The sequence below is a fragment of the Coturnix japonica genome, chromosome 1 (genome assembly GCF_001577835.2).
Source record: "Coturnix japonica isolate 7356 chromosome 1, Coturnix japonica 2.1, whole genome shotgun sequence".
In the NCBI taxonomy this organism is placed as follows: domain Eukaryota; kingdom Metazoa; phylum Chordata; class Aves; order Galliformes; family Phasianidae; genus Coturnix; species Coturnix japonica.
Window position 1 is genome coordinate 28,799,774 of NC_029516.1, and position 144,179 is coordinate 28,943,952.

The 144,179-nt window shown below is 37.1% G+C and overlaps 1 protein-coding gene and 1 non-coding gene across 2 annotated transcripts; both read right to left on the minus strand.

Moving 5' to 3' along the window:
• Positions 1–43,325: 43,325 nt before the first annotated feature.
• Positions 43,326–85,707, minus strand: LRIG3 (leucine rich repeats and immunoglobulin like domains 3). Its single transcript, XM_015855211.2, has 19 exons — positions 85,291–85,707; positions 78,342–78,413; positions 78,029–78,103; positions 64,753–64,887; positions 63,925–64,068; positions 61,160–61,303; positions 60,704–60,847; positions 60,156–60,299; positions 58,813–58,893; positions 58,118–58,189; positions 57,638–57,709; positions 55,629–55,792; positions 51,939–52,259; positions 50,355–50,636; positions 49,209–49,661; positions 48,822–48,980; positions 47,633–47,776; positions 47,278–47,553; positions 43,326–44,280 (listed from the first exon to the last, which is right to left on the minus strand). Exons 1-19 carry the CDS (start codon positions 85,458–85,460, stop codon positions 44,036–44,038), a joined length of 3,297 nt encoding a protein of 1,098 aa, XP_015710697.1. The 5' UTR covers positions 85,461–85,707; the 3' UTR covers positions 43,326–44,035.
• Positions 85,708–143,687: 57,980 nt separating this feature from the next.
• On the minus strand, positions 143,688–143,808 carry LOC116652830. The gene has a single exon (XR_004306049.1). It is a non-coding gene; the product is annotated as a U6atac minor spliceosomal RNA (small nuclear RNA).
• Between the last annotated feature and the right edge of the window lie 371 nt (positions 143,809–144,179).

Genomic DNA, 144,179 nt, shown 5'->3' on the forward strand with positions numbered 1-144,179 from the left:
CATTTGACGTATGTGGTAGCAGACCTTTAATCTTCAAATCAAACCCAGTCAGCTGATGATTTGCACAGCCACTGCCTTGTCTCATTCTCACAATGCTTTGGAGTCGACTAACTCTCACATCTGGCAGGGAACTGAAAGAGCTGAATGCAAGCGAAGAATAGCTGCTAAGTGAAACCTGTCCCTGCCAGTAGTATGGACAGTACTGTCTCAGGGAACCTCGTTTTGGACTCAGGAGGCCTGAGATTGGCTGTCAAGGGCAACATGGATTTCCTACCCACTCTCACAAAGGGCATAAGGGCATATAAGCAGAAAGCCTCCATCAGTTATTGTACTTTGTCCTAAAGCTTTGACTGTCAACATAGGCATGCATGTAGCATTGAGATGTATGTATATTTTTCCTATTTGTAAAACTAAATTGGAAATTTTTCTTTCCAGTTGTACCTCCAGTCATGTACAAAGCTCCTCCAGATGTCTCTGGAGAATACTTTGGAGAGGAACCAAAAAGAGAATTAGAAAGAGCCAAGTGAAGAAGCCAGAATCAATACTCCTGAGAGGCACAAACCTCACAACACAGAAAGGCAGATTTATATTTCCATAATCAAGGCTTCCCTGTGCTTGCATGTGATCTCTCTAACCTGCAGCAAAGGCTTTGCCATTTTAACTCCACTTCCGGATGCTGAATCATGCTACCACCCTAGAACTATGTGTGAGACACAATGTAGCACTTAACTAATTGCACAGAGCCCAAAAGGTCAAAAGAGTTGATATTAGCTTAATTTCAATTTTTATGCTTTTGCTTAGGGACAAAGGTAATATGATTTTGGCAGAAAGCCATTATCTTAAATCTGCTAGGAAGCTGGAGGGGAAAAAATCTTCAATAAATACTGCATTTTAAAATGTGATATAATATGAATGATAGCACATTAAATTTCTGTGTGCCTTGTTTACAGGAATAGGTAGGAGTGAATAAATAAAATGATACTGTAATAAGCTGCACTTCAGTACAACACATACCATGTATGTTTCTACCTTCCCACATACCTCTTATCAGCTGGATTTTTTTTATTCAGGGAAGGAAGTGGGATGAAGAGGACTACAGGTCGGAAGTGGAAATGGAAATTGTCTGACGGGAAGTTGTTTCTTCATGAAATGTACAGGCCCAAACACCTGCATGATAAGTAGATCTTCACCTACACTACAGGAAGATTTGCAAGACTTCTGAATATTGCTTCTCTCCCAGCCCTTCAGATGCAGTTCTGTCTGAAAGTAGATCTAAAATCTAATTAAACTTTGCATTTAAGAACAGTTTACATTATAAACACTGAAAAACTGCAAGAGCAATTTTATGTATTATCCTTGCAGCAAACTCAGTAACTGCATGCCCTAGTACAGAACATATGTTCTATTTCCTTTGTGTTATACTTTTTTCAGCCACGTGCCACATAAGGAAGACACACGTAGGTCCCTAAACCTTGCTGTGTTCTTGAAATGGGAGAAAAACAGATTTTCCAGGTTTTTAACTTCAAACATTTCTTATGCCACCTTATTCTTATATAACACTTGCCATGATTTGTTTTACTTAGTTTTATATATCTGAACGTGTACTGTCTAGCTTAGGTTTGTTGTTGGGATTCTCTTTAGAGTCAGTGAAAAAAGGCACCTCTAAATGGCAATCCATACTGCTCATGTCAGACATCTCCTTAGGAGAACAAAAATCCCTTCATGGAGATGCCAGTCTTCCTCTATTCTCTTCACTGGACAACCTACTTAAATTAAGTGCCTCAGGCTTTGAGCTGATTAGTCTTAGTTGAACTGAATCCCCAGGTATAAGCTATATACATTCTTATTCATTTATGTATGGTTCGATCTGAGGAGATCTGAGGAGATGCTCTATAATGAATAAGTCTGGATATTTCTTTCCAAGGTCAGAAATTTTTTTCTAGGTAACCTTCCTTGAAAGAACAACCTGCATCAAAAGAAGTGTTACCAGCATCAAAAAAAGAAGGTTGAGGGAGGTGATTCTTTTGCACTCCGTTGCACTCTTGTGAGCTCCTGCTTGGAGTATTGCATTAAGCTCTGGGGCCCCCAGCATGAGAAAGACTTGGGCCTATTGAAGCAAGTCCAGAGGAAGGCCACGAAGATTATCGGTGGACTGAAATCTCTCTCCCACGAAGACAGACTCAGAGAGTTGAGGTAGTTCAGCCTGGAGAAGATAAAGTTCTGGGCAGACCGCATTGTGGCTTTCCAGTATCTAAGGAAAGCTGGAGAGGGACCTGTTACAGGAGCATGTATAGATAAAACCAGTGCTATTAGCTTTAAAATGAAAGAGGGTAGATTTAAATTAAATATATGGAAGAAGTTCTTCACTATGAGGGTAATTAGATACTGGAACAGAACTTCCCAGAGAAGCTGTGGATATACTTGGAAATACTCAAGAACAGGTTGGATAGGGCTCTGAACAACCAGTCTGTGGAAGGTGTCCCTGCCACTGGCAGGGGGAGTGGAAGTAGTTGACTTTTAAAGTCCCTTCAAACTCAAACCCTGATATCTCAGTAGGAGGGGGCAGTTGAGTTTGAAGTTTGAGAGTTGAAGGTCTGCATGAAAGATTAGCATATTTGAGTAACAAACTTGAATAACATTATAAGATGTTGAAGGCATGACAGTGAAGTGGAGCTTATTTTAGTATAATGAAAATGCACAGAGCACAGCATAATAGGCAAGTCCCAGCAGTTCTCTTGGGCCTTCTAGACACTGTTATTCAATATAACTTTGATAATTATGATCTGACTTTGAATCATTAAAAGGCTGTGGACATTATTATCTGCATAAAACAAACCTATTTTGTTCTTTTCTTCTTAGACAGAAAAATAAGAAGATACTGGGAGGAAAGTTAACCTTGTGTTGTCCATCAGCATTATTTTCATTTAGATCAGTGACTGAAGGAGAACATTTTCAGGCCTTGATTCTACCTACATATGAGAGCTCGTAGACTGGTTGCATACTTAAAAGTAAGGAAGTTACTTCAAAAGGACATGCTAATGTTATATGTCCTTATACTCTTCCAAAGATAGTCTTAGATAGTAATTTGAAATAATAATCCTCTAAATAACTGGAATACATTTTTCTATGTAAAACTGTACCCAGACCAGTTTATAAAGCGTCTGTTGAAACAGAAATATTAGCACAGAATTTTTCCATCTGCTGACAGTTTTTCTTTACTTCTTGGAATTAGCAGTGCATTTTCTGTAATTTAGATTAATAATAATAATAATTTCCAAGAAAGACAAAGGAATTTCATTACACTGATTGTATGAAGTGATCACTGGACTGAGATTCACATTAGGACAGATAAATTCATTTCACACATGTATAAGCACCTATAACATAGGTGCATGTTTTAAGCTGGTTGTTTAAATTTCCCCCACTACTCCATTGAAGTTGTCTGACTCAACCATTCTCAGTTTCTGTCCCTGTCCACTGACTGTGGGAATAACTAATTTTTAACTAGATTTGTAACTTATACACAGCTAAAGTACATGTAATGTATTTCTGAGTCTGCGTATTTATATGACTGAAGACAAACTCAGAGCCTTGGAGATGTCATCAATAAATAATGCTAAGGAAAAACACATTAGAGAATAATTATCATGATCCTTTTCATGATTTTGCAGCTTTCTCTTTCCCCTGTGTTGTTATCTTTACTGATAACAGAGAGGTAAATGTTGTATTATTTTAAATAATATGACATCATTATAAAGAAGTGTCCATAAGTTAAGAACCTTGTTTTTTTCTACACCTTTTAAATATCCTGTTACATTATATTTTAATTTAGAACAGAATCAAGAAATTTCACAAAATGTAGATATGTCAGAAATTCTGTTTTAGTTGGTTTTAAAAGCAGGTATTTATTTTTTTCAAACTCTCTGGTGAAAAATGAATAGATTGTTGTGCACTTGAAAAAATTTCAGTGACAAGCTTTGTTGAGAGTCATACATCCTCCCAGAATATTTATGCTTTACTAAAACAACTGTCCTTCATCAAGAAGATTTTTTTGTTGTTGTTCCAGCCAGATTTACATGTAAACAAATGAGCTGGCAATATTCTTTGACTGGATTGAATTTGACAAATAAAAGAAGGGGTTGTGGTTGAAAGCAATAACTAAAAATTTGGATGATTTTCATTAAATTACCAAAACTAACACAGGCTTGTGCATCTTAAGATGAATCCCTAATTCAGATCCATAACAGCACTCAGCTGGTCTCCCGTGCAATAATAACTAAATTTAAAATTTTGCTTTAAGAGATCTCTGGTGATTTAGATGCTTTTGGATATTAATGCAACAAGTAGGTGGGGTAATATCATTTAATAACATCCTTTTGTGAGTTTAGGCAGACTGTTACTGATTGCAATAACAAGAGCTACAACAAGAGCACATGCTTCAGCCCATATCCACTCTGGCCTTGGAGACTGTGTATTCTGCTTACAATGGTGTTTAAAAGCTGTTTTGTCCCAGCTTAGCACCTTTTAGTCTGACTGATTAAAGGAAGCTTTCACCAAGTCGAAACGTATATTTGCAAAAAAAAAAAACAAAAACATATGCAGCATTCTCAGCCTTGGGGAAGTACTTCCTACCTTTGCAGCTGCTGCACAGGGTATGGATTTGGGAGGAGTGACAGCACCTCTCTGCTCTCCCTTTTCTTCTCCAAAGCACACCACTTTCCACTCAGCTGCATGAATGTCCTCTCTGCTGTCCTGATTTTGGCTGACTTAGAGTTAGTTTTCTTCGTAGCAACTGATATGGTGCTGTTTGGGACTTATGATGAAAATAGAGGTGATAACACATTGATGCTTAGTGGCTGCTGAGCGGTACTTGCATAGAGAGGACAAGTCAGCTTTTCCTGCTGCCCTGCCAACAGGGAAGCTGAGCGTGCTCAGTGAGCTGGGAGAAGATACAGTCAGGACATCTGACCCAAAACAAGGTGAAATCTCATACCATATGACATTATGTTCAGCAGTAAAAGCTCCAAAAACAACTGCTGTGGTTTAATCCTGGTGGGCAACTAAGTACCCCACAGCCACTCTCTCACTCCTCTCAGCTTCTGATTCTTAAGGGAGAATTTTGTTTTGAATTTATGGACAAAAATAGTGTTGAAAAGGTAGAAGTGTGGGAGATAAAGACAGTTTCTAGTCTGATATAAAGACAGTTTACTAGGTAAAGCAAAAGCTGCTTGTGCAGGCAAAGCAAAATAAGAAATTTGTTTGCTACTTCCCACTGGCAGGCAGATGTTCAGCCATTTCCAGGAAAGCAGAGCTTATCATGCATAACAGTTACTTGGGAAGACAAATGCCATCACTACAAACATCTCCCATTCCTCTTTTCTCCCAGGTCTATTGCATCACTATTTTCATCATAAATCCAAAACACAGCTGCCTAACATCTTCTATGAAGAAAATTAACTCTATCCCAGACAAAACAAGAATATCTATCCAGGAGGAGCAAATGCTTTTCAAGATCTTGCCCCTCATTGCCCAGCCAAGGGCCTACCACCATCCTGGCTGGTGACTCCTTCTCATAAGAGTCATGCAGTGGCTCTGGTGTGTCCAGTTCTTCCAGCAGCTTCGTGGCTGATCCAGAAGGCCCCAGGAGGTGCCCATGCAGCAAGTTCAACACGGCCGTGTTGGCAGTCTGGGGATGCTGGCCATGGAGTAGGGAACACTCATGTAAACCAGGAAATGGGTGCACTAGCCTGAATGACACGTTGTAAAACAGCTCTTATGATTTGAGGCAAATATCTCTGCATATTAGCTCACCCTTTCCAAATATGAAGAAAATCTGCCTTTTACCTGAGGCCTACCACAGGGTACAAATATTCACCTGAGCAGCTACAGGGGCCATTTGACGCTAGAACTTAATGCACAGGGTTACCTGTTTATTCACCCTGTATTTATTGAAATACAAAGATGAAAATTTTTCTTCTGTTTCATACGTTTAATATTTATGCTGGTTAGCTACAAGGTATAATGAAAATTCATTTTCACAGTCAGTTTGAACCTGCTTGTTTCAGCTTTTCTGAAAGGCAGCAAGACAGAGAGGTGAGAAGTATCTTACATGGGAAGGTAGAAAAAAGACAACAACGGTAAGAGAAAAAATAATGGAAGTGTTCTGCAGATAAAAACAATATGAGAGAAAAGATTGATTTTTTTCTCTGAAATAAGACGTCCCCAAAGCACTCTCATTTATTTGTCTAATGGCGGGGTACTTGCCATTGCAAGTACTGCTCCTTTATATGTCACCTGTGGACAACCGCAGGGACTTGTCAGCTTGATTAAAACCCATCAATTAGTTTCAACAGGCTTTGAATCAACCCCTGTTCTGCTTGTGGGCTCTCTTTCAGATCTGTGTGAAAAAGCCTCTTGCCAGTAGGGGGTGGGTCTGTCCTGGAAACAAGCACAGACCAAGAACGCATCTTAATGCACCAGACACCACCCTGTTTTAATCATTATATTTATTTTTAACAGTATAATAGAGAAAGTGCCAAGACATTATCTAATACATGGATGGTGCCACAACAGCTTTTCATCTTAGTCTGGGAGCCATTAGGATATTTTGCTGCATAAATAACACAGTGAATTAAGTCTTCTCCTTCTATCAGCACCACATGTTAACAACAAACATATTTATAATGTTTATTTGAATATCTTCAAAAGGGGATATTACAACAGATTAGTTGAATTGTAAACACTATTAAAACACTTCTTAAACTTTATCTCAAAATCCTCTTAGTGGGCAGAGAAATATGCTAGTAAGAAATTTAAAAAGCAGTGGAGAAAACAACCTTTCTTCATGTGAACTTTGCATTTCTTATTGCTTTCATTAGCTATTGATCTCAGTAACCTGCGTGCTTAACAATTCTCTCTTAGACAAATAACAGTAAATGCTGGGCTGTGTTGTTATGAAATCAGTAAAAACTTCTTATATTACAGGTAACTATACCACCAACATTTCTATGCTTTTGGGTGATATATTAGTGTTAACATAAATACAGCTGATAGTAGCAGTTTCTGTGTCCACAAATTAGACAAGTAAATCAAAAGTAAGTAAGCACTTACATGGCTATATTGGAGAGAAAGTAGCAAGTTAGCAAGTCATTCTATGCAAGTTCACATTTCACAAAAAAACTTAGTGAGTTCAAGTCAAGTGATAATCTGGGCCTTCTAGTTTCCTCATTTGTAAAAAGTAAAGCAGTTACAGCTGTTCAGATCAGCATATTTATTTATTTATTCTCTTTTTCAAGTAAATTCACAATTCATTTCAAAGCCAACATCAAAGAGCAAGTCAGCTGTATTCAGTGTATGTGTGTGCTGTTTTCTTTAAGTATATTCTTCAGTTAAACTTAGTAGCTATTAAGATAGTGATGAGACTACACATTGGGAAAGAATATTTAGCCTTCTGCAGCACAGCAAAATGATGTTTCTTTGTATCTGTGTACTCAGCAGGGTTAGTCAGCAGAAAATGCGGCTGCACAAAGAGAATGTTTTCAAAGGTTCCCTCAGTGGAAGAGAAACACATTCCAGGTGTTTGTACATTCTGAGTTAGTCCTCTGAAAGAAAAAGTAAAGAGAAAGCAAAACAAAACAAAACAAAAAAACAACAATGATGCCAAATTTTTTTATTTAATGCAAGGAAAGAAGGAAAATATTATATTGGCTGGGATTCACTTGCCTGAACATAGACATCTAGTGTCATTTAGATTGTGCTAAGATATTCAAAACAGCTGTGTGTGGCTGGTACTTATGATATAGAATCTATACAGGACTCTCCTACAAAATCAGTTAGAAGTCTGATGGGATGTCACAGAGCATCCAAAATGACATAAAGCTCTTCTGATCAGCAAATGAGTCTCCACTTGCCAGTAAAGCCAGTTGAATGTCCAGGTAGGTTCAACAGTTCCTTTCTGCTTTTGTTCCAGAGACATGCCTACTGCCTTGGCTATTTCCTGCAGTTTCAGCCAGTCTGAGAAACTGGGTTCTCTCTGTGTTGTGAAAAATGTCCTTGCACATGTGACTGGTATGACTATCTGTTCCATATTAGTTTTTGGAATGAAGACTGTTTCTAGCTACAGAACTGCTAGTCTCAGCGTTGTAAAGGAGTAGAGGGATGAGTTAATGGACTGAGCACTTGCTTACTTGTAGAAATGAACTCAGTAATTCTATTGTTTCATTGTCCTTCACATATGTCATATATCAGCTAAGCTCTTTTTAACAGCTGAGCCCTTCTGCATCTCCACATCTGCCACAATGCAGCTTATGATCCAAAATGGAGCTAGCACTGAAATATTTCAGCTGGATTTGGCAATTTTGAACATAGTCACACAAGTACAGTATTTTCCACCCAAAATCCTGGGATGTAGATGCTCACTGATGGTTTCAGTGTGTGTGTAGATAGATGTTGGGTGCTGTGTTACATGGGCTTGACTCTTAGCACCAACAATAGGCCTTCAAAAGCAAACTTTTGAAGTCAATACAAAGTCAGATTAACAGAAATGACATTTTAACATTTAAACCTTACAAACCAGCAGTCTGAAAGGTGTTAAAAGAGTATAATATTGTGAAGCCAAAGATTCCAGAAGTTAAAAAGTACCAGAACTGTTCTGGTTTTGGCCACATGAAACCTAATTTCTTTTTCTTTGAGTATGTGTGTTATAGCACTATCTATGATTGCATTCTAACTTGTTCCAGACCACAAGCAGTGTCAGTGCATGAGACAGCACAAGTCATGCACGGGACAGTTACTCGGGCAGTAGTTACCGCCTCTCGGAAGCTAGAAAAGAAAGAGCAGTGTAAGGCTTTGTTTCAGTTTATTGGCTTGCTACATTCCCAGGGCATCTTTTTTTTTTTTTTTTTTTTTTAATATGTTATATGAGCTATGAAGGTGGAGTTGAAATGAAGTCAATCACCAGCTGCACACTGGGTAAGGGGTCACTGATCAGTGCTTGCACTTTGTCTCCTAACAACACCATTATCGTGCTGTATATGTATTCCCTTTAAATGCACATAAAAAGTGCAGCTGTGTGCTCTTTGTCAAAGATAGGTTGCATTTTGTCAAGTACTCATTTTGATCCCATAGTTTCAGTGCATAGCAAGAAAATCTAATACAAAATATTATGGTTAATGCAGCATTCCATGTGGGCTTTGATCCATATTTCTTTTGTTGCAAAGAATTAATGTTTTCTAAATAGTTCACATCTGTGTCTAAACCAGTTTCTGGATTCTGTCACTACTCTCCGCTCTGCCTTAGAGCAGCAGGATTACATCTGCAAATGACATCCTTGCTTTAGTGTCATGGAGGAGTTAAGGGTTTCAATCAAACCACAGTAAGAACAAACATCCATATGGGTTAGAGATCCAGGAGTTTGTGGACTGATTCATGAACTTCTGAACTGTGTTCGTTGCTTGTGACACTTCGCTGTGAATTCCTGCTGGACCAACTCTTGGAACATAGGAGGGACCAGGGCAAGCTGGGTGCGTGGGAGGTCCTAGTTCCTGAATCTGGCTCTTTCCATGTGCTGTTGGACAAGAAGGACATATGCTGTGACTACACTGCAATTATTCACTTTGCATTGTAGGATCAAATTGTTGTTTTGAAATAACTTTTCCTGTATTAGACGTCTTCACATACTGGAAGGAAGAAATTGCTCATAGAAGTACTCAGATCATCCTCCAAGATGCAGGAATGGCACCAGTCTTGAGTTTTATTACTGTCTTCAGTCTTACAGACCTTCACACACTTTTGTCTGATTACCAAGACAGCTTTGGTGACGTCTACAGGGTACATAGCCAGTCTCTACAATGGCAAAGTTTATGCTAAACACAGCTTTTAAATATATTATTGTAATATTTTTTTCATTATATTGTTTGAAGTGGAGCCACTCAGTCTGTCTTGTGCAGACTGCCAATTTTTAAGCATGAACTGAAATTTGAAATGCTTATTTTATTAGGGCAAAAATGCCAACATTGAAAATGTGATTATTAATTTTTTTAAAAATGTTTAACTTACTTTACCTCAAAAATGCAGTCAAATCTTCATTTCATAGACTTAGAAATGTATGTAGCTTATTTGTTTGATTGTTTGTCTAAGCATGAAGTGAGTTTCTGCAATAAAAGCTTTAAATGATTAGAGACAGAATATCCCGCAAATATGTTATATTCATAAATAAGATGAGTATATGTGCTATTTGACCCATATTTACCCACTATGTAAAAACATTTATTGGCTATCTGATCTTCATTTCTTTTCTTTTGACAATTCAGTGTAAATTATCTCCTTCTTCTAAATTCTTTGCTATGAAGACATTTTCCATTATGTATTTTTTCTACCAATGAACATTAAGACTATACTTTTTAACAGTACTTACTGATATTTAATGATGGACAAGCTACCAAAAGTTCAAGGCTCAGAATGACCTCATTGCTTAATTTTGACTTCATTCTGTTTCCATATTGGAGGTTGAAATAAAAGGCAAGAGAGTAAAGAACTCGTGGATCACCATGACTTTAAAAGCTGTATTTTTCCCCTCCATGTCCCTCATCCATATCTTTCATACAAGTAAACTGCTTTATTCATCTTACTTGTTTGCTTAGTAAGATAGCTGCCTCTGTCCATCTTTTTACCACACTTTTTGCCACATATAGGTGTACAGTTGTGACACTATGTATTACACTTTTTCATTAAAACCCTAATGATCCTGGCAATTATACATTAGGCTATAATACAAGGCATATTCATTTAAACAACTTAAATATTTTAAAGAATCCCATAGAATTTTTGTTGCTGCCTGAAAGCCATCACTTTTCTAATGATATAGAGCATATGTTTGCATTATAAGTGCTATAAGTTTTGGCAAATCTTTACTAAGGGTTAAGTGCAACCTGTTGCCTCAGCTCATTGCTACTCTTAACTCAGTATATGTCTCATCACAGAAGTGATATACCCTTAGGCTTTCTTATGAAATTCCTTCTCAGATCTTCCAGATTTTGGCCAAGAAAACCCAAAGAAAACCCAAACGCCAAAAAGAAAAGCTAATAACTCAAATTGTACTTTGCAATTGATGCTGATGTGAAGATGGATGTACAAGAAGCAAAAGCTTCTCTGTGAGAGTTGTACAGAAAAGTGGGATGTTTTCAGATGAATCCAACAGTGTTTACCACACCCACATATCTGAGATAGTTCCTGGAGGACCAGCCTTCACATCACACAGAAGACACATAGCAGGTAGCCTCCTGTCCAGGTTGTGCAAGTGGAGAGAGAGGGGCACTCCAGAATGGGACTGACAGTACCAAAAGGCAAAGAAAGCCCCACCAGGAGGAAAGCAATAGAGAAAGCTGTGCCCTTGGATCGGAAGGGACCTCAAGGTCCCATCATCAAGTTCCAGCCTCCCTTCCACAGGGAGTGATTCCAGGCACTAGATCAAGTACTAGATCAGATTGTGCAAGGCCTCATCCAACATGGCCTTAAACACCTCCAGGAATGGGGCATCCACAACCTCTCTGAGCAGTCCGTTCCAGCTCCTCACCACTCTCTCACTGAAAAACTTTCCCAGCATCTAATCTTTGTCTGTCTACCTCTAGTTTAAAACCATTCCCACTTGTTCTGTCACTGTTTACCCATGTAAAAAGTTGATTTCCCTCATGTTTATCAGCTCCTTTTAAATATTAGAAGGCTGCAGTGAAATCTCCCCACAGCCTTCTCTTTTCCTGGCTGAAGAAGCCCAGTTCCTTCACCCTACCTTCATAGGAGAGGTGCCCCAGCCTTTGGATCATCTTTGTGGATCCTCTTCAAAAACTTCACTACATTCCTGTGTTGGGAGCCCCAGTCTTTGACACAGTACACCAGCTGGGGCCTCACAAAGGGCAATTGCGTCTATTGTCCTGCTGGCCACCTCTCTTCAAATGGAACCCAGGATACCTTTTGGGCTGCAAATGCACACTGCTCTTTCCTATTAATTTTTTCATCTACCAAGATCCTTAAGTCCTTTTCAGCAAATCTACTCTCAAGGAGTTCTCCCAGTTTGCAGACATATCTGCAGACATATCATACCTTGCACTTTGCTTTGTTGAACTTTATTCTGTTCACAAGGTTAATGAATATTAAAATGGGATATTGTCACCATGATTACATAAACCTTCTCATCAGTCTAGGGAGAGTGATTTGCAATTCCCGTCCTACCAGAGGATGTCCATCCTGTTCTGGTAAGTCATTTACCAGCTAAAGGCCTGGTGCTCTGAACCGAAGAACTTGACAGTTGCTCAGTTAGAAAGAAGGAATGAGCAGCAGCCTGACCAAGCTTTCCAAAAGAAAGACTGTTGTTTCTTCCATAGGACAGTATAAAGACAAAAACAACATTTATTGTATATCTGAGAAGCCATATTTTTCACCTACCATCTTGATATTCTTGAGCAGCAAATGAGAAGTGGTCATATTCCACATTTTTTCTTTTCCATCAGGACCATAAATATTGGCTCCACCACAGCCATACTTCACTGATAGCACAAAATTGCTTCCTTGTTTGGGCTACCATACAGCTTGGTGATAGGGGCATTTTCTGAAAATAAAGGGAAGGAAATTTCTCTGACAGGGAAACTGAATACAGATGTCCAATAAGAAGTATAAAAAGTCTTCAGTGTTAAAGGTTGCGGATCTTTGTCTTTTAGGACAGACCGCCCATTTCTGTTTCATAAAAGCTGTTTTAAATAACATAAACACATCAGCTGGTTGTTGCTGCCTCCTTGTTTTGAATCCTGAGCAGACAGCAGAAGAACATATATCTGTGTTCAGTATCTCTTTTTGGCTAAGGCAAGGCAAGCTGTCAATCTTAGTGAAGGCATTCAAGTTCTTTAAGACCCTGACTTCCTCCATCAGCTAAGAAAAGTAATAGGATACTTAGTCTAACTGATTTAGCTGCCTTGACAAGAGCCTACATTTTAGACTTTGCAACCCTTTTAGATAAAGAGCAAAACCCCAGAGTAAGATGCTGACCTTGGTAAAAATTTTAAAGGAACTAATATTCTTTGGAAATCTAATCAGCTAAACATGTCTGCTATAGAACTGCACATTATGTAGGACATTAGAGGCAAGATCGTCTTCAAAGTACACTTAGTTTGTACAGCATACAATAAATATAATCCACAATTATGATTACGTTTTTATCAAACAGAGCAGAATAACTTGTCAAAAACAAATTTTTAAAGGCCTTTGCATGATCCTCTCATGGCTAATATAGTCTTGACAACTGAGGGATACGAGGTATTTAAGTAGACATGGAAATTCAAGTAGAAATGAAGAAAGTAATTTAGAAGTCCAACTGCAACTCCCTTTTGGGAGGAAAATTAAATGTAAATCTGCTGAACTCAGAGTGTTTGATTGATTAAAAACGAAGAAAAGAGGGAGAGGGAGAATACCCTTACTTCCATGACTGATCTATTTGTTAGTTATTGAGCATATTTTGATTTGTTATGATTTGATTTGTTTTTCATGTTGAAGGTGAGTCTTTCTCATTTCCAGTTCCAGTGTTCCTAAGATATTCCAAAAGCAGTTCAGCCTCAAGTAGTAAAATGAGCTGTCAGTATCCATTTTTATACCTATTTCTGCTGCTTCCTAACCTGAGATTCCATTTTTTTTCTGAAGGAATAGCTCTTGATCACTCAGTTTGATCAGATTCAAATGTGGAGTAACATCCTCCAGGAGTATTTCAGAGACCTATACTGTCCCCATTTCTTGCCAGGAACAGGCTGATATTTGAAGGCCAGCACATTCCTGCCTTCATCTTCTTTTTGTTTGTTTGCCATATTAAAATAAATTGAAACCTTTTTCTTTACTTGTGTTTATGGTATTGCCTGTGTATAAAGAATTTTGTCAAAATAATTAAGAATGAGTAAGTGTTGAACTCTGTGCTGAGGCATCCTCACACTTGAAAAGAACAATACTTAAGCAGCTTGTTCTGGTCCTACTATAAATGAATATTTCATATTCCCAGACCCTGGAGTTAAGAAAGAGAGTCTGGAGAAAGGAAGACTTCCCATTGGTTGAGGAGGATCTGGTCAGAGAGCATCTAGCCAAAATCACCACACACAGGTTTGGTCATTTCCACAGCTCAGCATTGGTTCTTCATGCAAAGACTGAGAGATATCAGCCCTACAACAGAGGGAGATTGTCACCAGGTTGCAGAAGTCCTTAGGTGCATGAATATCAATTTAATGACAGAACAGAAAAATTTCTTGAAGAATGAACTGCAAGACAAGGAGTAAAGAAATAAATGTGGAGTCCATTCCAGATGGGAAAGGCAACTGTGCAAATAATTAAATTTAAATCTGTATGGGGTCCTAGACCATGGGTGGAGTGGAGGAAGGCCTAAGAGGAGAGGTCCCTTGAGGCCCTGACAACAACAAGGACCATTGTAACAATATAAAACTGGAGAAGATTAATGTCATGGCTAGTAAATGAGCTCACCAGTGATGTCTCAGAAACACCCATGCTTCTACAGTGCTAAGAAAAATAGATCAAGATCCATAAAAGCACATTCGGTGCACAACGAAGGCTCTTGCAGTAGCATTACTGTCCCTAGACTCCCAAATAACATTTGTAGTGCTACAGCCACTCTATCAGCAAACTGGGCTCTGGAGAGTAGGTGCTTTTTGTTGGTGGGGAGCACTGCAAAATCAGCATGTTGTGCTTGTCACAGCACTGCTGTAACAGAGAGCTCTTCCTCTGGTATTGCCTCTGCAGACACAGTAAATCATTTTTTCCTGGCTACTGCTCATGAGAATGTAGCCAAGGGAAAACTTTAAGTTGTTATGGGGGTGACAATTTCTGGCAAAGATAAGTTACAGTATAGTAAAAGGAGCCCTGGAGCTGGTTTATACTCTGTTCTGAACAATGATGGATATTCTGCACTAAGTTGCATTTAAGGAATGTTTTAGGAGCTGAAGGAAAATAAAGCATTTGCCATTTTCTCCTCTTAATCTTTCTTCATTTGAAGGACTCTCCAAATTAAAATTAATGGATAACATGCATGAGTTTGCACAGCACATACGTTATATGGCACAGAAAATCTTACTTTGTATGCAAATTTCTTCCATTAGAATTAGATACATATTTCTCGTTTTTCACAGTACCTTTTTTTGATTTTCAGTCTGTTTTGAAGCTCTGAAAATGCTAAAGCAATTAACAAAAGAGTGTTTCTATTTCTTGTTATCTATCTCACTACATTTGTATTTGTGGGGGGGCTCTGAGGGCACAAAACCAGAACATATTTAACTTTACCAGGCAGTTAAAATAGAGGTCCTTTTTTGGTAGATCTGGCTTTTATGATTCACTTTTTAATGCCCATGACCTATTTTACAGCCTTGTACTCACTTAGACCTAGAAGTCTCCCTCCCAGTTATTACTGTAAAACTGGTTGTCAGTGGTTTGACAGTACATCTGGTCAAGTGTCACCTTAATTAAAGCCACTTCCTGAAGATTCTCGAGGCTCACACACCGCCGCTACCACCCACGGCATCTTCCATGACTGCTGTAACTGCTTTCCCAACCCCTTTCTTCAGCCCTCTCCTTCCTCCCCATGTCTCTCGCAGTAAAGCCAGATAATAAGAAGGGCACCCAAACAGGCTTAGATGGGATACAGCAAATAAGAGGAAATGTAATAAATTACTGATTTACATCATTCAGTTGGCAACTAAGAAGTTAAAGTGCAGCAAAACAGTGGCTTTATTTTCAAGCATATTTTCTACCAAGCACCTCCTCTCTTGAGCACTGTCCAAATCAAACATTCCAACAAACAGACTTTCTTCCTCCAGAGCAGGACCCCTTCTCCTATTTTCATTTACTTTAGAATTTAAAAATGTAGTTGAATCTTGGTTACTTGAAATTCAGTAATGTAAAATCATTCCTTGTTCGACACAGATTGCTGCTGCCTGAATACAGCAATGAACTACGAAATACTGGGTTTACCTAAATTATGAAAGCACCCAAAGTCATCGACAGTTCTAAGCCCAACACAAAGAAAACAAAAATAGTAAAATGCAGTTTATTAATAGCAAAAATACCTATTTTTTTTCCTAATCCTCTGAAACAAAGTCACACAATGATATCTAACTTCATCTTTCGTCACCCACACATTCTCTGTTATTGCAGGTGAAAAACTAGTAGATCATATTTGAGAACCTCTTTCTGACTCGTTACGTTTTGGTACCACCCACCTTACTTCACACTCAGCATCAAGAAGAGGGGTGAGGGGACTTTCAAACATATCCAGCAGAGAATGAAAAATGTGATGAAAAGTCTTCTAGAGACTTCAAGTTCTGAAGGCAATTTATCTGTCCTTGAACACACTGACTGCAAACCCTCACTTGGAGATTACATTACACAGATAAATTACCTAACATCACATGAACTCAGGGTTTTTGTCTGGTAGAGGTTTGTCTATTGGTTTTTCTGTTTTAATAAAATCAATCACTTCTATCTGATTTCAGAAAATGGTAGCAACCCACCTGTGCTGGGAAACATCTGTAGAGTCACAGAGAGGAAGAAAAATGATCAGACAATGTTTTAAGCTACATGCTAGCTTATTTAATTACTATTGATATAAAGAGAAGTGTGTTAGCTTTGTCACAAAAGTCACAACTGGCTCAAGAAATGTGATCTGTGCTCTTTCATGGGACTTAAAAATGTAGATGTGAAAATAAGGTCACAATAACAATTCTTCCAGCAAGCAGTTGTCAAAATGCAAGATAAAAACATGGACCTGTGTTTTGCAGCATGAAATGATATTCGGTTTTAAAGATTATTACTGGAATTGTTTTTAATTTTCCTTCTCTTCTTCTGTAAAGTAGAGAATTGGTTGCTCGTTTTCTTTACTATGTTCCTTTAATTTTAAAGTTCATTAAGCTAATTTTTACTTTTTCACTTTATTTTCTTTGAAACCTTCCTAAACACTCATCTGTGTAGCCACTGAAAGGAAATTAAGGAAAAAGTCAGTTTTTTAAATTATTTTTATTATTCATGTTATTATTGTCATTATTATTTCCCTTTCTTGATATTCTAATGCAACTGCTCTATCACAGGTACTTGCCTCACAAATACCAGAAAAATAATATTCCTTTTTCTTTCCCCTCAAGAGATGAAGAAATTGAATCAGCAAGCCCCCAGTACTTAATAACTTTCTGATATCTCTTTCAATCATTTAAAACAAAAATAAAAAAATTAAAAAAACAAAAACAAAAAAAAAAAAACAGCAACAACAACAAAAAACCCCACATCATGCTCAGTTGCCATTGACAGTTTTGCCACTGCTGTCAAAAAGAGCGGTCTTGACTAACAATTATTTTTGTGCACAAGGAAGTCCAAAGATAAATTACTTTATTTCTTCCTTATTCCATGCTGAACACACTTTCCCCATTTCAGTGAAGAATCCCTACAGATTTAATTTACTTCTCTAGTCGCTAGGGAAAGATCTTTGTTTTTATATTTGTACCTTCAGTGAGACTGTTATTTTGTGAATATGGAATAATTAGGATAACAAGAATATACAGAGTATAGCAGTTATCTTGACAAGGTGTCTAAAACTTGCTTCCTCAACAGGGAGCCATTATAACAGTAAAAATGATATTACTCTCAAGAAATGTTTTAATATTTTAATACATTTTTCAGTAATTTAGACTGACCAGACAGATAAACTGGTCAGTAGAGAGAAACAGAATATGATTCATTCATTTTTTTCAAATTTATTTTGGTTTGATGCTTTGGGTTATTTAGAAGACCGAAAGGTAGATGTTCACAGGAGTCTAAATAATCAGACTCCTCATTCTCAGAGGTATAAGCATTGGAAACATATCTTACTTTTTGGTTAACTCTGAATTTTTTTCTCGAGCATCTGTAATCTTCCTAGAACCAATCATACAGAAAGAAAGATGGATGGGGACTTTTAAGATACTTCTTTTATTTCTCTGTAGCAAAAAGTCTTTTCAGCTATTTTTAACAGTTGAATTCTCAGTCACAGCAGTGACCTAGGACAGAGGTTATATAATCAGTCCTTTTTGTTGAATTCTGTTGGAAAAAATTTTGTGATGTTGGTTCTAAATGTCTACAAACTGTATGACCTTAATATGATGCCATAGACAGACATCCCAAGATGATTATTATTTTTTCATCTATCAGATTACTAAATTATAAATAGGAATATGTTACAGACCAGTCATTAGGATACATGCTCAATGTAATTATGGTATATACAATAAAAAAAAAAAAAAAAAAAAAAAAAACCAAATAAATACGACTTCTGGTTTTGTTGATTTTATTAAATGTGGGTTTACATAGATACAGTGCATTTTACCTACTGGAGAAAAAAGGAAAGGACAAGGAAAAAATTTAAAAAGAAAGAAAGAAAACAGAAGAGGGAGATGACAATAGTGTGACATATTTCAGTCTCCATACGTGAAAGAACGGAGACCAGAACCAAACCTTACAGAAAGCAGAAAAGTGAATCTGTACAGGGCATTAGAGGTCAGTGTCAGCAAACTGAGCTCAGAGTGAGAGAAAACCTAGGGGAAAAAAAAAGGAAAGTAGAAGGAAAACAAATAGAGATGCCAAAAAGGTGTTGATCTTAAGATAAAACCATTCTTTGGATGGAGAGTTCTTTAGAAATGTGTTGTAGGCTGTTAGTAAGGTATGGAGTCAGTGAACAAGCAGCAGTGGTTTTGTGTAGAAAGTAGAAAGCACTGAGCTTAGCCATTTTATGTGCGGTGAGTCTGAAGAGTTTAGCAACTGTCAGTATGTGGAAATGTCCAACTCGATTATGGGCTTGAATAAACCTGGTAAGTTTGTTGGAGATTGCAGGATTGCACTCATAATCACAGGTTTCACCAGCAGGATTACAGTCTAGGAGTTGCTTCTCCAAATTAGTCTTGCATTTATGTGGTCATGTTTGTTTTGGCACTGCAATATGCATACAGTATACTATGTATTGTCGCCTTTACAACATTTTAGCAAATACATTATTTGTGGCTTTTTGGAAATGTTATTCTAATTGAGCCCAATTCTTTCTCTAACTGAACACTTCTTTATTATAAGCATATCTAGCTCTGTGATTTATCCATTCTGTAACTGTGTTGATGAACAACAACTTGATTGTGTGCAAGGGACAAAGAATGTCTTATTTCAAAGTAATTTATGTATTTTATTCTTCTAGGCATTTCATTCAGCCATTATGATATTCGCTGCCTCTTTTTGTAGTTCTGCATTTCATGATGATGCTGAAATGTGCAAAGTTGTTACACACTAAGATTCTTACTAAATTAAATTGTATTCAATGTTTTTTAATTGTAACTAACAGTAAGAAAAATATAGCCTGTTCTATTTATAGTTAATGACCAATAAAAGAAAACAAGTTAAAATATGTCTTTATTACACAACCTAAGGATTATCTATGGCCTAACTCTAATATGTAATTAGAAAGTGATGATACAGATGATATTAAAATAGTAATGTGTGTATCCAAAACCTGCTAGCATCTTCTCATTTTGGTTTTGCTCTTTCCCCCATCCCCTACACACACTATCCTATCATAAAACATGCTGCCTTGGATATATATTTTTAATGACCAAAGCTCATATAGCCACTCATTTCCAAGTGGAGTCATTGTCATTTGTTCTGCTTTGCCATTTTTTTTTTGTCTTCCTGAGCCCTTTTCTCAGCTCTTGCCTTTGCTCACCTCCCTAGACTCATGTTTTGGCTCATGTTACACTATTTCATTTTGCTGCTGAATTGGCTTCCAGTGCAACAAGGTGAGAAGCAAAAATAGCTGATGAAAGCAACAGTGTAAATCCAACAAGAGAGCAAGAATAACTGATAACAACAAAAGAGGAATCTGAACATTTTAGTCAAGGTTTGGACCCCTTAGCTGCACTTGTAGCGTGAAAACATGTCTGGGATGCTCTCATCATCTTCTTCCTGGCTTCATAGAGATCATTGCTCAGGATCTTCTGAACCAATAAATGGTTGATATCTAAGGCAATATATAATAAAAAAATTAGAAAACTGGGTTACTTACCAACAAAGTAATTATCTTGGCTAGGAAAGATTTTGGAAGAAGATATCATGTTTAAGTTAATGTTAACTAATATATTCGCAATTATTTATGCAAGATTTTCCACTGAGAGATTCATAAAGAATGTTAATTATATAGAAACCAGAAACATAGGAGGTTTATATACAAGTTACTTCTTTTGCATGATCTAAGGTAAGTGCTGTAAACGCAGACATCTTTTTTCAAAGATGTCAGAAGATGGCATGCTTGTCCTATTAAGGAATGAGAATGGAGTAAAATATTGCAATGATTTACAGAAATAGGGAAAAAAAAAAAACACTCTTGGTTTTCTGTATTATTAACATATACACAACTTGTCATTTTTGCCATTCCAGACATGTTGCTTTTAAGAGAATTCATACAGCCATTTACTATGAGTTGAATGCTATAAATATAAATCTCACAAGATGACTGAAAGGGTTTCTAATTTGCTACTGCTATTTTCAATAACTCTAGGAAGACCAGAATATTTCCAGAAATTGTAATAAAATTAATGTTGCAATAGCATTTAAGAGGAATAAATAAGATGATCTGTCTAAAGATATTCTGTCAACTTGATCTTGACCCTAAACAAAGTAGTAGAACAGATTATGAAAGAATGGAGTGATAAATAATGGAATCTTTTTTGTGCCACTCAGTATTGACTTGCGAAAAATAGATTGTCAAGCTAGAACTCCTTCTGTCTTTCTTTTTCTCTTTTCCTATTTTCTCTTTCTCTCTTTCTTTCTTTATCTCTCACTATTTTATTTTATTTTATTTTATTTTATTTATTTTATTTTATTTTATTTATTTTTATTTTATTTTATTTTTCTGGAGGGAGTATGAGTTAAGATGGTAAAGGCAGAAGTCAGTAATATTAGTGCATACAGCTAAACATCAGTCAAATCTTTGACTTTAAATATTAGGATATTTTGATTAAGAGTGCATAATTCTAAATGTTAAAAAATAGAAGTTTATTATCCATTAACTAAGAGACAGATGTCAGGGAAATCATCAAGCAGGTGTGCTTTTAGTGTGATCCCATAGGTAATGCATTGGTAATATATTTTAATGAGTTTTTATCAATGATCTGGAAGATAACCAAAAACATCATTAACAAAGTTTGCAGTTATCAGGAGGAGTTAGAGTCTGGCAAATAATAAAGAAGAAATGTTACTTGCAAAGGGCAAACTTGACTGCTTAATAAACTAGAAGCTTATAAAGAGCATATGTTTACATACAAACAAGCAAAAGGAGAATGAGAGAGAAAGGAAGAAATAGAAAGGATATAAACCATCCCAACAGGAGAAGAGATGCCAACATGGAAACTTCTGGAAAGATCCAGAGTCATGGTCCTGCCCTGAACTGATCTGAGTTTCATGTGAAAGCTTAGAAGGGCTAAGAAGATTTTTCAATTAAGTAGCAAGAGGATACTGAGAAATTGTAAAGAGTCATCATTGTTTCTGTCTTTGTTCCAAAGTAAGCAGTTCTGGAATACTCAGTCAAATTCCTAAGTTTGTAGTTCAAGATGGATTGATATTTGGAAGGAGTTCAGAGAAGATTTGTAAGAATAATTAGATTATAAGAAAATAAGACACAGAGAAGAAAGAATGTTGGCAGCCCAATCACTTTATCAAAAATAAAATGGAAGAATGGTGTGATCTCAGTTCACACATACCTATGTGGGGGAAAAAAAAAAAGGGGGGAGGGGGGGGATTATTCTAGCAGTCACAGTCTAGCTTCAGTAGGGTTTGATTCAGATAGCCTAGTGACCTGTGGCACAGATCAGGGTAGTTAAGCACACTGGCCCTTTCTGAGCATGTAATCTGTGACTCGTATACAACTGCTTATTTAAAACTAAGCAGAATTACAAGATGGATTTGAATAATTTTTAAATTAGGTTATGTTGCTGAGACAGGCTTCTGTAAGAGATTGTATCTTAAATAATTTGTCTTGAGTGAGATATAATTTACCAAGAAGGAATGAAAACTGAAACCTTGTTAGATTATGGAAACAATTAGTCTTAGTAAAGGATGTCATACATAAAATACATAGTGCAAAAATTAATAATTTTTAGGAAACAGAAATATATTCATGAACGAGATGCAGTGTTCTGTTGTGTTTTTTGTTTGTTTTTTCTTTTTTTTTTAATTAAAATCACTTTTTTTCCTTCTTTTTTAAAGCTAATTCTTCTAAATTTCAGTTAAGATATGAAATGAACCACACTCTGTCCCAGATACTAACTAAACACAAATGACCATGTGAAGAATGTGGTCAGTGCAAACACTTTCTTTGGTTTAAAGAAAAGTTATTCATATTCTCAATTTGATCTGAAAAAGTCAAATACAAATAACAAATACAGTCACAGCTGCTTCCTAGACTGACATACAGCTGCTAGTAGATATACTACAGAAGCAACTTCAGAGAGAAACACAACATCACTTCTGTGACAACATAAAATTCTCTAGTCATGTTACTCAAAAAGCTGTGATTCCTGTGTCAAGGAGGGCACATACTGATGTTGAAACTGTTGCAGCGCACAAAAGGGAACAAAGGGAACAAGGGAAACAGCAGCAACAGCTCTTGCTCAGCTATCACACATTGCTTAACATATTGTCTTACTTAAAATATTTTGCTCTATGGTTAGAAAAGCTAAAACATGGTTGACTAAACTCATTTTTCAGCTGCCTGACCTGTATGAGCAGATAACCAGTCAGAGATGTCTGTAGAAAATACTGTCACTTCCATGGAGAGATGAAGCAGAGGCTGTCACAGAGGTGAGGAGAGATCTATGCAAGAAGCAGATGATAAGTATTCAAACTTGTGAATGCCTTATCCAAACTTCTCTGGTCTGGAAGCAGTGCTGGAAATGACTCAAACAGAATTTCTTGAAAGATTTCCAGAAGCACTTGGTTTTGGCTGGGTCAGTAGTACAGCAAGAATAGCCTTCCTGGGATATTTTGGTATTGCTGTTTCCTGTCTCAGACACAAACAAAACATTTTGTCTTTTTCTTTCTGCTCTCTTCTTTTCCCAATTTCCTGCCTTGTTCTCTGTCTCACTTTCTCTTTCACGGACCAGTTTCAGCATTTTCACACAGTTCAGGCTGTGGTTCATGTATAAGTTACGACAAAAACTGGGAGCCATCCCTCTGCCATGGCAAGAGCAGTCACCAAGTGCCCTAGAAGACTGATACACACCAAAGCCTATGACTCTACAGAGAAACAGAAACAAGAACATTTGGTACAGAATGGAAATGGGAAACTAATGAATATTATCATTTGGGAAAAATATTTCTTCTTTCCCTTATTATCACTGTATCTACAGAGATGCATACGTATGGAGATGCTTACAAGTGGTCAGAGTCTCTCCCCAGCTATGTGTGCACCGTTCCCATTGAAACACAGAAGCCACACACATGCATCTGAAGGAAAAATGTGGGCCCAACAGCTGTTGTTTTTTCTTAATATAGACACATTAATTACAGAGTTCACTGACCACTGTGTACAACTGAAACTCTGACCACCCCGAACAGAAGACCGGCTTAGCAGTACCACTTCAGGAGAAGACAGCGGTGTCTGAGAGAAGAGAAGCACTCTGGTTTTGAAAACTCTCATCTGCTAGTTCTTCCATTGAACATCAGCAACCCATCTCTCCTTCATCAGGATTCCTTTTTAGGTATGTGGCCACACACAAAGACCGCCTGATAGCCAAAGAGCACATAAACCAAGTACTGTACCAATCCTGCTGGCAGTACACAGTGGTTACAAGGGGGATAGTGGTGCTGTGGACTTGGCCAGGTCTTCCTCAGGTTTAGCTGCCACAAAGTCTTCCCAGCTGCCTTCTTTCAGTGGCTTGATTCAGGAACTTAAGTCATTTGCACACATAGAGAATGGCTTTACTTTACATGCACACACACACATCTGCATTTACAGAGCTGAAAGAGCTCTGTAATCTATCCATACGTATACTCATTGATGGATAAGTAAATGAAAATCAGTTTCTAGTACATGATAATATAAAGTAAAATACCTTCTAATTGTAAATATAATGTGTTTTATAATACAACTAAGGATTAGACAATAGGTGGAAAGTCTGTAATAAAAGTCTGTGACATTTAATGCCTAAGTGGTCTGCTTTTCTGGGTGTTGTATGAAGTCTTAGGCAATGGTCACCTGAAAAAAGGCAGTGTGTTTTATTGGCATAGAAAAGCCTCTGACATCATATACATTGGGTTCCAGCCCTACCTTCGGTGTCTTTGACAAAAACCATGCATCTTGGCCAGAAATTCTAGTAGAATTGCAGCAAGGCAAAGTTTTGCTCTATGTTATTTGTTAACTCCTTGTTTACCTCTTCTCTCTCTCTCTTTTTTTTTTTTTTTTTTTAAGTGTCAAACAAAAATGTCATTCTTCAGGTGAATTCCTTCCTAAAAAATAAAGGAAATACAAATTACTCCTCCCCTAAGAGCCTGCCCCACAGCACAGCAGCTGAGGTTATTTTCTAACAGTGCATTGTTAATTTTACTTTTATTATCCAGTACTATTTTACACATTTGGAAGGGGGAAAACAAAGTGATTGTGCCTTTAAAATACAAAGGTAATTAGCTTGGATGATTTCTTTACAATCAAAAATCAGAAGAGCTGACTACGTTAACTACATTTGCCAGATGGAAATCATGCCCTACAAGGCCAGAAGGGAGTAATGCCACTAGAATCAATAGGAGTGAGACAGCAAGGTAATACCACAGAAGTATGCCACATCAGGGGGCATCTGCGGCTAATAATAGCTTTTGGGGATAGCTAATTCAACTGTGCACTAGCTGTTTCTGATTTTTCTCCCTTATTATTCCTTCTGCATGGGAGATTTGCAACCTGTTTTGATTTATTGACCTTAAGAAATATCCATTCAGTGAATGTACAGAATATGCTGTAGGAGATTCTGTGGCCCTAGATCAACATATTTTCTCTACTTTGTAAATTGGAGATAAAGTGTAGTCTCATAATGTACCATGAAATTAAAAACAAAAACGAAACCACACAAAAACAGTGGTAGTCCATTAATGAAAAAGCTGTAGTTTCTCAGCAAGGAGCAATACCCAGCATAATTAAAGAAACAAAGTAAATGATAAAGTAATGAAGAAGGCAATGAAATACTTGCAGCAAGAGATATTTCCATCTACTTGATATAGTCCTTGTATTCCAGATGCTCATTTTCCCTCACTCTCAGTCTCAGCTTTTTCATATCTGAGATTTCCTCATACACTTCTGTTCTTTATACTGTTAATGGAACATGTCATCCCTTGAGCCCATCTTTGTGTAATGATGCTTCTCTACGTTCTCTACTCATCCTGTTCATATAGCGCTCAGATGGTGATGAGTACACCTGGATTCTTCATGTTGTGCCTTTTCACTGTTCTTTCGACAAGGTATTTGTATTTGTCAATTCAAAATAAATAAGAAAAGAAAAGAAAAAGAATACAGGAAGAGATTCTTCTGAGTAAATCAGTTTCATGAAATATCTTCCTTTTGCTTATTTTCATTAAATATAATTTAGATTTGTTTAATTCATGTTACTTTTTCAAGGTATATCCCCTAAATATTTTCTATGGTACATCTCAGAAAATATTCATTAAAGACAAATTCTCCAAAATGCTATTGAGAACCTTTGTTCTGAGGCTGTGATCTTTAGAAACTTGATAATGATGTAATGTTTTGTCACTGATATAGCTCTGAAAATTGCAAACATCAAACAAACAAATTGGTTCCTGGTATTTTAAGATAACTTGCTAAAATATTTCAATGTTGACTCTTCTTTTCAAGAGAACAGCATTTTCAAGTAACACATATTTCAAGTAAATACACTGAATGTACATGGAAATATCAAGAAAATTCACTCTGAAAAGAATGTTGGCAAGACTTTAACATGGTTAGAGAAGGCCAGGTTAAAATAACAGACTATTTAAAAATACATCTCTCTTGCCTTTTACATTTTCTCCCCCATGGAATAAATTTCTGTCACACTGTTTTCACATGTATATCAATATCCCTTACTTCAGTTTGAATAAATCTTCTGAGGTCCTCAATTCAGCAAAACAAAGTCATGTAGAAATAGCCATGCTAACTTTAAATGAGCTAACAAGCTTAGAGAGTCAAGGCAAGACAGTTTCTTTAGTGGGATCAAATGCTAAGGGGAAAAGCCTACATAACTGTCTTCTAATACACAAATGAATTTATTCACAATGGGTTCCTGAAGTTTCCTGCCTACTCTAAGTTTACTGAGTTATATGCTTCAATGGACAACCTTTGAAGGATAACTTCCTACAGCTTGGCCCAAGTCTGCCCTGTTTAATTGAGATTCAGAATGCATGAAGTTTTGTCTGTTTCAAATACCTTGATGCAGAAGACAGCACATGTCACTTTTAATAGGACAAAAGGGAGGATGCTGTCTGCTTTGCAACCTGGTCAAGAAGCTGGAGGAGCATATGGCAAAGAGATTTATTGCACTGACTACCTGCTCTAATTTCACTTCCCAATAGTGATGAGTTCTTTTTACATTGCTTTATGTTTTCAGTACCTCAGTCACAACTTTTATCTAGAAATGCTTCAGCTAGACAGACATTAAGGATTTGCATTTAAGTATTCTTTAATATTATTATTTAAATTAAATGAATTTTAATTCAGCTGTTGAGATGGTCAGAATCAATGCAACTGCCAATGATGTTCTCACTACCTGCTGAGTCACGGCTCTAAGTCTATGTCTAAGATAGACCCACAAAGTGCACATACATAGGTACGGTAACTATAGATTTGATCTCCATAATAAAAATTGCATTCTTGTTTGATTTATTTATTTTTGCTGTATATCTTGTTACCTTTATTCATGATCTTTGATAATTCACTACCATAAATATTTGATATTCAATATACTCAAGCATATGGTTAAATTTCATGTCTGTACTGAAGCGTAATAGTTAATATTTTTTTATTCTCATTCAGTTTTTGATTTGCTAAGGATCCAGAATACAAAAGATGTACACCAATTTCATCATGAAGCATGTCATGTCTTGGAATAAAACTCTATCGTGATATCAGAAATAGTGTAACTGTTCATTATCAATAACATTATCAGTGGGATTCTGTGAACTTTTAAGTATTGAAGCAGCAGCCAGCAACATATTGGATATTGAGCCAGATGCTTTTTACTGTTGTTAGGGAGGAAAAGACATTACTATATCACATTTTATCTGACTAATATTAAATCTGTTCATCAGAAAAAGATGATGTGTTTTCTATGAGTTGCTGTTTCTTACATTATTCTGCAAAAAAAGAGACAGCGACATGCTGTTAGGTAGTACAGATATCTATACTGAAGACATTTTGAAAGCTGCCATTGCTATTTCTGATTGTAAAAGCCTCTTCTGAAAAACAGCCCTACAGAGAGAGACATAGCAGACTCTTATGTACATCAGGTTGTTAAGTTGAATTACCAATTTTCCCTGCGATTTCCCTCATTTCACCAGACTCACCTCTTGGCCATACTTTTCCTTCAGAAATAAAGCAGATCACATCCCCTTTCCTCTTCCTCATGAAAAACAAAACAAAACAGAACACAAAAACAAAACAAAACAACAACAACAACAACAAAAACACACGACTATATCTCTATATGAAAAAAATATGAGAAAGAAAATAAATATAGTGAATTTTCTGTAGCAGACCTGTTCTAGCAGTTTATTTAGGATAAATAGCTAGATAGATAGACAAATGAATTTGATGCATCTTCCCAGGTGTAATCTATTGTTGCTATAACAATGAATTCTGATAAGAGGGTATGCTGCCCAAATAAGATTGGACCTGAATGAAGAAAAGAAATGAATTAGATTTATATTCTCAAGGCCAATTGCCAGTACCCAATAGTATGTGAAATGGATCATGTTAATTGAACAGAAACCTAGTCCAAAGGCCTTTGCTTGTCTCTTTTCCAAGCTACATAAGTAAACTATTCATATCAAAATAAAAAGGAGAATAGATCATAAAGGAATTACAATCCCAAAGGTAGTTTACTGAGGCTCAGATGTTCTTGGCATCACTACAAATGATGTGCATATGATCAGAAAAAGCATGGAAAAGATGCAAAGTATAATGACATATTTTACTATTGTGTTTGTTTTTCTTCTATTTTGTTCATTATGTACAAAATTAGAGCTGGGAGCCACAGCCAGGAAGCAGTATCTCAATACAAAGTAAACCATACAGGGCTATTGAAATAAATCAGGAAAACAGGAAGAATGGATGAGCAACAAAGCAAGAACAGCGCAGAATAAAATAAAATAAAATAAAATAAAATAAAATAAAATAAAATAAAATAAAATAAAATAAAATAATGAAGAGAGGGAAGGAAAGAAGGAAAAGGAAGGAAAGGAGGAAGGGAGGGAGGGAGGCAGGAAGGAAGACAGAAAGAAAGGGAGGAAGGGAGGGAGGGAGAGAGGAAGGGAGGAAAGAAGGAAGGAAGGAAGTCTCATACTTCCACAACTGTCATGACAACAAAAATCAAGAAAATATGTTTTAAAAAGAAGAACGTTTATACTTTAGTGATTAATCCCATACCAGCTTGAAGACAAATTCCTAACTGAATTCTGGAAGAATACTTTAGCTTTCTTTCAATTTGCTGGTTCCCTCCTTTACCTGACTGCTCAGTTTTCCTTCCTGCAACAAGCCCTGGTAAGAACAGTGCTAAACTCTGACAAGGAACTGCATGGGATAAGAATTTCACCTCCTGCATGGTGTCTCCTGGATGATGGCTCCTGGTAAAGTTACAAGGATTATGAATGCTATTTGTATAATTTGGCTCTGGAGATTATAGGTAGAATTAGGTAGAACTAGTAAGATATTGTCCATCGTATATAGTGAATCCAAAGTCTAATAAATAGGCTACAATAGCATCATATAAATTACCTTAAGCCAGAAGGATCAAAGGTGCATTTTAGATCAATACAAGTACACTGAGACTTATGGAAAGGATTTTACCTCAACTATCTCATTACAGTTTCCACTTTGATTAATAGCAGCTGTCTTCCACCATCTGTCCAACAGAAAACTGATGAAATCATATACACAGTCATTTACTCTGGGCAGAAAATTCTCTGATCCACCTGGAGAAGAGGTGTACCTTTATTGTCAGTGCTCATGAACAGCAGATTTCGGTGCTTGGAGAGGTTAGAAATGTTGCTTGCTCACAGAGCACTGCTGCTGAGCTCCTGAAAAATAATCACCTCATGAGCTACCATTTGGATGAGTCAGGGTGAGCTCCTCATGTACTTTTCACTCTCTGCCCTTCTATTCTGTCTTTGGAGTTTCCCTTGAAACAGCATTAGGGCTATTCCAGATGTGACCACTGTCACATCCCTACTATGCATGTAAGGAGGGAGTTTTCTCCAGAACTGTAAAAGTCACAAGCTGTAAGTTCACAAACATTAACAGATAAAATAGTCTTTTTTTTTTCTTTTTTTTTTCACTCCTTCCTTGATATAGATTGCATTTGTTGCTTTCTTTTATCAGCTCAGCACTTTCCACACACATACAGAATTAAGGTGATTGTTAAAGACCCACAGGTTAAAACCATAAATAAAAAAAGAGTCAGTCAGTAACAGTAATGTATCCCATATTTTTCTTTTATCAGCCAAGTGTGAAACACAGGCACAGCCATTGAACATGAGTTTAATTGAATCACGGTTGCTTAAGCAGTCTCTAGAGATGATAAGTGAAAAAGTGCTATGCTTGAAAGAAATAGGTTTCTGCAAGCTGAAAAAGCAATATGGCATGAGCCTAGTAATAAATTGTTGGCTATCCACTAACATCAAATTGCTACCAATAACAATTATCTGTGAGCATTTTAACTAGGAGGAAAGAGTAAACAGAAGATTTTACACCAGACATGATTTAGTTTTGTTTCCTCTTTGTCAAATTAGTGCCAGATTAACTGGAGATCTGGTCAAATTATTTATTGAAGACAATCCAGTGAACACAGTTTATCTAGAATAAGTGCTCCCTGACAGATAGCAGATTAGATGATTTTGTGTCTGCTTTCTAGATTTTCTGAAAATTTATTTTTCTTTGGAAAAATAAAATAAAATAAAAATAAAAAATAATTTTTTTAAAATGTCAGTTTTTAAAGGTATCAGCTTTCTAAATTCAAGCTAGTATATTTGCATTCCTAAATCACATGGTACTAGGTATGTGAAGTTACTGTTTGCAGGTTTACAGGTTTACCCGCAAAACTCTTTTCTATGTTTTTTGGTATTTTATTCTTTCTCTTAGTTTCTGGGATATATGATTACATCTCTAAAGGTAGCTGATTTCAGCAAGAAAGGACATTTTATTATGGTTCTTACAAATTAGAAATGCTATGGAATAATACAGGAAAGATGCTTTGAAAATGATCAAGAAATTGTAATATCAAGTCAACTTGACGGTATTCCCCATGGCCCCGTACTGCCATTTACTCCCTAAATGTCGAGACATTAAGATTCCAGAGTATTTGGCCAAGAGTCAGAGCAAAGCATCAGAAGAAAATCAGTACTAATGGAATTGAATGGGAAGACATCCCAAGAGCATCCCTGTGCTATCCTAGGATGTTGCAGAAGTACTATAGAGGGTAGAACAGGACCCCGGTGAAAGAACTCCAAGCTCCGAGTTTGAGATTGATGAATCCCTTATATTCCAGTTTAGAATATTTCAGCAGCAATCTTGTCTGTTAACTCAAAAAATAAACAAGCCAACCTCTTTTTGTCTTTACTGACGATGTTTTTGGAGATGTATTTTCTCTCAATTTCTTTTTCAAGAGATTTTTCACAATTGCCCTCCTTTTTCTCATGTGAATATAAAGCTCTGGAAGCAAAGATCATGGCTAAAGCTTCATTAAAAAATAAAGTGCAAGTGCAATCATATAATTTCTCCAAAGAGTTGTTGAATAAATAAGTGGAGTCCGCAGCTGATACAATGTTCTGAGATGATACAAGGACTGTCTTGCATCCCATGATGCCAAAGGTTATACAACATGAAAACAAGAGCATGTGCTACAAGCCTGGGACCTTGATTTTGATGCATCAGAAGAGGCTCTGTGGCAGTGACCATGATAGACTTGCCTTGCACTATCTATGGCTGTCAAGTAAGATTGGCCTTGAATGGAGCTGTCTGCAGAGACACATCTTAGCTTAATCCAAGAAGGAACTGGGTGATTCACTCCAAAAAGAGATCAGGCATGAACAGGGAAATTGAGATGTTAAAATGAAGATACACACCTACAGGCTCCCAACCTCGAAATGTCATTTTGCTATGTGAGTTTACTAATGCTAGGAACAAATCATTCTGATATATGTGTTGAAACATCAGATACTTCTGTTCCATCAGACAAACAGAGGATGGTCTTTGAACCATTCTGAAAACTTAAAGTCACAGATTGGAAGAATCTTAAAATTTCACTAAAGGAAATTCAAACAAAAAAAATCATACTTAAGAATAAAGCAAAGAAAGTGAAACAAAATTATATTTATGTCACTGTTTCAAAATGTTAAAAAAAAAATCAGGATTATATTGATAAAGAGCAGAATTTTCTGTAGGAAAAAAAAAATACATTTATTAATCTTTCATTCTGCATCTCGAGAAACACCTTATCTTTTGTATATTTTTTGGAGTGATAGTATAAAGTTACAAGTGTTTCCGGAAGTCAAACATTATTTTCCCATTCAAACTTGCAAAAGAAATACTTGCACAGTGGAACATTTTATAACAAAATAGTAAATATAAATATAATACCATTCCATATTCTTTGGCCCAACATCTTGTGATTCATAATCAGAAGGAATATACTTAGTATTTTCGGAATGTGATAAAAAAAATGTTCCTGCTTTCACATTTATATGTTTAAACAAAAAGTTTGAAGTTCCACCCAGTTTAATGATGAAATTTTAGCTGTTAAAACCTCACGCATAAGTTCAGCTGTTCTCAGTGTGTGTATATGACATACGGAAAATACAAGGCAAAGCAAAAGCACAGCTGTGATTTGTGCTATGGATCTTTCTTTCGGTCCCATCCCTCTGCCCCAAGCGTACTTTGTTGTATTTAGAGAAACACAGACTCTTCCAAAGGGCAATGTTTTCCTGATGAGATTTGTTAGTCTCTACAAGATATGGGTGCCAATGCTTCCTTCTGGTCAGATATTTCAGAAATGTTAGGAAAACTTTAAAATTAAAATATAATAATAATAGTAATAAATGTTCTCAAGCAGTGTGATTTCTTGTATCTGTAAGTGGTTTTGTGCTCATCTGACAGAGGAATTGAGTGAACTTTTCAATTGAGAGAGTATTCAATTGAGAGAGATGCACTCTGCTAATTCCCCTTAGATAATGATGGCTGCACAACATGTAAGGGCAATATTCATCGCCATGTACAGCAGGAAACCAAACCCAAAAGATAGAATTAAACACCTATTAAGAGCTAATTTACTTATTTATTAAGATTAAGCTAACATATGCAGAACAAAATCAGCTACCTCGTGTATGAAATGATGAGTGTGATGTAAACTGAAATGAGAGGCATCTAATGCAGAGAGGTGGACCTGAGGTTTGAAATAACCTTGACTTGGGAAACTCCCAGCAGGCAGGCTTGGAGTTATTACTGCTTTCCAAAGGAATAACCCTTTCAAAGAGTGATGTGCTTTTGACTGCTCGAATTAGAACCTAAATATCTCATCGTGGCAAAATGGTAATATTTTCAAATTAGAGTTTATAATTCAGAGGATTATAACCTTGGAGAAAAGATCATGATTATCTCATACATATCTCAGCTGAAAGCAGCAGGGAGATAAATACAGAAAATAAGACCACTGGGTTTTAAAGGGATTTTAAATCTGTAAAAATACATTGGGAAAAATAATCTTTGCTACTTAACACAGCTAGGTCTCAGACTAATCTATCTCTTGGACCATATAAAGAACACGCTAGTTTCAAGTTACTTCCAACCATCTACAACATATTTTGGAATTCATTTCACCCATCTTCAATCAATTGGACACCTGTTCTTTGTGGTCATGGAGATTCCCTGTCAGAGAGACTGATAAGACAAATCTCCTCTGGGAAGTCTTGCTTCTAGGAATGATCCAGGGGCATAACAGGGATTTCTTCTCACCTAAGGAAAGCCTGAATTGTTGCATAGATGCCTTACTTCTAGGAGAGTGAAGTATACACACAGGATTGATAGGAACATTGGGCATGTACACAATATGTGCTCAGTTAATTACTTTCTAGGGAAAGTTAAGTCTTGTCTTTTTTTTCCTCCCCCTTTCACTAACTTCTCCTACATATGCTGTTTCAGGTTTAAGGCTAAAATATGAAAACGGTTAAGTGTAATTAAAATTTCTCGTGTGCTTTAAACAACTAACATATTCGTTAAGAACGGAATGGAGATCAGACAAGCTAAAGTGTCAGAGTATGTTCTTGTTTTTCATTAAAATTCAGGTTTCTGAGAAATGACACATTCTGAACACTGATTCAGCTGATTTATTTCCATCATGTATTGCTGCCAATTACTTGCTGGCTGTATTAATGAGAAATTAGATCATTTTAATAGAAAGATCTAAACCCAGTGTTCCATTCCACTGGCACAAACCCTTCCAAGAAGTCTTGTACTTAACTGCTAGAACACTAAAAAAACCATAATGGGAATATTATGAATATTGTCACTGACTTCAAACAAGGCCAGCTGGTACCCAGTTGTAATACAACTGGTCTCAGAACAAGCCAGAATCTTACATGATTCTTCTCAACAGAAATTCATTTATTCTTTCCTCCGACTCCCCAGTTCTTGTGGGTCTTCAGAATTTATTAGGGCTGTGGTGTAAGTTTTACAGACCCCATCTGGGTGCTTTGATCAAACAAGAAGGATAAACCTGAGGAATAACTTCTTGTTGTTGTTGATGTTCTGCTGAAGGGATTTCAATGTTTACCTCTTTATTTCTTTTTAAAAGGGCAATTTTTCACACTTGCCATTAATGCTCCATAGTGATCATTGGTTGGATGAATACATTCAGAAAAGACATCAGAAATGGGTGCCACATTGATTGAAGAAAAGACACTCATATTCAAAGATAAACACAGTGATTCAGGAATATTCTTGGGATTATTTTTGTGGCTGATTATCTCTGTTCCTCCCAGTTCATGCACATTTATGCTTCCCACTTCCTACTATCCTCCCCCATATACTCCTCCTTAGATGTTCTCTTTCTCTTTTCATTTTATTGCACCTCTCTATATTTATTGTCTTCTCACCTCAACTTCACGACAAAATCAAACTGCCATACATGCTCACTCCTTTTTTCAGCCCATGACAACTTTGTGCAAGCTAGAAGACTGTTCAAGAAACAGCTTTACAAAATGGAACAAGCCTGGTGTGACTTCTCGACATGACAAGGAACACAAGAATAACAAGAAGATACTGCATAGGAGTAATTGTGCTTGTGTCACCTTTTGGACCCACTGTTCTTCAGTTACATGGGACATAGATTTGGGTATGTCATTTTACAACATGCAAGATAATTAGAGTTATTAAAAGTGAGATGATTTTGAAGTATGCTGGGAATAAAATTATGAGTGCTCCCTAAAATCAGATATTTTGCTCACTGAGAGGATCTAGGTTTAACTATGTTCTGCTTTGGAAATTCAGGTATCAATATGGATGACCATATAAGAGTAGATAGCAGAAAAATATAGAAAATTTACTGCTCAGTCTTCCAGTTAAGTTAGTTGAAGCATTCTGAAAATGTTGAAGCCTAATAATCCTTGTCAGTGACAATTCTGTTCCATGTCAGTAGGTAGATGGTAACTGAAATAAATTTAAAGTAGTGAGAATACAATATTCACATACCATCATATATAAGAAATAATTTATTTCAAGACTGATAAAAAGAGAAAGTGTGTGAAGATATTGAAAAAGTTCTTGTTCTTAACTTGTGCAATAGTTGATCAGCAGCAGCTAACAGGCTATTAGCAATAGCTAAGCAATAGCTGACAACTGTGAAAATAATAATTCTTTTATCATAGAATCACAGAATGGTTTGGGTTGGAAGGGACCTTTAAGGTCATTCAGTTCCAACCCCCCTGCTATAGCACCAATTTTGTGAGAAGTTCTCTGTTAGTAACTATATTTGTGGATTATATATATTAGTTTGCACCATAACTTGTTGCTCTGTTCTAAATCAGGTCTCTCTAGTCATGACTGAAATAAAGAAAAAGCTTATTATTTGGTTGTGGTAATAATTTCCAGCAGTGATTCTAAGAGAGGTAATATTAATAAAATCAATGTTTCTAGAGCTTAGCACAACCAGCTCACCAAATTCTAGGATATTTCCAAATGTTTCACCCTCAGCTATTGCGTGACAACTCCAAAGTAGTCCTGCATTCATGAATTCAAAGGCCACAGCCAGAAACTATGAATTTTGGAGGAAAGTATGGGCTGACACCTTGGCAAGCTGAGCAGGTGTTCATCTGAAACACCTGAGCTCATCTGAACACCTGAGCAGGTGTTCATCTGAAACTGCAGGGAAGGCAGCGTGAAGCCAGGAAGGCTGGACAGGGACATCTCCATGAAGTCAGTTGAACCTTACTCCTAAATATGACCACAGCTTAAAGTAGCCTAAAGAATATGAGGTATTGGGCAGAAAGCAAATAGTCAAATGTTTTGCCTCCTGGACTGGTTTCTGCAAGGAAAGAAAGCAAAAGTTATTTGGACAGTTCACATCCCAGCCCTCCTGAGGCATGGCAGACAATCAGGATGGAGATCCAGCTCACTGTAGAAGCACTAGGAAGATAATGAGGGGCAGCTCAGCTTAGCCCTTGGAGTAGCAGCTGCTCCCAGTGGGCTCCTGGAATGGCTCCTTCACTGGTACTTGAATCGCTGCCATGAAGCCTGGCATGGCTCACCAAGGTTTGTTCCTACCACAGCTGCTTGCTTCAAATTGCACATACATTCCATCACTGAACCTTAGTTAGCAAGACTATTCTGATTTTAACAAAGGGATTTTTTTTCTAATTTGTTTTAAGTAGCTGAACTAAATCACAGACATGCAGAACCACCCAAGGGAACTCTTGAGGGAGAATGAGCACATAAGAACCTGCACTTCTTATGCCTCCCGCCCCCAACACACACGCACACATGCACTCACACATTTGCACACATACACATTTATTTATAGCTTTCTTTCCACCTGTGCTGATGTGGCTGGGAATTTACAACAGTGCTGACAATGTTACAGGCAGTACCTCACAAATTCCACATTTTACTGAGTCGCATTATTATGGAAGATCTGTCACATGGCCAAATGGACTGTCGGCCCCATAAATGATTTACAGCAACATCTGTAAGAACATTTGAGGAAGAGGAGGCAACCAATGTGCTCTACAGAATTCACCCTCTCAAAGAAATAATAGGTGACAGGAGATTCACTAAGAATACACTAGAAATAAATAACAGTTTTAAAGGAGTATATGCTAAATGTTGAAAAAGTGTAAGTTCATTAGTTTGCATACAGAAGAACAACTACAGCCTTTCCAGGCATGTTTTAACTTAGCCATATAAAACACCTGGCCCTAAAAAAGCAGACTTTATGTATTTATTTATTTATTTATTTTCCTAAGGAAAATTTGAAGCTGAAACAGGAAGCCCACACATGGGCTCAAATCTCCTTTGTGAAAGACCCCATTTAGATAATGAAAACTGCCTACTATACAAACAAATCACTGTTTTTTTCCATTTAATGGAAGCAATGGAACAGTCTGGGGACCAGAAGCGCTTTTCCCAATACGCTTTCCCCTCCCTCTGCCTAGAACAACTTGTTTTTCTGTTTGCTTATCAAATATATTCTCTACAAGATAGTAAGACAAGGACTGTTAGGAAGGCTGGATGATTTCCATTATCCTTAAATACAGTGATTTTGAAGTTTAAAAAAAAAGAAAATTAAACTTCATAGATTTGGGGAATTCATTCAGTATCCTTATTGAGATACTTGTGTGCTGCGGCCTTCTTATGCCTCACTTTGATGGGAGTCTGATGCAGGCAGTGCTCGCATCTACCCTAAATCTGGGTGCTGCTACAGCAAAGCATGCCCACAGCAGGGGCAGTGACCCTAAAGAGTGGCTGTATGGTTCCTCCAGAGAGGTCACTCCATGCTCCTTGAGAAACAGAACCACATCGGGTTAATGCAGAAGGTACGGGTATCAGATTTCTGCAATTCTCCAGGAGTACAGAAACTGGAAAAATTCTAATCATATAGGAAAATACTGAGCCTGACTCTCTACGACTGCAGAAACTTGTTGAGTCAGAACTGCTGGGAGGAAATCAGAGGAGAAACACACTCCGGCAGCAAAGAGAATCAATCCGCAGGGACCCGTCGAAGTCAGATCAAACAGGTTCTGTGGTAGGAAGGAAACAAGCGGTGGTTCTGCCAACAGGAGCCCCATGCCTGCGCTGTGCCTCCCTGATAACCTGCAGGGCTCTACATTCTGCATTCCAGCCCCATATGGAAAAGCTTCTTGAAAATTAAAAAATAAACTGAAATTGATTTTGTAACAAAAGTAAACTTAAGGTGAAAAGTTAAATCTTCTTTCCATTTCTCAGTTTTCTCCTGTTCTGATTTTAAAAACTTTTAGTAAAAAGAGTTCAGTAGCTCTGCATCACAGAACTTCTCTTCATGATTTCATCTAAAAAGAGGGGGAAAAAAACCTTCTTTGAGTGAAAATGTTATTCCAGATGAAATTGCTTGAGTATGCTGGTAGGTGGAAAGGAGCGCAGTTGCTGCAAGCCACGGAGCAATAAACAAACACTTTCTTAAAATGAGGTATGCCAGAACCTCAGTTTATGTTACCTTAATGAATAAAATTGTGCTTAAATACCATTTTCTGATTAGTCATATTTTCCATCATTGCCATCATTTTACTGCTGTACACACTGTGTGGTCGCAGTTGTGTGGAATTTAATTCGGCCTAAGTGCTGTTTTACACATAGGTTATTTCCTCGTGCCAAACTCTGCCGGCAGATTAACTTTTCCCTGCTTACAGCGAATACCTGCAAAGCCGCTGTGAGTGCCCCTGACACTTTCCATTCTTCAGCTCACACGAAAGGCTGTGTGAGCTAATTACCATGAGGGCCACGTTTCCCCTTTCCTGAGGGAAGGTTAATAACTGAAATAAGTTTACACTAATAAAAAATACGATCAGTGTGTGGCAAAAGCCAGGCCCTGGGCAGTTGGCTGCTGTAGCACTGATGCTTTGGTAATACTGCAGGCGTACAGACCCACAGCAGGTAGCAGCACAAGTACAGTGAGCTAAGCCAGCAGAATAACTAGCTTCCCTTCTAAGAGCTGCCTTACTTATATGTCTTCTATCACTTACTTAAGCAGCAGCTTCATCATAACTGCACTAGCGACCTCCAGCTATATAAAGCTAAAGACTCATTTGGAGATGTGTTGCAGTGGTCCACAGTATCTTTCTGCTTGTAGTGAGGTAGGTCACAAGCAGAGGGGAAATTCCTGATGCCAAATGGAGGATCAAGTCTTCCTAGTTATTTCTAGCAGTGAAAACAAACTAACAAACAAATGAACAGAGACTGAAAAGCAGTTTCAAAAACTTCTCATCTGTCTGGGAAAAGTACGTGCACATCTTTCAGATGCAGTTCTCCTCACCACCTGAAGGGCTCTGTCAGCAGCAATTCTGTCATGTAAACTGAGCACCACAGAAATTTCTCACCAAGTATCTCCAGCTCAAACACATCCTGTGTCCTATAGAAGACACTAGAGTTAACCCGTTCAAAAAACTTACTGAAATTTGTTTTAAGGGAGCAAATGCTAAAAACTGCAAAAATTATTCCCTTGGGATTAATGGATTATTCAAAACCACTTTATGATATGACAGGGATTTCAGCCATCCTCCCTTACGTTCACTTTACAGTGTCTCTAGCTCTGCTTTAGAGCAGCGTGGCACACCAGATGGCAGAATTAGATACCACAGTCACAAGTGAGCACTTCTGAGGAAATCAGAATGAAATCTCACCATTGTTGATGAACGGGGGTGGAACCCCAAGTTCTCCTGCTATAGCAACACAAAACAGAAGGCAGAGGCACATATAAAATATCAACCTCAATACCCATTCCACCATTAGTCATTTTCAGTTGATCTCTAAAATAAGCAGACTAACAGACTAATGACAGAAGTAGCTTTTTTAACCAGATATGAACTACATTTTTGCACAGCACCTAGATAGGAACTTACATTTTTGCATCATTTTGCTTCAAATGGGAGCTGATGCCTCACTGCTCAAGAATGAGTTCAGTTAGACTCAATAATCTTCGTGGGTCCCTTCCAAATGACATTATTTTTTTGCTATTCTGTATTTCAAATCAACACCTGAGCTTTGATTATCCAGCAGTAGACCCAGATCATAAATCACATCTTCTCCATGCACATCTACAGAAGCAGCACTGACAGTAATTAAGACAGATTATACACTGCTATAGCAAACAAGGGGCTATTTAGACCATGCCACATACAAGTCTTTCAAAGTAAAGGCATCACAGCCTACATAACCTCAAAGCCTGTTTTATATTTGGGGAATCTCATTACCTTGGTCAAGCAAGTAAAGTGTGATCACATTTGACATTTTCAGGGCTTAAAGATATTCACCATCCATGTTAGAATAAAGTTTATACAGGTGTCGAGACTGGAAACTCCCACATTGCATTTATTGGTGAATAGCTCGCAGTCAACAGTCAAGTGGAATGGATATAATATAAAAGTGCTTTGAAATGACTGTATTGACGTCTAAGGAGAACTGATCATGCTGAAGTACTATCAGCAGTCCATAAACTAGAGTAATTTATGTTTCAGTTCTTTGCTGTGTGGGAAATAAAATCCTGGATGCAAGTCACAAAGCCTAAATTTGTTTTACAAGCAGTCAACTTAAACTACTACCAACTTTGCTTTCAGGTCCTGTTCTTCCATGACATTCCTTAGTCACACTGATAATCAGTCAGTGGACCCCACAGACCATGTGACTCTGGGAAACTATGTATTGCACAGCAATATTTTATCCTGGACACATGAATGCACAGAATAACAAACGGATCTTGTTTCTTTTCAACCAGAAAAGGAGATTTTAGAGGCAGTAAGACATAACACTCCAGATGACATACTCTGGAGTACATAGCTGCTTTTTGGCATCTTATAGCATGAGTGTGGAACTAAATACAAAGAAAGTATTGTAAACAGTAAGGAAATGCATGCATTCTATTATAAATACTTCAGACTATCTCTTCAATTATATATTTACTCCATATTCAGAAAAAATCTTCCTAAAACTGTGGTTAGCCTGTCTTCCCATGCTTCCCCTCCTTTCCCTAGCGCTGCTGACTTCTTCCCTTGAACTACACTGTGCTCTGCAAACTGAATATATTTGTCCTAGCTTGCAACCACTGCAACATGAAAATGGAAACAGAACGTGTGAACTACCACAGTGGGTCCCTAAGGGACACAGGAGAGGTATTGAACTGCAGTGGAAAAGGCAGCCTGGGGAACAGGAGAGGCAACCCAATAAGATAGGATATGGCTGTACAGTTTCAGTGGAACAAATGAATCCTATTCCCTAAGCACAAAAACCACAATAAGTACTTTTAGCCATGCTTACATTATCTAAAACACTATAGCTTTCATTCAGTTGTAACACTTCTAAATATAACACAGGAAGATATATAGAAAGCTCCTCATCTGAGTAAAACCAAATGTACAAGAAATGTACATATAAAAAATAATAACAATAAAAAAAGGAAATGAAAAAGCTTGAGCATTGAGTTCTGAAATGAATTCCGGAAAAATTATCCAGGTAGAATTCTTCTTAAGGTTTAATATGTTCTAAGTCGCAACATCTAACCTTCATTTCAGTGGCTTCACAGGCATCCCTTGCATTGCTTCAGACACACTCTTTAGCTTATTCATTTAAGGAAAGCTTGCTCTAAAAAGATTTCGGTAAAGAGATCATTCAGTTTATCTGTTTAAAATGATTATTCAATTTGTAGAAATCTCTACCTCATCAACTGTTTGTAAGTTTATTGAGTAGAACATTTGTGCAATGCATTAAGAGCATACTGTCTCTAAAGCACATTTCACATGTTTTTTATGAGCCCATGATGAAATTCCAGTTGCTTGTCATAGGACTGCACAATGTCTGTTCTGTCATTCAGCAATTCTCATTCTAAGACTCTCCTGAGCTTCAGTATAAGCTTTATTCAGTGTTGGCCACAATTTATTTTCTCATCACATCAACTCGGGATTCAGCATTCAGCTGTGTAAATATCAAACTACCAGCTACCTAATCCCTGGAGCTTCAGAGGAAAGAGAACGAAGGTAACACTTGGAAGGTTTTAAAACAGATGTTTGGTTATATCAAGAATCTATAAGAGAACTATTCAAACATTGCAAGTATCTTGCAGCTTACGATTGCCACTGTATTTCAGAACAATAAACTCCCAACACATGAAAGCTCAAACAAGGAAAAAGAGATGCTCATTGTCAGCATTCATTTCCATCTCTGTATATTTAAGGCATCAAATAAAGTCACAGCCATTTATATTTTTAGGCTGCTCAAAGAAATTTTATGGGAATGGTCTAAAATTCCAGCGTTGACCCTGAAAGATTTATTTAGGTAGAGAGCTCAATGTGCTTCAAAGATTAGGATATTTACTCTCCAACAGCAAGTTGAAAAGGAAAGTATTTAAAGAAGATGAAAGAGATGTAAATAAGTGACACTGTCCCAGTTATCAACATTAATTCTGAAATGAAGGATGTACTTACTGTTTTTATTTTATTATTTTTTTAATGTTTCAAAAAAGCAATCATACCCTCCATTCCCCTTTAAAAAAGCTGGGATCAGAGTGGGTTTAAAAAAAAAAAAAAAAGACAAATTATCTTGAATTATTAATTTAATCAAATTTAAGATTTCTTACCTCATTGATTTATAGCTTTGTGCTTAAATCGGGAAAAATTCATCTCTTTCAATATGCACTTAGTTATAATCAAGTACTCATATCAATGTCTGTCACCACACCAGCACATCTGGCAGCAATAGAGACAAATTAACAATAAGAGTCAGAAAATCTGGCAACATGATGAACTAAAACACACAAAATCCTTTCTCTATGCGTAGACCACCAGTGACTAAGGATGGATTAACTTCCTGTCTCTAATACTGGCGCCAAAATTAAAGGAAAATTACATTGCAATCTGGGTACCAGGTTTCAGGCTACAAACAAGAAAAAGCCCCTGCCTCAGTTGCACCAGGCAGTAAAATCTTTGCTCCAGCTTTAGCTATGTCTGTGATGGCCCCCTCTAACAGCTGCTTTTAATTTAGTTTAAAAGAAATGATTTGGCAAGCATGTATGTTTGCACCTTCAAAGGAGAAAGATTGAAAAAGCCAGCATCCTGGAATATTGACCATTTTGAGTCCCACTGTTTCAATACAGTGATGACGACAGGATTCACAGCTTTTAAAAGAGTAGGTATCAGGTATCAGTATATAGAAAAATAAAATGGTGTTTTAATTTTGCTTTCATTATAATCTTATAGTAAGCAACCATCTTTCTCTGACTCTGTACAGTTACAGGCATTGTGTTCCTTACTTCAAATCTAATTCAGCAAGAATTTACAACTGCTCAACTTGACTGAGCAACTAAGGCACAGATTTCATTTATAACCAGAAAAGGGCAGCTGAATAAGGAACAGAAGCATGAGTTAAACCAAAGAAAACATTATCATGTACTTAAATTACCTTCTCATGTTGGGTGTGGCAGTGGTTGCAGAAACAAGAAAGAGGGAGAAAGGGTATGGGAAAGCAAAGATTCAGACATGCACTGCATACTTGGCAAACATTTAACAGTAAACCACTTAGAAAAGAGCAGTGGTGCCAGGCAGATTTTCAGTGCCTCTTGTTATTTTTTTTTTAATTATTATTTTCTTTTAGTAAGTAGCTGAATATGGATTTGTGGATCTACTACTACACGTATATCCTCCATCACATGGAGGCACACCAATTGCAGAAACAGGCAAACAGTGCTGCAGCCTTGTGTGCATGAAAATAGAATGTTTGCAAACACATCTGATAGTTGAAATGCAGAAGATAGAAGATTTTCTTTTTTATTTTGGCATAAAGGGCTTCAGCCCACCTTACCAGACACCAAATATCCACCTACCCTTGGAAGCAGAACACATTTAACACAGTGAAGTCCAGAGACACAAATGTCAGGCAAATGAAGGTTCAAATACTTACCAGAAGGAACCTACAGATTTAACACTCCTTTTCTCTATTTACAAACAGAATTCACACTTCTCATTCTTCATACATTAATGTGGGTCAGAGACCACATGGCAGCATAGTTTATTCAAAGTAATGTGCAAATAAGATGCAAGATACCTGCAAACAGCATGGAGTTTCCATTTGTAAAAAAAGATACAAGTAACAGTACAAAATTAGAATGCTTACTAATCATTTCAATAAAATGAAGTCTGACATAGAAATACATATGCTGTATTATTTACACCATTAATTTACAAAAGATATTATTTGCATAAAAGAAAGCTATAAAATAATTAGAAATATAGTATTTTTATAAGGAACGTTTTCCCCATATAAAAAACTTAGAGCATTTTGGCAATTATGTTTTATTTGAATAAAAATGCATTTTTTTGTTCTGAATTCATAGCATCATGTGGTTTCTTTCTTCCCTTCTTCCTTTCCTCATTCCCCTTTTTAAATAAAATTCCACACTGAGGTAGTATTATGTCAAAGTATCTCTTTGGTCCCAGAAATCAACGGCAGGTCCAAAAGGAGCTATGTATCCAAATCACAGGATTGAAAAGTAAAAGTTCTAAAGTTTTCAAAGGACTGTTTGTAATTGTAAATGCTATTTTCTCCTCTAGAAACTGTCCTTTCCCTTCCATCTTCATCTGCTTCTGGATCGAAGTCCAATGAGGAGTGAGGATTATTATGGGAGGTTTTCGGTTGACAACTTGCTGGCTGCCTACGACTTGAAAGGGCGTCCAGCTGAGGCCTCCATACAGGCTTTCCAAACGTTCCTGGAAGACAGTAAATGAGTTAGTATGGAAATACTGATGCAAACAGTTTTGTATCACACTGAGGGCTTCATGTTAAAATGGAAGCCAAGTACTGACACAAGCAAAAGTTTAGGAACATGAGATTTTTACTCAACTATTATTCTTCCCCTTCAAAGCAAACGTGATCACAACTATAAGGCAATATTCTACCTGAGACATCAAAAATATTTCCAAGGTAAATAACTTGAAAGCCACACATGACATAACTTCATTACCTTTGCTTTCACAATTATACCCATGCCCATTTTTCTTTAGGGAAGAGCACAGAGATCAAACTACGAACAAATCACAAGGCCTGTTTTAATGCAACAATCACTGAAAAACAGGACACAAAGATTGTTCTGAACAAATGGCACATGAAATATGATGTGTAATTCAACAGAAGTGAAAAGAAACATATACAGTTACAAAACACCCATGCAACCGGAATGCTAAAACATTCTTTCTTCTGGTTAATATTTCCCATTAATTAATAACAAAGGTTCTGTCAAAATTTTCAGCCAGATTCTGCCTTCATTCACACCTGTCCATCTTTCTACTTACAGCTGGCTTGAATAGATACAAGTCCAAAGAGAAATCAGCATTTAAGTTGAATCTTTATTAATCTTTATTATTTGGATTCACTACCAAGAAAATAATTACTGTGCCCTTCACACTTCACTACTGTAAAAGTGCTAGCACAAACACCTCTGCAAGAAGGGTCTTCTCTAATGCCCTGATACAGCTGATGAAAAGTATATAATCTGTGATACTTAGAAGAACTATTTCCTAAGCAGAACGTGCCATAGACTGATTTTGAAGCACTCAATTTTATTACTAACTTTACACTACAATTATTAACAAATTTTGCATTCAACTGCCAAACTTTGCTAACAGCAAAGGTTTCAAGTAAAACTGTGATTAGAGATGTTGGTATGAATTCATCTGGACAAGGTCCATATTTGCATCAATGATGTGTAGAGCAATTTTGCTTCTAACACAACATGAAAAGATGTGCCTCAGTAGCAAAGCTACAAATTAAACCCATCTTAAAAAAAGAAAATTCAAGCTGTAAACTTTCTGCCTCAGTTATCAGCAGCGATGTTAAAGCCAACTGCCTCTCCACATTGTGGTTGTAGGAGAAAAAGGGGACCAAATTTGAAGACGGCAATGCGAAAGATTAGAAATATATATGAAGAGCCCTTTCACAGCCATCTCCAAAATCTAACCGCATGCTCCTCTGAGTGTAGAGTGCTAAAGACAAAGACTGTCCAAGACAGTGATTGATGCAACTTGAGTGTGGTAGTAGCTGAGAAAACTGACCAGTAACCAGCTCTGCGTAGGCAATTAGGGCAGAAGGGGCAATAAAAGCCTCCAAGGTTGCATTAATTCCTGGGTACATCTTCACATGGTAGAACTACTTTCTGCAGGAGACATGTGGTAAAGCCCCATCTGCAGAGTCCTACCACAGTAATAGTGGCAGGCAGCCAGTAAGCTGTGTGCAATCCCAGGGCCTCTGCCAGATATGGCATCTGCAACGTTTTAAGTTCTAAACATCTGTTTTTTGAAGGGGGAAAACTTCAAAACTTTTACCCTTTCTCCTCCCTCCCCCAGAGAACAAAGAGCTCAATGATGCACATTCCCACAGGTTCCCCTTGCATGAGTGGGCAGATCCTGGCCCTGGACAAGTCTGCTGACACATGAGCCAGGAAGGAGTTCACGGTATCAGAGCTGCACTTGGCATTCAGATACAACAGGGATGAAAGTAGTATATGTATTTACATGCATTTTAAACAAACCAAACCAATCAGTGTAAAAAATTAATGAGCTTCAAAGTTAAAGCAACCACCTTTTTCTTCTTCCACCTCCCACTGCAACCTGGGTTAAAACTGTAAACTGAGTTAAACTTCAGGAACTATTCCGTCATTCATACCACCAGACAGGAGGGGTAGACAGGGCATCTTTCCACAGTGCTTTACTTTGAAGAGCAAGTAGTTGTGGCTGACAACATTACAATATACCCACATACATCAGCATCGGTCTCACCACCTGCTCTAAGCCCACCTGCACACCTTTTTGCCTGGCAGGCAAAACTTCTAATATGTCTAAAGTTTATGAAAATGTATTTTTAAGTAAGAGTTCTAGCGTTTATGGATATCTGCCAGCCACACTAAGATAAAAAGCATACTGCTGAAGAGATGTGTAAATAAGCTATTAAGACCCCCTAGTAATCTGAAATCTGACCATTATGCAATTCTATTGTGATCACTTTCCTGCTCCTGACCATCGAACATTTAAAATGTTCTATCAAATATTCCTGAGAAGTCAGATTTTCTGACAAGCAGAGGGCAGCTCACAGTTACACCCAAGGATGAACCAACTCTTTGGACTATCACCTTTAACATGACAACTACTTTGGCATAGGCTAGCGTAGCTTTTGAACAAGCCCAAACCCGTCCACTTTGTAACACAAGAGAGGGCCCATTACTGCCTAATTTCTGGTCCCATCCAGAAGGCAACACAGTTCAGGAGCATCCAACTGTCCTCATACACTGCCAGAGAGAGGCAGTCCACATATACAGTTCTAGGCACCTCTCTGCATACTGTGCATCTTAAAAATAAACACTGTCATACAGTAAGTTACTTGAGGAGGTGGAACAATAACACATGCAAAGCCTAAGAACAACTCTCCAACTGCCTTTCCTCAGATACTTTCTGTCTTTCCTCCTTTTAATAAATACTTACATCTCACATGCCGTATTACCTTGCTAAATTTTCTCACATCTGCTGAAAGAAACCCCCACAAACTGAACAAGAATATTTTTTTTCACAGTGTTAGTTACATGAGCAACAAAGCACTACTACAGACTTACTGTAGGAGGGATAAAATAGTTGAAAAGGATTTGCTTAGTGTTACAAGTAGGAAGTGAGAGACAATACGGATATCAACAGCTTGAATAAAAAAGAGCAAGAACTTACCCATGAAAGTGCTGTTACTGATAACAGACGAGGGTTCTAAACTTCTGTTTAAATCAAGCTTGTCTGAGTTCAGACTTCTGCTTTTTAGTCCAGTTCCTTCATTTTGAGTATAAATGCAGTTAATTAACTTGCTGCTTGTAGCCTGCATCCCAATAATGCCAATGCACTGGTCAAAGGGATCTTCCAGTGGAGGTGAGTACTGACAGCATTCCTTTTTCTTTAAGTATCCAGACTCATAATGATCCAGGTTTGCTGTTCTTTGGTCAGGACTGCAACCTAAAGAAAATGAAATTCCTTTTATATGCATTTATCACAGCACAGAAATTATTTAAGACTATTTTCTTTTTCAACTTACTTGGGCTGCATGCTTCAAAGGTCTCAGAGCTGCATGTGTTTCCTTTTAAATACATAGTCCCTGAAGTCCCCAGGTAGTGGCATAGAAATGGATCTGCAACACCATCTAAATCTGTTTCGCTGCCATTATCTAGGTGGCAAATACCTTAAAAATATAATTGACACATTAGCATATGGTCCTAAGATTCAGCTTATGTTTTCATAAGTTTTGTTCTCTTAAGAACCTCATCTTTTAAACATTTCATTGGAAGGCCAACTGTGGAAAGAGTTTAATTTATCAATTAACAGACAAAATGTCACATTTTATTTCATTATGTGGTCAACAGATAACAGAACAAACCCAAGCACAGGGATAAGAACCAAGGAAGCCAGGCTTATACTCTGTTATACATATATATATGTATATCTGCCACATTCTAGAGCACTTAATAGTGGTAATGAGAAAGACCTGAGTGGAAAAGCCAGAGAGAGAAGCTGACTGTTCAAATAGCTCTTCTGACTTTTAGGTCACTGGCTCATGAAAGCTGCAGACATGCTTCATGGCTCTTACTCTGCAAAGAGGCAGACTTTCTGAAAACTTCACAACTGCAAGACATTCAAACCACTGCTCCATTTGCTTCTGTCCCAGCTGTTGACTGTGTCTGCACCCCTAGCATTTTCCCATTAAGATGCATTTTTTCTTGCTAACACAGGTAATGTTTTGGACCATTAGGCAACAGGTATGCTAAAAATGCTGCAGTTTTCATCATGCAGTTGTCTTAAATTGTTTATTGACTCTGACCCTAACAAGTTCTCTGACAGGAAATTGCACCAGTTGTGTTAAACTAAACTTATGCTGGTATTAACATCCACCTCTAGATTCCAGCACAGCCATTCCTTCCAAACTACAACTGAGTAAAACACATTGTTACAACTCCTTCTGGTCACTCTTATTTTGGAAATGTGATCATCAGTTCAAATGTATCCTTGAGACTAAAGAAAAATATTTAAGCAAAGCCATAGTGTCATTTGGATGAGTAGAACCATGTTTCTGTTATTAGCTTACCGATGCATTCACATGCAATAAATCTTACACTCTCAAACTTCACTGAAGATGTTTCACTAGTGTTATTTCCTTAAGTTAGAAAGACAACAGGCAAACTGTAGCTACTCAAGCAAGATGAAAAATCTGCTTAACATTTTGCACCTACCATTACTGTCCCTCTGCTGTAAAAAATACCCTCCCAGAGAAGAGGCGAGGAATTGATGATGACTACCATTTTCAGATGAGCCATATCCATCCTGCCTTTCAGCCAGTGTGCCCTGGGATGACAGGTAACTTGGAATGTCAGCAGGTAAATTTGTTTCATCTGTGGTGGAACAAAACATGCACAAAAGCCATCAGCATACTTCAGGATCAGTAGAAGAATTTTTATATTTGTAAGAAGAGTGCTGAAAGTAACAACCAATTCACTCTTCAGACTGAGAAAAAGCACACAAATATTCCTACAAGAAAGTCACTGGAAAGTAATCACAAATATATACATACATATATATATTTTTTTTTTTTTCCCAAAGCAAGCCCTCAGTTTACACACCTGTATTTGTGATGCTGCAATCTTCATTTCTTCTTCTAGTGTGGTAGATGATGACCACCCACACCAAGGAAGTGCCCACCACACAGCAAACCACAGCTATGATGACAATGCCAACTGTGGCCCATCCATCATCATCAAGTGCTGGAGTAATGTTTTGAGGAGAATCGCAAGTGGGAGTAGGAATTACATTAAGACGAATGTTGCCTCGTTCTGTTCCAAGTGTATTAGACATTTCACAAGTGTACTTCCCAGCATCTTCTACATCTGTATCCACAATAATTAATAACTGATTGCTTGCAGCAAAAAAATGTCTTTCTGTTACCACGAGAGGGCTGTCATCCTTAGTCCAGTTCAGTCGGGGCGGAGGGCTACCACCAGCGATGCACTGTAAGACTGCAGTTTCACCTTTTGTTACAGTTCGATCCAGCAAAGGCCGCAAAAATGATGGTGTTTCTGAAAAGAAAGCATAAGCTTTATATTCTATATAACCTTGCAAAAATGGGAACATGCTCCTTTCTTTCACAGCTCAAGAGGAAAAGCTAAATAAAATGCACCAGTAAGGCCTAATGAAGCTTACAGTCATTTTCAGAGAAAACACCTTCAAGGAATTTGAACTAAGAGTCTACAGCTTGCTTGTCAGTTGATCAGATTTAGATGCTTGCTTTCCTTACAAGGACAAAAAGTCCAAATCATATATGCTTGAGAGTGTATAGAATTAGATTAAAATGGCTAACAAATCATCAGGAAATTAAAAGATAGGATTTTTTTTTCTCTTTGTATATATTATAAATTATTTCAACTATGCACAAGAAATGGATCATAGAATGGTTTGGGTTGGAAAAGACTTCTATGATCTGGTTCCAACCCCCTTCTATATACAGGGGCCTCCCACTAGACCAGGCTGCTCAAAGCCCCAGGTGTAACTATCTTTTATTATTTTGCATCCTAACAGTGACTGTGTGCTGGCATACACATTTCTAATCCATAACTGTGTCAATGCATAATATTTCTGAATACTGTAATTATTATACACCACTTTGAAAACAATGCAATTAAAAAAAAAAAAAAACAGTGATTTTAAAACTATTCAACAATAGTTCAGACCTTCAGAAGATTTATGCACTTAATAGACTGCCAGTTTCTTACCTAGAACTGTTAATGTTGCATTAGCCGAAATGCTTCCAGCAGTATTTTGAGCTGTACAGCTATAAACGCCTGTGTCCTCAATTTTTACATCAACAATAAAGAATACATCATCTTCAGGCATGACATGCATACGCCTCTTGCGTGCTGCTGGAAAATCTGTGCCTCCATCTTTCTGCCAAGCAATCTGTGGGACAGGATGCCCAACTGCAGCACATTCCAAACGTGCCATTGCTCCAGCACGAATGGTTAAGTCCATGGGAATCTTCGTAAATGAAGGCAGCACTAAAGAAAAGTTAGCAATATTAAAACAATAATTAATGATACATGAAACATGTTTTTATGTAGGTTGCTCCAAAAGTAATGACTCCTGTTTATTTCCATGGAAACTACAGCAGATACAAAAAGCACAATAACGCTATTGAAGAGTAAATTGTCAGATGTAGCACACTATTTTTCAACATCTCCACCATTAGCTGTGCATTTTTGTCAGTGATGAACAAGATCCTGCATGTCTTGCTCAAAAAAAACTTCACTGGCAGAGGTGGCCCACCGTTTCATAGTTGCTATGCTACCATCACAGCTAGAAAAATGTTGCCCATGCCATCCATCTTTATTGGTCCACACAGACAGAAGTCAGAATGCACCAAATCTGGATTGTACAGTGGGTGGATTGGACATTCCAGCAGTGATTGGCAATATGCTCCATAGTCTTCAAACTGACATGAGGCCCAGCATTATCATATTGCATGAGAAAGGTTGCTTTCTTCTCTGTCTTGATTCAAGCCTTTACAACATAGAGGCCTGATTTGACGGTCTGCAATTCCAGAAATCCTTTTTTGAATCTACATGGATTCAACGCCACATCTTTGCTTCATATGCACTTCCAGGACAGACACCATTTTGTCAGACTGCCCCTCTGCTGTGATATGTTGCATGGCAACAAAATGTAATGGAATACTGGCAGGAAGATTCAACATCTATTGCCTTACCACCAACATTCTGACATTGTGGGCCAACATAATAAAATGGGAGTCATTACTTTCGGAACAGCCCTTGTACTTTTTGGCAAAACATACTCATTATTTTAACTCTTCTTGGATGTAAAAATGCATAAAATCCCATAACCTGAATTTAGCAGCAGGCAGCAAAAAGAAAGTCAGAGTTGTGTAGTTTGTGAGACTATCAAGATCAAAATCTCATTTCTGCTAACATCTTCCTTCAGGATTTTGCCATTTACACTTTGAAATGGAGTATATGGAGTAGAAAAGACTGATGTTTTACCATTTTGTTACACAGAGTATATCACATTTTCTTACATTCAGCTTGGTTTTTTTGTTTTCTATTTTCCCCTATGCTGTGGTTCAGCACAATGGGGTAAGAGGTAAAATGGAATGGTAATTTTGGAACCAGAAACATTTTAAACAACAAGAACGAAATCAGCTTATTAAGGGAGATTTTCTTCTTCAAAAGCTTTTTTTTCATTCTCTTCTAAACGATACAGACAATGAGAATGCAAATAAATGTACATATCTTGATTAAAATGATTCTACTTCATTATCTACAAGCAATGGATAACATACTTACTGTTTACTGTAAGTTTGGCTTTAATAGAGTAGGATGAACCAAAGTGATTTGAAATTACACACTGGTATTTCCCTTCACTGCTGAATTCAACATTGCGCAGTCGAAGGATGGTGGTATACTCCATCACTTCACCGCCTTGCGCCCGGAGGTGTGCATAATTCTCCATTTCAGCATCATGCAGTAATTCATTGTCTTTCTTCCATGCAAAGGTCATCGGGGAATCACTGCTGCTGGCTGCCGAACATACAAAACTCAAATTGGAGCCTTTAATTGCTGACTGGGTTTCTGGCTGGACAGTGATCTGTGGCTTAGGAAAATCATCTGCACAGAGGGGAGAAGGAAAAAAAGAAAAAGCAGCACTGAGGAAGAGTAAAATATATCTGAGCCCTGAGGACTATATTTAGAAAAGATTGTACAACTTGTTTTACAGGTTTAAGAGAAGAGTCAAGTAAGTATTTATAAAATGGATACCCAAAGTTTTTGTTTTAAATTTTGTCAGCCTTAGGGCACTTAAAGATGCCATATTTATGAATTTATTATGCCAAGTCAACTCTTATTGAAGACAAAGAACACTTAAAAGCAGACTGTGTGTGTAGTTTCTTCAAGAGAGAAGAGCCCCTTGACATCTGGAAGAATTATTCTGAGTGTAAGTCACAAAGTATACTCTTCATCTTAACAACATCTCAGTCTGCTATGAGTTTTTCTTTACTGAAAGCCTAGTTTTCTGCTATCAGAAGCAATGTTTAAGTCCTATTTTTTCCCAAACCTGCAACAAGAAAAAAAAAGTAAGAAAGTTGCTGTTCCAATGATTTGCTGCACTGACCTATTTTGCAAATGCAGCAGTGTTTAAAATCCTATCAGAAGGCAGTGCACAAGAAATTCAAGTGGTTATCTGTGGAATTCTTCTTGCTATTGCTAAGTTACCTCCAGAATGCTATTTTGTGAGTTTGCAGAATTAGCTGCCTTCTGAACCAGTTATTCTGTAAACTGCACATAGATCACACGTACAAAAGGAGAAGTCTCTCAAAACCAAAAGGCCCCAGCGCTCCTACCTACTGACAAAGACTCAAGCACAAATTTCACATGCAATGAAAGAAAACCCCCAACCCCAAACTACTCCTCACCACAGAACCTCCCTGCATTGTTATACTTTACCTTGCCCATTTGTTCTTTACTCTCATCATTTTGGAAACAACATACAATGGTCAAAGCATAATTTCCTTTAATGAATCTCAACATGGCCTGTTACAGATGGATACACAGACAGTCTGAACCTGAGCTACAAGTCACCTGAAAGTCTGATGGTAAGCTCCAGGTACAGAGCAACATGGATCCCCACCCAGAACCTGTACTTTTGACCTGGATCTTAAGAATTAACCAGGCCACTTAGTTTTTCACCTTCATATCCATGTATTGAGTCCTCCAAGTCAGATTATGCTACTTGCAGAATAAATTAATACCGTCAAGACTTTGCTTAAAGATAACTAACATTTTAAGTACTTTAATTAGCCACGTGACAGGGCAGGAGGCGAGATGACCTCATTGCAGCCTTTCAATACCTGAAGGGAACCTACACCCATGGGGGTGTAAACTCTTCAAAAGGGCTGACAATAGCAGGACTAGGGGAAATGGTTTTAAGTTGAAAGAGGGAAGATTTAGGTTGGATGTTAGGGGGAAGTTCTTTACTAGGAGAGTGGTTAGGTCCTGGAACAGGCTGCCCAGGGAGGTTGTGGATGCCCCGTCCTTGGAGGTGTTCAAGACCAGGTTGGACGGGGCCCTGGGCAACCTGATCTAGTAAATGTGTATGTTTGGTGGCCCTGATAGGCAGGGGGGTTGGAACTACATGATCCTTGAGATCCCTTCCAACCCAGGTCATTCTGTGATTCTGTGAAATGTTTAAAATAGTAATAGGGCATGAGAAAATCAATCAAACAAGCAGATACTACAGAATATGAAAGATAAAACCAGTAACATGTTTTCTTCAGGACAGAATAACATAGGAGTATTTATTTTAGTATGTGCCACATATGTGTGTACACACAGATGCATCACACACATACACATGTGACCTTTCGCTTTTGAGGAAAGCATTTCTCGTTTTATAGAAGCCACTTGACTATTCTACAATGAAAATCAAGCTATACATCACGGAGGCGGTACTCCTTAGCACTCAGCAAAACTTTAGTAATTAATTCAGGTCACAAAGACATCTACTCTATTTTTATTCCACAGATATCTTTAGTACAGAAATGCTTCACAATTTATTTCAGCTTGAAATGTGTGGCTTTAGAAAGCATAAATTATATTTTTTTCTATTTTTAACTTCACAAATATGAAACTCTTGTCTAACATGTGCTGTCCTTGGAAAAAATAAAGGAGATTCCTTAAATGTGTTAAAATTAATTCATTAAAAATGTCACTCAAGAGCTTAAAGAAAGATCACTGTCCCCTGTGGTTTAGCACATAAGAGATATATAATTAAAACCTCAAAGTGAATATATTGCCAGAATTAACTTCTCATAAATAATTATCTAATATATACATATATGTATAATTCATATATACTTCATTACCTATCAAATAATCAGTAATTTAGTGCACTACATCAACCCTCCCTTTTCAGCACTAGCTAAATTATGCACCATTTACTCATTACTTAATATTAATATATAAAAACATTTGACTGCTAACAGGAAGAGAGAAAAAAATTCAAGTAACATTTTATGTTTAGTGCCTGCTGTGTCACTGAAAAAAAGGATGCGAGTGGAAACAGTATAAATTAAGCAATCATACTTGCAATGAAAGGAAAGTTACTGAGAAGACACATACAACATTTGAGTTTCCTTTAGCAACAGAAAAATAATATATACATAACAAAAACATATGAAATCCAGGTAGCTCTCTATTTTCTTAGATTTTCCAAAGTTTCCAGTCAATTCATTAGGAGCACTAAAACACACTTGCATTGTTGTTCTGAATTCCTAGTATATGTATACTATTCTCCCTCATGCACAGTCATAATGAATGCTACTCCATGCAGGTCAAGAAATCTTATCTAAAGGCAATGCTTTCACCTGAAATTCTCAAGCCCTAAGGTAAGAATATTTTATTAGTCTTCACTGTCTGGCATACTGAAATACAAAATAGTAGTAACACTACTGAAGGAAATCATAAGTTTTAAAACACGGTTCAAATATAGGCAATAACTTGGTGTTCCCATTTTTGAAGCAGACTTCAAGCACACACAAAGAAGTCAGGTTATAGCTATTTTATCTTCTACTTTTCTCAGCTTTGGAATAAAATCAAATTTGATGAAGCATGAATATAATTTGCAAGTAACCAAAAACAAAAATGGCATCTTAAGTTAGCCAAAATACAGCTCACTTAAGAAGAATCCTTAGAAGCATATGCATTTACCACCACAAGCTGCTGAGCTTTCTCTTGCACACTACATGATGTCCTATGTAGGCTATACACGAAAAAAAAGTCAGGAAAATGTCACTACCCATTTTGTAGAAAGCCACAAATGTAGTTCGTCTACATCAGATTTTGGGAACAGAAAAGAAAATGTTAACAAATATTAAATCCTTTCAATTTTACTAATAAATTCAAACATCTAAGAAGACACAACGAAAATCAACATTCAGCAAACTTTTTTTCTACATAATGAGGAATGGAGACTATACTCACCACAGACAAATGCATCCAAGCTGACAGCAAAGATACTTCTCCCTTTTAGAAGCTGAGGATGGGCACAACTGGCGTTTACAAAGTTCTGAAAGTTGTTCTCTGACACCCACTGCGGTAGCCACTTTAACTGGCAGTCACACAAGAGACTTGATGTGTTTAAGTGCCTAAGTAAAAGCAATTACATTCAAAGCCTGTTTGCTTGGATTCTCATAAGGCAAGTCAATAAACATGAAGCTAATTTTTAATCTAAATACTTCCATTACAAGAAAAAGCTACCAACACTATTTAGCTCAAATGTGATGACATTCTTGCCAATATTGTGAAATTTCACAAAGTGCACATATTCTCCTTAGCTCCAGTTTCTGCAACGCATAAGCTTTCAGGCAGCTGGACACGTTTCTAGTGTTTTGGGTCAACAGTCAAAAGTAGAAGACACAGAAAGAGCACTTGAAATAGCAGTCCAGAGAAGAGGTGTTTCGAAAGCTAACACCAGAACAATTCTGAGACAATTTCTTTCCTCATTCTCATTTTTGTCAGAATTTATCTTGTGGCATATATTTTAAAAGGAGAACACGGAGATGAAGAATAGCTGGTATTGCAATAACAAGTGCAAAAATGGTTATCAGTGTACCTAACTTCTGTGAACAAATCGCTACATTCACAGAGGAATGAAATAATAAAAGAATAAACCAGAGTGATACTCTGTGAAGCACATGCAATCAATAGCTGAAGTAGGAAGCATTCAGTTCAGTTAGAATGAAATGACTAGATGGGAATTTATACTAAACAATTTTACTTCTGGGAAAGTACTTTCTATCATTTGCTTGTGTCTTGTCTCTCTCATACATAAGAGGCCTACTAGGAGACTCAGGAGAAATAGAGAAAAAAAGGAAACCAACAACTTTTGAGTAGTTACTTCACTGAAGTGTTCAGGAGACTGCTATCTTGTGGTATGTCACATCTCCCAAAGCAGCATTAGCCTGTCATTTCATCACATTTGATCAGTCTTCAAATAATCTGGATCAATCCCTAGATGTCAGTCCCAGGCTCCCACTGCTTCTTTTGCACCACACCTAACAATTGTCCAGCAGCTGGCTGGCTGAGTTCAGCAAACTAATCAATACAACTAAATCCAAACTAAGGAAGAAGAGAATGCCTGGCTATGGATAGAAACATGGTTGCTGCTTGCTACAGCACCTGCAGCTGTGTCAGGATATGGTTAACACAAAACTGAAGAGTCAATTGACCATCATACAAGGTTCCTCACTACTTTTTCTATTGCACCCAATACCACGTAACAAGAGCTTTATGTTCTTGTTATTCTTTTGTTTGTTGCCACATTATGCAGTAGAGCAACTCAGAGCAACAGATCTAACAACAGAAGGATGATACGAATAAGGGGAAAAAAGAACGCATATTTAAGAGGAAGCATTAACTGTGGTCAAAAAGGAGTAATAGCTGCATTTTTCTCTACAGAAAAATGTAGCTTTAAAATCTAATGCTTTTATCAAAAAAAATAAGAGAAGACAAAAAAAAAAAAAGTCAAGAAGTTTGCATTCTTCCCAATGACCGCTTCACGACTTCTCTGAAGACCTGCCCCTATGCTGCAGCAGGACTAAAGGACCCAATTACAAGCACTGACAACTTGGTCTTTATAAAAGAATTACTTTACTGCATTTCACTGGTCCAGTAAGCTTTAGCTCTGCAATAGCACTGCTGATGCTACAGCACATTACATCAAAGTCTCCTGTATCTAGTATCTATTAGAGATCAGCCAATTTAAAATCAGGACTCTAGATACCAAATGTAGCAGAAAATGAACACTCCTTACCCTATGCCATCTGACTTAAACACACTTGTCACATAAAAACTAAGTAAAAAAACACCGACACCTTCAGAGATGTCAAAATATGAGTTTATCACTCTGTCAGGCAGCAACTTACAAAGCTCTTACATGTTTATATAGTTAAGAATTCAATAGAGGTGACTATTTTTTGACAGAAACTTACAATTTGTTGAGTTTCTTCATTTGTGAAAAAGCATTTCCTTGAACTGACATAATTGCATTATTACTTAGATCCCTACAAAACAAACAAGAAGAAAAACGTTAAAGAGTAATTGATTGAACTAATGTATTCAACATGAAGTCTCTAGGAACAGTTTGTTACATCAGTTACATACAAAGGTTTTACTAGCTCAAAAACCAAAGAGACAATATTGAAGAGTTTTATATAGCATGCTTAATAAATATGACACCTTCTGTATTAATATCAAAATTCACATTCAGCAGAACTCCATTAAAAAACCATAAAAAACTCCATTAAGAATACTCCCATTATTCAGAGTGTGTTTCATTCAACATCATAAGTAAAGCTCAACAGTCCTATTTTTGTTTCTGTATCAAAATTTGGGGGTTTTTTTGTTTGTTTTTTTTGTTTTTTGTTTTTTTTTTTCAAATGATGGCTTAAATAAGAGTGTTTACTACTTACAGGTGTTCGAGTGCATCCAAGCCAGAAAATGCTTTCTTTGTAATGGATCTAATTCTGTTTCCTTGCAGTATCCTGAAAAGAAATAACGTACATAATGCAAAAAAGATGGAAGTTTTCTTGAGCCAAACAATTGTATTTTTTAGCATTTATTTCCAAACTGTGACTAATATTTACCATTCAGCCTTTCTCAATGCAGCAAAATGCCTCATCTTTAAAATAAACTGATTTACTGCACTTGACTAAACATCTTGATTTTATAACGATTTTAGAGCATGTTTAATGTATACAGTTCAGGAATATATATTATTTATACACATAAGCATATTTTTATTGCATGGATGTACAATTTCAAATTGTCTTTCCATACCAGTTAAGCCCTTTCCATTGGATGCTGCACTGCTTTATCAAAGACTATTCCAGACACTATACATCTGTAATGTTTGATAATACACTTTTTTCTAAAAAGTTTCTAAAAATAGTACATTTGAAATGTGCATGCGTATTTCAGATTAGCTTCACTCAAAAAATCAGAAATTGCTTTCATAGAAATTAACACTTCATAGCAAACAAAACGTTAAGGGAGAAGAACCACCTAACTATGGAAAACATAATATCACGTTGGACTGGTCCATCAAAAGAGGCATAATGTAAGCTACTTATTTATTTTAAAAAGAATTAGACATGGTGATACTCACAGCTTCTTAAGCTTATCCAAACCAGAGAAGGCACCATTCATATCTTCAATAGCCCATGATATTTCATTGTTTTTCAGATCCCTATTTAAAAGGAAAGGGGGCGGGTGGGGAAATCAAACCATGAGAGATATTAGGAAAAACAAGGTATGTACTTCTTAAAGAACACGTATTATTTAAAATAATTCCTGAAATCATTGTCTCGCAGCACTTTTTTTTCTCCTCCTTTTGAGTTACTTCATTATCATTCTTACTGGAACACTTTGACAACTATAAATTAGCACTTTTTCCACTGATAATTACAAAGATAGCAAAACCAACATTGATAATAATTATAGAACTAAACCACATTCCCCTACATGGGTTTTCAGATACAAGACAGAAGGAGGAGCATCAGAAGAAGGAAAAAAGATCAACTGTTGCCTCCTTCTAACTGAAATTCATTTATGTCTTTGTATACTGTGAACATTAATACACTGAGATTAATTAATAAGCAAACCATTTCTACACTCTACACTATTCACAGAGTTAGCCATGTTATCTGTGACACACAATGATATTAGAGAGATTTGTGAAAAGAACAGTGTATCAACAGAGAATCAGTAAGGTAAGGCTAAAGGAGAAGAAGTCTGGGAGAAAAGGTTTAATGAATCTTCCTGTGTAAATTTAGAAACCTGACAAAGTCTTTTTGACTTATTTTTATGACCTATATATGTATTTAAAAAACACAGAATGCATCTCTGTAAATTACATCTTTGCTGGATGCCTCTAAATGCCATCACTCTTTAAAGTCTAGAGGGAAAAGTAGAAGTAACTTCTTCATTCATCTGGCTAACAGATGAACCAATGGTAAAAAAATAAAAAAAATAAAAAAACAAATTCTAATGAAGCAAAGTATTTTTAGATTAATTTACTTCTTCTTCTTCCTTTAAGAAATGCTATTTCAAAATATGATATCAAATGCTTAAAATGATTGCTCAATCAGGAAAAGCACCTACACATACACAGTGTTGCCTGTTCAATTCTACCACGATGGAAGGTATGGACTTAGTTAAAACAGAACTATCAGGTCTCTATGGCTGTGAATAGGCTGCTCACTGCCTCTGAATGAAGAACTGCTACCAGAAAGTTTGTATTAAAATTACCAGTATCCACTACACAGTCTTTAAGAAATAAGCCCTCCCTCTTCAGACTATTGTAGGAAAAAAAAATCTTACTGGCCAAAAGAAAAAACAGTATGCTAGGAAAGTTACAAAAGGCAAAGCAAAGCATAACAACAACAACCTAACAACATACAGACGGTTTCTTAATGTTTTTAACCTTAAAACTCAAGCTAGTCAACTTACAAAGTCTGCAGACTAGAAAGTCCCCGGAAGGCACAATCAGCAATGTAGTTTACTTTGTTGCTTCCAATATACAGTCCAACTAGCAGGCTTAAGCCAACAAAGCTTGAATCATCTAGCCTTGTTAATTGATTGAACGTCAAATCTCTGCAAGGAAAAATGGATTTTAATGTTTTTGTTCCATTATTTGTTACTCAGTTCAACCCAGATGAATTTTCAAGTGGGAGAAGTGGTTCCTTTACAATGAACACAAAACCTATCACACTATTTTTGACCATACAGCTTATCATTTCTAATTATTCACAAATTACTGCAGAACAAATTTCTTTCATTTGAAAATGATTGCGTTATAGCTCTAGAACAACTACAGTGAAATGAAGCAGTCATGGTTGGCTTCAACTTCTTCCAACAAAATTTAACTGTCTTACATGTAGAAAAGTTGCTGTCACCTTGGAAACTTTGTTATGAAAAATTCACAGATCAGTGGTAAGAAGCTCATGCTTTGGCACGTACCCTAATTTCAAATCTGGAATAGAATAAAAGCTACTCACAGCTCACTGAGTTTTTGGCAAAATTCCCAGGCGTCAGGACTGATCCTGCTGATGGCATTTTGGCTGAGATGGAGCTGCTGCAGCATCAGCAAGCCATAAAGCCAGCCTTTGGTTACCTCTGTTAAGTTGTTATGGTCCAGCTGCCTATACATACACAAACAAAAAAAAAACTAAGATTCAGAAACTCAGTGATGCATGTGCTTTGCCACAGGTCCACATTTCACTTAATGATACTGGCCAGATAGCTGCAGTGTATGTTTAGATCTGTTTACACCATGTTTTATGCATGCATTCAGAATGCACTGCTTTACATGCGTAGTAATTAACACTAGTTGTTTTTCAAACCATGCCAGAATAGGTTAGTTCATAAACACTTCTATAGTTTAGCAAGCAATTCTATTATTTACAATTGTACTTAGTGTATTCATAGCACAGTCTATGAAAGATGGTACTCACAAAATTTCCATGTTGGTTAATCCCCAGAATGCACCATCCATGAGCCTAGTAATCCCGTTTCTCTGTAGTTTTAATGACTTCAAAGCTGGAAGTCCTTGGAAAGTAAGCCCATCTATTTTTTTAATTTTGTTGCGATTCAGTTCCCTGCATCAATAAATTTTACAGTTTCAGCAGAAGTTTACTTGCATACGAGCAACTTCTCCTACCTCCCTGGAAACAAATTTTATTTAAATACCTGCCTTGCAAATTAAAAAACAGAAGAAAGATGCAATAAAATTCAAACCTTTTACTGTAATACATTATGTTCGCCCATGCTATTACTGTTCTGCCTTTCTGATACTGAGGATATGTACTTGAAAGTTTACTTAATGGTTAGATTTAAAGAATCCTTCAGACCTAGCATGTCATGATTGATCCTGTTCTCAAAAGTGACACCAAGTTCCTGGAGTCCATCCAGAAATACAGTTGTTAATTTTCACTTTTAATTTGCATTATGATTGATTACTGATTGCAAAGTTCAACTTTCTAGTTGTAATACTTAGCCAGAACAAATATCCTGGATAGTTTCTCCCTCTCTTAGTCTGGAATCGGGAATTCCTTATATACCCTTTCATTGTCTTCTCTAACTACTTACATAGTTTCTTTCCTCTTTCTCAAGTTGTCTTAGGAACTACATACACATACGCTCCTTTTGTAGGCCTGACGTTCAGACTCAAATGTAATAGGAATTATAAGGTATATCTAGCGCTGGAAGGTAAGCTGCAGTGAGAGCAGCATTCCATATTTTTGGTTTTCCTGCTCTTTCAACATTTGCTTGGCTTTGGTCCTTTTCAACTACGAAATCCGTACCAACTCCAGGCAGCTTTCTGAGTAACATGAAAAGGGAAGTCTACTCTCATGCAAGTACAGAAAACAACGTTAACTGTTTTTTTAACAGTGGATTTTAAACTAGCTACTGTTTGCTAAATTAATAGCTATATTTTCATTTGTTTATTTATTAGAAACAACTGATGTAAAAAGTGACAATACTGGACAGTACTACAAAAGGTCCTCATGGCAATGAGTGATAATTTGTCCCTCTAAAAAGATCTTTGATTTATCAGCCTGCATCCCATCATCCCATGCAACCAAGAAGAATCTTCTCCTTCCAAAGTCACTTTGCTCAGAGAAGCAAAAACCTAAATAAAATAATTATTTATCCATACTCATTACTATATAGCTATGGTATTATGCAATTATTATTCAGTCTCAGCCTTCTAAGACTTCAGCTGCCCTCTCAGCTGCCCTGATACAAACTCTATTCTGATAACAAATACCTAATATAAACCCCGCCTCTTCCTTCCATATGTTTAAAAATCCCTAAGTTGTAAAGACCATTCAGTGAGAACAGTCTTTATTTCTTCCCCACTCCTTCTCTGAATACATTATTCAAGTGATAACATGTGAAGGCTGCTCCAAGTGCAATGCCTCCTATTTCATAATGCTGGTACACAACATTTGAGGTGGACATGTGGCATGGCAGTAGAGGCTTAACCTTCCCACTACTATTCAGTTCAACTTTGTTGCTGTGCAACAGATGGCTGCAGAGGAACAGCCTCACAGAATGGCATCTGACATTAAAGTGCCTGCAAAGCAAAAGTGAATAGCAAGCACCCTTGCTATTCATGCACACTTGCTGAATGTTTATGGAGCTCAAACAGTGGATAGGAGCACAGGGAGATGGTGGGTGGTGCATCTCCACAGTGATGATGGCGCTGGTGGGTCACCCTTGCTTATGAAGATTTTTATGAGCACAGCATGCAGGTTGCTCGTAGCTGAAGAAAATGCATAGCTAAGGATGGTGACTGTTGAAAAATAGTGTTTTGTAGCTGAGAATTTTCTTCATCAGATAGTGTTATTGTGCTCACACTCGTCTGTTGAGGTTTAGCTCATACATTTCCTCTATTTGTGCACAGGAAAGACATAGTCACAGTTCCCATTTGTATCAAGCATCCTAACATTTCACTGTTTTTAGGGCTTTTTCCTTTCAAAAATAATCTAACAGTTTGTCTTGCCTGTTTAGTGTGGAAAATAATTACTTGGCATTTAACAAAGTGAAGTCCTAGACCATCCTCTTGTCAACTTATCATACTTTTCAAGATTTCCAAAAGAGTCCCATCTTTTGGGAATATATTTCCCCATATTCATTCATATTCAGTAGCTATATTTATTATTTATTAAGTAAAATAGTTATAGACCATATAATATCAGTGAAACTCATGAAATTCTACTTACTCAAGCATAATGTTTATTGTCATACCTTTCAAAAGCAAATTAATTCCCTTTATGTCACCATAACGTTTGAATATGATGATCGTAAAGGTCTTTACCAACCTAAGTGATTCAGTGATTCTAAATGATTCTGTACTTCTACAAACATACAAAGAGACTGATGTAGTGAGTGATAAGTCTACTTCATTTCTTAATTTTTCCAATGCTTATTTTACATAAATAATGCTATTTGCTATTAACCTTTTTTTTTTTTTTCTTTTTTTTCTTTTTTCCCCCCTATTAATAGGCAGACAAATTTAAACACAAAGACTATTCATATCTCACCAATATATAAGACCGGTTTTGTTCAGTATAAAGCTGCAATTGGTAAGGGTTGCAGTAATGTTTTCTGTGCCTGTCTCACTCTGCGTCTGCTTTAATTAAAGGCTAAAGTTCAAGCACTACCAGTGCTTAGAAAACCTGAAAACAATTAGTCAATTGTAGGTTGCACTTACAGGTGCTGCAGATGGGAAAGTTTAAACATCTTTTGAGGGATTGCTGAAATTCTGTTCCTGTTCAGTTTCAATACTTGAAGTGTGGTAGACAAATTGTCAAAGGTACCAGGCTCCAAGGAGGTTATTCGGTTACTGTTAATGTACCTGTTGAAACAATGTCTAGAAGGTTAAATTTACAGTTATTTAATAAAATTTTAATACCAAGTAGTGAAACATAGAGCTCTCAGTCTGCATATACTGTGATAAATTAAATTTCATTATTCGCATTAATCAAAGCTCTTGACAACTCAGTCTACAGTCAAATAGTATTTTGCCACCAATATTTTTTCTGTTCTGCAAGACCATATTATTGGCAAAAGACAGCATGTTGCCAAAATATAGTATGTTGCAGCTCCATTACTTTCTTCACAGTATAGCTCTGTCTTTGCAGTACTACTATAAAAAACATTAGGGTAAGTTCAACAAGGTCTACAGAACTTCATGCAACTCAAGACTAGACTGGCACCCACAACTTAAATTCATTTTACTACATATTTTTTCTCTCAAGGGAGACACATCTATTCATTTAATCTCAAGATAATGTCCTTCACTACAAATTAAAACAGTTCAATGCAGCAACCGCTATATTCAAGTCTGCAACTTAGGTTAAGAACAATGGTTAAAAGTAGGAACATTTATTGACCGTCTGATTAAAATATATTTTGTGCTTCAACATACAGTTGCCAGTCTAAGTTTGCCATAAAGATTTTTTGAAAGTAACCTTAAAAATAAAAATAATAATAATAAAAAAAAAATAGAAAAGAAAATGCAATGCTAGGTTTTACTTACAGATACTTGAGCTGTAAAGAAGGAAATGATGACATTTTTAGCTCGGATATGTTGTTGTTGCTCAAATCCAAAGTTTCTAAACTCTGAAATGGTTTCAGATGTTCAGATAAGATGTTGGCAATCTTATTAGTGGTCCTGAAATGTAATGATAGAAATTTAAAAAAAAAAAAAAAAAAAAAAAAAAAGTCATTTCCAGAGCAAACACTTGTTAACTAGGCGTCACTGCCAAAATTAGTACTTAATTTCCCTGCTTGTTCTATAGGCAGAGCATTAATTTCTAGTTTTCTTGAAATACAAACTAGAATGTTCTGAGCAAATGCAGTCATCAGCATTTCTTGATTTCTTGAAACATTTTCCCAGCAAATGGGAGTGTGGAGGGGGAAGAGGAAGAAGTATTATAATCCAAAAGCATTTCATTGCTTTTAAAATGTTAAAATGGAACACAAAACCCTACATTCATTAATCTCTGAAATGTAGACATATGTTATTTGCATTGAATATAGTATGTCACAATATTGCAATGAAATCAGGTCATAGTTGCTTTTTATTTTAGTCAAACTAACTCAACAGAACTCAGACATTCTGCTTTGTTTTTCTGAGAACTCCTACAGCATGAAATTCAAGCTAAATTTCCATAAAGACTGAGATTGCGAGATTGATGACAGTGCACTCCCCCCAGAAAAAAATGTTCTTTAATACTACAATTAGATCTAGTATTTTTATCCTGCAAATTTTTCAACGGTGTTAGCAAAGAATAAAATTTGTGCTTCTCATAACTCCTGACAGAGGGTCTGGTCTTCTTTTTTGGTCAGATTTCAGCTAAGCATCACATTCAATTCTACAATAAAAAATTTACAACTATTTGAAGACTATCCTAGTCTGCTCTAAGAAACATCTCTACTTTCACTTCCAATTAAACGTACTTTTTCTAGCAATAGTATTTCATGTTCACGCTCAGAAACTACCATAGTTTTTGTCCCGGTTCTATAATCACACACGTACATCAGCAAAGTGAATAGATTTATTTGTTGGGGCTAATGGTACACAAGGGGAAAAAGTACATGATTAATTAAGTGAATGCAACCCAAAATGATCCTTGTCACGTTCTAAAGTTCAAGTCAGTTCTGGCTGTGGTACATTTTGTTCCTAGGAAGATGAATGATGAAAATTTAGGTGCTCTCTTCAGCTTCCAGAGATTGAAGGCAAAGGCAATTTCAGGTTAAACTATCAACAAAAGTGTTTTTTCTGGAAAGTGTTTGCCTTTATTAGAAATAGTTGCTCTGCAAACAGTAAGCCATACACTTAGGATGGCATGGGCAACACTCACATAAGCAAGGGAAGGATTACTACTAAAGACAAAAAAATTCTGACTCAAGAATTGAACCGTAAGTTAGATTAATGGGCCTTCTGACCAAATACGGGAACGGATAAGTGATCTTACAACTCCTCCAATGCTGCTCTTGTATCATGTTTCATTTCTCAGGCTGTCTGGTAGAGTTACACTACATTATTTAGAAACAACAACAACAACAAACAACCTCTTAACAGTAAGTTTTTATAATAAATCAAAACAAATTACTTTAATTAAAAAAAAAAAACAACAACAAATACCATGATGTGTCAGTTCCACTGTCCAAACGAGACTGTGCATTAGATAACAAGTCACAGAGTTGCCTTTATGCATTAGTTTGTTTATAAGGTAATTACTAACAAGGTATTAAAACTGCCAATTACTTGAGTGACGAATAAAATTTTCCTTGCAGTAAAAGTGTGCTCCAGCAGAAGCCAGCAATTTCCTGAACTGCACGCCTCCTAAATTGCAGTGTGAAAGTGTTCACTTACAGACACAGCTTACACAGTGCTCTCTTTGTGTCAATATTGCTTCATAAAACAGAAATTCCTCACAACTGGCAGGATAATAGCCTCTGTATGACAAAGTTGAGTTGGACCTAATGGAACTGAATAAAAGTCTTTTGCAGCCTTCATATTAGCCCTTAAACTAACTGGCAAATTATTAGATGTAGGGCAGATTACAATAAAAAAATACAAACAAAGAATCAGCTTATTTGTTTCAGTGATTGTTCTTTTTCAGATATGATAAGGTCATGTCATAGGGAGAAAGTAACTTCTTTCATTCACCAAAACAGAGGTCCACACCAAAGTCCTACTTCATCTCACAATGAAAATCAAATGAGCCCCCACCATGCCTTCTTGCCTATTTGTATTTGTGGAAGCTACTCAAATGCAAAATGCCTAAATGCTTCACTCCTTACTGCTCCAGCCTCCTAATCCAGTTTTCACTTAAAAAAAATTCAAACACCATAATTACCCAGCACTGGACAAATCTTCAAGTTTTAAGGTTCAGCTCTAGTTAAAGTGAAAGTCTACTTCCAATTTGACTTTTTCTTCACAACATCCTTTAAGAAATTCAAATAAATATCGTTTCCACTTCCTTATAAGTTCCTAATAAGTATCAAAACTACTTAAAAAGATGTGACTGAAAATGCAACCTTGTCTGTTACAACAGATCAAAAGAATATCCCCTAACTTGGCACAACAATATGAGTTTGTTCACTCTGAAAAAAATGTTCAGTTGCTGTAACCACTGTGTTCAGACAAAAGAAGTTCCACATGCTGCACCAGTTTCATTTTGCAGATCCTGAAGGGAAAATTAAAGCAAGCAGGGATTTCCTTTACAAGTCAACCAGTGCATCAGGTTCTCGCAGAAATATGCCAATGGCAAACAGATCACAATTTCTCCATGTGCAAGAACATGCAACTTCTTTATATCTTTTCCTGGTGCACATGAAGAAGAAAGACCACTGAGGAACACAGTCAAACCCACCAAAATATTCACTTTAATTTTAGTACATATCTTGCTATTCAACTGTCTACGCCCTGACTTTCAGGTCATAAAGAGAAAAAAAACAACCAACCCCTCCAAAATACTGTGCACATAAATTGATTTAATTATTTTCACATAAGCCTGAGTGAATAGCATCTTAAGTCAAAATATTAGTTTTTCATTAGGGTATGAGAAACACTGGCTTTTCCTTTCTGAATTCATGACTTTAGATACACCAGTAGGTCAAAACATTTATAACAATCCCATCAATCATGATCTCAAGATTCATTCAATATAAACAACAGCTACAACATATCTGACATATTGGCTTGTACTTTCCTTGCCTCTAGGGAAATACAAAGCAGGATAGAAATTGCCACATCCATTTTGTTAAGGACCTAGTTAACACTACTTAAGACACAGTTCTTATGTACTGGGAGATCTGTTTTTAAGATGTGAGGTAATAAGATTATATATCTCAATAAAGATTGCCAATACACAGCATTTTATATCTCAAAGAAGTATCTACATAAGCTTAAAAATGAAACTTCATTGCTCTGATCTTATAATACAGAAATTGCATCTCTAGATCTGAAGCGCTTGCTTCTAAGAAAAGCCCGCTACAAAAAAAAAAAATATATATATATATATATATTCTTGCACTTCCCCTCTCAAGGATAACTTCCCTCCAAGTAGATCTGGATCTGCTGTGTTACGAGAGCCTCTTTGTCTTCTAATCCTGTATCATAATCCTAACAAGGAGCATGTGTCTCAGTCTGCAGATGGAACAAAGTGAGAAAAAGCAATTGTCCAAAAAGACAACTTTGGAGAGTTATCTGTTTTCCAAAATTGTATACAATTCTGCTTTAACACCTTTGTGATTCTGGACTACCTCTTGTTCCTCACCTAGTCCATTAAAGGCAGAATATATTAAATTTGCATTAGGAACAAGCAAATCAATCATGGTGAAGTCTCTTGGTCACTTGCTAAATATTAAGAAGATATATAAGGAGAAAAAAGCATTTTGCTAGGGCTAGATACATCTTTCTGAGCAATGCTAAAGCCATGACACTGAGATTCTGGGGTTCACAAATGCTTAGCTGACCATCTTCTAGTACACACCTTTAAGATTAGAACTGGCTTGGAGGCAGCCATGTCAGCACAGACCAAGTAGATGTGACCGTTCATGTCCATCCAAGTACACACATGGTCATCTCCATTATATTACACTATGGCACAGTCTACAATCTTTGTGGTTGCTTCAACCTGTTCTTCCTTCCACTCACCCCTTGGTATCATATGACTCCAGTTACATTTGCTACTTGCACATTTTTCTCAAACTCCTCCAGACTTTTGGAGCTATCTTGTGAAACAATCATGTGGAGACACTGAGGGGTAGAAAAATTTAGCAGAAAGAAAGAAAATAATTGATAGTAAGACTGAGACTGTAATAGTTAGCAAGTGATGGAAGACTCCTGTGTTGTGGCTTTTTAGAATGAGAACTTAACTAGTATATACTACAAGAAATAGTCTCAGTAATTTCTATAATAAGAAAGAGAGAAAAAAAAGAACATTTTTTTCTCTGATTACTACACAGTTGACAAGTAAAATTAGTGACACTTTAATGAACAGTAACATCACTTAAAATTCTGTAATTGTGATGTCAATCTTAACACTCCTTTTTTAAGAACTCCCTAATACTAATTGGACTACACACTCAAAACCAAATACAACCAATGAATTAAGTTCTTCCAGTTTCTGGAATCTTTGAAAGAATTAGAGATGAAGGAAGAAAGGTTTCACTTGAAATATTTCTGAGATGATGATCAGATATAGAGCCAGGTTTACTTGGCAGTCCTACTGGTAAGTCTACAAAAGTCTGCTGTCCGGTTCACACAGAGGCTACAGGCATTCCTTGAAACAAGTAGCTGTTCTTTCTTTTGAAGGTCTCTTTCATACCACAATTCTTGTCCATCACTGTTTTTTCAGGTCAGATGTTTTTTTCTGCTTTTTGTGGTATATAGTCTTAAAGTATAAAACCAAGACTTGTGAAGTCTACAGCCTACTGATTCTTTCTCTAAAACTTGGACAAAGGTTTACCATTTCCTAAAATAAACTGTACAAAGGAGGAGAAAAACATGTAGAATGAAGTTACTCTAAGATTCAGAGATCATTTAATGATTAGAAAGTAGACAGCAGCAAATCCAAACCTCCAAGCACTTAATACTTTCAAAGCAATTATTTCTTGATTCCAGCCATAATACCAATATAAATAACTAAATTTTTCCTTTCAAACTGTTTTCTTTACACTCCGGAGTCTGTTTCCCATTCCACTTTTTGACCTTTCCAAAATAATCATACATTACTTTGTATGTGATGGTCAACTGAACACATAAGTTCACTACTTTAATGAAGGTAAACATAAACAATGAGAATACAGCTATTTCAGCAGAAGCTGATCACAGAAATAATAACCCACTGCAGGCCCAGTGCACTCCATGACTGTCATTTAATGCTAAAATCTTAAAGAACTGTAGTCACGGCCTAGATTAAACACAGCATAAAACCCTCCAATTTTATAAATCGTATTTTTAATCTGATTTATGAACTTATAAATTAAAAATATGTTTGGTTGTTTTTGTTTTGTTTTTTTTTTTTAGATTTGTTTAAAATAGAGCCAACTCTTGGAGGGTGCAGACTGAAGCCTAGGCGCTTCAAACTTCAAACTCTTCTAGACCTACTCTTAACCTCAACTGTCAGCAACAAGTTGAGGGATCTTCTCCCTGTCCACTTGTACTTCATTCAAGATGCTGAGTCACCAAGTAATACTCCTCCCCTGCAATAACCATCTACCACAGCTCTACGCTCAAAATCTAGTCCTTATGATGTCTGGCATTTTAACATCATTCCAACTTATCTTGTTCCCTGTGCTGTCTGTCTCACAAAACATCACATCTCTCTCATGATGAATTAAGCCTACCATTCTTCTACTTTGTCACATGGGAATAGTATTCTCTGCTTTTCTGAACCATAATCATTCTTTTCAATTAATCTTTAATACTGTTGATCAGAAAATCATGCCGTTTTTTTTTTTTTCCCCACTGCAAATAGTTCATAAAATTTGCACTAATTTCCATTCTCTTTGCAAAAGTATTTATCTAGACTCTATATTTCTGCTACAGCAATCTCTGGGTTTCCAGATATTTCTACCCGTTCCCTGCACTCAATCTAAATTGCTGTCATAAAAATCTAGTTTCCACGTCTGCAAGTCTGACTAAGACAGGTTCCTTTTCAAATTCTTTCATTTACTTCTTCTTAGTCTCCACACCAAATGTCAGACTGCAGAAACTAATTCCAGTAAGTTTTCTGCTCTAGTTTTTTGCTCACAACTTCAGCCCAAGTCACACATGGTTTACCACCACTCTCATTTTTGGGACTTTCTCCAAGTTGCCTTATGCCTGAAGGTCAGTCTGGCATTCCTCTGCCCTTTCTTTCAATCCTTCTTCAAAACAAACTCTTCCAGGCAGCATCCAAATCTTAATCCTTCCCATAATAAAGCGGTAACTGAAGAGATGACAAGGATGTAAAATATTTGACCAAAATTTTCTTAATATTGGGAACCAGACTACAGTTTAGTATGCTGGCTTTATAAACACACAATACCACTTTTCTCTGGCAAGCACAGAAGGGAAAGGCATCCACTCCTACTGAATATAAGCTTTAATTCTCAAGAGTGGTGTCTGAACTTCCTTCTTATGACTATATCTTACTAAATACAAACCAAGACAGCTTTCTTCTGGATTTTAAACACAGCTGTCATTCCCAATCTACTGCAAGAAGACAGATTTATCATTCCTACATCCATTCCAAATAATCTTGCAAATAACAATTATGAAAAAAACATGTATTTACCAAAAGCACTTTGCAGAAGTGGTTCTAGTTGAGGTACAACCAAACTATGCAAATCATTGCTCTACTTCTACATTGGCAGTTGAGCAGATGTATAAGATATTTTGCATGTTCACTTCAACTAATCAAATTTTACTTCTCAAGATAACTACTTGAAGCATGATCTACAACGCCCCTTATATCAAGCCAAATTTTTATATACATTTCCTTATTTTGAACAGAAATGTGCACACAATATTAAAATAAGATCACTTCTAAATAATACACTACTTTTCCTCAGTAGCTACATTTGTGCACAAAGTTATATAAGTATTTATGCTATATGTTGATTAATCAGTCAGGATGAGATTGCATGCATTAATTAATAACAATGAAAATCTACAAGCGTATGTTCAATTGCTGCCCCTCAAAAGTGCATTCTCTGAAGGGCTGGTTCTACTTGTTACTGATCTGACCCACTGGAGAAGATATGCAAATTTAATGTCTACCATGCTGTATAAACCAGCTCTGAAATTTTAAATTATTTTTCATGGCTTAGATAACCTTGTTGATTTATTTTCTCTTTGAAGAGGATGATTTTGCACTTTCTCAATTTTTCAAGTAGCACTTTCGGCTTTGTTTCTCAAAAGTGTTCTTTGAACACCAAAGGCCTAAAATTAAAAACTGACTAGTCAGAATCGTTTTCAAATAGCTGATCAGAAAGCTACATTTAAAGTTGGAACAATTTTACTTATTAGATAATTCCCACACTCAACTAAGACTGGCAACTTCCCAGTACTTCTGGCCCATGGCATATCCTGAGCAGTATTTCTGTTAGTAATTTTTTGTTCATTAATATTTTAAGCATGCAGGACGCAGGACTGCACGTGCCTTCAAAGCCAATGCAGTTTGACTTGGAATATACCAATATAAAGACACTGCAAACTGAATGTTGTTGAAAGCCTTCAGAAGACTGATCTGTGGTTTCAGCCCAGCACTTAACAGACCAGCATACACATTACAGAAAATCTCCACACTGGCCAATGTTGTTCATTACTGCAGAACCCAAAACCAAACCTTCTTGCTTCAACTGCCCTAAAGGGTTAACAGTTCTCTCATGAAAAGAGCCCACATTCTTTATTTAAAAAGATTATACAAGCAATATATGAATGTAACATTTGAAAAATGAATATTGTATTTTCTACTCTGGCTTCACTAAAACTGAATATTTGTCTTCTTGATTAACATGAGTAGTTTTTAGAATGTAAGCTACTGGAATACTTCTATCTAAATCACCTGTTCCACACGTATCTACAGTTTTAAAACGGATAATTTTTATTTAACAAGAAATAAAATCCCTAACTATTTAATGCACTCCATCATTCAAAGCTAGCCTAATGTTAGAATTTCACTATACACAGTAGAAACTTTGGCATGCATGGGCAATGAGAAACATGTTTTTCTGTTTTTGTTTTTAATATTAATTCTAGTACTTTTATATTTATAAAAACAATAAAATTTAGTTATGGAGGCTGGATACTCAAGAGTTGTACCATCCCTCTAAAGTCACTGACTGCAGCCTTCCATTTTCCAAAGCACTGAAGGACACAGAAATACAGCACACTGGCAATTTCGGATGGTGTCGTGTGTGCATGTGTGTGTTTGGATGGTGTCCAGTGTGTGCGTGTGTGTGTGTGTTAAATCCACAAATAAAGGACCATGAGTTCATTACCTATACCACATATGCTAAAGCTAAATCTTAAGCAACGCTGCAGAATTTGTAAATCACTAAGTGTCTTTATTCCATACAAAGCATTAATTACACAAACTAGTTATTATTTTCTGAGGACTTGTAAAGTAGAATGTGTAGGCAAATGTCCATAAGGGACTTTTATAAAAGAGTGATGCACTTATATTACTCAGTTTCGATCCATTTCTTCATCTTCAGTAGCACAGCTTTCCCCCAAATATCTTTAAATGTCCTTCATCACTGACTGTACTGAGAGGTTTCCAATTTTTTGTAATTAAAGCAGGTTACAATCAGAGTAATTTTTATTAACCCAAATAACTTCTTGAGCATTCAGTGCACCCTAAAAACACACGCTACATCCACACTTTCCTATCACGTCACATTTGCACACACACACAAAAAATGACAATGCTGGATGAAGTTTCAGCCTTGCGTGAAATCGCAACTTAAGTCTGATCTGTACTATCAGCATTAATGATTAAAATATAAAAGTCATATTTGCAGAAAACAGTTATTTAAGTCATGTCAGTTATGTACATCTTCCCAAAAGCTCTAGAGTAGTGGGAGAAGGCATCAAGTCTACTGCAATAAACTCAGATCTTGTATTTTATTTTGTTTGGTTTGTTGATTGCTTTTATATGTTTGTTTGTTCTTTTTCCAGGTGATGCGCTGTGAGAAGTTCTGGCAAGGTTTTTGAATGTTAATAGCTTGCAACCACCAAAGCATCATGTAGATATGTACTTGATGTATAGTTATATATTACCTTTACACAAGCACATACAATGGACACCTTAACTCAAAACTCCCTTCCACAATTTAGAGTATGAGTTTAAGGAGCCCAAATTCAAACCAGATGCAAAATTTTACAGCTATGATAAACCTAAGAGACAAGGATTTTATTCTCATGTATCAGTATCACAGATTCTAGTTGGTTTTCAGAATCAATGGAACAGGATTGGTACATCTCAGATATTCTTTAATATCACTAGAATTTGAAGCAATTCAGAATTTTCTGCTTCTCTGGAAGAAATGTTCATTAGTGTCCATTTCTCTACTTGACACAAAGTGATCCATCAATCCAGAAATAATAATAAAAAAACAAAACAAAACAAACAAAAAAAAAAAACAAACACTTTTTTGTGCCATAAATGCAGAATTTTCTAATACAAAACTAGTACAACCATTTAAAGGAATTTCTACATCAAATTGACTGCTTTTTGAAAGTATTTCAGAAATGCAACTTAGGAGATTTGGAATGTCTCAGGTCCAGAAATAGACAAGAAGAACTATGTTACTGTGGATCCACACACTATGCAGTTTTAAGTTACCAGTTATGAAATACAGTATTCCTCAAAAAATCTTGTTTTCTCCAGCACATGGGTGGCCTGGCCAGCTGACTACAGCTATTAGTCCAATTGGAGAGCTGGAAATCTCTGGCAAATGGCTGAACTTTTTTCTTTATGCCTTCATAAACTACTTTCTGCTCTCTCTCCCAGAAGCCGGTGAAAATGGCTGGGTGTCTAGGGAGAATGGAGAGCTGAATTGTCAATTAAATGATCAAACATGCTGAAAGATATTATCAGACCTTTCCAAGAAACATCGCTGTAAAACAGGCATGTGCAAGTACATTTGCTAGACATGAGACAAAATACATATTCATCACATGAATGAAGTGTTAGTTGCATCTCCAGTCATGTAATGAGTATACCTGCATTTGAGTCTGCATTCCTTCCCATGAATGTATATCTTTCCAGGGTGCTGGTGGGGAAGGGGGAGGAGGGGGATCTGCTTGATACCCTTCCTTCTCCTTGTGTTCAACTCTCTGCTCGTATCCAGGAAAAACAAGTTGTTGGCACCACTGATTAACATTACTGACAGACTTCAACCACAAGACCAGGAACATCTATTGCTCCAGGTATGTTTTACCATATGTAATTCAGCAGTATGAAAATATCTAAGCTAAATATCCATTAGATAGTTATAAATGAGGTAGATCCAGAAATAGAAACTACACTAGCATGACAATCCACCCATGCTTGTTTATACTGCTCAAAAGATTTAGACATACGGTGCTGTATGGAGATACCTACAGTATTATTTATCCACTGTAGACATATAATCTGTATAATTTCCTCTGCAAAGAAAGAAAATTCTCACAAAAGAAGTAAAATTCTAAGTCTCCACTGATCAGCTGATGATTATTTGGAAGAATTTTTCCACTTTATTGGTTAAAAACTTTTTTTCCCCCATGAAGATTTTGCCCCAAAGGGAGGCCATTCCACAGCATTACTTGAAGACTCCTTGGAAAAAAACAACTGGCTTTTCAACTGACAGCAATTAACAGATGTGTAAGGAATGTAATCAAATCAAGTTCCCCAAGACTAGCAGCCTTCTTTCTGCTTTTATTTCAAATTCAGAACAAAGACTCAACAAGGAACCAGTAGTTTGTTTTGGAAGGGTTCCACAGCCTCTTTTCATTATGAAAGTTGAAGAATGCATAAAGATATCAGAAGTATATACAAAGAACAATTATTCTTTTAAAAGTGGTTTGAAAAATTATAATTGTTCCATATGTGTTTTCTTTGCATGACTTAGATATATATTAGCAGTTTGATTCAACCTCTCCAATTAGTGAACATATCTTTTCACTTCTAAAATAACCCATCAGATCAAGATATGTGCATATCTATTATATTAGTTTATTACATATATTTCTATATCAGACAATTGCTGCATGCTTATTCTGCTTTATTTGTATCTCCTGTTGTAAAATTTAGACTGAACATCTTTCTATGTAAATAATTTCTACTCTGTAAGAGAAACCTTTGCAAAAGGAGCATGATGGTTTATTTTTGGAACAGTGCAATACCACTCTAATTATCTGTTCTGCCTACATACATTCTGATAAGAAAAAATTTTACTTATTAACGATTACACACAATCATAAATTACTTGAGGAATTAGTTCTAGCACATTAATCTGAATGAATTTTTACAGTGGACATACAATCAATATTAAACCTCAACTGGAGCATACCTACATTCAATAATCACACAACATCAAACAGAAGTAATTGAAATTAAAAAGAGAACAAGCTAACACTAAATCAGACCAACTTAAGCTGCACTGCTAATATAACATCCAGAAAACTTTTTTTTTTTTTTTGGTATTTTGTAAGTATCAGTATAAAATAAAGTACAGAGAACAGATCATGCGGATGAATGAACCAAGCTAGTGACTTCAGGATACAGAACAACCAATCCAGTATTGAACAATTTTGATTCTTTCAAAGGAGAACAAAAATCTTTGCAAAGTTAAAGAATGATGACTATACATCCATCTAAACTAGTTGCACTTCCAGGAGAAGGACTACAGAACTAAGGACAAACTCTTAATTTTGAATTCATCATGGGTAAGACAGGAGAATATCATATACTTTTATTATGTTAATACTTACAACTTTGTGGCAAAGGGAACCTTAACTTTTTTTATATTATTATTATTAAAGAAATACATTCTTTAAATCAATGAGATGCTTAAACTACAGAATCCTATGCTAGTGTAAAAGTCACGTCAACTCTACCACAAAATAGTAATAGATGACATGCTTAAATTAAACAGTTATTAGTCAGACACCATCTGCTTTTTCTTTCATTCTTTTCTGATCCTGATTTGTAAGAAACCACATCAGTATCAAATGTCACTTAGTTCTTATTCAAACAGAACAGTCCAGACACAGCGGCTGCACCAGCTGACTTAGCTGACCTGGGTCTAGAGTAAAAACAAACCCCTATAAATCACCAGATGTAAGCAATTGAATAGTGATCAATTTAATTAACTGAACAGCTTTCTGAAGTTTACGGTATTGTTTTAACCCTTCAGGCTTCTTCATGAAAGGTAACTTGCAATTTGTATCCAAGAGTAGGATTTGGCCAGAGGGCTACATATTACTAGGTTTAAACACTTTAGATTCCCACTGATAAAACCCAAGTCCCACATATCAAAACATGTCCTTTTTCACTTCCCCTTTAGAGTAAGATAGCAAGATTTTTTTTTTCAGCATCTTAGAAAGACCATACTATGTGGTGGAGAGGGAGAAGAACAAATTAAACAGATTTCAGATTTCCTCTAAAATCAAGTGTTTTCTTTTGGGGCCCTATATGCCTTTTACAATTTTACACCCATATTACAGATGCCACATGAAGTAAGCATATTTTAGACAAAATAATGAATATGGACTTAACTGTGTGTCACAACTACAACCACAGTTTTATGCTACATACAGAAGTGGCCTCGAAAATACACTCTAAAGAGACTGGTACAACATCTTTTAACATAGATAATTGTCCTGAAGCTGCACGTCAAGGGGATTTCCCTACATTGCCCACTGAAATTAATGGAATTCTGTCATGATTTAATGCAATTGGGATTTCAGCCAAAATGTATAACAGTAGAGTATAACTCTTGTTATACAAACTTGTACAATGCAGACTTCAGAGCATTTACTAATGTTTGTTCAGTGCCCAGGACAAGAGAGCTGAGGCTTCTCAGCACTACCACAACATAAATTAATTCTAATACAGTCTTTGTATCTGAGGGAAGTATAAAAACTATAAGGATTGAGCTTAATTATACACATTTTAAACAACCTGCTAAATAACATGACATAATCAACTTCCTAACCACAAACCGCTCTATTTCCAATTATTTTACTTTAATCTCTGTAATGCACCTATTTCTACTAATTCTGCAGTTAGTTCCACTAACTAGGGACAAGAATAGGATCTACTTACAAAGAGAGAAGAGTTATATTTGCAGAGACTGGTCCCAGATTTGGAATGATCTCCAGTTCATTGTTGTTCAACTTCCTATTAATATAAAAATAAAATTAATGTTGAAGTAAGTCAGAAGTACATCATAGGATTTCCTAAATTCCTGAACAGTGTCAAAATTTGAAATTAATTCCAGTTTAATACAAGATTTCAGAATAACTAACATCTTTGCCAACCAGTTTTCCCTGGGTACTGATACCTCTGCAGTACAATTAGCCTATACAAACCACCTCTTTTTTATTTTTTATTTTTTAATTAAGACAAATGAACTTACACTTCCCGAAGACTATGAAGGTGATCCAAGAAATTGGCCTTGATTGAAGATAATTTGTTGTGACTGAGATCCCTGTGAGGTTACAAAAATAAACAACCCGTCAGTTTTGCCGTAGACTGTTGAATAAATCGAGACAATCACAATTAGGAATATGTTACCATTTGTTTCCAAGTACACAAAATTATTTGTTTAATGTTAGTAAAATTAGAATACAAACTCACTTAAATGTGCAAGGTACAAATAAATGCAAATACTTTGATCACATTCTTTGACAGTGTCAAATAATTTCCTGAACAATTGAAAATAATTGTTCATTTGGGGTTTTGTGCGTGCGTATGTCTTCAAGTGTTTAAGATGGATGACAAACATTTCAGCGTGGTAACTTATGTACATCATCCTCCCTCCCTTCCCATGGAAAGATCTGGCTAAAGCATGTGGTTGACTACTAGGAAAATTCATAAACCAAGGCTCATTGCCACCTCAATCTTTAATTGATTACCGTATCTGTACCATTCCACTTTTCCTGCTTGCTTCTTTAAAGCAGCTCAGAAACCTCAGCTACACAATGAGGACTGTACATCAATCTCAATTCTATTTTTACACAATACAGGGCCTGCAAAAGCAAATCTAGCATAGTCCTTAAGTAGTATCAGAAGAAAATATACACAAGAAGGCATAAATCTACTTTGAATTTTAAGAAGTTTGTGTATTATTCACATTAATATTGCATTTAAATGCACCTGAAGTAGCTCTAGCACTCAGCTTCTACCGCTCTACACTGAAGAACCCAAAATATAATTTGATGCAGTTTACAACAAACCTTGTTAGTGCTTTTGCAGACAAGGGTGCTTGCTAGGATACTAAGAATGCAACACACTTCCTTGACCATTGCCAAGAAATTCATTTCCCTACAGATACTGTGCATCTTCACTGTACATCCTCCTGACCACTGGAAATCATCAAGAAATACAGTCCTAAGAAACATTTTTCTGTGGTCTCACAAATACTGAAAACATAACGGAAATAAGAGAACAACTGCACAATAGAAGGCAGAGAAGCTGATTACAGAAACTCAAACTTGTAGAGATTAGCCCAAGCATTTCCAGCTGGCCTCATTACCAGAGATAGCTGTGTTGAAGGCCTCCCCCTTTTTAGTCATCCACCCACCACAACCTGCAAGTTCCTACTCTTTGTCACTATCTTATCTGTAGTGATACAGCTGTCTGCAAAGTGCTTGCTGTACACTATAACAGTTAGTTTATAACACAAGCTCCACTGTTTTTAAGGAACTCCTAATCTTATGTAACTGAGAGTTTGCAATGCAGGCCCACAAAGAATTGCATCAGTGCACTTCAGCAGCAAGCAACTTCAGCATCTGGCTAAAGGGCATAAACATTTCTCACACTTAACACTTTTTTCCCATGCTAATTGAGTACTGGATCTTAAACACTCAACAACATGCCTGATCATGATACGTGGGCTGTTCTAAAAGTAATGCCTCCTATTTTTCGCCCACAGCATCAAAAGCAGATGCAGACAGTACAGTAGCAGAGGTTGAACCTTCCCACCAATATTAAGTTACATTTTGTTACTGTGATGCCAGCAGATGGGCAGTCTGACAAAATGGCATCTGATACGTAAACACATACAAAGCAAAGGTGTCAATGAATTTCTCCATGCTGACAAACCTGTACCCACTGACACACACTGATGCCTACTTAACAAATGGAAACCTAATGGTGGGTGGCACAAAAGAGGCAGTAGTTCTCCTCTGCTGGTGCAAACTGTTACAAGCATGGCATGCAGGCTCTTGCTCTTCACTGACAAAAAAAATAAATAAATAAATAAAGCACAACTGACGGACTCACGTAACTCACTTCCCAAGTTAGAAAGACGATCCTCACCTTTTGTTTTGATGTTTCTGAACCAGACTGACTTAAAAAATAAAGATTAAAAAAAAAAAAAAAAAGAAAGAAAGAAATTGCTAAAAATAATCCCAGTCATACATGTGCATTACAAACAGCAATGATCAGGCCCAGAGCTCTGGGGTGCTGCTGCTGGGTTTCTTAAATTGGTGCACCATAGCAACCTGCATGAAAGAACTGCAGGTGTGGCATACATTTTTGCAGCACAAAAAAAAAGGTGGGGGCAAGTGCTGGGGGAGGCCCCAGAGAAGAGACACACCCTCCACCACATGCAAGTGGCCACAGAGGGATGATTTCTGGGATCCAGCTCAGGTTTTGCACACCTGACATTGTACACCTGTGTCTTCTTCCAGGTGCCTAAACTCCTAAAGATTTTCCTCTTAAAAGATGGAAAACCAGTATAGTGCTAACATTTGCAAGAAGCCACAAATGTTAGTTTCATCACTATGATTTTGAGTTCTCCTGTAAATGAGGTTAACCACACTTGAGTTAGAGGATTGCATCTTTCACTGCTTGAAAGTCTAGTGCAAACATTTGTCTGGCCATAGACTTCTAAAAAATCCATTTGTTAGCATTTGAAGACACCAGCTGTACAGATTAAGGATTCTCATACAGACTTCTTAGATGAAAAAATACACTGTAACAAAGACATAGGTTATATTAGTGATGGGAATCTAACTCGTTCGCTTAAAGCAGACAGAGCACAGACGATTTTTACTCTTAAAATTAACCCAGTATTTGGCTTTAGTCTGTAGGGATTATATGAACTATGCAAATAAACAGCCAAAGTTTAGTGAAGTTATGGCAGTTAGTGCCTAATTTGTTACTGCTGTTCACGCTTTAGAAAAGACTTAGGAATCAGTGATTATTTTAACAAAGAGGTTTCAGCGTTACTCCTAAAAACCTGCATTTCTTCATTTCACCTAAAAACCCTGCAAAAGCTTTATTTAAAACATCCTTGCCTAAAGGACCTACCAGACAGTAACAGACATGAGTAGATTTGTTCTGCTGGAGTTATAACATGTTAAAAAAAAAAAAAAAAAAAAAGAAAAAATCTGGCAGAGTTCTTAAACTATAAAAATCCTGCAATTACAACAACTGCTGTGCATGATCACCACACTGGAGCCAGACACTTTCACTCATAGCTCAAGCTCACATCCATCTGGAGTCTATCAAGGCAACCGTGAGCGTAACAACTTGCACTAGGTTTCAAACCATTATTTCATGTTTGTCTTTAAACATTAAAGATACTCTCAGATTTTCCACATAGTGCGTACCTTAAAAAACACATGCAGATAAATTCCTCATTCCTGGTTTACTCACAACAGGTTGTCAAACTCAAAGCAAAACAATAAGAAAAACAGAAACTCCAGACTATACTGAATTGCCAGTTTCACACAGCTGTATACATTGTTGGGCAAACTATGAATTGGACACGTTTTAATTGTAACATTTTAGCATCCTTGCTCCAAAGCTACAAATACACATCAATTCAATGCATTTCTGGACATGTCCTAAAACAGATACAAAGAAAAGACCTGAAAACGAATCATTCCCTTTCCTTCATTTGGAAAGGAGCACTGGCACTGTGAAAATACAAAGATTATTACTAGGCATTTTTCCATTTCTGAATTCTCCCTCTCTGTTGAAACCATATTAGCAGGGGGGAGCAAATCTCCACTGTGATTACTTCTACTGCTAGAATTTCAAAAGCCATTACAGATGCAATAGTGAAAACTCTCTGAAACTCCATTTTTATTAAGAAATCTTTATAACAATAAAATGTATAAACCTGTTCATCTCAGGTTCTAATGAAAGTGATTAAGCTTTTATCAGATTGCACCCTCTTTCAAAAGCTTGCGTAGTTTTTGAGGCCCTTTGAAAACCTGTTTTATTAAATGCTTCATACTCCTTTTTGTATGAACACCTCTCATAACTCAACCTCTGCCTTCAAAAATGAAAATGTAACTCTGAACATCAACGTTGATAAGATGAAAAAAAAAATGAGAGGCCTAATGAATAAAGGGAGAGAGTGAGCATTTCTTCACACATTTATAACTTTTAGACTACTTAATTTACAACACTTAGTTACAATTATCATCTTCTTCCTTAGAGAACTCAGAAACCTGAGCCCCAAGTCAAATTTTAAAATGCAAATCCAGCAACAGCTCCTTAATCAGTCCCACTGGGGCCTATAGAGCTGCTAATTCAGCAGAAATCAAGAGAGCTGAAAAACAAAAAGCCAGGCTGTAGCTGTTTTAAGACACTGATCCAAAGTGACTCATAAATCAGTTCGCTATGTTCAAGTTTTAGTCTGGAAAATATTGAAAAACAGCTGTGAAAACCATACGGCCCTTTTTTCTGGCAATTCTGGTAAAGAACTAGAGGATTTATAAAATGTAAATACTAAAGATGTAATACAAACACAAGTCAAAGCCATCTTTCAGATTTTCCCTTCTGTCCTGCTGACAGCTTTAGCATTCCTAGGTGAACCTGGCAAGGAGAACTCAACAAAGCCTCTGAGAATTCACAAACACTGAGGACGCTGGCCGCCATTCAAACTCTCTTCCTCCCTCCACTTCTGGCTATGAAACATCGGCTCTAATGCAGCAACATTCTCTCCATCTCGAGACACACACACACAAGAAGTAAATTGAAGTCTAACTTTAAAACCATTTGTACACAATCATTACAAATATTTATCAGTTTCCAGTGAATTGTTATCTTCTGCGAAGGCAGCACTACAGTGGATGATATTTTTTGGCTAAAATCACAGCAAAGCTGGCAAGTAGACCCTGTTTACACCCTATTTCATGAAGCCATTTCCACACAAAGCAGTAACCTCACATTTGCTATAAAAAAAAAGACAAAAACTCAGTATAGAGGTCCATCTTCTGTTTTTCCCCATTGCACAATCAATGGTCAGACAGCACTTCACAAGCTCCTGTTTTATCTCGGTGGTGATACAAAACGAAGGAAAGGTTGAACAAACTCCGAAGCTGACTTCACCGGATGTGCTGTCTGCCTGGGAGTGTAGATGGAGAGAGGAAGGTGTGAGGTACAGAGTGGGCCCAGACGTTCTCATGAAGAAAAGCTTTCACTGCTCTGCTTGGGAAAGCTTGTCTGCCTATGCTGAGAACATGGTGTCACGGTTGTTTTCCAAGGAGCATTGGAAACCCTGCAATTAAACAACTAGCCTTTGGCTATATATGCTATGGACTTCCAAGGGAAAACACAGTAAACATATAGCAATAAAGTTCATAAACAGACTTTAACAGTTTGTAAATGCACAGTTTGTTGCAACAATAACTCAGCTTACTCAAACCTTTTTTGTGTATGTAAAACTGAAGAGTATTATAATCCTACATGTGAAGTCAAAACTCCAAGTACTTAAGTAACTGGAGGTGAAAGACAATGTTCCACTCTTCCTCGGCCCCTTTCAGAAGAGGGTAAGGAAGAAACAGTTGGGTACTTCCAAGTCATTTGACACAAACAAAAGAAATATTTACACAAAAGCAGCCAGACCACATGGTTTGATGACACCTACAAAGACGTACTCCTGTGAGTTTAAGACCAAGTGACACAGCTGTCCAATGAGTAATCACAGCAGGGTTTCTTACAACAGACCAAAGCTTATTTATACAAGTGGAACTTATTTTCTCACACTTTTAAAGGAATGTGAACTTACATGAGGATAATTTACACTACCAAGGGAATTCTAATTAGAAAAAAACCCACCCTTGTGCTAACAAAAAAAGCCCTGCAATGTGTTTTATACCTCGGTAAAGAAAGAGCAACAGACATACTTGGACCACTGCTAACATAATTTCAAAGCAGTAACAAAAACAAAAGTTCTGGGTTTTTTGTTGTTTTTTTTTTCCCCCTTTTTTTCAATTTTATTTTATTTAGCGTGCTGTCACATCTGAATTTTATCTTACCAGCACTAAACTAGACTAAGAAAGCAAGCTGCAAAGCCCAGCCTAGCATCAAAAATACCTTCCATTTTGTCAGAAACCTAATGTTTGCATGCTAAACTAGTTCAAAAGAACAGGAGAGATGAAATTTAATAGGAAGCCTAGCAAGCTGTTGAATGTAAAGCAGATCCGGCATTTGATTCATATGCTTCAATCACATAAACCAAAGGACTAAAAAAGTTTTTTTCCCCCTCACACTTTCCTGAACTGCTCATGGAAATGTTCACCTCCTGCAGCCCTTCGTGTGCTCAGTACCATATGGTGTCAATACAGCCATCCACATTTCATGAGCAAAGCAGCATGACCTCCAGACGAGGCAATTGAGCAGAATTAGCCACAACTAATTGAAAGTCTTCCTGTTTACTTTTAAGTCCTTATCTCGATCTGCTTTGGAAATGTAATAGAAAATTACGGCGACTAATACAGAAGATATTTGAATGACAAGAGATTAAAAACAAATGTGCCAAGTGTCCCGGCTCTTTTCAGGGCTGCAGAAAACTCCCATAATTCATGCTTTGTCCATAAAAGTTTGTCACAGGAGGTAAATTCCCTGCACATGCCATTTCATTACGAGTTACCGAGAATTCCATAAATCCGTGTCACCGAGCCACACGTGGCAACTCCCAGCGTTAGGAAAGTTATTAAAACTACCAGAGACGAAAAGCGAGAGCTACAAAAATAACACCGTGACTAATAAGATACAAAAGTTTCGGGGTTTTTTTTGTTCGTTTGTTTTTTCTGCGAAGAAATGAATGCCAGCTCAGAGATTTCGCACGTTTTCCGATTAAGTCGCTGGGGGAACAACTTTTTTTTCCCCCCCTTCCCAGAGCATCATCAGCCGCCGCCCCCCGGAGCCCAGCTCGGTGTAACGCCTCAGCCCAACGCGGAGCCCCGCAGCCCGCTGACAGCCCGCTCCCTCCTGCCCACCGCCCCGACGTTTCCCTCCCCTTTGCCTTAGCCCTCCCCGGCCGCAACAGGGCAGCCCCCAGGGGCAGAAGATGGCGGCCAGGCACCCCCCCACACCCCGCACTGCCGAGACCCCGTACTCACAGCTGCACCGCCCCCCGCGGCAGCCGCTCGGGCAGCCGGCTCGGCTCCAGGTGGCTGCAGGCGACGAGGTGCCCGGCGCAGCGGCAGGACGCGGGGCAGCGGGCGGCGGCGGGGCCCCCCAGCAGCAGCAGGAGTAGCGCCGGTAGGGCGGTGGACACGGCGCTGGGCATGGCGGGTTCGGAGCCGCTACCCGCGTCCCTCGCGGACAGACAGATCTCCCGCCTCTCTGTCTCCTTCAGCGCGGGTGGCGGTTCCTGCTCATGCCCCGGAGCCACCGCCGAAGAGGGAACACGGTGAGGGGAGCGGGAGGAGGAAAAAAAAAGTGAAGGAGCGGGGATGGGGGGCACGCCGCACCGCCAGCCACTCCGCAAACTTTGCAGCGCCTCAGCCCGCCCCCGCCCGGCCCGGGGAGCCCCGAGCGCCGCGCGGCCCGCCCCGCCCGCAGCCCCCTCCCCCTGCCATGTGACGACTACAACCCCCGGCCCGGGCCACCTCGGCCTCGCCCCGCTCGGGGGAGGACTGGCGGCAAAACGTCTTTGCCAACGGGCTCCGATGCCGACGGGCCTCGATGCCCGCTCCCCGCCCAGGAGGCCGCTGAGCGAGCGCCTCTAAGAGCAGAGGGAGCGAACGCGGGCCCCGCTGCCCAGACGTGGAGTCCCCCCCGGCACTGCGCTGATGGCGCGAGTCGGAGCGGTCCCGGAGCGGCTCCGGAGGCCCCGGCAGGTTCCCAGCCAAGGCTGGGGTCACTGGCATGTAAAAGGTGAGGTGAGGTTAACTCCTGCCTTCCGGGTCCTGCGCGGCTAGTCCAGACTCAGTAATTAAGCCCATTATATTCCCCACAGGATCCAGCTCCCGAGGTTCAGGGAAGTAGGCAGGGCGTGTAGATTCCACATCTCTGAGGTAATCTATGTAATTTAAGTAAATACCTATTGTTCGAGTACCATATGTAAGCCCAGACCCTGCCTGGATTCAGTTACTGGAAGCACTACACAGTCCCATTCAGCAGCAGAAGAGTGTCCAACCGGCGGTGGACACTGAACGTTCTTTCACAGCTTTATATGCACAACACATCTCGCCTACAGAACTGGAGACAACATGAGGTGTCTTGCAAGCTTGATAGCTCCAACACCAAAACACGCAGGACTGAAACTGTTTTATTGCTTCCATACGCGTCTCAGGAAGCCAGCTGAATTATGCAGAACTACGTTTTTAGCTTGGAATCCCAGTTTTGCAAACCTAGCAGGCAAATCAAAAGTGAAAACGTTCTTGCGCTGCTGTCAACACGACTATTTCAGGTGGACAGTGTATGGAACAGTGCAGTGATCCACTGACCGCTGGTGGTCCTTACAGAAATCACTGCATGAAAGCAAACACACACTGCAGAAATGCAGTTTTCTGCACGTAAAAGCAAGCAAGCCAACAAATGGAACACAGGGTAAAAATTAGTATATATTTACAAGCTACTCTTGCTTATTTGTTGTAAATGAAAACTATATTGGCAACATCATCTTGTCGTAGATATTCACCTCTTCTGCAGCCATTTTATTTAAAACCATTGGGTTGGCATTAGATTAACAAAGCCAAAGGAACAGTGAACTGTTCTATATAGCCAGTAGGAAAAAAAGTAGATAGTGCCAGACTCAGATTTGCAAAACTATCCATTAGCCTGTACCTTTTCCTACTGAAGTGAGTAGGAAGGCATTCATTTCTTTCAAAAAAGATAACATTTCTAGCTATGAGGTTGCTTCACACTGTTATATCAAGACACAGATACACCTAAACATGTTCTGTTCGTTTTTAGGTAAAATATGCTATAGTTGATAATTCTGCAATGTAAACAAAAATTCAAGATGAGGATTTTCATGTCACACCAGAGAATTATCACACACGTTACTATAAGCAAAACTGATTTAAAGTAGCCAAGCTCTGTACCACAGTTCCCACAAAGTACCTCTAATTTAGGAAAAGTGAGCATGTCTTGAGTGTTGGCAAGGGCAGTGATTCACTGGTAAGTCACAACAGAGTAATTAAGCTGTCAGTTTAAACATACAAATGTAAGAAAATATAGAAGCAAAGCATATGAATAATGTATCTGATGTACATGTGAAAAATGGAACAAGGGAACAGATGAGGCAAGAAAGCAGGAAAAAACAAAAAGAAAATATCAAAAAGGGTAAGAACTTCTTTTTAGTTTGAAAACCACTGATGCAGTCATGGAATACTGTGCCCTTAGAAAACCCAATGCATATTTAGTGCTAGTAATGTATGAAGCTGTTTTAAATTAAGCAAGGTAAATCAATTCAGAAAATTAATCCATTTGTCTTTGCAGCTTCTTTTCTCTGAATACTCAATAAAGCATTTTAAAACTGATTATATTACAAATTCTAAAATGCCTGTGTGCTGTACTTCAGAGCCTCTGACAGGAAGAATTTCTTCCAGCAGGGAGATTTCTTCTCTTCAGGAGTCTCAGGCGTTCGGAAACTGATACAAATGTTGCAAGATCTGGCAGCCTCCACACCCAGGGTCTCCTTTTTCTTTCCTTTTACTTCCAGAGTGCACCATAATTATACATAAGAAAATACCAATGAGAGACTTCCTGTATGTCTTCTTCATGGGTTTGGCTGGAGTATAACTCACTCCAGCCATGAGTCTGCAATAAAATGGAAGGTCTCACATTCCCCTACCCTGATATCTCTACATGAAGCAAGATATCCCTAGCGGCCCTTGTTTGGCATCACAGTTAGTGTAACTGCAAAGTCAACAGGATTAAGATAATGGTCTTACTGCAGACCCATCAAAACCAAAAACAATCTTCTACCACCTCCACTATTAGTTCTGCTCTGGAATAATTTCCTCATCCAATTTTCTATGTAACTGCACAAGGAAGCTTATCTGTGGTGATGGTTGCTTAGGCAAAGACAGGCTTTTTCCATGGCAGCTGGAATATAGGTCAGCCTGAGGGGGTGATGCTGAAAAGGGGGAAGCATGGCAGCAGACAAAAATTCTTGTACAACTAGATCCTCAAACACTTTGGTTGGTTGATCTTTGTGTTTTGTTGCTTGTTGTTTGTTTGTTTGTTTGTTTTTTTCCCTTCATGAGACTACCAGCATGGTAGCCTGAGTGAATTGAGAGTAGGGGAAAGGAAGCTACACATTGAACTGTAGATCCTTCATTGGGATGTTATGGGATGAATCCAGTGGTGTCTTTTTAATTCTCTGATTATTAAATTAGATAAACGCACATTTACAGATACAAGTCCAAACATACGTTGTTTAAAAGATGCAATAGCTTCAGGCAAAAGACACACCCAGAAGCTAAGTATGATTTTTTTAATTTATTTTTTATTTTTTTAACATATCATTAACTCATTTAAAGAAACACTGCTTTCACCTAACCTGCCTCTAGAAGGTGTCTACCTCAAATCGGTCTGGTTTTAGCAGGTTACTGAAAATATTGTATCCATTCCTAAGTTAAGCAAAACAAAATTAAGATACTATACATTTTCTGTCTTTCATAGTATTAGTAACTTTGATGGTTTCGTTAATCTAAAATAAATTTATTTAGTTTTCATGGGAGTCAAGCCATTTCAATTACATACAGTTAAGCTGTATGTAGCCATGTGTAGTTAATCCTGCAGGATTTGTGTTGGGAAGTCAAAAGGAGTGAACAGTCGTATCCACTAAATGACTACACCCATTAAGGACATCCCAGAGTCTCCTTATGTAGTCCTTGATTACCAGGTAATCCAAAACAGTGTCTAGTATTTGCTTCAGAATTTCTACTTTTCATGGGTAAATGATGTGAGTTCAGAAGTGTTCAGCAGCAAGAAGCAGAGGTGGAGCAGAGTAACACTGTTTATGCTCTGATGCATCCCAGTTCAGATACTGAGATAGAAATCAATAATTTATATATCCACCTTTCTATCAGTAAATGCCCTGTAGGAGTAACTGGCAGAATTAATGTCCTGTTTACTTATTCCTAAACTTTCCCAGCTCCACTTTATTTCTAGTTGAAGAAGATGTTTGTGATTTTGGGAGAAGGAAGTGAGAATTCATCCTCTAAAGGTCATCACTTCCTACTGCAGTTTCCCCCACTTACCCCGTTTAAAAAATAATAATTAAAAAAATAAAAAAAAAAAAAAAAATTAGGGCTTACAACATTAGTTTCTAAGGCCAGAACTGAAGGGAGAGATTGACTGGTGAAACCCATATTGCCTAAAAAACCCCATGAAAATGGAACAGAACATGTATTTTGTGGAGACTGCTTGCGTACATGAAACAGCTTGCAATAGGCTATAGGAGGTTTTGCCTCAGGCACCTGTCTGAAAGTTGCTAGAGAGTTACAGGAAAACTCCCCTGTTGAGCAGAAGGCCTTATTCACTTCTTCCCTTTACCTTTATGCGTTTAAACAAGAATCTCATACCATATCATGGGATATTTTTCAAGGAAATATTTCTAAATGAAGAAGTTTCCCACCTTCCTTTTGCCTACTGGGTATAGCAATTGCTTTTACTTTTAGTTAATATTAGCACTAAGACTTCATGACCATTTATTTCAATTCCTGTGATCAACCATTGCAAATTCACTCGCATTTGAGGCAAGCCCATAAAACGTTCTTAAATTATTTCCTAGCTATTGTGAATCTCCTACTAGTGTGTCATAAGTCCTTGGTGAATATACCAAGGTTCATACAGGAATTTATTTTTGGTAGTAATTAAACTTGAATTTATGTGATCCAGCACTGAAACCATGAAAACCAAATTATGCATAATTTTAGCGCACTGATTACAACCAGGAAAACCATATGAACTCTTTCCAAATACTTTGCCTAAGGTAGAAAATGTTCAGCATTTGTAGAATTCATCCAAACACTGAGTGTTTGCCTCCATTGCAAATAAACTCAAATGTCCTAAGGCAATCCACATTAGTGACGACTGTTAATGTCTTCAAGTCATATCCTGCATGGGGCTAAGTGGGAAGTTAAGTGCATGATTGGAAGGACAATTAAACAATCAACATCTACAATGGTGTAACTTCAAAGAGGAAAAAAGAAGAGTTAATTTTATGTCATTAAGGAGCACTCAAGTTGAAATGTCGTCAATTTGAATAAAAATAAGTGGAAGTAATTTCAGGATGGTGCTACCGTAGTAAAACACCTGCTAGGTCTGTTCTACTAGTTGTTTTAGTTTGTTGGGTTGTGTGGGTTTTTTGTTGTTGTTGTTGTTGTTTTTTGTTGTTTTTTTTAAATAATATTTTAAAATGAATAAACATTTAGGGGTAAGAAAGATCAAGAAGTGGCTAAAAAAGAGATCTAAAGAGATCTAAAAAAGAAATCTAGCTGTGGCCTTCCAAGACTCCTCCACTTCTAGTCCTCCTCTCTTGTTGTGGAGTGGGTTCCTGTAACTGAAGCATAGGCATGTTCCCTTCTGTTCTGGGGCTGGAAATTTCTACCAGAAGAAAAGCATGGATCATTGAAGACATCACTTACTCAAATCATCCAGGGAGATTTGGTAACATTTTTGTCAGTGTTCCGAGGCTTCCAAAATTAAGCATGCACTGTGTTTAGGCAACTCCTGAAGTCAATGACTGAAAAAGCTTCTCAGTGTGAAATCAGCGAGACTTAGAGCCTAAATCTTTGAAGAATTTAAGTCTATTTGACTGTTCCAGAGGGAACAAGCTGCAGCTGGGACTCATCTTGTGTAATTTTAGCAATTTAGAAGTTCGGTATCTATTTTAAAGCGATTGTCTTAGCTCCTTCTGTAGTCAGTGGAGAGAGGATGACACCTCCAGAGAGTGATTACTACCTTTCTAAAATGAGTAATCAAGGCATTTGGAGTGAATCAGCCACTGGAGGTTTCTTTTCCTCTCCAATAAGTGGAAAAGTCTTTTTGGCTAATTGAGATTAGACCTTATATTTTTAGATGTTTCTCGCTGCACACCTTTAAGCATACGGATTGAATTTCTAAATATACTAATATGTATATATATTTACAAAACTTTATAAATTGAAGCTACATTGTGTTATTGCAATAATAATTGACATTTCTCACTTATGAATTGGTGTAGTTATTGGAACATGTAATCATTTAATAGTTTCCCTGTTGTATGCTGATATAACAAATTGTATTATGTAATTATTAACAGATTAAATTTTATGAGGCTTAGTAAAACTGAGGGGAAGTGCTATGCTTAGAAAGAAATATCATATAAAAATACAAAATGAGGACCCTGTATAAAAACATCTAATAGAGCAATGAAAACTAAATAAGAACACTCCAACAATGAAACATCACAGAAGGCATTTAGGATATATCAGTTGAAGTTTTCTGTGTGAGAAAAAGACGTGATGACTCTGTTGTGCTGTTGAAGGCTGAAATTAATTATAATGTCTTGTTTGGTGTCAGATTATAAGAGGAGGATAGGTTAGGAGTAGAATGGGGGTTATAGAAAACTGTTAACAGGCTCAGGAGGACGTAATTCACAGCTCTCAGAAAATGAATGCACTGTGTTGCAGTACAGCAATCAGCACTGAGATTTTGCACAAAATTATCGTGTGACTATCATTGGGAAGCCAGGGAGTCAGCAGACTGTACATCATCAGTCTTTGCTTCCCTCTTTTTGCTTTCCTCATTATATAAAGTGAAATAAGCATGCTCTGTCTTTGTAAGAAATAGGCCAAATTCACACTGCACGACTTCCACAGATGCTCAGTAACTTGCCATAGCCATGTTTACTAACACTGGCCAATTTCCTGAGCTGGAGCACCAAGGAGCAGGCTGGTGTGTACTGACTGATCTGGATCGGCCAGGCACTAGCTACAGCTGCAGAAAGCACCAGCACTCTGCACCAATAGGCTTAGTTGGTGAATACCCATCACTGACACTCTCCTTGTACTGATCCTGATAGTATCACATTGAGAAAAATTGTAAAGAATATGTTTTTTTAATCACTCTGACACTTTTTGTTAATCTTATGCAAGCAAAATTTCCTACAATCTCTTTGATATCTCCTACATTTGGGCAACAAACCTCTGCAATGCAAAGCACCTTGCTTTTGATGGCCTTGCTAGCCATCAGCTTTCCAATTCTTCAAGCAGTAACCAGTCAGGATAGCAGGCTGAGGTTTGCCCATCACTTACTGGCCACAGCACTTCTGGCCCTCTCTGAACTTTCTCAAGTAGGTTTTCTTTCAAAGTGTGCAAACGATCAGCACACATGTACATGTATGTTGTTCGTGGTGAAGTTTTTCCTTTGTTGTTTTCCTTCCCAGGCCTGCAGCTTAGGCAACTCCTCTCACTCACTGTTCCCTTTTGCAGGCCTCTCTGTACTCTCTGATCTATCAAAGGAAATAGCAGTGCAGAGTCTTGCACATGTTGAATCTTGAAATCCTTTTCTGGTTGTGCTGTCATTGCCAAATGAGAAACTTCTGGTTCAGGGACCATCCTTGCAGTTTTGTTCTCTATTGCTGTTGCTGGAAAATAAGTAAGTAAGAAATACATAGGCAGTGCTACAAGACAAATAGTTCAGTGTCTCACTGGACTGGTCTTCTTGGAATTTAATTGACTTGAGCTCTAGAAAAGGCAACTTTCTAGAGAGAAGTTAGCATCCTACCACATCTGATGCCACAGTATGGATTTTTAGCTGCCTTGGCCCACATGTGCAATGTCAAAATCAAGGCAACTACCACCTGGTCAGGCTGGGCCCAAATCTGACAGCAATGGCAAGGAAACCAGGGCTTTCACTGAATTGCAGGTATAAAATAACTGAGTTATCTTTCCAGTGATTTGTAAATAATTTATAAGTAATAAAAAAGTCTCCATACACTTAGCTAAGTTAATTCTGTCGTATGAATTTCTCATTTTTGGGAAACTAAACAGAAGGAGGTTTGCTGATCACTTTAAACTTAGGAAAAATACATTTTATTTTAATCATACTTAAAAAAACCCCACAACTTTTTATTGTTGTTGTATTTAGAAAAGTACTGCTAATGATAAACACAAAATTACTGCTCTATGACATTGATAAATTCATACATATGCTCTCTGAGTACCACATGTGAGTAATAGTCCAGCTATCCCACTGATGTCACTAAGATGGAATTGGAAGTGCTGAAATGTTCAGAGATGGATATTCCACTGCAGCTGTGAGCAATGTGCTCCTCAGAGACTAATTCTCCCGGGACAATGTTAAATCCTCGGACTTGCACATTATAAGTACAATAACATAACTTAAAATAGTATCAAAAGAGATCTAGCTAAGAAGCTTAGTCTCATGTATATTTCAGTTTATATAATAATTAATCTCTTAAATTATAAATAAATGTTCTTTTTACACATATATATGTCTATGTGTCATAAAAAAATAAAGTGTGTTAAAATAAAATCAACAAAAAGGGCATTCAGAGTTAAAACTAAAACCATAATCTCTTGCATGGCTTTTGTTGTTTAAAAAATGGCAACAGTTAAAGATTAAGTGGTAGGATTTTTTTATTTTTATTTTTTTAAGTCTAGATATCTGACTTTTACTGTAATGCTTTCCAAATATTTTATTCTTTATTTTCTTAAACAGAAGGGTTTGTTTTTGGTTTTAATTAAGCACATATATACATATATATAATTTTAAAACGTGTTAGAGAAGCTCACACAAATTAATAATTTTACCAAGGAAGTAATCAGTGACTATTCTGCAAATGCACAGACCCTTTGTTGCTGTTGTTGTTTAATAACATATACTGATATTCAGAGCTGTCTGAGCTCAAGACTATTGCAGAAAGCCCTGAGTGAGTAAAGCATTTTGTCATTTATTTAGAAATAAGGCTTGGACTCAAAACAAAGTTTGTTGGGATGGGTGGTGGGCATCCTCTTTCCTGATCAGAACTCCCTCAAGTGCTGGCATATAGGTGTGCAGATTTCTAGTGAAGTAGATCTGATTTTAGCTGACAGGAAAATAATCATAGCTGCAACTGCTGAAAAAACACGGGGAGTCCTAAACTGTCTCTAACACTATTTCTTCAGCAAATTGCAAATCATATATGCCTGAAGACTCATGGCTTTCAGCCTTTGGCCTGAGGACTTTACCTTATCCATGGACAAGTTTTCAGGTAAGGAAGACAGAAAATGCTGTGCATCAGAGCATCCCTGAGAGCAGTTCTGCAAAACCATTTTCCCAAGCAGTTATGCCTGAAGATTTTCCTACTCAGTTCTGCTGCTTGCTCAGACCTGCTCCTTCTATGGTGTGAGCACAGGTGTTTGCGGTGCCTTGCAGGAAGCCAGATCATGAGGTTGGCTCATGGCTTTTTTTTTTTTTTTTTTTTTTCCCCTGGAGTTATTTTTAACCTTTAATTCATGTAGTTTGTCATGTGGCCTCACTAACAGTGCTACGCACCATGATATGGAACCAGTGGCAAGTGGTACTGGGTATACCGTAAGCCATTGTTACTGCTGAAAACAACATAACAAATCAATTGTGGACTGAAGAATCTGACTTTCTGTGGGGGTAAACAAAAGTTTGGGGCATTGTGTCTGAGATTAGGAGCAGCACAGTCCTCTGAAGCTATAAAAACCTCACTCTGTTTCTTTAAACACATTCAATTTCTTTTTTTTCCTTGGGCATCAATGCCCTTGAAAAGGTGCTGGCTCAGATATTGTCATCCTCCATGGGGTTAACTTTGTGCTTGATCGCATTTGATCTGTCCATAGCTTGCAGAAATCTAGCATAAAATCTCGAAGATAGCATTAAACAGGGTATCATCCAGTTTTGCAGAATACAGTCACACCTGATCTCACTTCAGTGTGCACTTCCATTTACTTCAGTAATGCACCAGTCTGATGTTAATGATCACGGAATCAACAGATCAAGAAAAACAAGCTCATTTTTGTAAGTCTAATAGATATTCATATTCACAGCAAGAGATGTATAGGGGCTCAAAAATTACAAAAGAGTTGAAAACAAACCAGACAACATATGTCAGTGTTTATACTTTAAGTTCTTCCATTTCTGGTGTTGTAGAAGCTTGTCTAAGCCACAAAGTTTGCATGTGTGCTACAGCTCTCTAATGCATATCTTTTATCCCGCTTGCTTGCTTTGAATTATGTGCTCAGACTCCCATTTTTTATGTTATATCTGTGAATTCATACATACACATGCACATACTTATGCACATACATACTTATATTTTATATGTACCTTCTGCACACAAGATAACACGTATTTAACTTCTCATACTGTATGGCTTTTTTTTTTTTTTTTTTTTTTTTTCGGGAGAAGGAGCACAGCCTGTTTCCAGAACAGTCAGTGCAGTCTTAGCTGTTATTCTCTGTAGCAGCCTCAGGCTTAACAGCCTGGCAGGAAAACCTGCAAATCCTGCTGCGCCCTGCAGGTTTCTGTGACTATCCCTTCTGGGGTGTTAGAAGTTCCCAAATAAGGAACCTTCCGTTCACCCTTTCAAACTCACTACTGCAATTTTCGGTCTTTTTGATGCTAAACTTGGGATATGTGTTATTGCCACACACACAGCAAATGAGTGTCAAATAATGGGCATAATAATTGAAGCTAATGGGAGTTTTATCACATGGCTTTAAAAAGGTTGGCATTTCTCCTCAGGATTGTGAAACTGTCGGCCTTTAGAAATGTTATTTTAAAGAATGTTTAAATAAAGTCCATAGGTCTAGGTAAGAGAGAAAGTCAGAAGGATAATGTTTTGTCGCATACTTAGGAGCACAGTGCTATCATATAGTGCTTGAAAACAGTTGTACAGCTACCATGGATTTGGTGAATTATTCTGTTTTTTATCTCTTCTTGGAATGAGGTAGAGCACTCAGTACTGCAATCTGAGATCAATTTTTTTTTTGTTTTGTTTTATTTGTCATACCTGGTGCAAACTTCAAGTATGACAGGTACAAAAAAGCAGAACAACAAATGAATTGAAGATACTGGAAAAAAAGTCCTTTAGGATGTCAGATCAGTGCTTTGTTGTTCACACTGGTTATCTCAAAGGATGGGCAAAAAATGAGAGGACAGAGATATTAGAAGTGAAGACCAGTGGTAATTTCAGCCTCTCTTCTGAAAAGAGTTATGCAAAATTTGCACAGTTATACTTAATTTCAGAAGTGTGAGAGTTGTTTTAATTCCAAGACACCTCCCATATCTAAAGTCACGCAAAGACATGAGAGATGTAGGTTTGTTTTCTGAAAGAGGTTACTGATCTAGAAAGCTAAATCAATTTACTGGGAAAAACGTACTCTGAATATAGGTTGCAGAAAAGGAAAATACTCAGAAGGCAGGAAAATTAACATAGGAGTAGGTGGAAAAGTGAAAGATCGAGTAAGTAATATCTCTGAGCTTACCAGGAAAACTCAATCCTGGCTCACCCAACAGGACATTTGACATTTTCATTCACAAAAAGATGTGGGATTGGCATGCCACTTAAAAAAGTTAGAACCTTTGCAAATGATTGTGTTCCCTTACAAAGAAGAGGTAGAATCTTCCTACCTAACACTGAATAGTAACTGCAACTGGGCTTTTTTTAAAAATAAATAAATAAATAAATAAATAAATAAATAAATAAATACTCTGCTATTTTTTTGCTTTTTGAGGTTGCATTTGCTTTCTGAAGCCATTTACAATGCATAGCACTAATTAGAGCTGGAAAACGCAGGCCAATTATCACTTACTTTTGCAAAGTGCCAAGCAATTTGAGATACTGAATACCCTCAGTAACTTCTTGTTTAGGTGCATTGTTGAGCAAAGTGGAGTTAAGAGGATTCGAGCGCAAACACAAAGCGGCCCCCACGGTGTGTGGAATATCTCTGTAGATTGAGTGCGGGACCATCAGCTCTCCGCTGGGCTTTGCTTCTAGTCAGTGGGGTGCTTGACTACTCATGGGAAAAAGAGAAAGCTCTAATTAAGGCGTACAGCCAAGTAGTGCTGATACACAACAAATGTGTTTCTAAGCATTTTTTCCTCTCTGAGAATAATTATGTTTGTACACTTAATACACTTCAGGTGTTAATCACTATTGATTTTTCAAATACTATTATCATATTCCAGAATCCCATTTACTTGGAAAGACTTACTCAAGGATAGTCATTATTTAAAAACTGAGTAATCAACATATTAAAGGGTCAAGTCAGGTTGTTTCTCAGCTCAACTCACCAAAAAGCCTTTAGTCTGACAAAAAGTTTGCAGTCTTTGGGCATCAGCTGAAGGAGTCCCTAAAGATGTGTTTCAACTAAACAGGGAGAGACAAGTCTAAGGATGTTGATTGTATTAAAAATTGTATTTTAACTCTTCAGATGTTATTTGTGTTTGAAAGTATTTTTTGAATGATTATAAACAATTTAAATAGTATAATTCTAACTATAAAATACTGAAAGAAGTTAGAATGAATAAATCACATCCGGAAAAGTTTTAACCATAGTATGGCCACCCATAAAATGATTATCACTGTTAGGATTTATAAAAAAGTAAAAATAATAATTAAAAAAATTTTTTTTTTCTTTTTTCTCCTAAATATAAACTTAGCTGCATTTACCTGCTGAAGGGAGGGAGGCATGATAATATCAATTGTACTTGATGACTGCAAGATCTTGACCCAAATGGGTTGAAAGGGAAATTCAAACAAGAACTATGGAGGGGAAAGATTGTTCTTACAGAATGCAATCCCATCTCTGGTTGCAGTGGTGGGAAATTACAATAAAGGCACTAACTGAATGTTTTGCTTTCTACTTTCTACCACTGAAAAGGGAGAACCTTGGTTAGGAGGACCTGGGGTTTGCATTTAAATATTGAGAAAAGAATACACATTTGGTAATATAATTTGTTATTATTAAACAGACATACAAACAACACACTCAATACAAACTCAATACAATACATACAATACATACTCAATACAAAAAAAGCACAAAATGCTCAGATGTAACAATGTTTACCAGCAGTAAGAAATTTTCAGTTCTTTGGTTTAAACTAAGAGTAGTTTATTTCTTCGTTTCATGATGAAATATCTTATTGGTCTGACAGGATGATGCATGGGAAAATGGAAAACAGGTTGTAAACCACTGAATCTGGAGGATGAATAGTGTCTAGGCAGATGCCTATTTGCTTCACTCAGGTTTTGTGGATGCTCAGACCAAGCAAAAGCTGGAACTTAGAGAATCATGGAGTCATAGAAAATCCTGAGTTGGAAGGGACCCACAATGATAATCAAATCCAGCTCCTGACTCCACATAGGACCATCTCAAAATCAGACCATGTGCCTGAGACCATTGTCCAAATGCTTCTTGAAGAGCAGTTCCATGCCCACCACCCCCTGGTAGTTAGGGTAGTATGGTTAGGTTGCAGTCGGACTTGATGATCTTTAAGGTCTTTTCCCACCTGAGCAACTCTATGATTATCTATGGTGAAGAATCTCTTCCTAGCCCCCACCCTAACCTACCCCTGACACAGCTCCACGCGGTTCCCTTGGGCCCTGCCACTGTCACCAGACAGAAGAGCTCATTGCTGCCCTTCTGCTCCCTGTGAGGAGCTGCAGCTGCTTTCTTTTCTTTCAAACTAAACAAGACCCTTTCCAGATTACTTGCAGATTAAATGTGGTAATTTGCAGGCCAGGGCAAGTCAAAGGTACAAAGCAGCTGAAGAATGGGCTTCATAGTGGGTGTAAGCCTAATTACAGAAAGTCTATTGCCTCTCCAAAATAAATACATAATAAAATAATAAGTAATAAATATGAAATAATTAGCTCACACCTGCATATAATAAATCAGGTGTTTCAGTGCTGTGAATGATGGTGCTTTCTGGGAATCACATAACCCATAGTTACATAGTACAAGTTAATTTCTGGAATTTTTATCAAATTTCAGTAACAACAGAAGGTTGTGCTTTGTTTCTCTTTAAATGTAGATAGACATTTATTGGATTCACAGTCACAAGAAAAACTGGCCCAGTTTTTAGGAGATATTTCCCTGTGCCCAGTGCAGTCCCTTCTGGCCACCCAGGTTGGCTGCCCTGAGCAGCTCTCCCTGCAGCCAGACAGGGTGGGAGGGAAGCTGTCCATGCCTCAGGCTTTGAAGCAGGCATTGACTCTATCTTGGACTTCCAACTGGAAATACATGGGGTTAGCAGGGGAAGTTCCTGTGGCTAGCAGATGGGCTCCATCTCCTTCTGCTTTCCATCACTAAAAAACTGTGTTATCCAAAGCCAGCAGCTTCCACAGAGTGAAGAGACATGCAGTCCTGGAGAGACTCTAGATATCTGTAGGCAGATCCAATAGACCTCAGTTCCCTTACATAAGCAGAAAAGATTTTCTTAGCCTCAGCCAAAATGAATGTTAAAAGTCGTTCATACTTTTCTGTACAGAAAACAAAAATCTGTGTTTACAAAATAATTTTGAAAGGAAACTGCCTATGTCCTCATCCTTCTTGCCCCTCAACCCTAAATAAAAAATAAAATAAAAAATAAAAAAAATTATAAAAAGGAAAAAAATCAAGTACAAGCTTTAAAGTGCTGCATATCAGAAGGAAAGAGAAAAAAAAAAAAAAAAAAAAAAAAAAAATTAGAAGAAAGAGATTAGTCTGCTTTCATTTGAAATCTCTGCCATTGACTTCTAATACACATTTAAATAAGAGTCTTTCACCCACAGAAGCAAGTAAGTAAAAGTTGAGTAAATTAAGCTCTTAATTCCAAAACTACATGTGTTGGTTGCTGGAGCTCCCTTGGGTACACTGCAGTGCACACTACCAAGAGCTGCATGCTACTAACTGTTACTTGTTTTCCAAGCAGTTAACTCACCAAACAAAGATTCATAGGTTTTTAAGGAACGCAGTTATTTGTAGACTAACATCTGTACTCAGTATTTGAAAAAAAACTTATGACGACTTTCTTAAACATTTTGCTGCAGCAATCAGCAATCCCTTCATTAATGTCCTCATTTGGACAGTAAATCTGCTTCCTTCTAAGGTAAATCCCAGTGTACACATAAATAACTTTTTCCTTTTCCTTCTTTTTTTTTCTTTTTCTTTTCTTTTTTTTCTTTTTTTTTTTCTTTTTCTTTTTCTTTTTCTTTTTCTTTTTCTTTTTCTCTTTCTTTTTCTTTTTCTTTTTCCTTTTCTTTTTCTTTTTCTTTTTCTTTTTCTTTTTCTTTTTTTTTTTCTTTTTCTTTTTCTTTTTCCTCTCAATAATCATATTTATTTATTTATTTTTCTGGGAAAAAAAAAAGAACAAAAAAAAAAAAAACCATAGTCCTAATTTCATGCTGTTTATAATCGATCTCCTCTGAGTTAATAGGAGGTCAGTATGGATGTGCTGGACACATACTTTTTAAACAACTGTGCCATGACTTTTGACTGTGCTCTGTGAAAACCTTTTTGGACTTGCTGGAGTCAGACATTTGTAGTGTGTACATATTTGAATGACCCATCCCCTTTCCTTTCACATCGTCATAGATTTACTACAATTTTTCTTAATTATTTTTTTAAATTTTATTTTATTTTATTTTATTTTATTTGTGTGTGTACTTGCTTTCTAGCTCACAAAGCTTTTACTGCATTTGCCTCCAGCTTGCTTATGATGTTACTTGCTATTATCTGATGTTGTCTGCAAGTCTTCCAGGAAAACCAGGAGTGTTTGGTGGCATTTGTCTTGCTTCTTATTTAGTCTAGATTCTGGATATTCTCTTTTATACTGCATGAATTAAGACTGATCACTGGTAACTTTCCACCACTGGTCAGTTTCTTGCAGGGCTTTTGCATGCTGCCCTTCCTTGAGAGCTGTACCCAGATCTGCTGATTCGAGTACATTAGTTTTGGATCTTTGGAGTATTAGTGTACCTTATCATTTACTGCTTTTGTTGTTGTTGTTGTTCTATCATTCATACTTCTGCTAGAGTGTGAAACAAAAAACCTCACTGTTCTTTGATGTGTCTTTTTCTAAGATCCCTTCTTGTGTAGTTGATAACTACCGTGACACTCTAGGATGTCTTGCTACTCTGTCTTCATTTACTTTCAAAGCATCTATTCCATGATAACTTGTGCTTAAGTTTCCAATTGACACTGATTGATTTGTGTTCTTCTGTAGGGCATGGAGGCCTGTTGCCTCAACAAGTCAGGTTTGCCATACATCCTCCAAAGATCAAAAAAGAGAGTCCCTGCCTGAATCTATGTGTAAGATGAGTGTCTGAGCACAAGTGGAAATGATAATGGGAAAGTGCAAAGAAGTAGTAAGAAGCTCTTGGTCAGCATGGTGTCAGTGATCTTAGCACAGTCAGAGCAACGTGCTGGCAGGTTTTAGAGGCAGCATGGGCATTTTGCCTGTGCTTTTAGTTTTGCCTTCCATTCAGCTCACTTCCTAGTAAATGGAGTGCTAATTTATTTCTATCTTGTAATTTCTGTAACTTTTGCAATAAAAAAAAATATGTACCATAGATCTCTTTGTTGTTGTTGTTGTTGTTGACTGCTGGACTATGAATATTTTCCTAATATTGCTATGTCAGCTACTGACTTAGCATTTCTGCTTGTGAAGTAGCTGTTCTTCCAGCTCATCTCAGACACGCTTCTTCCTCCACATGTGATAAACGCATTTGTGCCAGCTTCCAAATTCTCTGAAACTGTTGCTTAATCCCTGCCTTTTAAACATATAGCTTTGTCTATAGTAGGGACTGATTTCCTGAGGCATTTGTTCTTCAAGACATGTCTAGCTCTGGAGTCTGAACTCTCCTATTACCTGCCATCCTCAATACTCTCAACAGAGAAACAAAGGAATTGCATTTTGCATATATTTTCTATTTCACAGAGCTGAAAGAATATTTATCTCCAGAAGGCATGCTTTGATGTGTATCTCTGTCACTGTAATGCTGTTAGAGAGTTTTTCCTTATCTCTGCAGTATAATGTTAGAGTTTCAGTAACATGAACTGCACTCAGTCTTGCAGCATGCAGTGTTTTCTTTGTGTCGGTTACCAGTGGTTTCAGTGAGATGATACATCCCACTAACTCATTCCTTTCTAGAGAGTATGGCCTGGGAGTTTCATGAGGTGTCAGTGCTACTCTGGACAGTGCAGTTCTATCATGCATAATAGGTCAAACACTTTTCTTATATTCTCTTCTTGTATCTCTGCATGCTTTTATACTAGTAATTAATTGCCTGAAGGATGTGTCAGTTTCTCACAGATAATTGCAGCATCTGAAAAGACATATCAGTACAGTCCTCTTTCATGTGTTCTTTGGGACAGTGCACTCATGGCTTTCAGTTTCTCACTGACTGAAATCTGATTTTTAAATTGGGAACGTTAATTTTCCCCCAGTCTGCTTTCAGCCCAATATTCCTATCTCAGCACCTGTGTAGGCATCTGCTGCAGCTTGCTACTTGTCATCATAGGCTTCTTCTCCCCAGAACTCTCATTACTCAGGAATAATAATAATAATAAAAAAGTATCCAGCTGCTGTCTTGATTCATGGGAGTCCCCTGAGTGTGAGCTTCAGTTTACAGAGAACTCCTTCCTGCCTTGGGATGATGCCCGCTGGCATTCAAACTGAGTGCTACCTGCCAAAAAGTGTGGGAAAGGTTGTCAGGTGGTGGAACAGCTCATCTGGCCCGAAAAACAAGAGCCCATTCTTGATGAGAGCTGGCTGGGAATTTTCCAGTGAAACTTTCTTTATTGGGAAATGTGGAATCTTGGTATGTATTGACCAGGTGGAATGTCTGGTCAAAACCAGAGGCAAGAGACCCACCACAGAACTGGCAGGCTGGTAATGCAGCAATGTGGAAGAATATTGCTCACATCCGTGCTTTGCACAGCTAGTTCTTTGCTCAGCTCAGTGGGTGTCTTAATCACAAGATGACTGAGTATTCACTCCCACTTTTCAACCCCTCATGATGCAGCTGCTTAAGTTTGTACTAACAGGTCAGGAGCCTACAACCTAATGCCATATGTGCTTCACAGCTTTTGGCTGCACTGCTATCTTCTTTATGCTTTTGTTGACCAAAATTCCATGCTGAAAAGCACCTAATTAAAAGCAATTCATTAAAACTTTAGGAAGACCTGAAACTGTATGTCTGTATAGAAACATGTAAGATGTAAAGTTCCACATTAATCATTGGATGTATTACTGATTTCTAAATTCTTAATATAGAATTGAGTAGTAATGGAATCCTGGTTTTCCTACTTTTAGTATAGGTCTTCCTTTTGTTTGTTTTGCATTCTGCAATATGGATTAGTTCTATCCTAGCCAAAACATTTTCAGTCAGACTGTCTTGTGTTCCTTTATCCTTGCTTCCTCACCAGAAATAACTTCAGATTGGAAACTGAAGAAAGACAATCTGTGCTACTTTAAAAAAAAAAAAATAATAATAATTGCAATCAATCACAGTAATGTGTGTTAACATAAACACTTTGAGAATGATCCACGACACATTATTCTTAGAAAATAATGTATTGATAAGAGATGCTTTTTCTATCATATTCTAGAATATGAACTGCTGCTGACAGAAGATCAGAAAGACTAAGTGTAACATGTGAATTATGCTAGAAGTAAAATATTTTCTAGTTTCAGATGAAAGTTGCAGAAGTGCCTTTGCTGTAGTACATGAAACTCCAACATACAACAGAAATGATTCCACTTTCCATGCAGGATATGTTTCAGTTTCAAGGACCTTGCTCTTGCCAGGGCTAGCTGCAGTTCTCAGATCAAAATGCGCTTTCATAGCAATTAGATTATTTTAATATTCTAGTGTTGTCGAATCAATTAACACAAAATGTCTTACACCAGAAAGAAAATATTGTCCCATTTTCTCTATGGAGAATGTAACACTTCACATTTTCTTTAGGTCTGGAAATTCTTAGCTGTTATTTAAACCTGTTTAATAAAGGGGAATTTCAGATACTGGCAGAGAATAACCATGGAAATATCTTTCTCTCTGCAGTAATCTTTATGGATTTAAATTGCCAGTGGTACTCAGTACTTTCAAACTACCACTAGCATTTTCACTTTTCAGATTTCCATTTGTATGAATATGAAAAAAAAAAAAAAAAAAGAAAAAAAGAAAAAGGAGAAAAAAACAACGAATGACTTCTTCTGGTTTGTTCCTTTGCAGAATTTCAGTGCCTCTTTGCTTCAGTTCTGTTCTTTTAGTTCTGTCCATGTAACTTAAAACTAAAATAGAAGTAATGGTTTGAAAGAAAGATGTTTGCTTATAAGCTAGTGGCTCCAGCTAAAAAATTTTCACTGTCGGATTGCTCTTAAACACTCAATGAGGCAGTTCCAGTTTCACTACGCTTTTATTTTAAAGAAGATAGTGTTCTGAATCTTCTGCAGTGATTCTGGTAACTATTTCAGTGTTTCAACAGCTTTTGTTTGTTTGTTTTGTTTTGTTTTGTTTTGAGTTCATTGGAATGAGCACTCATTTTGGAATGTAGTAACAACTTGAACTGAAGCAGCGGATCAGCAGGCTAAAATGGATACAAGCAGAGAGACCATGCTGAATGAAGCGAAGAATGCATCGAAGGAGTAGTTTGCATTTAGTAAAGACAGGAGAACTCACGGAAGATGATACTGTTATAAATGTCCTATTCACATTGCTAGACAGCATTGTCATCTTCTGAAATGGACAACATGGCGTTTATCTCCCATAGTGCAGGAGACTACAATAAGCTCATCATATCAAGCTTCACTGTAGTCGGCAATTACAAAAGGAATTTATGGAACTAGATTCCATTGATTTCACAGACTACATCACCACTAATCATAAGGAGGACATTTTTACCTCACTTTCCCTACTTTCATTCCTAGTGCTGAATAGTATCAAAGGTCATATATTCCAGGAATGTGTTCAGGAGTCTCCAGTTGTTTAATGGACATTCAGTCCATGTGACACGACTAACAATAGTCCAAAATGCAGCTATTCCACACTACTTTCAGATAGAGTGAACTTGGAACACCAGTTTTTACTTAATAAATGACTGTAAAAGCATTTATTTATTTATTTATTTATTTATTTATTTATTTATTTATTCATTTTGGTATTTTCTTTGTAGCTAGATAATGTCAATTTATGAACAATGTATAATTATATACTTCTGTATTCATTCTGCCTAGCAGCAGGCAAATAAATTGCAGTTGAAGTCTCAGTATCGGGGTGTTTTAGCATTTTCCATTGCCCTTGATGCAATTGCTATAGCAACAGAAGATATGTTAATGTAGTCTGATTACAAAGGTTTTAGCCACCCTCTTGTGTCTAAATGAATTTAATGATAACAAATTTGAGATCCATTTGCTATAACTTTTCCACTATTGTTACTGTAACAAAATCATAGCAAATTATTCTAGTGTCAACAGTATTCGGTTATGGTGGTAGACATTTTCACAATAAGAAGTCTAGGATTTTTTATCTTTTTCATTGGAAAAGAAGCCCTGAGATATTTGCAGAGCTGAACTTTGACTTTTTGAAGTAACTTATTTGGTTGTGATTTAAAAAAAGCCCTGAAAGTAAAAGCCTATAATTGTTAGAGTTAATGCAGCATCTTAGAAGAGTTTTTCAAATCACTTATTTTAGACTCCATTCTCATACAGTGAACATATGACTGGGAAGGACCATCTGGCTTATAAAGTCCATTCCCTTGAATGAAGTTGAACTGGATTTACTCAGTCCTTAGTTTTGTAGTCCTCAACTAAATTTTCATAGTATTGAGTGTTTAAATTCTTGAAAAAAATGGTGTCCTGAACTTTCTCTTCTGTCTATGAAAGAGATGCAGAGGAGTAGTTCTCTCTGTATACATTTACAAGTCTTGCACAATCCAGGCATGAGTCACTCAAGATTTTCTTGTTAGCTGCTGTCGTTGACAACTTGCATGTCAGGATGTATAAGGAGTAGCTGCAGCATCTCTAGTGCTCTGTGTTTTTATACTTTCTTCAACATATGGGACTACTGGTTCATGCCCGTGCTGTAATTTGATGTAAGAAATGTCCAGTTGTCTTTTCTGTTTTTTTTTCTCTCTCTTTTTTTTTCTTTCTTTTTTTTTTTTTTTTCTCCTTTTTTTAAAATGGTTCAAACGTATAATGACTGTGCATTCATAAGAGGAAAAAAAACAACAATGCAATTAGAACAAAACTGTATTCTTTCCTGTTTTAGTAACAATAGAGTGGCTGGTGGTTATAAACCATCACGTGGAAAAGTCTGTTGTGTTAAAGATTAGGTTACATACTGTGTGAGTAATGGTCTACAGATGCCAAATACTCCTGTGGGCTAGTTAAGGAAAACTAGTCAGGAATTCAAGCAGCACATTATTTTGATGTGGAAGATTGGTAAGTAGGAATGGAAAAGAGGTAAGTAGGTAGCAAATTCATTTGTTTCATTATAGGGTGCTGATATTTCTCCTGATTAAAACGGGAATGTTAAATCACTGTTCTTGAAAAGTAATTAGGATGTAGAATGAAGGAGAGCTTATTTCAGTTATCTGTTCTGAAATCTTTGTATATTCCTTTATTCAATTTTCCAGTTTTCACTACTATTTTCCTGGACTCATTTGTTGTGTCTGTATACCTCTGATGAAGTTATATTGCTCCTATTGATAAAATAAAAGGTCAGATAGATCCAAGTCCACATTCATCATTTAGACTGTCTACTTCACTTGTTTAGGTCATTTTTGTGTCTCTCCGTACATGAACGTTGTACGGTCACAGGCAAACAAATAAGTTCTTCTCTAGGTCAAAACATATGTTCAGTTAAGCTTTCATTTCAATCATGTGTTAATACTTTATAGACTTTTAATTAATTTATTAAGCTATCCAATCAATAGCTTCAATAGTAAAAAACAAGACAAATGCCTGGGAAAACTTATTAGTATATATATATTTCTGGTAAATGGATTTGGATGCACAGTTCTTAATTTAAATTGTTGTGTCACTGATTTTTTATTTTATTTTATCTTTTTTCCTGAAAATTAAAGCTTAAAATCAGCACTACCTGTAACGTATTGCTCCTCCTGCTTGAAATAAATGAAGGCTTAATCTTCATCTGTGAAAACTGTTTGGGACAGCCCTAAGAACAAGTTCTGTGAGGCTATTCCCATATTCTTCATCTCAGGAAAAAATACCGTTAGTTACAAATGGTACAATAAAATGACTCTCATTGCATGTCAGCTGGAAATTATTCTGTGCTGCCTTTGCATCTTAATTTTTGGCCCACAGTCTGCTGTATTTTGCCTATTCAGATCTCTCCTAAGATCCATCTCTTCCTCAGAGCATGACCATATCTCACTGTGTGCAGTTACCATACTTCTTTACTTATCTTCCATCAAGAGAATAACACTGTGGTTAGCTTCTGAAGAGTAGAACCTCTTAAGATATTCTCTGTGTGTATTTCATACAAGATGCTGCTTGTGGGCTCCACTGCATTCTTTTTTTTTTTTTTTTTCCCCCTTTTCCAGCTACTGCACTGCTTTCTTTCAGAATATTGAAAGATAACGTCTCGTTCCTGTCATCTTCCCTCCGGGAAAAAAATTACTACACGAAGTTTTATCATTTCTCCAGATCTGATCTCAGAGAAGCACCTAAGACACAAGCTCTTAAAGAACCAAATATTGCCAATTCCATTCACAGACAGTTAATGGAACTTCAAGTCAGCAAAACAGACTGGTTTTATGCTTCTGATCAGTGTTCATTGGCATAAGAAACTGAATTGAAAGATCAATTAACATATCAAGTGGATTTTCACAACATCTAGCTCTTTTCATTTCAGTGCCTATAAAAGTATTTGGATTATTAAAGATTTCCACTTGCCAAAGACCTTACTGATGATAATGAGAGTGGGTAGGCACTGAGCTATCTTGACCTTTTCTCTTATGATTTTGAAAATCTGGACTAAGATCTTCCAATAAGGTATATTTACCCATATGGTTGTGGCATATGAATATGTCATATAAACTAGCAAAAACATTTGAAATAGTTTGCATTCTTTTGCAGGGAAATGTAAAGCAACATTTCAATGCTCAGTGTTTTCAATATTTGAAATCACTTTCAAAACCAAAAAAAAAAAAAAATTATACCTAGGGGTACAACCCTGGGTTTATATAAGAGAATAGGCTGCAAATCAGGTATTCTGAGTAATTGGAGATTATTGAAAAGCTTTTCATACTTTTGTCACAATGCAGATTTACAATGCAATGCAATGCAAAATAAATAAACAAAGAAAGAAAGAAAAACCAGTGATTCAGTAATATTCAAAATGAATACTGAATTATGAAGTGGCAAATTCTGTTAAACAGATGATAGAGCGACCATATATATTCCTTAAAATATTGTATGTACTAGACTTCTGTGTTTAATTTATGGAAACATTAATTATAGTGCTAAAATTTTCCTGACAGGCAAAATATAACAAGTCTTTAAATAATAATACACACCTAATTTTTTCTCAACCACTTCTCCATAAACAAATGTGTGAGTGTGTCTCCAGAAGTACACAGTCTCATCTACATGGAAACCTAAATATTTAAAACTAGAATCTCTATTGAGGGAGGATGTTACTATAGGGGGCTTGATCTACAGCTGCTGGTTAATACCAGCCAACTTAAATCTCATGCCAAAAAATGTCCAGTGTTTGTTTTCTTTTGAGAAGAAACAGATGATTGTCAGATGATATCCAGATGATTAAAAAGAAGCTGAATCTGTATCCTATTCTTCTTTCTTGCACTATATATACTTATTTCATATGAAAATGTTGCAAAAATTTAAAAAGAAAAACCCAACCAAACAAAAAAACCCAAACAAACTAGGGACTATTCATTAACTGAAAAATAATACAGTAGCATACCAAAACTAAATGTCTTAATTACATTGCTGGATGACCATTATTCAATACATTATTCAAATATCTTACTTTCAATGACAGTTACCCTGTGCTCTATCCTACATCACAAATGACTTCAGAAACAATGGCGATATAAACATCACTGTGATCTAGGCCAACTCTTAAATATTTTACCATTAAGCTTATAGTAGACCATTTACGTTAAATTTATTTTCCAAAGAAAATTTTTATGAAGCCTGCTCTCAAAAACCAACAACTCCAAAACTTTTTCTGCCAAAGACATGAATTTTCTGCAGTTGAGAACACTTAAAATACCAATTAAAATTATTTGTAGGGATCATTAGACTAATTTAGCACCTTAGCATACCTCTTGAATTCATGCTATGGAGAATAAGTACATCAGTTATATTTTTATTTCATATCTTATTATTTTATTTATTTATTTATTTATTTATTGTTAAAGTTTGGTCTCCTTTTCTGTGAATTACTGCAGTGAAACTGCATAAATAATTACGCTGTTTTACTTCCTTTATGTTTTAGAATGTAGTTCATTTCACATATTTTAAAGAGTTACTTTAGGATGGAATGAATCATACTTTAGACTCCTTTGGTTATATAGACAAGATTTCAAATAGTTACAAAGGCTTATAACCTTTACAACCATTATGAGGTTATAAAGCTTAAGCATATAGATGTCACACAGACACCTTAGTGTTATCAAGTGATTGATTTTAACGGGCATGGCATCTTGTCTTCCATTATCTTCCATTACACAGGAAAACAATTTCTGCACAGAATTTTATAATTTTATAAGTCATTATCAAATAATTTATTTGAAATATCCTCGATGTTTTTAGGTAAAATGATTTATGACTACACACCATTATGAGTTAATGTCTCTGCTTATTAGTTACACATGTGTGCTCTTACTAGATAGAGACACTTTTAGCAAAGTGGGAACACTCTACTCCTTGATGGCATGCACCCATGTCTGAGGGAGCTGGCTGATGTCACTGTGTGACTGCCAGTAAACACACTGGGGGCCACACAGCTGGAAAGCAGCTCTGCAGAAAATGACCTGGTGGACACCAAGTTGAACATGCACCAGCAATGTGACCTCAATACAAAGAAAACTAATGTTATATTCAGGTGGACTAGACAAAGTATTGCCAGCAGGTCAAGGGAGGTGATAGTTTCCCTCTTCTTGACACCGGTGAGACTATACCTGAACAGTTCAGTTCTGGGATCCCCATTACTGCAGATGTGGAACTACTGGAAAGAATCCAGAAGCAAGATGATGAAGGGTTCATGGCACCTCTCATGATGAAAGACTGAGAGATCTGGGACTGTTCAGCCTGGAGCAGACTCAGGAAGGATCCCATCAGTGTCCAAAAATACCCAAAGGAAGGTTGCAAAGATGAAGCCAGGTTGGTGCCTGGTGACAGGACAAGAGGCCATGAGCACAAACGAGGGCACAGGAAGTTCCCTCTGAACATCAGGAAGCACTTCTGTGCTGTGTGGACCTTGGAGCACTGCCACATGCTGCCAGAGAGTCCCCGCCTTGGAGATTTTCAAAAGTCATCTAGGTATGGGCCTGGGCACCCTACTCTGGGTCTCCCTGCTTGGGCAGGAGTAGAAGCAAATGGATCCAGAGGTCCAGTCTGGACTTCAACCATTCTGTTCCTGTGATCCTGTGATCCCGTGATCCTATGATACTACTTCTGGATGATGTTAATGATATTTACACTAAGATGTAGCTGATGGCAATCTATTTAAATGAAATGTGGAATTTTTGACACTGCATTTTTACTTTACAGAGTAAAAGAGTAAACAGAGTAAGAGAGGGATAAAAGTAAAGTTCTGTTATCCCTGAACTTAAACTCCTTCTGCTACACTTGCATAATCACTTGTGTTTGGCTGACTTGAGTGAGCTGTTTATCTCTTCAATAAATATGTTGAGTCAGTGGCATGTTAAACTTGAATCACTTTCTTCTTACTTACCTTCTTGAACTGGCTCATTGTGCATCAGTTGAGCGTCAGCAGTGTAAGGGCATTCACAGCCAATGGCAGAAAGAAGTGGTTGTCTTTCTTTTGCATTGTCAAACTTGTCCCTGAGAAAGAAGCAGCTTGAGGATGCAACTTTGTAAGCATGCTGTGTCTTTTTCTAGATTCTGTGTGGTCAGCAGCACTGAAGGCAATTTATGGATCAAGCAAATGTGTATCAATATATTATCGTGTGCACTGCTCAAAATCTATGAGGTGCCCAGATCTTGGTCTGACATACTGGTGTAGAACCGATGTACTCCAATCTTAGCCCAAGTTGACTGGAAACTTCTTAGAAACCTCATTTGTATAATTTGATTAATTACCTTCTCTAAAAATAGTCTGTCTGGTTTTGCATGATTTTAGCGTGAATCCAAGTGAAACTCAATGGTTTCTATTTTGTTTTGCTTAGAACTCTTGGGTGCACTTGAATCCGTAACTTGGAGCTGGGAACTGGAGGCTCAGAAAGCCACACAGAGCAGAGCAGGACAAAGCGGAACAAGCAAATGAACCAAAAAGGCAGCTCCAGTCTTGCAAAAGGAAACTTCAACTTCACAGGCAATTTAGCCAGTACAATTCATTCTAATTTATTGTAGTAAACTACGTATTAGTGAACATATTAAAAAATCAGGGACAGATTTGTGGCAGGGAAGGCTACTGTGCTAATGAGTGACCTTATTAGCACTGCATGGAGCAACATACGTTCTCTCTCTGTCATTCTTACCACATTTTCCCATTATCATTGGAACAGAAACAAACCTTTTTATGCTATAATCCCTGACCAAGATGAACCTGGAGCTGAAAAATGGAATTGTAACACGTCTTTTTATATAAACTTCAACTCCAGCTGTTTTTATTTGGGCATTTGCTTGAAGAAGCACGGGAGTTTCTGAGTACTGTGCACTTCCCAAAAATCTTCTGGTCCTGTCTGTAGTTGCTGCTTCAGTGATTGTTACTTTTATGCATTGCACTGCTGATAACTTACCATGATTGTCAACTTTTCATCTGTTTATTTCTCCATATACAAAATGGGATTCTTTTTTACAAGATTTTTCACACTATTTTATTTTTTTCCACTAATAGGTATCAAGTATTTGCTTTTTAATCTGAATTACAGAGGGTATCATTGATTGTTACTGTAAAGCATTTGAGATCATGTATTGGCAGACGCTGTCAAAGCGTTAAATAAGATCAACATACCTTTAAATCAACAAAAAATCCAGAGTATCACAATTCAGAAAGCAAACAAACCTAATTGTTTACTCTCCACTCTGCTGCAGTCTGCAAGAGCAGACTGAAAATTAATGTAGTATATTTTGGCCACCCAGCTAAAAACCACAAAAATCCATATAAAACACCTTCCAAATTCCTCAACCCCAAATTGTACTGGTTTAAGAAAACTCTTTCAATGATATCTTTTCTCCCTTTAAAGGAATGGTCTTTTATTAAGAAAACAGCAGTTTGAAAAGATCAGAGTGATTTCTCTGTCCACAGATTTGCAATCCAGCTGTTGATAAAACTACTTCATGATGTCTCTCATGGTAAGCTCTGTATTCCCCCCACCCTTTTCCCTGGAACAACTCTAAAGAAATATTTCCATACTGAATATCAGCAAACTCTCTAAAGACAACAGTGCAACCCGTGAGAACATAATTAAGTCCCGTTTTTAATAATCTTTTAATTAATTGCTGGTCCTTTCATCAAGCAGTCTGGATTTCATTTTGTATACATCTGCACCGCTTTTTCTTTTCTTCTTTTCTTTTCTTTTCTTTTCTTTTCTTTTCTTTTCTTTTCTTTTCTTTTCTTTTCTTTTCTTTTCTTTTCTTTTCTTTTCTTTTCTTTCTTTTCTTTTTTTCTTTCTTTTCTTTTCTTTTTCTTTTCTTTTCTTTTCTTTCCTCTTCTCTCTTCTTCTCTTCTCTTTCTCTCTTCTCTTCTCCTCTTCTTCTTCTCTTCTCTCTCTTTTCTTCTCTTTTCTTCTCTTCTCTTCTCTTCTCTTCTCTTCTCTTCTCTTCTCTTTTCTCCTTTTCTTTTTTCTTTCTCTTCTCTTTTCTCTTCTCCTCTTCTCTTCTCTTCTCTTCTTCCCTTCCCTTCCCTTTCCCCTTCCCCTTCCCCTTTCCCCTTTCCCCTTCCCCTTCCTCCCTTTCCCCATCCCCTTCCCTTCCCCCTCCCCTCCCCTTACCCTTTCCCCTTAACCTTCCCCATCCCCCAATCCCCATCCCCATCCCCATCCCCATCCCCATCCCCATCCCCATCCCATACCCCATCCCCATCCCAATCCCCATCCCCATCCCCTCCCTATCCCCATCGCCCTCATCCCCATCCCCATCCCCATCCCCATCCCCATCCCCATCCCCATCCCTATCCCTATCCCTCTTTCTTTTTTTTCTGTTTGTTTATTTATTTTCAAGACAATTTACATTTACAATACAACACTTCATTGAAGACAAGAAAAAGGAGAGCAATGCAAATGCCCTGATTTTCCAGACTGCTCTGGCCATTTTGAATCACCTCATAAAACTCCAGATCTGTCTTCCTTGGGGAAATCTGCAGGTGGTGGTGGGTTGCAGGAGGAGCTCAGCTCCCTTCAGCTCCCTATGGCCACCAGCAGAGAAGGTGTGGAGGGGAGGGAGAAGGTGTTGCTGGGTCTGTGGGTGTCTGGCTGCTGCTTGCCTGCCATTACCCCATGTGAGTCTTGGCAGCAGGTATGATGGAGCTGCTGGGGGAAAAAAGCCAATGCCTGCCAGAGTGGAGACCTTTAGCTTTCCTTTAAACATTCTGTAACATTTGCAAAACTGAAGAATTCTTGAGAATAACAAGGAAGGAAGGGGGAAAAAAAAATAAAATGCAGTGAAAGTCACCATTATTATTAATTCAGTAGTGATTGGAGGGGGTAAGGGAAAACAAGGCAATGGAGAGTTTTAAGAAGGTGACATTTTGAAGCGTCCATTTTGGAAGATCTTGAATTGTCTGAAGAGTTGTTGAGAGTTGTTTGCATTTTTCTTGTTAAAATAATAACCAGAAACTTGATTACTATTCCTTGTATGCTCCACTGGTCCTCTAGGGATGGATAAAGCTTTAGAGAGGGTAATTTTTTTCCCATACATAAATTAATATATTTTAAGTCCAGAAGGGACTGTTCATCTGACCTCATGCATAACAAAGGAAACTGATTTGCTGTATATTAATTCCTCCCTCAAGTCAGATAGCTCTGATTCAGCTGCAGCATACGCAGTGAAATCTTTCTTCTTGTTTGTAAGTCAGTGAGCTCCTTTATTGAACCACCATCATTTTGGGAAGTCTGATCCACCAGGGACTCTGAGATCCAAGTCAGGTCCCCTCCTCTGGGTTCACCAATCCTGGCCTTGAGAGAATGGTCCTCAGAGTTTATGATTAAGTACATGACTTTACTTCTGATCATAACAGAAGTCATATAATTACCTAAACAGCAAGATAAAATGATATCAGCAAATCAAGCATTCAGGGTTTTTTTGTTGTTTTTTTTTTGTTTTTTTTCTTGTTTTTCTCCAGCACTTCTCTCACATTTGTTCTCAAAACAAGCTATGGTGATAGGTGCTTTTTTTTTTTTTTTTTTTTTTTTTTTTTTTTCCCTTTAATTCATTACTTAAACTGTGAAGTAAGATCAGGGTCGAAGATTAGCCCTTTGGGACTTTACTCAACAGTTACTCATTATTTATAGGTGCATTTCAATACTTGCCAGTTAGTATCTAGTCCATTCATGGTGGGTCCTGTTAACTTTACATAATTCTAGTTTATTGTTCAGAATATTACATGGTATTCTGCTAGAAGACATTTGCTTCAGTGGCATTGTTGCATTTATCAAAATTATAATTTAAATTTCTATTAGACCATTAATCTCTCTTGCAGAGAGACTGCCACTTGGCTTTTTTTTCTTTCTTTTTTTTTTTTCTATAAATAGGAAGAAAAAGTAGAAACCAGGAACAAGTTCTTCTTCTGGGTTCTGACAAGAACCCAGAAGGGACACAAAGCAAAGGATTCAATTAAGGTATGGGCAATGAAGAACTTCAGTATGAACAATTTAGTGAAGACTACAGCCTGACCCCCTATAAAGTGAAAGAGAGGAAGTGCTGTAGTGCTGCTGGAAGTATGAAGGCAGCAACTCTACCTGGAAAGGCAGGGAGAAAATCTTGCAGATAATTCTATCTGTCTCCAAATATTTCATAAAAACCTAAAACAGATGTCTATTTGATCCCCAGCCTTTCTCTTCTTTGTTCAATTTGGCCTCTTCTGTAATGTATTGAATGTATTACAGCAGACCTGTAAAGATTTCTCCTGTTTCATATATTCTTTAAGTTATCATCACATCTATGAAGTGATGGGATTACATACTTACTTATTTTCTACATGTACAGCATATTCAGATCATAAACTCCATTGATGCTCTTGGAACAGCAAATGTATGAGTTTCTCCAGCAAAGCATTCCTTTTCCAGTCTACAACAACATAAGAAATAAAGAATATAATTTGTGTTTTATTACAATGAACACACACTGATTTCTAGAACTTTTGGTCTGAATAAGATGGCCTAATGTTTTTTGGTTTTTTGTTTGTTTGTTTTGTTTTGTTTTGTTTTGTTTTTGCAAATCACATTTTCCAAAATCCCTATTAGCAGTAACTAAACAGAAGTCATCCACACCAAATCTTTTATTAGGTGGAAACTCTTCTCTATTTAACCACTAACCTCAAGCAAATACAGCACTCTGGGAAAGAATCTAACTATTTTCTTTGAGTGCATTGCTTTTACTGGTTTCCCAAATGTCCTTCAATATATATTCTCTGCTTAGTTTACCCACACGCAACTTTTGGCAGTTTTAATCTTCTCTGTGAACACAGGAGTGATCAGAACCCAAAGCAGTAGGGCAATGAAGTTTGTCTTGCTTTGATTTGTTTAATCTAGAATGGATCAGGTCCAGCAGGGGCAGCCTAAAGTACTTTTCTGGATGTATATATTCAAAACGACATCAGAACACTGGAATAAGCATTGGCTTCCCTAATCATAAGAAAGGTCCTAAAATGTGTTTGTGCAGAAAAAGAGGAAGAAAGATGAAGATGAGATATTGTCCTACCACTGTGAGAAGCCTGCTGAGAATATAACTGGATTTTCTGAACAAATAGACCAAAATTTGAAAGCTTTTGCAAGAAACAAACAAACAAAAACAAATAGACATCATCAACAACAAACCAACTCAGAAAATAACACTACCAACCAAAAAAAACCCAAAAAAACAAAAAATAAAAAAAAACCCATAACGAAACCAAACAAAACCAACATGCAAACAGCTTCATGAATAAGGAAAACCACATTCTCTCTACCAATGTACAGTCAATATAAAACATTTTATACCTACGATCTGTGCCCTCCCCCATGTTATTCCCCATTTATTCATTAAAGGAGAGAGGAGTATTTTTCTTTTGTAATGTAACAAGTGAAATAGTGCATGCCTGTCAATATATACACACAGACAAGAAGAGCAGATCTTGCAGATATTTCAAAGTGCTCTCTCCAAGTAGTAATTCCTGGGAGTAAAGGCCTACTCATAGAAAATCCTCAGATCCTCAGCATGTGGTAGGTCCACTGTCAGACAAACTGTGCCAGACCCTCTGTGCATATATGCGGGAGATATACAATGTATATACCAGATGTGTGTTAAGTGCATCCTTCTCAAGTGCACAAATTCGTAAAAGATAATGTCTCTAGCATCCTTACGCTTTGCAGGTTTTATAATTATTTTCTGTTGCAGTTTCTGGTTGAACTATTGTATTTCCTCTCCATTCCCTTGCTGGGTAAAGAAGATTTTTCTTTCCTGATTGTTGTTATGGAATCTCTGCCATACCAGGTGATCCAGCAGTATAAATTATATACAGATTAGTTGTGGGCAAATGATCACATTTATGCTGTATTATCTAAAGCATACAACAGAATAATTATGTTGGCTTTCTGCTTCTGCGCTGGCTCTCTGGCAGCTGCAGGTGCTGCAGATGCTACCTGATCTGGCACAAAGTTGTTGGGGGGTGAGGGGGGGGGGGGAAGACATTACCTGATCCTGAATAAGCCAGGCAGGAAAAACAAACAAAAAAAACCCACAAAGTTTTTTTTTGTTTGTTTTTGTTTTTGTTTTTGTTTTGTAAAGCAATACAGTCTATAGTAGAGGAAACTATTTATTATTTATTTATTTATGTGGCAAATATATATATATATATATACATATATATATTTAAACAAACTACTAAAATCCCTATTCTGGACTTAATGTAGCATCACATAACAGCCTGAGGTTAATGGGAAGAAGAAGTCAATAGCACAGAGTCATTTAGAAAACATGACTTTTGTGTCAGTTTTTCTGATGTGACCAGCTCTCACTAGAGTCAGCAGAAAACTGCTGATCACAGCTTCCTTGTTCCAACAGCAGCCTATGGTTTATTCTGCACAATGTAAGCTAACTTTTTAAATATGTTGTTTGTAAACAACATCTGAAGGTGACTTTATATCAACAGATATGAAATCATTGTGACACATGCCACTTCCCTTGAACTTGTCTATTTTTTGGAGGACATTTCATGGAATCTGGCATTAACAGTTTTTATGCTCTGGTTTTATTTCCTTCCACCATATCTTTCATGAAATGAAAAACTGGCCAACTTTATCAAATTAATTGCTGTGAATTATCATCTTAACACTGTCCTGAATCCCTGGAACACCAGTATTTTAAAATATAAGGTATCTACTAAAAGAGAGACCGCAGTTCAAAAAAGTAGACCTATATTTATATATGGGGTGCTATAGCCTCAACTTTTCTTGACCAAACTTCAGGGTGACAAAAAAAAATCAGTTAATTTCTTGTGCCTCCTATACAAGCCTGGGCAAAGAGATACTTTTCATAGAACCTTAACTTCTGTGTACTCTGCAGACATCTTCTGTCAGGGTCAGTAGAAAAGTCATGTCTATGTATAAAGTCCATGTAATTTGAGGTGCCCAATGTTTGTCTGCCAAAAATTGCTTCTGTCTCTTTGAGATCTGTTGCTTTCTCCCCTTTGTAGTGGTACAAACTTAAAACCATACTCTGAAGCAATGGAACAAGGTTCGTGCTTCTGAAAGTTCTTGACTGAACAAGCACCTTTTTACACAACACCCTGGGAATTCACGGCAATCACGAAGGAAGCCCTTAATTAATTTTTCTCTCAGCCTGAAAATTGACATGCATATATGTCACCTCCCTTGGAAACGTGAGACCCCAGCTACACAGGGACAGAAGATGAGGAGTTGGACAACAAGAAGGCACACACAAAGTGCTCACCGAGCCTCCTGTTGGAGACGAACCATGCAATTTCACAAGTCAGTGAGCCACACAAACCTGACTTTATAGTCCAGTAGTTAATCACTGGTATGGAAAAGAGGCACCTTGGATTTTGACTCCTCTATCTTATACTAAATAACAAGTCTTAGACTGCCCATATGAGGGTGTGTGCATCCTCCCCTGCTTCCCAACTTCCCAACTACAGTGCTTATGGCTGAGAAGTTCACAGGTCAGTGCCAGCATCAATACTGCAACTTCATTTTCACTGCAGATAAGACCTTGGTGCATGGAACCCTTAATCCATAAAGGAGCTGTGATTCTGCAGCTAAATTTATGCTTCCCAGGACCCTCACGTTCAGAGGTGCTGAGCTGCAGAATCATTTCATCTAGAGTAGCAGAATCCTATTTTCCTCCTGCTCTGTGATCAAGGATGCTCATCGTATTAATATCTCCCTGTCAAAATACATCAGTTGTTTACTTCAATAGAGAATGCTGCTGCAGTGGATTCTGGGAGCCAGAGCTTTGGATTTTTGGGATAAACAGTGCATCTATAAGCTTCATTCGAGGTCAGAAAGCCCCTCCCTGTGAAATGCAATGCTTTGTAGGAACATTCATAATTGTGTTAAATATTTTGAAGGCTGATGAGAGTGTATATTTATTAATCTATTTATTATTTGTATTTTATTTTATATATATTTATTTTTTCTTTTGGTCCATTTACATAGTGTAAAAGGTTCCTGTGGCATAGTAAAAGGTTATGCTACTCCTTGTCTAAGAAGATATGGGAGGAAAAACAAAAGAATTATAATTCTGATGACATGGGTGCTTCAGAATTAACCAAGCCTTTCTCATTTGGTAAGGTATGCACTTGTAATGTGTCTTGTTTCAAGCTCATGGCCCCTACCAAACTCAGTATTTTTTTTTAGAACTTTTTAGAAATATGGCAACAGCTGTGCCAGTTGTTCTATGAGATTTTAACTGATGTAAGCTTTACTTACATCTCAGAGGCATGACTGACTTGTCCGTGTGCAAATCCTGCCAACTCCTCCATTCTACTCTCACTTTTGACATTAATTTATGCTGTGGATTTGAGTTCATCATTTAGGTTTAATTGCTGATCTCACTGGCTTTGGAGCACTGCCACTGAGCTCAACATAAGTAATATAGGCCTTTAGCCATTTTGTTTCCTTGTTTTCTTATTGAAATGAACAGAAAAATGACAGAGCCCAGTGCTAAAGCAGCGGTCAGGTCAGAATTGGTGTTATGCAGCTGAATCTTGGAATATGTCTTTTACATTAACCATCACTGCTTGATGAACTAATGCAGTTCTGGAAGTGGGGCCTAGTTCTGCTAAGTGGAGGGCCTAGATGCATAAGCAGCAGGGACACCACTATCCTCTCCTTCTGACCCTGCCACTCCCACCTGCCCAGCAGTTCACTTTCCTCAAGGGACATTGCCTTCTCAGAGTTATCCTGCCACATGGCACATCTCAATCAGCATTCTGGAGAAGTGTGTTTGCTCCCTTAGGCCAGTTAAGACCTAAATTCCGGTTTTCTTGTTTCCTGGGCGAATATTCCATCAACTAAACAATTATACATCCAGAAAATAGCATCAGACATGCTCAATTGTAGTCCTGGCTACAATTAACATTTCAGTCTTCTCCAGGGACTTTTTACTGAGTTTAAATACCAAGTTACTCATTAAATGTGAGGTGTAGGAAGGAGATAGATAAGCATCCATCTTTCCACTTCTGAGTCTATGTGTGAGACTAAAAGAAGGCACCTAATGAATTTATGTAGCTCTACATGAGATAATCCTGGAAAGTAGGACAGACTGAATTGTTCTGTGAGACTGAGGCAAAGTCTGGGCACTAACTTCCCCTTTTACACAGAACTTGTTTAGACTGAATCTGGTTAAGACAATCAGTGAAAAACAATTAAAAAGCTTTTATTATTATTATTATTATTATTTTCTTTTTTTTAAGTCCAAGGTGTGCAAATGTACATTAGCTATATATGATAATATGGTCTCTTTTCATATTGTTCCTTCTTCAGGCTTCCCCTCTGCTTTAAAACTTCACACAAGTATGAGTTTAGTCCACTGTCTGCATCACTTGCCTCCTTGCTGAAGAACAGGTACTAGTTCCCCTCAGCTTTTCAATGTTTCAGCACAATCTATATTAAACAGTAGTAACATGTGACAGACGGGATGTCTTGGAAGCCCGGAAACTTCAAAAACAATTATACTGAAATGTCTCAGATGCCAGAATAGGCAACGTTAAAAAAAAAAAAAATTATCTTTCCAGTGTTGTGCTATGTATTATATTCCCAGTTCACTGAAGAGAGAGAGAGATTAATGCAAATTCTCCAGACAGGTAAACAAGTCTGGGAAAGCACCACCCTCTGGGAAATTTGCCCTAGTTCACAGAGGCATATAAACACAGATTTTTTTAAATTTTTTTTAATTTTTTTTTTTTTTTAAAGAGACAGGCTGGAGACAGGACCCCAGCCTAGGAAGGAATGGAGACAACAGGCGAAGCAAGCTGAAGATGTATGCAGATTGTTGGCTCTCTAAGGGCTTGTTTTTTCTGTAGCTGTCCTAAGCTAAGGAAGACTCCTTTACATGAAAGATACCTGTGGTCAGTCTGCTATATCACGGGAGAGAACAGAAGTAATACTGCTGAATTTGGTCAGACCTACTAGATTATAAACACAAAGAACTGCAAGGGTTCTGCAAGAAACATCCAATTTAACTTTCAGCAGAGGGGTGGAGATGACTCCCGGCAACCAGAGCAACTGACTGTAATAGGAACTGCCAGAAGCTGTTGATCAGACCTCCAGTCTTTCCCTGTGTGCCGTTCTGCAATTCATATGGCTTCTGGATATTCACTAGCTTATACGATGTGCACTATTCAGTCTGGCATGTCTGCAGGGATAATAATTGAAAAATCCTAATCTGAATTCCCCATTATGTTCGCCGAATAAGAATGATTGTCTTAGCTGAGCATTCCTCAGTGTCTACTAAATCACCATGCCTTTCTGTAGTATGTATGACACAGTACTTTGTAAATAGTTTTATGTTTAATAAGATTCTACAGAGCAGGGCTTTTGATGAATTAAGTACCTTTTCTGGGGTCATAAAGTATTTCCCTGCCTAGTCTGTAATGTGTTTTATTCTTTACAATACATTCAATTAAAGCACTGGTACAACTGTAGAGAATTGCTGTAACTTTATGAGATAGTGGCTACGTTCACTATACAGCTAATGCAAGCAGCACTTGTGCAGTTTACATAGTCTTACAATTTTGCATAGGTTAATTATCCCTGTAATGTGAAGGACCCAAGTAAAATCTATTACATCTAAACCAAATAATCATTACAGTATACTGTTACTAAATGTTCTTTATCATAAGAATATATAAGAAGTGACAGGGTGTATTATTTTCAGGCAGCCTTACAAGATAACAAATCTCCAAAATCCTCAAAAGTTTTCTTGTCTGTACATAAAGGGCCATCAATACCTTGGTGAACGGACACCCACTGCCCTTACTGATTTCAACTGGTTTAGATGTTGATACATGCAGTGCTTTACAGGTTGACACATGAGATTCCAGGTTTTATGAGGTAGTATGCAGTAGTTGTAGGCATACGAGCTGCTTGGAAAAGTTCAGCCTATCATGGGCTGGATACAAGACTGAAGTTTTTTTCCACAGTTGTCAGCTGTCAACATGAAAGGCCTGCTCTAGTGGGCAGACAATTGTCACTCATACAACAGGAAATGGGTTTTTTTCTTCTTTTTTTTTTTAATTCCCCCACCCCAGAATGAGTAGCTTGCATGGTTTTTCTTTGCTAGTAAGTCTTAAGTAGGTGGGAAGTAAAATAGAGGTTATTCAGTATAAGTCATCTAACTAGATCTAGATTTTTCTAACTGAAAGCTAACACTGAAACACTACAGTCTTGTCATGTATTTATGTATGTTGTAAGAATGAATCCATATGAGGTGGCCCCTTTACCCATGCATATCTGATAAATCTGGCAGAATGACTGAGGCAATAACTCCAGTAAACAACTTGCCATAAATGTTACTTTATTGTTAACAAGAGTAGCGTACAGAATGTCCTCAGTGGGATAATCAATTCCATTACCAGCGGCAAAGCACCCAGATTAGAAAAAAGAACAATGCTATTTTTTTAATTTTTTTTTTGTGGGAAAATGTTGTACCGTTTGAGACACGTTGTAGTTCTGCTCACACCTAGTAATAAGAAAGCAATGTAGTAAATGTTATGATAATGGTTTCTCAGAACTAGCAGTGAAGTACAAGCACCTGCATATTCCTGTTCTCTGTCTTTAGATCAATGATTCAAAAACCCATCCCTTCCTAATGACTTAATCATGTTTAACTACACAGAAATCAATGAGAATTTTGTCACTAGCTTCTAGAAGGGCTCCAAGGAGAGCCTTCCCAGGCATGTCTGGTCTTTCAGCAGTACCATCTGATTCCTTCAGTACAGGAAATTTGATGAAAACAGATTCTGAGAATATTGTTTGGAAGAATATGATACATCAGCTGTTGTATATAGTGTAAAACTATCCTGGACGACAGTCCCCTGGATTGCCTAATTTGATTTTTGGAAATAAGTATACTGTTGATCTGTTCAACAATATGCTACAATGGACTTAGGCTGCCTTGAAAGTAATGCCTCCTATGTATTTCCGTGTAAACAAAAACGGATACAAAGAGCACGATAACACTATTTGATAGAACAAATTTTCAGCTGCATCACAGTCAACATATCTCAACATAGTTACCATCATTAGCTAAGCATTTTGCTAGCGATTAACATGAGACTGCATGCCTCACTTGTTACAAACAGTACTGCTGGAGGTCACCTGCTGAAACATACCACTCAGTGCTTCAGAGTGCACTCACATCCATTGTTTGGTTTCCATAAATGTTCAGCAAGTGTCAGTGAATGCCAATGAGTGCCAGTTTTTTTGCATAGAGGAATTCAATGACACACCCTTGGTCCATATGCACTTGTATGTCAGACACTATTCTGTCAGACTGTCACTCTGTTGCCATCTGTCACGCAGCAACAAAATGTAACACCCGCCTCTAACATCATAAGCCAACATAACATAGGAGGCATTACTTCTGCATCAGTCTTTATACATTCCTCATAAAAATACCTAATTACACAAGTTTTTCCTATAGCTCTATTAGTCTTTCTCCTTACACTGCTATTAAAAACTACCTGTCTTTAGCTTTGAAGGTCAGACTGAGGTATCTTGTCTCTCAGTGGGGGGAGCAACAGATACTGCAGGAAGAGACAGCCATACTTTCTCTGCCTCTGTTGTTTAATTTTGACCTCAAATGTTTGAATAATCATATCTTACTCATCTTCTGCTACTCACAATTACCACCAGTGACTTCTAGCATAATCCTCTGAGTCTTCTCTTTTCAAAACTAGAAAATTCTAGTCTACTAATCCCTGTTGATATGGAAAGAAATTTGTACTTTCTGGGTATATGCTCTGTACCTACTCTTATGCCACCATATTCTTATTAATACCATCAGAGCAAATAACACTCAAAATCTGGATCTGTCATAGATTTATAATAACAGGATAATAGTGATTTTTCTTCCATCCTTTATTCTTTTTCTAAGATTTTCTCTCTTTACTTTTAAAATTAGATTTAAGCACTGAGCAGATTTTTATGAGAACTTACCCACACTAATTTCTAAGTCTCCTTTCATGTAGTAATATTTAGAGACTACAACTTTTGAGATAAATTTGGGACTGGTTTTGTTTATGATCCTGTTTTTAGGAGCATTATATTTTCCCCATTAGTTTATTAGCATGATAATAAATGACATGAATATTCATTTTAAAAACTCTGAATTATCAGTGAATGTCATTGTCTTAAAATCTACTTCCTTTTCTGGGTCACTTATGACTGTACTGGAAAACGTAAGCCTCAACACAGATCCCCAGTGAACTCTCTTGTAAAATCTGCTCATTACTTCTAGCTTTTGTTTCTAAAATTTGATCAGATCTGAAGTTTTGAAGGAATCTTCCCTGCTGCAATGGCAGCTGAGCTTTCTGCAGAAGAATGCTGTAAAATTAATTGAAAAATTGTGCTCACTGCATAGGCTCAATTACTTACATCTTCCTGCTTTTAAGCACCTTTGAAAAACTCTGGTAAATTCATGAAGTATGAATTCTGTGTGCAAATGCAGCGGCCATTCCTGACTACTTATCTATTTATCACGTTTTGATTGATTACAGGATATATTTTTTTTATCAATCTCTACCAGTTTTCCTGACATGAACTCAATATGATTTCCCAGCTTTTAGTTCCTTCATTCTCTCTTGGAAGTTTTTAGAAACTATTCAGTCCATTGATCACTACTCTGTTGTTGAGGCCATTTCAAATGTCAGTTCCTTCTGTTTGATAAAGGGATTCTGCCTCCTTTTGCAAAACTGTGGATGTCATTATAAGCTCTGTACATGCAGATTTCCAGTTCTCCTCTTTGTAGTAAGGATGATCTCAAAATCCTGCTTTACTTAGAGCACCTTGTCCCACTGCACGGCCACGGAGCGGTTTCTCCTTCACAGCTGCAACAAACAGATACTAGTAATGCGGTTAGTCATTTAGTCACAGCCTTGCAAGCTGTAGACTGAGGCAAGCTGAGAATCCAGCTGAATCAATGGCTTCGCTTCTGTTTACTTCAGTGGACAGGAATTAAGGACTTGTATAATTGTACTGGGAGCCGAAAACCTGTGTACTCACAGAGTATGTTGAGAAGAATTGAGGTCTGCCAAAATAAATCCCCAGTCTTCAGCCAGGCTAGATTTTTGTTTGTTCTGTTTATTGCCACTGTTTTTTGTGCCACCTTTGAGCAAGGTCCAAAGGGTTTTGGTTCACTGGTTCTCAAGAAAAACAAGAAAATGTTGAGATCACAGAGTTTGGATTTTGGTTTATAAGGACAGAATTCTTGATCATTTTGGACCAAAACAGATTTTTGTTTATTTGTTTGTTTTTTCCCTTTTTTTTACATCTGGGTGATTTTTCCCCCATTGTTTTGATTTTAGAAAGGACTTGCCCTGGTAGCTGCTATAATCTTCTACCTTGCTGAAGTGTGTGTGCTCCCATCATCATCTTAGGAAAATTTAACTGCATAAATAGATATCTCTGGCCAAGACAGCTCAGAAATGCTACAGCACAGAGTGCTGCCATCAGGAAAACAGGGTTTGGAATTGAGAATGTTTTTGCTGGGCTGATGGAAACTTGGCATGCTGCATGATAACTTAAAGTTAATGAATGCTGGTGGAAAACAGGCCCCAAACTCTTGGCAGTAGAAAGTAAGTCAGGAGCAGAGATTTAGTAAACAAGCTGCTCACACACAACCCTGGCTCAGGAGAGTGAGATCAGTGCCGGTGACTGCACCTTCTGGTTCTGGCCAAAAAGGTGGAGAGTATTCAGCCAGATAGGAGCTGTGCAGGCCTCCAGCCTGTTGTCACTGTCCTCTAAAGAGGTGAAATAGTGCTGTAGGCTGAGGCTGGGCTTTTGGATTTTATCCTCAATACACGAATTAGATTCAGGTATCTGAGCACCATTTGAGTTTTCTAAATCTAAGATGCGGAGCCTGAAAATGACTACTTGGCTGCCACTTAACTCTGGGGAGGCTGACTGTTATAAGAACCAAAATTCCTATCACTAAAATTTGTTTCATGTTTAAATGTTTGCAACTGTTCATGTGCTAGAGTTGCCAAAACGTCATCATGTGAGCATCTTTAGCGTGGTTTCCAAGTATATTTAGGGTACATAAATTAGACATTGTGCTGATTGGCTTGCAGGGCCTAGTTCAATCAATGGACTCACTTAAGATCTGCATTTCTGCTCTTCATTTAAAGGGTAGTAGTAATATGCAATGCTGCTTTTACTTTTTTGGTTAAGGCATTGTTGTGCAGTTAATTTCCTCCTCTGCTTAGTCAGACATTATGTTTACCTCAGGTGTTTCTTCTGATGGTGTCTACCACCATCTGTGTGGGGGCACATTTTAAACACAAAAGAGGATGTTCAGTACAATGAAGCTTACCAGGAAGTAAGCTCCAGAGAGGGCCTGAATTTCTCATCTTTCCCATCCTATATCCTAGAGACAAAAATGTCACTAGGTGATGGAAATGCCTATGCTCTACTTCAGGGTCCTATGGGAAGAACAAATATCCTGCTCTGAAGTGCTTTGTAATCTGAAAATTGAACCAGAGCATGTGGATTCAAGTTTCCCTGAGCAGAAAAAAAATACTAAAACTCAGTCTCCTCAGCCTGAGGTGAAGGCTTTAAACCTTATGCTATGCACTGACAGATAATGCTGTGTTTTTTGAGAAGAAAACTGGCACAAGGACCTGCGATCAAGGTCGGATACTTTCTCATTGGTCCAGGAGTGTCAGCTCTGGCTCACGGTAATTGCTCATCCCTACCCTTCTGCAAGTTGTTTGTTAACGATGCATACTCTAGTTCATTTGCTTTAGGCTAAATAAAGGAGATCAGTTCAAATTGTGCAAATTGTTGGCTTGAGCTTGTCTGAATCTCCTTGGGGTGGATTAAGGAGTTGCCCCAGATACTGACTCAGTCACAGGTGGGATGAGAGAGGAATCTCCAGCTGGGAAAAGAGAAAACATCTGCCCTCGCTTTAGGAAAGAGTTCAAAGCTAAAAATACCTCAGGCAGAAGGTTCCCCTTTTTGTTCAAGATCTCCATGATGAAAGCTCTGCCAAATGAATTTAAAAGATATGGATGTTCCTAAATTCCTCTGTGGATTGAATCACTTTTTCATCATATCTGTCTACAAGTATTCCATATGTCTTTCTTACTTGAGTCTAGTTCTGGTCTCCTCAAAACTGTTACTGAAATGCCCCTCAATGTGGCAGCAAGAAGATTAGACAGTGCACAGGGTGGTGACACACTAGAACAGGTTGCCCAAGGAGGTTGTGGATGCCCCTTCCCTGGAGGCATCTAAGGTCAGGCTGGATGTGTCTCTGGGCAGCCTGGTCTGGTGGTTGGTGACCCTGCACAAAGCAGGGGTTTTGAAACTAGATGATCATTATGATCCTTTTCAACCCAGGCCATTCTATGATTTTTTGATTCTATGAAATGCTCTTCAGCCTCACTCCTTTACCGCCCTGGTTTCCTCCAGAAAAAAGGTCCCAGCTTCCAGAAAGCTCTGCTGCTTCTAGAATTTGCCTTTCTCCTTAGCCCTCATTTCCTCTCCAGCAGCTCCTGTGAGTTTTGTTTGTTTGTTTGTTTGTTTGTTGTTGTTGTTGTTTGTCATCTCCCTTTTACAGGCTCAAGTCTATCTGATCCCACTTTGGGCCATTTGATGGAGATTTAGGATTTTCAACACGTTCTGTGTTAGCCAGAGGATCATGAAAAGGAGACAGAGGGACAAAGGTGGATAGGGCTGTTTTGGGACTGCAGCAACAATAAATTGGCTAGTTACAGAACTGCAGCCCTGGACCAGTTGGCACAACTGCTTGTGTAACTGCTCCCTAGTCCAGCTGGGTGAGACAGACATCAATTTTGACAGATTAAATACCACACAACTTAGACTGTTTTGACCGAACTGTATGAGAAATAAATTCTGTTAGCATTTATCTTGACAGATCTGAAGGGTGCAATTAAAAGAGGAGGCGGAGCTTGGAGTAAAATGTGCTATAAATTTTGACCGAGATCAACTTTGCCTAGATGGAAGAGGGACAGCTGAGGTTTCATGTGCCACTACGATCATGCTGACATGAAACTAGACCTTGGTAGCATTAAATAATTCCAGAAGAAGGTCGTATCTGGATGTATATACATCTAAGGATGTATTTTTTTGGTTTATAACATCCAGATTAAGCAGTTCATCAAAGTTATATACAAGGATTTCTTAGTATATATACTAGGGAGGTCCTGAAATATACCCATTTTGTAGAGGTAATACAGTTTTAAGAGATTGCTATGGTCATTTCAGACTTCCTATGTCTTTATGTTATGTGCTAAAAAGGGAAAGCATTGCAAATATAAATCTTATGTCAGTCAGAGAGAAAGAGAAAAAAAATATATTATTGAAAATTTATCTTAAATACCAACAATGGAAAAATAGGAATGGAGTTTTCTATGTAGTCTGACTGAGTCACAGGCTGTGATATTGCCAGATAGTAAAATTAGCATCTATATTGCTAGGATAAAGCTCAAGATTATCTTTGTTAAGAAAACAAAGGAAAAGGTACATAGGGCTTTAAATTTGGGTATGCTTATTTCCTTTCTGAATGGAGTCATCAAAAGATAGTTTAATTTAATTTCATTTGGGAGGTTAGACCAATTACCATGTGGCAAAAGAGAGCTAACACATGCTTTATTTATACTTTGGTTTTCATTTAACTGGAAAGTGACTGTGCAGCCACGTGAACAGAGCTTAAAAGCCTGTAATATCTTTTGTATACTGAATGAGTGGAAGCTGGCAAAAAGACAACTTCCCTCTTCATATCAGCAGTAGAAATAAGAATATGTTTATCACATGGGAATGCTTCCTTTGTATTTACAGAAAACTACTGCACGTCTACCTCTGAAAGCCTTTTGGTAGCAAATGGGTAGCATTAATTCCCAAATTATATAAGTAATCTTCCTTTTAAAACCAAGGCAATTTCTTGAACCTGATCTTTTAAAATCCTTATTAATATCACAGTGAAATTTAAGCTATGCTTTGCCTTTTATCTGTGTGACATAAATAATTTTAAAAGCTCTCTTTCCATCTATGATTATATTCTTGATTCTATTTTTAAGGATAAAACAAGCTATACATAACTTAGAATTGCCCTTTATTCTAATTTTTTACAATATTATTTTCTGTAGAGGTAAATGTGTATGCCAATAATCATTATCATCATATCATAAGCCTCTGACACATAATGATTGTTAATCTCCTGTATCCTTTAGTTTGCCACAGTTCATTGGCAGCTTCATTGATATTGATAGCTTTATTTTTTCTAGACACTAAGTGAGTAATTCATCAAGAGAACAACAAAGGCTGCAACTGAAAGATAAAACATTCACATCTGGTAACTCACCCAGCACCTGAAAATGTGCTGGAACATACAGAGGAAACAGAATGGTTTGATACCTGGATATGCAGGGTTAACAGCAGGAGTGCCAGGCCAGTGCACCCAAGGCTGTGGGTGCTTTGGAATTCTTTCTGCGAACCAGTAGACCCATGCTACTATACATCTCAGTGAAAAATAAATAAAAATAAAAATCTGCTGACAAAAGATCTGAGGAAAAAAGACCTGTAATTCTGTAATTGCATTCAGAAACTTTTCAAACAAGGAGACCAAATGAGGATAGTATTCAGACATATAAAGATGTAAAAAAAAAAAAAAAAAAAAGCAAAAAAAAAAAAAAAAAAGCTGAAATTTACAGAATTTTGGGCCCAGAATTCCCAGTATATTTGCATAAGGTGATGGTCTCATAATGCACTCAGGCCTTTTTTAAAAATAGCCATTTAACCAAGTTGAGTGATATTCCTGAGCTCATGGTATGGTCAAAGAATCATAGAATCAGATAATGGCTTAGATTGGACGGGACTTTAAAGATTCAGCTCCATTCAAACCCCACTGCCGTGAGCAGAGCTACCACCAGAGCAGGCTGCATAGGTCTCTATGCAACCTGGCCTGGAAACCCCCAAGGGATGTGGCATCCACAGCATTTCTGGGCAGCCAGTTCCAGTAAAAAACTCTGAGTAAAAAACTTCTCCCAAACATCTAACCTAAAATCTACCATCATTAGTTTAAAGCCAGTCCCCTTGTCCTATCACTATTAGACAGTCTAAAAGGTCAGTCTCCTTCCTGCTTATAAGCTCCTGTTAAGTACTGGAAGACTGCAATGTTGTCTCCCTGGAGTCTTCTCCTTCAACCTTTTTTTCATAAGGGAAGTACTCTGACCCTCTGATCATCTTCCTGACTCTACTCTGGACCCACTGCAAGAACTCCACGTATTTCTTGTGCTGGGGGCCCTACACCTGGGCACAATATTCCAAATGGGGCCTCACGAGGGCAGAGCAGAGGGGGACAATCACCCCTCTTTTCCTGCTGGCCACCCCTCTTTTGATGCAGCCCAGGATACTGTTGGCCTTCTGTGCTGCAAGAGCACACTGCTGGCTCATGTCCTGCATTTTGTCCATCAGGATTCCAAAATCCTTCTCTGCAGGGCTGCTCTCAATGAGTTCTTCTCCAGGTCCTTACACATACCTGGGATTGTCCTGGTTGAACCTCGTTAGGTTCACATTGGCTCACTTTTTGAGCCTGTTGGGGCCCCTCTGGATGGCATCTCTTCCTTCTGCTGTATCAACTTCACCATTCAGCTTGGTGTCATCAGCAAACTTGCTGACTGTATACTCAGTCCGACTGTCTATGTCACTGATGAAGATACTGAATAGTATAGATCCCAAGATGGACCCTTGGATTACACCACACATGTTTGGTCTCCACCAGGACATAAAGCCACTGATCACAACCCTCTGGCTGCCAATTATTTACTCACTGAATAGTCCAGCTTTCAAATCCATATCTCCCCAGTTCAGAGATAAAGATGTGGTACTGGTACAGGACCGTGCCAAAGGTCTTGCACAATTCCAGGTAGTTGCCCTTCTTTTGTTCACTGATGTAGTCTCTCATCATGGAAGGCCACCAGATTTGTCAGGCAGAACCTGTCCTTGGTAAAGCCATGCTGTCTGCCTCAGGTCACCTCCACATCTTGAATGTGCCTTAATTTATCTTCCAGGAGGATTTGCTCCATGATTTACCAAGGCACAGGGAATGTTAGAAAAATGGCAGAAGTCTCTCTCTCCACTGATTATAAATTTCCTCATGTTATGCCCTATGTAATTATCTCCTGTGACATATGGATTCTTATATTTCACTGTATGTGAGCAGGGAATCCACAATTGACCTGGTATTTAATCATCTATCTCGTGGTGTCGTGAGTACCCCAGTAACTTATACTGTCTTTCTACCACTAAGTGTGTAGAGAAGGACCTGGTTGTTCAGATATATTCTCTCTATAATTTATTTTTGGAATATCACATATTTCTGATAGCGATAAAATCACAAATTCTGCATGTTGCAAAAAATGGCAAATAAAACATCAATATAGCAAATGTTGAATTGAGACATGCTGATAGGACAGGACACTTTTGTAACTATATTTGTTAGCGCTAATAAATATCCACAGCATGAGTGAATGACAGTTACCAGGCCTCTTGAGATGTTTTCTTCCATGTTGGACATGATACCATTTGGAGAGAAAGGAGCTTCAAGCAACATACCTTATAGAGAAAGGTTAACACATAGCCAATAGCAGTTCTTTCTTTAGGAAAATTCCACACTGTTAAAACACTGTTTAAGATTACATGTAAAAATATCAGAATTTGTCACTGTGGAAACTTTGTGCCAAAAAACAAGTGATAATAATTACATAGATCTGTGAAATACAGGTCACTTAGTAGTAAATCTAATTTATATTTTATTTATAATTTATTTTATTTTTTTATTTTTATTTTTATCTAATTTTGTAAAAACTTGAGCAGAATTGCTGAGAGGATCTTCAGGTTAAAACTATGATGCAGTTGTGGCAGCAAAGCCAATTATTACATAATTTCCAAGGAATTTAAAGTAAGTCTAAAGCTAGAATGGGCTTGTTTGAACATGAAGGAAGAAGAAATTATCCATCTCAAAACAGGAAGACTTTGTTGGTGGTGTTTATATATATATATATGTGTGTGTGTGTGTGTGTGTGCATGTGTGTGTATTTATTTATTTATTTAAAATGATACACTTCTGAATTTGCATTATTTTTGTTTCTGTTCATGTTATTGAAGGGAAATGAGAAGGGTCTGTCAGCTACTTGGGGGCACATATTTCTCTTTAAATTTCAGGTACTGTTAGCAGTTAACCAGCTTTTCTGTTACTAGTTTTACTGAATTCTGTATAAATCCAGAAAAAATCACTGCGTATGTTCACCTATTAAGCATAGGCCTCAAAATGGGTCTGAATTTTGGCATAAGTGGCTATTCATCCAGGTGCATTAAATATTGAAAGCAATTAGAAGTTGCATAATTTCTAGGCCTTCAGATATGGAATAATAGGATATTTTCCTGCTGACATATACAGAAATATCATTTTAATCTGGACTATAATGGCTAAATTTACTTTATAAGGAAGAGGGAAGCTTTTTTCCTTTGTTTACCATACAATGGATAAGCAGTGTAGTATGTTTGACAAATACTCCTCTGCATTTTGGAAAAAAATATAAGCTATATTTCCTGCATTTGATGGTTATTAAATTCTTTTCATTTCCAACTGTAAGTAAAGACATTATTAAGCAGATTGTATTGAAGATTTTAATCTATAAATTACCATTATTAATAATTTTTATCGTAGTATTTTTAAAGTAGTACCTATTATCTGCTCATGTTCCTTTCTAATAAAAATGAGAAAAAATGAGTTCTCAGAAATTGCAATGAAATTACTGGTGATAGTAGTAAAACAAGAAATAGAAGGACTATTTATTCTTGCTATGATATCTTAATTATTAAGAAAGCAATTAGATGTCTGACAAACAAAATAAAATGCTCAAAGACGAATAGTTTTCAGCAAACAATCAGAAGAGTGTCAAGAGGACTGATTTGATATAATCTTTTCAAAATAGCATAATCCTCTTGTTTTAATGAGATCATAATTTTGATCAAACTGAAAGTTTTAAAGTTTAAAAGTATTGGGCTTTTTTGATCCAATATGGTATTACATAATGCCACATTTCTGTTAAGAAACTTGAATGAGAAAAGATGAATACAGAGTAAAAGAATGGATTAAAACAGTAAGAGCAATAAGAACTTTTTTCTTGTCCGTACTGAAGCAAGATCCCTCAGAAACCTTAACTTATGCAAGTGAGTTCTTACCTGTCACTTAGCTAGGCCTGTATTAACTTGCACACTGTGTGATCTCTGGCAAAATATTATAATACAGTCCCATGGGTGGAAGCTAAATCCAAATAAAATCAAATGAGATCTATAGGTAGAGATGAGTACAAGTTGCTGCTGGAGCTAGTTCCCAACATGCATAGTCATTGACTATTTAACCACTATTTTTAAATCAGTATTTGCTATTTTTCTAAAATAACTGTAATTCAACTAAACATCTTGTGAAAATTAGTCCAAGAAACTGTGTAGGGGGAAAAACTGAAAATCTCAACGTTATTCATTTTCTAATGACAGCTTATCCACTGTTGGCATCTGTAAGTTGGGTTCTACACTTCTGTCAGTCTCACTGTCTGTTATTTAAATAACACTTTATAGACCATTTTCCCCCCTAAGTATCACTTATTTATTTTTCTAATTTGAAAACATTCAGCTGCTTCTAAGAGGAAGCAACGAAAAATTAATATTTTCTGCATTATAAATATTTCTGTAATTATTACCTTGGATAAGGAAAAAATGAGTGCAAACAATGATAGCAGATTGAGTTTTTTTATGTGGCTATGTCTTTGAGTTTAGCAAATATTATTATTTGAGGCTGAGTGCTGTTACAACAATGTATTTTACCCCCTGTTGTCACTTGCAAGCAAAATAAATCTGTAATGCATGCTACTACTTGTAACTGTGAATATCTGCTATAAAAACAATTATTAGTGAAGTTGACAAGACTTCTAAGACCAATAAAGATATTGGATACAAACTATTGCAAAATAATTCATTTGAAATTTGCCAGTGAACTACAGACACAATAATGAACAAGATATTTTTGTACTTTTGTACTTAATATGCATTCAGCTCTGCTTAGAAGTGAAAATTCTCAGGTCAGTCCACCGACTTTCAGCAAAAACTATTTTTAATTTCATGAAAAATAATATTGCTTATACTTATAAAACATAAAAGGATTTTATATATATAAAAGCCGACTTGTTACACTGTTCTGAAGCATGGAGTACTTTCTTTTTTTCAGAAAAGACAGAGCTAAAAGCTCAGACATAATCCATAATAACAGAACATTAAATTTCTTCCTCTAAGTTTTCAAAACCCGAAGCAAAGGTAGCCAAATATGCACTTTAGGTCTTAATATTTACCCCTTGAGAATATGTATTATTAAATATTTTTTTAATGTGCTTGTAATGTACGATACCTTACATGCAAATTTGCATTTTCTAAAAGTGATTTAAAATGAGTAAAACAAAGCTTTGTAAAACTGTTTGCTAAGTGATGCCACAATGTAATTGTAAAATTTGGAATCTTAATTAAGCCATTAGTGTACATACATGTAATTAGGCAATATGGATATTTAATTTTGTGTCAATTATCATGTATAATTATGAACTGAACAATCTTAGGAGATTGCGGCCAAGACTGGCAGCCAAACAGTTTAAGAGTTCACCATCTTACTTTTAATTGTTATTACTATGATTATTATTTATAAATGTGCCCTAGAACATAAAGTGTGTTAATATGCTAATGTTTCATCTAAGATCATGCACTGTATAAACAACTGTATGCAATGGGCAGCATGAAGATAGGTCTATTTTTCCTTCTCTTTGTTCAGTAACTATTTACAATATTTGTAATTTGTATTGCATTGGGTTTCCTTGTATGTCTTGAACAAATCCTGGATGCGTTTAAGCTTTTCTATGCACTTCTATGCAGTAATCTTGCTAGCACTCACTGTTTTGATCTTTGAATGCAATCCCATCTTAAGAAAATTGCCATAGTAGTGGCAATACAAATACAGAAATGTCCATCAGCATTTGCTGAAAAAATAGCGTGCAAACAAGTGAGCATATGTTCAAACCCAATTAAAGACCAATAGATTCTCCTGCCTTACCAGCTCATGTAAAATAAGAGTAGGTAGATGTGTTCCTGGCATTGGGAATGTACTTGGTATAGACTTCCTGGCTTAGATATAAGAAAGCCTATAGCTTTCAGAGGTGTCTTTAACTGAGCCCTGTGTAGATTCAGTCTGAGAAGCATATACTGCAGTGTCCACAGAGCTCCACATAGTGTAGGTGGGCCTGCAAGATAGTACAGCATCTTTGAAAGAAGAGAACAAAGCCAATCTGTTGTGGTGATACCCCAAGGCATCTGTATATGATGACAGTACTCAAAATTCTTTTCACCTAGTTGCAAACCATGGTCTAACAAGCCACAACATTCAGTCTGATAGAGAAATAACGGATCAGATTTGGGTCGTAATTGTATGCATTCTTGACATATACTTGTCTGTTCCCAAGATGCAGGATAATTTTAGAAGCTTATTGTAGATAATGACTACTTTTGATAGGAGACCTGTACCTGTCCTCCCCAGAGTGGGTATAGCAGTGGGTATAATGTAGCACCTGAAATCACATTCCAAGAGTATTAGCTGAAGTGCCCATAAGACAGTGATCTTAAAACTGTGATCTGGGAATGAGTTGGGCTCTAGCTGAATGGTAGCCAGTGGGAATACTGAGGGTGCGCAAGTGGTGTCTCCATTCTTCCATATGCTTGATCACAATTACTGTTTAGAGCAGAATAAGAGATGGGCGGTTAATCTTGCATGCAGAAAGAATGGGTCCAAACAATTCTCAACAATTTTTGTCAGTGCATCACTTAAATTCTAACCATAAAAAGGGACAGTTTTGCTGCCTATGGTTCACAGACCACAAATTGAGAACTGTACTTACTGTCTGAAGAGATACTATTGCACATTCTTTTCAGTTGCCGTGAAAGAAATTTTCCTGCAAATAATTTAATACCATGTAATTGTTCTTACTCACTATTCACACTGTATCTGTTTTACTGTTCATTAGCAGATTACATTTTTTTGAAGATAAAATACCACCATTGGCTACAGTTGTGAGCTTCGCACAGAAGAGTGCCATCTCCCGTATCTATCTTATACCACGCACAGGCAAGAAAGCAAACATTATTTGCTGAGTTCATGATTGCAGGTAAGAGATTTAAAATCAGGATTTCTGTAAGTGACTCACATTTATAAGTGCCTCAGCTTTTGGTTTGGGAGCTACCAACTGAACCATATGCCAAAAGAGCAGAATTAGCATTTGTAACAGTAAAACAGGAGCCTGCATGTGGTATTGATACTGTTCAGGGCTGCAGCATGGCTCAAAATTCAGTCTGACATTGAACTGTTCTTTTTAATAGAGGCCTCACAAAATGCAGCAACCAGGTAGAATGTAGACTGTTTTCATGCTCTCATAAATTTCTAATTTTTGGCCAATGATTAATTATGATGCAGGTGCACATAATTAAATTATTTTCCACAGTGTGAGTAGTGTGAGTAGACATGCGTGTATAAGTGAGATGGAGTTACAAAGATCAGTATTAGGTTAGAGGATGATTTTAGGTCAACAAATTCTCTTTCCTAAAGATAAATTCGTTTGTATTCAATTATGAACGAATAACAAAAATCAATCCTTTTGGAAACAAGATATCTGGGACATGTTCCTTGTTTACACTATGTGCCACAACAGAAATGTTAATTGTATTCAAAGAAAATAAATATTCTATTTGCATCCACTTTAAATCTACTTTATACTTCCAGACTGGTACTAAGGGGCCTTTGGGAATCCTTGATGTATTTGGGAAAATGCTAATGGAAAATATATCATATGTACATTGGTTTCCAGGAGATACAAAGCCAAACTTGAGGAGCATTAACTTGATTCTTTTCTTCCCTGAGATAAGTTTATGAAGTACAACACACACACACACACACAAAAGTACCCAAAATGGACTTGGAATCAAAACATCACCAAGCAGATAGTCAAGATCATTGTTGTAAGCTTCTGCATGGAAATATGTTTGCTTTTGTGTTGCAAATAGTAATCTAATAAAGGTAAGTATCTATATGCAGCAGGCATGTCACATTGGTGCTGTAATGACATGCTCTAATGACTATGGAGCATATACTTGAAGTCATTTTATCTAAATAAATGATTCCATTCAATTCACAACAAAAGTTTCTAGTGGTTACTAGAAAGGTGAAGGTAAAAGGCAAAATAACTTATTTCAGTAAATATAGGGTAGAATAGCAAAATATAATAAAACACATATCTCCTTTGTACACCATGAAAATGAGAAGTAAACAAACCTGCCTTTTGAAAAAATATGACAGCTAAATCATTTAAATTTGGTTTGTATGACAAACTAAGTAAAAAATGTATGCTTTTGTAGTATGTAAGTATTATATTTTTTCTTAAGAAAAAGAAATCACCTTCGAAAGCAAACATTTTGTTTCAGAATTTTCACCTCTGCAATATATAACATGCATTAAAATGACTCCTCCCCCCAACCATCATTAAGGTGCTTTTCTCTTTTCTTCCCACAAAAAGTTTTAAACCAACAAATGTCTGTAACGCTGACTCATAACAGTAATACAGAATTAGGAAGTACAGTACAGGCAATACCACAATTTGAGTGGCAACATAAAGTCAAAATCCCTTCTACTGACTACCAATTTTGGTTATTATTCTGTGCTTGTGCTTAATTTTTTTTTTTTTTTTCCTGTAATGTATATGAAATTGTTTATTTTTCAATTAGTATGTATTATTTTTTTAACATTATTAAATAGTTGCTTCTATGTCCACCTGACATGGCTGCATTACAGATAAATATGAAGTATGTATTAAGTAAGTAAACAATTCTTTTACAGTCATTGAGGACAAAATATATACTGTGCTCCAAGTAAAGTTTATGAATAATATATACTATGCAAATATAGTAGTACTTATCTAGTTTTAAAAAAAAAAGTAAAACATAAGATAGTGTAAGAATTTGCATAGATTACTAGTATGTCTTTTGAGACTTTTTAAAAATGTATTTACATGTATAAACAATTTCCTTCAATTCTCATAACCTTCCATCATTACTGAGCAATACTGAAATTACCAGCCCCAGATAACCTGCTTCTGAGCTGCGGAATTTAGTTTCCAACTAAAATCATGTCAGGTCATGCCAGATAATGGAGAAAGACAGCAACAGATACCTATTTCTTTTTTAGGCTGGATATCTCTGTCTTTCTTTCTGTATGTCTAATGTACAATATGCATTCTAACACTTTCAGCACATTAAGGGGGGAAGTTTTTTGAGCATGTGATGATTTGACTGTGAAGTACTTATCAGCATATGTGGATACACACTGTGAATACTTTGTTTCAGATATTAAGACAAGTCTAGTAAAATCAAACAGAACTGAGAATTATTCTCACCAATTCTAAGAAGAATTCAAGAGAAAGCCCTTTTTAAAACAACAACAAAAACAATCTATTTGCATTTATGATCACTGAGCAATTAGTGAAGTGATCTACATGAGCATAAGATTCAAATAAATGCCTCATCTTGTATACCGATATAACGTGACCTAACATGTTAGAAAATAATAAATGTGGTTTGTTAAGCCATTTTGTAAGAGCACAGATCTGGATTTCCAGATGCTCACTTTGTGTTTCACTTGGCTCAGACAGCTCCACTTTAAAGTCTTGTGCCATGATGGAATGATAATTGGGTGTTGATGAAAAACATCAATCATCATTGTATTGTGATTCGAGTTATATTTGTTTTAAAGTTGAACAGTAAGATATTGTGAAATAAAGCATATGGGTTTGGAGACTGCACTTTTAAAAGCTTCTTCATTCCCAGCCCAAGTGCGAATAATTCCTTAAATCAATAGAGCTTATTGAAACTCTAGGATTACCTGAAAGTGCTATGAAGAATTTATCAGCAAAGAAAAAAATATTCTGACTCTTTCCAGTACATATCCTTGTGCTCCATATCTTCCCTAATACTTCTGAACCCCTACCGTAAGTACCTTTCCAACATTCCTTCTGGGACAAGCCAGACTGATTTTTAAAGTTTTATTTTGCAAAGTCGTTCAGTGGAAATGTTTTGTTATCAGTGATTTAAATGATTGTTAAATGATACTTAAAACAAACAAACAAGCAACAACAACAAAAACTACCCAAAGTTTAATTGATCTCTTTGGTTTATTTATACCTGTTACTTTACGTCATAAAGAGGAGATAATTCTTTGTCCATGGTTGAAAATAAGCAACCAATTATATAAAAGAGATTATATGAAGCTGAAATGTGAAACTGTTCTGATTTTCACTTCCACAAAAAGCAGTCATTAACATAACAAGTGATTGATCATTAGGATAGGGCTGAGTCTTGCTACAGTTATTTAAATGACTCAGAAAGCCCAGGGCTTACAGAATGGCGGTTACAGAATGATGCAATAAATGAGCAGTGCAGCTAGTGTGGCAGCCTATATTTTCACTGAGAAATACGAATGATGCTATCAAGACCTTAACCCCCAGAGATGCATTTCATCCGACTGCCCTTTGTGCTCTTTTCTTCCTTTGATGCTGGGAATACAAAAAGCACAGACTGAAAATTCACTGAAACGATGTTCTCTGCAGTTAGTATGTGTTGGCATTGATGAAAGAAATTTATACTACTATGAATTTCTTTCACTTCAGTGCCCTACAGGAGACAAGTGACATTCTCTGTTTCTGCTGTTTCACATCTAGCTTGTTAAAACTGCTGAAGATAGCTGTGGTAAAGAACCAATGATCAGGAATTGTTGAGGTTAGAGTGGGATATCTTAGGTCAAGAAGTTCTTATATATATGAAGATTTTAAATAGATGTTTATGTAGGTCAAAAGGGGTAAGTAAGCTGAAGGACAGTTCCATGAAGAACAGTGAAGAGAAGGGATTATCACATTAGGCTTTTTTTCTTCTGTATGCCTACATTATAGTAACTAAATTGATGTGTGAAAGCGAGTCAGAAAATTATTGCTAGGGAACCTGGTTGATCAGCGGCAAATTGAGAGAGCTCAGTAATGTGGTAAATGAGCTGGCAAATGTGTCGCAACCAGTAAGTGAACAAAAGCATTTGAAGAAGTTGTTGAGAGAAAAGTGAATTTAAGAGTCATTCAGAAGGAATCTTTTCTTCTCTGTAAAATGTCTTCATTCTTCACTCTCCTTTTTCTTCAACCTGTCATCCATCTTCCCTTGTTCTCACTACACCAGTTCTCATTTACCTCCTCCTTCTTGACTAGATCGTCATTGTTTTTCCACTCTGAAACTGTGACCAACACGCACAGGAATGTGTGGTACAGACTGTTGGCTACAGACTCTCACTTATTTTTGGCTACAGAAACTACTGCTAATTATTACATTCCTCTAACTACTTCCCATAATGAACACAAGCATTTTGAAAAGTATGAAATTAATTAATGATCCCTCATGAGATTTCTACCTACGTCAGCTTTATTTAGACTAATTTCAGCTGGGGCCAGGAGGTTCAGGTTATCTGTCAGGGTTATGTGAGTCAGAATTTCTCAGCTTTTAGAATCCAAGAATCACCTGCTTTTGCAGAAGAAGAAAAAGACTTCTTATATAGTGTTGTCAGTTTCGTTCTCAAAGATAAAAAAAGTAAAAATGAATCTGGATTTCTTGTGTTCAGTTTACCCCTGTTGTCTCAGATATTGCCTGCATGCATTAAAATGGGTGTACACATGTTCTTAGTCCTTTAGAAGTTCAACCAACACCAAATGTGCTGCCAAGTTCGGAATACTGTCAACAAGTACTTAGAATGATTTCAGCTCAGGCAGTTCTCAGTCACTTCAGGCCAGTTTTTCAGAAGAGCTTAGCATTTGTCTAACCATAACTGCAGAGATTTTGAGCAGTGCTAAGAAGCAAGAAACTCTCATTGACCAGGCTTTCAAAGAGAATTGTCAATGTCCACATTTTCATAGGATGGCCACTTAACCTTATCCTAAACAGAGACTGGGCTTGTGTTAAATAAGAATGTAAGTATTAAATCTGTTTCATAAATATGCTGACCTTCAGGACTACTCTGACAAGAAGGGGAAATTTCTTCATTAAGTTCTGACTTTGAATATTAGATTTACTTCTATGTCTTGGCAGGAACTTGAAGTTTTAACTTGAAAATCATTCTCTTGAGGCATAAGCATATAGTTTCTATGCTTAGGCATGCTAAGCCTTGGCAATTCTGTTTTCATTTATCTGAACTAGATTTTACTGTATTTGTTTAGGTCATAATACCCTCCTTGTATATTGCATGTAGTTTCTTTGTTGTTATTATTGTTTTTCCATTGGTGTATTAAACTGGGCTAGCAGAGACATGATTTTTGTTACCTCCTTCTTATGTAAGATGAACGTAGATCTAACCAAACTCGCCAACTGTGGTTTGTTACAGTGACATTACAAATCACGGTAACGATCTCTCAGAGATCATTGCTCTGTTTTCATCAATGATCCTTGTACCCTTATTTTTACATTTTTGTGCTGTAGAGATAGTAAGAAGATTAGTCACCCTTAATCTGAAGCATAATTTTAAAAGGATTTCAGGGTAGAAATTCAATCCAGAAAAAATATTTCTAAAAATATCTTTCAGTTTTTAAGAAGTTCTGTTGTTTTCACAAAGTCTGAACCAACGACAAAGTTTTCTGAAATATAAATAAGGCGGACTAAAATAGCCACTAACTTTTCCCATATCCTCTTAAGCAATCTTCATTTTCTTGATAAATAACCTCATGATGAAAAGCTAAGCCTGAAAAGGCAAGATGGAGGAGGGAGAAAAAAGACATTTTGTTTAAGAAACATTTGCATCTGTGTATTTAGACCTGCAGAAAGTGCTTATACTGTTTACCTATCTGTAAACACAGTCAAAATGCCCCAAGGTATTAAAACTCAATGTGCCAGCAAATACTAGGAGTCAGGTATTTAGTGGTCTGGATGTGTGGATGCCTGAGAATTCACTAGGCACCACCGAACATCTTCATCCATGCATAGTTTATAATGTGACAAAATATGCTGACTAAGAACAGTGGTAGTAGCAATACAGTAAATAGGATTTCTCTCAACTGGGCTTCAGTCTGATGTAATTCTTATTGTACTAGCAGTAAAGTTTTCTCTAAATGTCCTTTATTTCCCCACTGTGATTGGTCCAGCCTACATAAACTATAAGCAGTGATCTTACAGTTGGATTTAGGGAACTTATTCTGTAGGGGTCATAAGCAATTTTAGTATTTCCATTAAGGAAATCTTTCCAGCCAGCTGCAAACATCCTCACAGCTCATAGTTTTCTCCAGCTCCCCAGATAGTCTTCACTACCCAAACACTTTGAAGTATATTGCTCTTGCCCTTCATACATACACTTACTGTTTTCAAGGGTCCTGAAAACATCTTTCTCAGCTTTCTCTCTTAACTGTAGAGACCTGCTGTCAGCATTCAAACGACCATGCCTAGGGCTACTTTGAGCATTCTTGAAGGTAAGAGGGGAAGTGAAAGATTTGTGAGCAAGTGTCAAGAAAAATTAGCAACTACTGTGTAAATGAAGTTATAGAGATGCTAAGTGCAAATCATTGTCAGTCTACAGATAAGTACCTTTTTTTCTTGTAGTATCCTACTAGCTGAAACACCTGAAACAAACAAACAAACAGGAAATTAAAACTACATCTATCAGAAAAAATATACGTTTTCCTAAGAATCAGGAAAATAACTGTAGAATAAACATGAATTTGAATAAAAGAGATGATTACAGATTCAGGGGGGAGCAACTTCAATCAGGCCATCTTTGTCAGATTAGAAGGAAACCTTATCTACTTAACTTGCTTAATTACAGCACGTTTCACATTCTTGGATGACCTGTGCAATAGTGTTTGTGGTTGTGTCCACCCCTTGATCCCAAGCTTATCTATATGCTGCATCTCTCTGTGACAGTCTGAGGTGTCATGGGTTCACTGAACTAGAAATAATTAATTGTTATTTTGCCAGTCCAGATCTACCTCAGCCTCTTCAATCCTAGCAGCCCAAAACACCTGATGGTTGTTTTTATATTCTTCACTGACATGACTCTTCAGTATGTGAGCATCCATGTTACATGTTTTTACAACCATATTTTCTACACAGGCAGCAATATCTTTCTGTGCTGCAGTGGCCCAGGCAGATTTACCTCTGAGCTGACAGTTGTTCTGCTTTCATTGCTGCATCCACCCCTCTATAGAATTTGTCACCATCCTTGAATCAGTGTAGAGGTAGGGCACTGGCCACTTCTCCAGCAATATCTAAAGCTGGATGGCCCTCACTTCTATGAATTGGCTCAATTCACCTCCTCTTCAAAAACATAGTTAGATGGCATGAAGTAGGTGATGGTACTTTATTCTTATGTGTGTTGTGCAGGCCACTAAGGCATCTTCCATCCTCATCAAGCTAACCTTTTCTTCCTTCATACAATATACGAGGACAGAAGTTTACACAGGCACATCCTCAGCTGCCAGTTCTGTTAATAAGTTAATAAGAAAACATCTGAGTGATACCAAGTTTGATACTGTAAGTCTAGTCACATTCAATATATGAACTATTACGATTATGAATTCATAACTAGCACACTGTCCCATTTGTCTAGTGGTGTTCAATGAGCTACTCAGGAGCCCCTCATTCTTCATCTAGCGGCATTCAGTCAGAACTCACAGGGATAGTTTAGGGGATAGTACAGCTTCTTGAAGCAAAGGATGCACAAATTCTTTGGATTGCTGATGATAAATTTACTGTCTACAAAGCTTGTGCAATGAGTGAATAGTAATACAGCCTGACCACCAGCATGTTGA

Coding starts and splice junctions, on each gene's coding strand:
- LRIG3 (XM_015855211.2), bottom strand. CDS start 85,460: ATGCCCAGCGCCGTGTCCACCGCCCTACCGGCGCTACTCCTGCTGCTG. Junction 61,304..63,924: donor CTTTCCCATCTGCAGCACCT/GTAAGTGCAACC, acceptor TTATTGATGCAG/GGAACTGAATCGCAACAAAA. Junction 47,554..47,632: donor CTTTGAAGCATGCAGCCCAA/GTAAGTTGAAAA, acceptor CATTTTCTTTAG/GTTGCAGTCCTGACCAAAGA.